The 121,896-nt window shown below is 40.5% G+C and overlaps 3 protein-coding genes across 12 annotated transcripts; 2 read left to right on the forward strand and 1 right to left on the reverse strand.

Annotated features, from left to right (window-relative positions):
- The first annotated feature begins 9,852 nt into the window (after positions 1 to 9,852).
- TMEM233 (transmembrane protein 233) lies at positions 9,853 to 28,084 on the forward strand. Of its 2 annotated transcripts, XM_056354187.1 has the most exons (4): positions 9,853 to 11,200; positions 18,323 to 18,457; positions 25,914 to 26,002; positions 26,233 to 28,084. In XM_056354187.1, the coding sequence occupies exons 1-3, from the start codon at positions 11,012 to 11,014 to the stop codon at positions 25,938 to 25,940; spliced, it is 351 nt and encodes a 116-aa protein (XP_056210162.1). In that variant the 5' UTR covers positions 9,853 to 11,011; the 3' UTR covers positions 25,941 to 26,002; positions 26,233 to 28,084. The 2 variants fall into 2 exon arrangements, with proteins under 2 accessions (XP_056210162.1, XP_056210171.1); XM_056354196.1 differs by lacking the exon at positions 25,914 to 26,002 and having other exon boundaries at positions 9,862 to 11,200.
- Positions 28,085 to 35,065: 6,981 nt separating this feature from the next.
- PRKAB1 (protein kinase AMP-activated non-catalytic subunit beta 1) lies at positions 35,066 to 44,767 on the forward strand. The gene is made up of 8 exons (XM_056328132.1): positions 35,066 to 35,178; positions 36,602 to 36,776; positions 37,654 to 37,820; positions 39,569 to 39,662; positions 40,641 to 40,755; positions 42,040 to 42,173; positions 42,985 to 43,053; positions 43,136 to 44,767. Exons 2-8 carry the CDS (start codon positions 36,612 to 36,614, stop codon positions 43,211 to 43,213), a joined length of 822 nt encoding a protein of 273 aa, XP_056184107.1. The 5' UTR covers positions 35,066 to 35,178; positions 36,602 to 36,611; the 3' UTR covers positions 43,214 to 44,767.
- Positions 44,768 to 47,479: 2,712 nt separating this feature from the next.
- On the reverse strand, positions 47,480 to 121,227 carry CIT (citron rho-interacting serine/threonine kinase). Of its 9 annotated transcripts, none has more exons than XM_056328063.1 (48): positions 121,174 to 121,227; positions 120,694 to 120,819; positions 119,344 to 119,485; positions 117,914 to 118,089; positions 116,457 to 116,558; positions 116,106 to 116,248; positions 115,447 to 115,540; positions 113,995 to 114,198; positions 112,689 to 112,842; positions 105,097 to 105,274; positions 97,784 to 97,889; positions 96,769 to 96,912; positions 95,302 to 95,421; positions 91,603 to 91,773; positions 91,283 to 91,342; positions 90,675 to 90,728; positions 89,446 to 89,586; positions 88,954 to 89,079; positions 85,944 to 86,039; positions 84,111 to 84,227; positions 83,563 to 83,672; positions 80,423 to 80,597; positions 78,829 to 79,026; positions 76,581 to 76,634; positions 68,746 to 68,943; positions 68,081 to 68,274; positions 67,434 to 67,569; positions 66,904 to 67,008; positions 65,407 to 65,547; positions 65,121 to 65,228; positions 64,244 to 64,406; positions 63,837 to 64,001; positions 62,456 to 62,593; positions 62,009 to 62,189; positions 61,709 to 61,800; positions 61,291 to 61,395; positions 60,242 to 60,411; positions 59,164 to 59,244; positions 58,790 to 58,925; positions 57,371 to 57,510; positions 56,419 to 56,511; positions 54,267 to 54,375; positions 54,013 to 54,141; positions 53,142 to 53,222; positions 52,438 to 52,516; positions 52,140 to 52,322; positions 50,995 to 51,328; positions 47,480 to 50,488 (listed from the first exon to the last, which is right to left on the reverse strand). In XM_056328063.1, exons 2-48 carry the CDS (start codon positions 120,787 to 120,789, stop codon positions 50,465 to 50,467), a joined length of 6,246 nt encoding a protein of 2,081 aa, XP_056184038.1. In that variant the 5' UTR covers positions 120,790 to 120,819; positions 121,174 to 121,227; the 3' UTR covers positions 47,480 to 50,464. The 9 variants fall into 9 exon arrangements, with proteins under 9 accessions (XP_056184038.1, XP_056184029.1, XP_056184093.1 ...); XM_056328054.1 differs by having other exon boundaries at positions 121,157 to 121,226; XM_056328118.1 differs by lacking the exon at positions 121,174 to 121,227 and adding an exon at positions 120,951 to 121,103 and having other exon boundaries at positions 50,995 to 51,298; positions 64,244 to 64,361; positions 91,283 to 91,336.
- Positions 121,228 to 121,896: the final 669 nt, after the last annotated feature.

Consider the following 121,896-nt stretch of genomic DNA (forward strand, 5'->3'; position numbering starts at 1 on the left):
TGGAGTGCAATGAGCGGAAGTGAACCTTAATTTTTCCCACTTCGGCTGGAACTGAATCACGCCTTTGAAAGTAATAGCAGGCTCTGTATCAGGGAAGATTAGCAAGCCTACCAGGCTTATCACCTAGCAAAGCTGAAAGAACAATTTTTGGAACAGACATCTTCCCTTCTCCTGATTTGCAGCCCTGTAATTGGGTGTTTGTTTTTCTTGAGCAAAACCTTGGCTTCCTTGATTTCACTGACTACTGAATGGAAGAAATGAATGTCTAAGCTCCCCCTGAAAAGGTCATAAACGGCTGGTCACAAGAAGCTGGGGAGGACGTACTGGGACCTGAAAAACTGTGAAATTGCCCTGTTTCTTGTACTTAATCATGTGCTATTGGCCGATGTCAAAGATGGGATGTAGATGCATTTTGGTCTACCTAATGCTTGTGTTTCATGACAAAATTAGAGAGATGGAAAAGCTGACTCTTGGATAACTGCCTAACGTATCAGTGTTACTGTAACATGTTTCAAGTTGTATTTATCTATTCAGGAAGCAGAAAGGATATTCTTTCAGGAGCCCTTTCAGCAGTGAGAAGCAAGAAATGCTTTTTTTCTGCTGCACCAGAAGAGTTGGAGAAACAGCAGCATTTGTCCCATTGAACCAGCCACTGAGTTCCATGTTTTCAGGATGCCACCATAGTTGACTTTTTCTTCCCGTTTGTGGTAAGTAGCTATTACCATACTGACAGGCACTCTTAAGGAATAAAAGGCAGATCCTAGATTATTCTGCAGTTGAGAAGGGAAATAAAAGGTGTATTCTACCAGAATGGAAAGAATTTGCTTTTGCAGAAAGCACAGCAACCTCAAAGCTAACTCTTTCCCATCAGAATATGCCTTCCAAAGGAGCTGGCATGCTATAGCTACACAAATCACTTGCAGGCTTTAGACTGATTACTGCATCAGCCCCACACAATTACAGTTTTTTCAATGGCATCAGTCCTGATTAACACTGTCAGTTTTCAAGATTCTGATTTTTCCATTGTTGGATTAGACTTTTGCAGTGCACTTTACAGGGGCAGGATGAGACCCTAAAGTAGGGAAAAGCTGAAAAAAGAGCCTTTTCTCTTTGTTGACATGTCTGTCTGGGTGGTGGGGTTTTTTTTCCCCTGGCAAATGGTTGTTTCTTTTCAATGTGATTTATATAGCTTTTTATTAAAGTGGCTGTATTTTTAGTATGCTACATTGTAAATTATACCCAGCTATATATGATGGATTTAGTCATTGTGCTATAAATTGTAGTGGATTTTTAAAAGAACCCATCATGATTGACAACTGGGGCATCTTAATTTATTTCTACTGCCAGATTACTATAACAGTCATAAAAATTGTCTTGCACAGAGAGTTTATTAGAACATTTCTCAGAATATTCTAACAAATACTTGCCTTTAAGAGGCTGTTTCCTATCTATGGTTATTCAAACCATGTTTACAAAGTAGGGCAGGTTGCAGCTAAGGGAAATGCATAAGTATGGAGGGAAGATTACAATGTCCAACTGTGTTCTCATTTGTTGTAGGAAAAGATGAAGAACTGTGACCCATATAATCTAAGTGACTGAGACAAAAATGACAAAGAAAGAGCAAGCTTTTGCTCTTGAAAAAAAATAGACTTGATTACTACAGGCTTGTTAGAAGAATCCAGGATGTGAACAAGGAGTTTTTTTAAAAGCACTCCAAGTTCCACAAGAGAATTATCAGATTTTCTCATTCATGAAATGTAAAAAGAAAATACTGGAATTATTAAACAAAACAATAATTTAGTATGGAAACTGTGTGTGGATGAGCAATGGGCAATCACACTCCTCAATCATAGGCAAGAAACATTTGCTAGCTAGTCTTTCTCTAGTTACAGCCCTCTTTACAGCTAAAGGGGATGAGAAGCCCTCCACCTTATTCAGAAGTACCAATGCTCATACAAGTTAGTGTAGCTACTCTGGATTCTGGCTGTTTATGGAGAAACAGTTCTCTCACTGTTAGCTGTAGAGGGGACTAAGAGAAGTCATCTGGCTAGCGGTATATGGCGAAAGCTCAGTTTTCTGAGTAGCCCTCCAAGGAGCATTTTTTTCTGTGATAGTATTGCATCTAGATTTTTGACAACCATAGAGCATAGCATGGCAATTCTGTCCCAAAATAGAATATTTGCATACTTATTGGTTTGATGTGCTGGTGTCTACCCAATCAGTAGTTTTGTCTGTACCACAACTTGACATCACAGGACAAGAGTAAACACTGAGTTTATATATTTGAAGGTTTATTTGAATTGTGATAAATGTAATGTATAAATTAGGAAAAAGAATCATAACCTGGATGTAGACATAACAGGACATTTCCTGATGGGTTTCATATCTCAGAAATAGTGTCTCAGTTGCTTTTTTCCATTAAGTGATCTCCTGACGTAGTAGTTTAATGAGTTCTGGGCCATGGTCACCAGTGCACTCTAGGCCACTGTGATTACATTGAAATAAAGCTGGAGTGACGTTGATCAGTCAGATCCAGATTTGATGACTGTTGTAAATACTGCAGTTGGGAATCCTTAATGAAAGAAAAGTACATGTGTATACATGTGAGAGAAGGAGAGATGGTTCCTATGGGATGCTACACAGTGGCAAACTGCTAAGTATATTAATTATGTATGGAACAATTAGTATTCAGCTTATCCCACAAGTTCAGATCTGAGTCAGAATGGGTGCATTTAGCCTTTTGGTTCAAGCCCTACCCTACTTGTAAGTAACATAACCGATCTAGTCTAGCCACAGAGCAATACACATACTCATGCCTGTGTTTTGCTCTTGTTTGTGTTGTGTGAAGCTGGAGCTGATCCAGAGAAGTCTATGAAGAGATTCCAGACTGCCTGTGGGGTGAGTGACATCTAATTAAATTCACTGTCTGAATTAAATGCCTTAATAGACCACACAATAATTTCAAATAATTCTGAAATGCTTTCATAAACATTTGAATTTTATGAAAATTATTTAAAACAGCAGTTTTCAGTTATTTGCTAGTACATATTAGTTTGCAATTTCTTCAGTAACACAAATACCACTCAAGTTGGCTGAATGGTCTGTTATAAATGTTTTCAGGAGCTCCTAGAAAGTAAATGTTCATTAATATTTCTAAAAGGCTGAATTTACAGCACTGCATTGCACAGCCATGTCTGAAATAAATTCTCATAGCAGGAAATCTGAAAAATTAGGTGCCCAGGTGTTTTTTTTAAAAAAAGATAGAAGGTGTCTGCCATTAAACCTCCTAGTAGTAACTATGTATAGAAGAAAACAGGTAAAATTAGATTCAGTGTAGTATAGGCTTTACACACACGGTGACAGAGAAAGAAATGTGTTTTCTTTATGATTATTTTAAATAAATGCTATATCAATGTTGTTTTTAATTGGATTATATAAATGATATTGTCCACCAGAAACTAGCACTGGGACCTCAGTGTGAGGTAACATTCTTGGCAGATAAAGGTTTACATTTGAAAAACAGTACACTTAGCTGTAGAAAAGTTTCAAAACATAATCAGTCTATTTTAACATATTCCAAATACATTCAACTAAATGCTAATACTTCAATCCCTTGCAAAACATGAGCAGAGCATAATCAAACTTACATAAGTATATCTAAGAGTTTTAATAACTGTTAACTGTGAGCAGCAAATCCAAGTGTGAGTTCAGGCAGGCAATAAGTACACACTAAGGTCCATGGGACTTTTTTAAAAAAAAAGTCTCACTATTGCCAATGTGTAAGGAAGAGGGCAGGGTGAGAACCAGAGTCAAAGCAATTAAGTCAATACCAGCAATTAAGTTAAGCCCAGCAGAGTATGTGCATCGCTGGGTATGTCCCTGAATAGCATCTCTCTTTGGTCAAAAAGCATGTCCCAGTCCCTGATTATTACAGTGATTCTTTTTGGCCTTTGCTATGTCAAATAGCAGGTGTCAACCAACACACAAGTGTACTGGCCGCACCCAGTCATCCTATATCTCAGCCAGGCCCATAGCAACCAGGGACAAGTCTACCTGAGGAATAGCTACCTGGCCCAAGAAGAAAGGTAGTGGTGACATGTAGGACGTGCATGCTAGACTCCTTTGTTAGAGGAGAGGCTTGAACGTTCTTTTTCCAAGGGCTTTTAGCCTCTGCAACTGCTTCTATTCAGCCTAAATTTTCTAGCTTTTCAGGCATGCTGCAGAAGGCAGCTGCTAAGAACACTTTTTAGCATGGTAACTGACTCAAAAATGTGCTGTAGAAATTACTTAAGCAAAATTTCTGCCTGGGATTCATCTCTCCTAACTTTTAATCCTAAGGCATGCAAGCTCACTTTGGGTACGTTCTTCTCCATGTGGATTCTAAAAGAAATTTGACTTGCCTGAGCTGTGATACTGTTTTCAGGTGGCTAAAGTGAGGCACGATAAATCATGCCATTTCAGTGCTACAGAGGGACTGCTATAACAGACTGTCTTGTCAGTCAGAAGCAGAACTTCCAAGAACATGTACTCATTTGCAAGGAAATGGAACACGGAGATAAAACAAGGGCTCCTCACGGCACAACACAGGTCACCCACAGCACTGAGCTGATGCCCATTGCTGTCTAAGCTGGCATAACAGATCCTTTAAGGTTGGTATGTGACTAAATCGGACAGGTCAGAAGCCAGGAGATAGAATGAAAAAGGATAGATCACGAAAAACAAACAGTCATCTTCATGTGTTTAAATGCTAGCAGATTTGCCCAGTTAACTTATTTATTGGCTTCAAGTTATGATAGTACTTCAGGAGGTTATCAGTGAATGAAAAAAAAAAATCTCACTGTGAAGGAAACTTTCATTTTTATCTGAACATTTCCCTGTTTACGTATTTATTTACCATGAATTATTTACCAAAGTTAACAGCTCATCACAGACCTTTGATGTTTGCAAAGCCACAGCCCACAGTTATAGTCCACAGTGAAAAGTAAGAGTGTACAGCTGCAGGGGTAAAATTGCAAGTTATGTTTCAACTAAGAAAGGCCTTTCTCTCACAATACTTACTACAGCATCAGTGTACACTAATCCCAGTGGAAGAATAATGCATCAGCCCCACAGACACTGCTGACTCAGTAATACCCACAGAAATGACAGCAAAAAGAGTCCTGATCCACCATGTTTAAGGAAGGGAGGAACATGCATCCTTCTAGCCATTACACATTCTGCTATTTAATATGCCACATATTAAACTTTGTCCACTTAAAAAGCAGGGAAAATGAGACATGCCCCTGTTGTGCCCTAACTGGTTATATGCTAGAATAAATAATGACAGTGATATGAACAGACTTAGGGAAAGGTCTAAATTAATTATTGAAGTGCAATGTAATGCAAATATATGCAAGTCAGAAAAAAATCAAGCCAATAAGAATTTAACCTTTGATTTCTGAATCTTCTCACTTATTTATGGCAGAGAGTTAAAGAACCAATAGACTTCCTGATTAAACATTTGTGCCATGCGCAGATATTTACTCTTACCTTTTTCTCATGGAAAAGAAATAATTTTCAGACTAGTTCTTTGTAAGTCCACCCACTACTGTGCCTTCCATGAGAAACCACCATCAAAATTAATCTTGCAACTCCTTGACTACAGTATTCAGTTAAATAATATATTAGCTCCCTGACTTAGTATAACTGTGTGAATATTTAATATGTGTGAAAACTAGTAAACTGCACTTACCTAATTCAAACTCATAAATTAATAATACCTATGCTAGGCTCCTACTGAATCAACTGGAACTTAAGGGCCCTCAAGTAAGCTTAGTTTCTGTCTCCTGGGTGAAGGGGTTTTAGTTTGTCATTACCCAGCACTGCCTTTAATGGAATTTATGAACATTCTTGTAATGCTGTCAATAGAGGAACTTACTTCAGAGCTAAGAACAACTGTCTTTATGATGGCTTATTACAACAATTTCCTTTGCATAATGTTGACAAAGAATTTGATCCAAATACTCATTTTTGAATCGCTAAATGGCAGGTATCAGTAAGCAGCCTTAAGCAGCCTCCTAAATATTTTTCATTTCTTTTCATGCTTAAGTAAGTTTAATGCTTATACATGCCCATACAAATTCCTTCTATCTACAAGCTCCACTAGATAAAGAACATAATCACCCAAACAGCAGCTAGGAGATACCAAAAAATCTAAAACCCGAAGTATAATTGCTACTTCCTAAAACCTGCCAGTAAACCTTCATGGTACAGCTGTGTTGGGGTTCTTTCTTTTTCCAGTCCTTGAAACTGTAGTAGTCCTGCATTCCTTAGTACTGCTTAGCCATCTGCAGTACCTGTTTTAGTCATTAACTTAATCTGCATTTTAATTCAAATTTTCTGTTGGTTAATAGTAGTTTATTCACTGCCATCACACTATTTCTTTATTCCTTATTCTGAGTTACTTTATTCCTTGTTCTGAGTCCAGGACAAAATGTCATACTCGCATAAACATTCTCTATTTTTAATAAGAGGCTTCCTAGGAGCCAACCAAATAAGATTAGAAAGGATTATCTGAAGATCAGTAACAACCAAGGTGGCTCTTCTCTTACATCTCACCCCATTTAGGATTCTTTGTACCTTCTGTTCAATTCTAACTGCAACATAGAATCAAAAAATACGGCATCTTTCTTAATGATAAGCACCAGGTGCAGAGTTCTGGTCCAGAACTTGAAAACCTGAAACTATGGAGGTATTTGGGTTTAAGGCCTCAAAAAAAACCCCAACAACAAAAACAAAAAAAACCAAACCCCACCCAAACCCCAATGTTTTCTGCAGCTGGAATTTGGTAAAAAAGACAGTTCACCTCAGTATACTATGATAGAGGCTTCTAAGCAAAGACCTATCAGTATATTTGAACACTGAAATATATAAAATGTACAGAAGGACTGATTTAGCAGTAAGACTGTAAAGAGGAAAAGCTGGAGACCCTGGTTCATTTGGCATTGTTCCATTTGTAAAACAGGGATGTTTTTTACTGTCATGAGATATTTTGTTGATGTATATAAAAAACTTCAAATTACTGTGCAATGGATACAGGATGAAAATTTTGGACATTGAACTACTTCCACTTTATAGTTTTCCCTTGGGATTCAGGTTTACTGTTTCCTCAGGAAGGATGAAGTATGGCTAAATGTTGGAAGATGCTTGGGAGGATTTTTTCTTCAGTTAAGTAGAACTGAGCTTGGAGCCTTATCTGGCCATTGACTGTTAACTGTGATCTCCTTCCCTGAAAGTGATGTTTAAGTCTGGGTGGAAAAAGGTTGCTGTGAACATTTAGTCTGCTGGTTGGAAAGGCTGAGTCCATGATCTAGCCAGAAAACAACAGTTCTTTTGGAAAAGTTTAATAGTGTTGTTCAAAGGTCTCCTTTATTATTTCTGCAGTCCTTTTTTCTGCTGAATAACCCAGAAATGTTGGAAACAGAGGCAATGTTAGGCAGCTGTGTAACCATACTGAGAAATAACAGTTTGTTTTAGAAAGGCACTGCCTGCATTACTGTCAGGCTACTATTTCTCCACTGGGCACACTGCACTTAAAAATTTTCAGTTGCTCTTTTTTTTCTTTTTCTAAGAGTAGTTGGGAAAGAGCAATGTGTTCATTTCTGCCGTAGGAAAGCAGAGAGCATGATCTGAAATTAGGTTTGTTGAATGTCACCAGCCCTGCTCCGTAGGGATTGACTGTGCTAGTCAAACAGTCCCATATAAGGCATTTGGTGACGCACTGTTCCAGCAAGAACTGTGATCTGTAAATGCCTCCCATACCTCACACCAAGCTGGGGAAGCCTAACCCATCTGACCAGTCTCTCAGGCCAGTACAGGGTCCCACCAGCTCCTTCTGGTGTGACTCCACTTGAGAAGAGTTCATAGTGGTTAGGATTTGCAGAGACTCTGCTGTCTTAGTGCTGTGGAGAACCCACAAGGAAGCTTCTTGTAACATGTTGTCTGGACATATATGTTAGTCCCAAACAACCTCTGAGCATTAAACTACCATTTTTGATCTTTATGTGGATGTTGACTTGTGTGTGCAGGCACTGGGACTTCTTTCCAGAACCACTGCAAACCATGGACATGCCTATGAGGACCGTCCAGCAATACAGCGAAGTGTGGTGGAGAGACCACATTTTACCTTACAACAAATCGTGCTGTCAAGCTATAGCACCCTCTGAAATCAGGGGAAGGAGACCTTTAAAAAAAATTTGTTGAAACTGTCATGTCTCTAGACCATCTGCTTTTGATAAGCAATTTAGCCAGCATCTTGCCTTACTCATATCACTGGGAAAATCTCTGCTTTCTGCAGTGATCAGTTTCTTTTTCAAGACTCAGCTTGAAGTGCAAGGCTGTAAGCAAGAATATTGGGTACTCTGAGTCATTCTTTTGGAGGTCTATTTTTATGATTGTTCTGCATGGAAGTATATCTTAAAACTCTCAGTTAATGTTCTTAAATAATTTTCATAGCTTTTTACTGAGCCATCTCAGCACAGTGGTTCTTCCCTCTGAGGTAAGAACCTTTCCCAGATTCTCAGGAATATAACTACCCTTCATCACTGCAGTCTGTGACACCAAACTGTTGGCTGAATACCTCCTTCTTTTTCTTTACCTCACTAAGTGGCTACAAGTCGGTGCCATTTAAAATTTAATCTTGTCCTAACAGGATCTACTTCTTGGATTTTAACCCACCTTCTACAAAAAAACAAACCACTGAATTCAGCTACAATAACTGCCTTATGACAGAGCCTCTTAATGAGAGCTCTCATTATCACAAATTGCCACTGAATATCTATAGTATCTTTTGTAGCTCCACACATCTCACCACTTCCTGTCTTTTGCTTTCTTTACAATCCATTAGCATCCCTTAGCAGCCTCACTGGAACAATTCAAGTTTTTACTGTTCCTAGAAATTGGCAAGGAACCCCAAATTCTACTATTAGGTCTGTGTCTTTGAGACATGGGAAGGGATTCACATGGTCCAGCTTAACAGATCCCAGATTCTTCCTACAGTCCATGGTCCTCAGAAGGATTTAGTGCAGGTTGTTGGCCTAATGTGACTGATAACTCCACCAGCCTCTGGATCACTCTCTTGGAGATCCCCCATAAAGGCACTTAAATCAAATGTTTGATGTTAAACAGTAAGAATCTACATTCTTTCCTCATACTGCAGTTTCAAGTCTCCCTGGCTAATCTCTAATCAAAGCTGTGTAGCTTTGCCTTCTCTGTAGAGTTGGTTTGCCAGCAGCTTTTTGTTGTGCTTGTTTGTGTTCACCATTAATGGCTCCCTATGTGAGCTGGTTGTTGTCATTCACATGCCTGGTAATAGGTTCTTATTTACCTGTGAGTGTCTGAACTACAGCAGACAAACTCAAACTCATTAAGCCATTACAATGTTTCCCTGAAAGTGTTCTCATGGATTAAAGGCTTGAGCAGCCCTGGAAGATGCTGATCCCTTGCAGAGGGTACCTCCATGGTCTCCATCCCTACTGAAATCAGTACTGAAAGTAATTGTGTGGTGTGATGTGATGTGGACTGTGTTTTCTGAGCTTGTCTAGTGACTGTGTTTAAAGCCCTCTGAGAACAAACATATCAGAAATGTTACAGCTACAAAGAGCTTGTGCCTGAATGCTAATGGATACGTTGGCAAGCAGATGTAACTCGGTATTTCTTACTCTTTCCTAAACATACATAGATGTTTTGATAAATCAGCAGATTTTCATTCCGTGTTATATTCCAGACATGCAGCTGAGATATGATTAATGTCTATGAAAGTAAAAATACAGCACTTATATTTCTTATCTCCTTACTTTGTTGTCTGCTTTGTATCTTGTAGAATGACATCCAGTAACAGGAAACCATGGCTCCATTCAAGACAACTGCAAAACTCAGTGACAAAAGCAGCCCATTCATAAAGCTCTAAGCACACATTACTGTTTTCTGTAACTTCAATTAACGAAGTGTTCTTAGGAGCCAGGCAGAGGAAAATCTCAACTCCAGCCTTCATCTGCTCAGAAGTCTCTCTATTTTGCTGAATCTCCATGCAGGTATAAACTGATTTTTTTCTAGTATCACGTGGCAGAAACAGAGCTTATTACTTCCTGGGGGCAGGCTGTCATACTTTTCCTCACCAGTTTCAAAACCATGGTGGAAGCTGATCTTTATTTACTTGTTTTTCGGTGGTGCTGTTTTGGGGTTTTTTCCATGCGTTAGGATTTGGAAATAATGATTTGTTTCTTTGCTCCCCCTCGTGCATCCCCTAAAGTGGATTTCACCTTACACGTGTTTGGTAAGGACTGACTCGTTAAAATTTGGCCAAAATACTCTGGGCCTGAGCTACCAAAATGCTTTAAGTCGGTTATTTTCTGCCAGTCTTAAGTGTTTTTGCTAAATTCCGCAAGTCACTGGGGTTAGGAGATAAATCCAGCCCAGATCGAAGGCAGTGCTTTTGCAGACTTTATGCCACTTGCTGACGGAACTCACCGACACTAGAACAGTGTCTAAACAGCGAAGTTGTTCTCCCCGGGGGCAATGGAAACTCAGTTAAGTCGTTTAACTGCAAACAGTTAAAAAGTTACAGGAACGACCGGAACACCGAAGGCCATGTGGCTCCAGACCCCGCGGTGCCAGCGGCGGTGTGGCGGGGGAGGCTCCGGGGGGCAGGACAGGGACAGCCCAGGGAACCCCTGCCCGGCTCTGGCCAGCCGCCCCCGCCACAGGGTGCTGGAAACCCTCGACGGCTTTTGTTTGGTTTTCTTTTTCTCCGATTCCTCCCGTGAACTTGCTCCCGGGACGAACGACTTGGCATAAGAGGAGCTGCGGGCGGGCAGCCCCCCACCCCCGCGCTGCAGCGCTGCCGGCTGCCGGTCCCGGGGAGGCGCCGCGCCGCGCCGGGCGGCTCCCTTGGCTCGGCGCCGCGGTGGGGTCACGCCTGCCCGGTGCGCGGCGCTGGGCTTTTCCAGCCGCCCGCCCGCCGCACCGCAGCCCCATGTCTGCGCTCCCCGCCGGTGCCGACATCAAGAGGGCTCTGGATAACAGCCCCGAGACCAACATCGAAGATGAGCTGCCGGACGGGCCGCCGCAGCCGCGGCCCAAGAACTACCTGCTCCTCAGCATCCTCGCCTGCTTCTGTCCCGCCTATCCCGTCAATATCGTCGCCTTCGTCTTCGCCGTTATGGTGAGTAGCACTCTACGGGGTGCCCAGGCGACCTTCGGCTTGGGTGTTCGGTAGGGCGACCTCCGCCTCTCCGCGCCGGCCCGGCCCCAGCCGCGGCGCCGCAGGCCGGTCCCGCCAGGGACTTGCAGGAACAAAGTGGGGCTGGAGGAGCCGTCAGGGTAACGGGCATCCAGATGCCTTTTTAACCACTTGTCGCTGATGCATGTGGACTAAGTTAGGCGAGGCAGCAAGCCTGAGAGCATCGGCAGGCTCAGTTCAGGGTGTCCACGTAGCTGTTCCAGCAGCAGGTGCAAAATGTGGAGTGAAAGGCAGTTCCAGGTTTTCAACATCAGGCTGCCTAAGAGAGCAAGGTTTATCCCAGTTAACGGGATTTGTTACATCAACTGGCTTGCACACTGAATTGGACATAGTATCTGTGTGTGGAAGTGGCAACTGGGGAACAGAAATCAGATTTGCAAAGAAACAGATGTGGTTTCTACTTCAGCTAAACAAATATAATAGAAAGGCCTTTTTCCCAGTAAACAGGTTCTTTAATGTGGTATTAACTATTTGCTGGAAAAATACACATAACACTAATGATTGTAGGTGGTTGGCAAAAACCCTCATAAAATCGAGTGTTGAGTACACTGAGAGAGCAGCTTTACTCCTGCAACCGGTGATTGATTTGCTGCATAGTCCTTAATAATCCAGCAATCCTGTTAAATTCAAAAAGGTTGTTAGAACAGAGTCTTCTTCCTTGAGTTAAAAGTTGCAGAGTCAGATCCAGACTTTTCTAATAGTATACATGATCAATGTTACCAGTAATACTGCAATGTATTTCTGTTGTTTAGGAGCTGAAAAGGGTTTTAAAACATGTTGTGTATTTTCATCCTTTTCTCTGACAGCCAGGCTGAAAAGGTAAGTAAAAACACAGTTGTTACTTTTTGCAATTACGTATAATTATATCTAATATATATCTATACAAGAACCTATATCTAAAATATACTAAAGCATACTCTTTTAAAACTACTAAGATTGATCAGAAGCCATATTGCTTAAGTTTGAAAGTTACTTAAACGAGCTGTTCTGAAGGCATCTTCACAACCTTTTTTGTCCAGGTAAGTATTAGCTGTCATTTTAATTTTTTCTGTGTTTATTTTCTTTGTCGTTAACTTAACTATACAGCATGTTCTTTTCCTTGATTTGAGAGATTTAGTTCTGCTGGTACCCAGCATCCTTTCTGTCTGTGGACACTTTAGGTGCTATATAAAGTAATGAGAGCTGATGATCTGGGCCTGTGAGCATCTGTTCACTCTTGACAGTACTTTCACCAAAGCACTGGGGCTGCACAGAAGTTAACTGTCAAGGACAGAATTTGGCCTCTAAAGATTTTTGCACCCCATATGGAGAAATTTCCACCCACGCCCTAGTTGAAGTTCATGCAGGCTTTTGGAGTCAGGCTTAAGTAGCTGTCACCAGGGGATATGTAGAAACCAGGGTGGGAAGAGCACTTCCTGAATGCTAAACAGTCTGTGCAGGTCTCAGCTGCCCACTCTGTTAAAAGGGGGGAAACAAAACCCAAACCAATAACTTCCACAGTCTGTGAATCTCTTCTGTTTCACCATCATTCTTACCTAAACCCTTTCCTTTTCTGTGAAAATAACCTGTCCAACTTCTTTTTCACAGCCTGGTTCCCCTACTTTGTAGAGCTGCAACCTGTAACTGCTTTGTTAACCTCAGCTCCAGGTTCTGCATTTTAACCTATGCTGGTTTTATTTCCATTTCTGTTGGGATCAACATCCTCCTTCTCTTTCTTAGCTCATTTCCTAGAGTTGCTAAGGGTTAACACTGAGATACAAAAGTGGGTTATTTTCTTTTCTTGCAGAAGATACCTTTAATAGTCTGCAGAGCTTGCCTGAGATCTTTTGTCAGAAGAGATAAAGACCCATAAAAGTAGAGTTCTCTATAAATTTCCACTTCCTAGAATGGGCCTGGAAGGAAGAGTCCTGTTGGCTTCTAGAGGGGCATGGTTCAGCACCCTGTTTGCTTGTGTGACATCCTCATTAAGTGCTCTCAGTTCAGACTATTTTTTCCACTCTAAAAGTAGTCTGGGTTCTCACACCCCCCAAATTAAATGACAGGTTTGTCTTCAGTCTCTTCTGTCTCTTCTCCTGCTCCATTTACAACTCCAGCACTGGTTTCCTCGCTTATTTCTCACCTTTAGGGGCACAAACCTTACCATTTTAGATCTTACCTCTTTGACTATATTTTTGGAATCAACCTCTCTAAAGTTCTCCCTGTTGTGATGATAACCTTTGTTTGTTCCATACCTCCTTTGTGAAAAAAATCTATTTCTCATGATAGGGGTAAGAGGATAGCTAGTAGAATAGCCACTTAATAGCATCAGTGTGTTGATATATTGGCATTACAAGAGCAGCCCCTCAAACTAGTCGTTGGTCACTTGGAGGTGTTGAGGATTGCTTGGCATTTTTAGCAAATGGAGATCTGTTTTCCCCAGAGTCCTGGCCAGGGCTCTTGGCTGTAGGATTACTGATCTCAGTACCCTTCCGCAGTTTCAGCCAGGTGCCATCAATTCTCCTGCTTCCTGTTGCTTCCAGCAGCTATATTGCGTTGCTGTACAGCTATATTGTATTGCTATACAATTGGTTGGCTCCCTCTACCCCAGAGGTGCCATGCTCAGACTTACCCTATTCCCCACAGGCATCAGGGGCAGGTACCAAGTCAGGACACTTATGTGACAGAAGAGACTTCTCTGGTATGAGGCTGTGGCTAGGCAGTGTGTTACTGAGCTCTTTGGCTCCTTACCTGCAGCAGTGTAATTTCCTCTTGTTCTGAACCCAAAGAGCGCTGAGCTGGCAGTGAACCAGCAGTTGTACCTGAAACCTGGCTCAGGTGGACTGGCTGTATCTGACTCATAGAATCAGAGCCAGAGGAGGGAGGCTGTGGGACAACTCTGAAAAATCAATCAGGTGTTTCTAATACCAGCACTAAGGTCTGATAGTGGAACAAACCGTTGGCCTTTCTCAGGACATGGTAGTCAATTGTCTTGATTTCAAAGACCTGTATGTCAGACTAGTCATCAATTCCACAGGGCCTTAGGTTTGTAACAACTTAACAACAGTCTCTCAAAATGTATTTCTCTTTAACTTTTTGCTCCTGACTCCCTCTTTATGTTAACATATTTCTGTTTAATCATTTGCATGTTTTGGACAATTTAAGTGGTCAAGCTGTGACAATTTTTGCTCATTTGCCTCTGATAGTAACAAGTTCTTTGACTGCATTTGCCACCCTTGAACTCAGATTCCACGTCTATATATTAGTTTCCCTAAACAGACAGCAGACAAGAGAGTGGTAGAAGTCGTGGAACAGTAAAGGATGGAACTTGCTTTCTGAGGGGGTCACCTCTTCTAACTGGGATGCTGACAAGCCACGTATAGTGTGTTTGGCTTTGGTCAGGTCAGTGACTAGCATAGTGAGCAGTGTTCCTGTACAGCTGTACTTCTCTTTAGTTAGAAAGTTTATTTGGGAAGTTTATTATTTATATAGCTTAAGTAGCTCATAGGTACCTGGACATTTAACACCATATGGGACAGCCTGTACCGATTTCAGGAGGATAAAACAACAATGCTCGGGAGCTGCTCTTAAGCATTTTTTGCAGGGCCTTTATCTTTGCAAACTGGTAAGCTTTTCCTCTGCAACACCACTTTCAACCAGCCCCCAGAGGCACAGAAGTCCAGTGCTTGTTTGCATGCCACTATACAGCCTGTAGAGCAAATTCCCCTTTGATTGTGTCCTGCTCATCACCTGCCTGTTTCATTTGCCAAAAAAGCAGAGATCAAGTCTGGTTCTGAATTGCTCTCTTGAGTTCCCCTTCTTTCTCTTTCCCTCTTAAGCCGTTCTTACAGTGAGGAGTCATACTGAGTTAGCATGTCTCATTCTTCCTTTGGTCTGGACTAGAGAGAGTGTCTCATTTCCAGGCACAGCCAAATAACGTTTGTTACAGCCTGGCTCAGGGAAAGCCTAGAAAATGTTGATCAGAGAACCTCAGGCTGATCTGCCCAGATTTGTAAGAGATGTAGATGAGGATTTCTGAAGCAATTCAGTATTCATTCTGCTTTTGCTATAAACAGTGCTCTGGGAATGTGAAGCAGAAAATACACATTAAAAGGGATTAACAGTTTGTAGCTAATTCAGCAAAATTCTGTTCATATGAGGTTAAGTTGCTTCATTGTTGAACTGAGAATATCTTTTATAAATAGATGTGTGTGAACCTGGTGAAGTCACTGAGGTTGCTCAAGTAAATAAGCAGCTGCAGAACTGTGGCTTTAATTTAGTTTATGACTTCATAGCGAGCGAGGTAGCAGAAACCTGAGATATCATATGGTATTAGGTTGAAAATGGCTGAAACTTGTTTTAAAATTTGGACAGAGCAAATGTTGCACACAGATGCTGCATTCTGTATATATTGTCTAGCCCTTGGAAACAAACAGATGTAACACTTAAGGCTTTAACAGCTAATGTTGTCTGTGTCCAACGTTGAAAACTGGAAGCTTGATCCAAGGGCCCTTTGAAGCAGATAGAAGTAAATGAGTTTCAAAGCTTTGCATCAGACCCCAACCACTCCCACAAAACTCTTTTTTTCTTGAATGCTGTCCAAGTTATGCTATTTAATTTAAACCTCTTAATAAAGAAACTTTTGTCTCTTTCCTGTCTCTCCCAAATCCTCTTCTTTATCATTAATGCTGTTTTCCTCCTCTTCATTGTGGATTTATATTAAAATTACATTATTTATTAAAGTGCACAGGGTGAATTATTTATGCAGTACCTGCAGAAATCACAGGACATTCTCCAGCGTACCTAAACACATTAGTAAAATTGCACAGAACTGCAAGCTGGTGCTGCCATGTCTTGCTTACGACTCTGTCTCAGTCTTGAGACCATATGAATGGGGAGCTGAGTTTTAGAGTGTTCACAGGACCACTTTTAGATGTCATGTGAAGTGGGTCCTGTGATGGGTGGGAAGAACAGAGTTACAGGGATATCAGTGATGCTTCTCCATGGTTCTCCTTGTAGCTGCTGACAGGGGCAGGAGAAGTCAACCTGCTCAAGACCAAGCCAAGCTATTTTTCTCCTGATACTCCTTTTGTTGACCTCCCAAAATGTATTTTGAGAAAACTTAAGAAATCTCTTCTCCTGTAGACAGGAATGCTGAAAACAGTCGAATAACTTAGTGAGAGGAGCTGTGCCAGCCACCCTTTGTAACAGGAGGCTGCACTAGTGGAGAATCAGAGGTGACATCATTGTATTTGGCTGTTGTGTGTCTGTCTCATTTCCATCTCTTCCCTCTTTCCCCACTATGTTCTTTAAGTCCGCTAGCAAACCTCAACAAAATTTGAGCAGAGGTATTAGTGATATTCTTTAAGGAAATAAAATAGAGAAATGTTTTTAGGCATGTAGGCTTCAAGGAAGAGAAGAAATGTATCAGTGCTCTCTTTAAGGGCAAGATTGCATCAGCAGCTCGGCCTTTCTTAGACACCAGAGAATTAGTACCTGCACTTATCCTTGAGATGCAATTCTAGGAATATAGGCTTCGTTGCTTTGGGACTGTCTTGGCACGAGTGATCTTACTGCAGTGCTAACACTAAGGATGCATCTAGTCCATTAACTTCTGTGTGCTCACTAATCGACAGAACACACACAGATAATGCCCCTAATTATTTTTCTGCCTAGGAAAAAAGGCTCTACAACAATGCTTGGTATCCTCTGAAGTTCATTCCTTTCCTGCTTTCCGCAGTCTCAGATCTTTACTCTGAATTAGCTGTTGTTCTGTCTTTTGTTACAAAAAGTGATTCATGACTAAAGCACTTTTGTGATAGCACTTGGAGATACCTCATGCAGTCATTTTCCAGAGATGATCTGAATTATTTGATCCACAGCACAGTTCATTTGATCAGGTCCCCATATTTCTCCCCTTGCACTGGAATACTTACGGGATACTAAAGAAGAGGTTATGACTAATGTAATTCCCTGAAATAGCACAATAATGCAATCTGATAAAGAAGTCTGGACTCAATGTCATGGTTTATGAACTCAAACTCTCCTGATCTTATGAAATAATTCTTAGTAATAATACTCTCTTTAAAAATCCCTTCATATCATCTTATTCTCGGGAAAAGGTTTCTACAAACTGTGTTAGACTTGTGTACTAGAATACTTCAGTGTCCTTCACTGAATCTTTTCTTTAAAAATACGATCTGCTTAAAACAAAAATGAATTCAGAAAATCCTGTGGTCTGTTTTACAAAAGACTGTAAGATTGGGCTGGTCCTATCATACCTTGCAATCTTTGCATGTAATGAATATAAAGTATCTGCTAAATCATGGGTAGGTAGAGATAAACTCATGTTTGCTGAGATAATATCCATATGTCTGAATAATTACCAGTGTGTTTCAAAAATGCAAAGGGACAGAATTTCTAGTCCATGAAGGTGGTACTCAGATATTTTGTTCTGATGATCTATATTTCGTAGTTTTGGGTTTTTTCCCACCACTGGCAAACTACTTATTTTTTCTTCAAACTTTGTTTTGAAAAGTAAAACATTGGCAAAATGGGAAATCAGTGCGCTTTTTTTAAATTTTCCTGAGGCTTTCTGTAAAAATGCTGCCTATTTATGCTCCTTTTCTTGCTTGTGGTCCTATAAAGCTTAAGAGTTTATTTCACTGCTAGTGAAATGGACAACTTAACAGTTCACATTTACTACAAAAATACTTCTAGAGGTAAAAGCCACCAATTTATGCAGGTAGGTGGATTAGAGTAGATTTGACAGCTTTTATGCTTGTGTGTACAAGAAAACTCATAACATGAATATAACCTCACCACTGAAAGTAGAAGAGCTGAAGTTGCAATGAAATGTGCTGAAAATGAGTGGAACACAAAACTGGACTCCTTGCTTACCTTGAACTGTTGGCAGTGGATGTTTCTTTTTACAAAGCAAGTCACAATTTTCTGAAGTCCTTTCTACAGTACCACTGTGCACAGAACCTAATGTTAGTTCAAAGCAGTCACATTAGTTTGTGTACAGATTTCTATTTTTAAAAAAGTCACAAACTCTCTCTTCTACAGGCTTTAAACAGTTATAATCAAGGAGATATAGAAGGGTCAAAAAGACTGGGTCGCAATGCACTCTGGGTTGCTGTTGCATCAATTATCATTGGCCTTGTCATCATTGGAATCTATTGCGTAGTTCATTTCACAACGGTAAGCAAAATGTTGCTCGTTCCAATGCAAGCAGTTCTTCTCTGTGCATGGGCTACAGAATAAGAAACTAAAGATTGTCAGAACTATCTACTAATTTAAAATTTAAGGATGCATGCATGTTTTCCAAAAAAGCAATTTTTACTTATTTTGTAATTTAGAAAATTCTGTTGTCTGTGGTTAAACGCAAACTACTGTGTTTTAGCAGCAGTGGATTGTCTAGAAATTCTTGCAGCTCTACTGTAAGTTTTTCCAATTCAAGTTACTTTTTGGGTTTTCTGCCCCTCAGTTTTACCATCTGCTGACCAAGTGCATAGAGATCCTTATATTTCAGGTAATAAAGAGTCCCCAGGTGTTAATTTTCAGTCTCATAATTTGTCCAACATATCTTTTCACTTCGCAAAGAGAAGACAACAGTCAGCTACTATTTTACTGTTTGATACTAAGGTGACCTTAACTGTATCAAAAATGGATGCAAATGTCATTTTGATTTGGCTTGCTGTAGGGCAAATCATGCACTCTGAATGCTGTGTAATTGACCTGCCTTCATACACCTGGAACAATAGTGAATGTCAACAAATGAATCTCTGTATACAGAGAGGTTACCCAGATGAGATTATAAGCTTATTTGTAAAAGAGGATAAAACTAATTAGAGTATTGATATCCTTTCTCGAGATTGTGCAACAATATGTTCTTTTCTGCATAGAAATTTGCAGTTCCCATTAAAATAACCAATTTAAATCAATTTTTTATTGGTTGTTTTGGTTGAAGAGCCTTTCAGTGCACTGTACAATCTTATGTATAAACTATAAACAGAGATCACCTCATCCGCCACTGAAATGCAGACATCTCTGGGGAGTGGAATGGAGTAGCTGGTTAAACATGTACGACGTTTTCAGACAAAAACTTGGAAGAATGCCGTCCTGAACTGCAGGGAGGTGGAGACAGGGTCCATTTCTGTAGGATGTTAGTGGGTTGCGCTGCAGAATCAGAAGCTTAGTGTGTATTCATTGATTTCCCATGGATTTTGCAAGCATGAATCTGTCTTTTAGTTCAGCTTGTGTTGAGTTTGTTCAGCTCTCATAGATTTAAAACCAAGTTACTTTGAGGGGTGTGCCAAGTTTTGTAATTGACAGCAGCAGTAAATTCCTCTGTTCACTTCTACTACCTTACTCGTTGTTTCTCAGATAACGATAGCAGCTCAATAATTTTTTTTTAAGTAGGAGGGGAGAAGGGCAGCATGAGGAGTAGCAGACAACACTGACCTGAAGCATTCACACTAACCAGGACACACTACCTACATTTAGTTCTTCCGCTACAGTAGGACCCTGCGTGCTGAATGTGTGAATGCTTCTTTGTGCCTGCTGCCAGACATTAGTGGTAGTTACACTTTACATCTAGCTAGTGTTTGTAAACACCTCTCTCTCTCTCCTAACCTCAAGGAGTTAAGCAGCAGAAATAGGATAATACGACTTAGTGGTTTTTACTTAGGCTTTGTCTTTGAGGATTTTTTTTTTTAATTGGTTTGGGTTTTGGGTTTTTTAATAGAAAAATCTTTGTTAGATGGAAGCATTGCCAGGTGCCTGGGAACCCTCAGCACACTGCTAGGGTATTAGTTACTGTATTCAGTGATTAGTTTCCATAGAGGTCTCTTGGCCAAGTGGTACCTTGAGCTTTGTGAGGACTCGGGGTTTACTGGATTCACCGGGCTCTCTGGCTTTCTGGTCTTTTTACTTTGCTCCTTCTTCCTCTCGCTTGTCACCCTCTAAGAGCCCTTGCTTCTAAGAAAGTGTTAGACGGGAGCAACAATCTATTATTCTGTTGTGAAAATGAGTGAACAGGAGCACCCAATTGGCCTTTTCACCCTCCATGTTTACCTGAGTCCCCTTTGTTGCCTTATCCTTGTACATCTATATTTTACACTAAATTGAGTTTGACATGGCAGCTGTTGTGGATGGCATTGCATGCTCCATGCAGTTATCTCACATCCATTTGTACCTTGGTCATGTTTATTTACTAACAGCCATTTTGCAGTCTGCTAATGCGAAGTAATTTTAAATCTCCTCTATGCTAACTCTAATATAAATGCTTCGCTATTAGTAAGACAGTGTAAAATAGCTTTATTAGAATAATATGTCAGTCAGCTCTGTAACTGATTTATTTGATAACCGCTGGGCACAGATTTGATGTTTCCATAACCTACACATTCATTTTTCCTGAAATTTAGACTTCAGCAATATGTATGAAAAGCTTGACCTTTCCACCATTCATTACTGTGAGTTTTATCCCATGAAATTCATCAGCTACTGTATTACCCAGCTGCTCCTGCTGACATTCCTTGTGGCTTCTTTTGATCTTCAAAGGGTAACAAGTCTCATTGCAAAGTACCATTGGGAGTGCCTCCTTGTATTCTCCTTCCACATTCAGATATATATCTCTCCCTAGAGTTTGTTGTTTACCATCCTACCATCCGATTTCTAATCTTAATACTTTATCTGTTCTGCCATGACTGTAACAGCTTCTCACAGAGGGTGTTGCTTGAGTATTCATAAACCCTTTGATAAACTTCACTAGCTCATTCTGATTTATCCATCTTTGATACCATCAGCAGAACCATGTAAGGTGTAATGAATTTGAGGGGTGGATGAGCCTTGCGAGTTCTTCCACAATGTCCCAAGTCTGAGCTTCTAGAAAGGAACAAATCTGAGACATTCAAATCAGATTGGCAGGAGGGAATCTCTGTCAGTTGTTACACAACTTGATCTCTTGGTTCTACACAGCTTGATCTCTTGGTACAGAAACTTGGTTCAGGCTCAGCTGGCTTTGAAGTCTCCTTCAAAACAATTCCTCACCTTCTTCCAGGAGGCTGGCTACATATGTCCTGTAGGATCCGCAGGGCAAGAAGGAACCTTCCTTCTCCAGCCAGAAGTCACAAACTTCAGGCCTTCCCCATCAGGGAAGTCTCCAGCTCTTGTTCAAGTTAGTCTTTAGTTCCTTATACTTTGCTTTGTGGAGCTCAGGCACTCTCCTCTGCAGAGCCTCTGTGAAGACCCTGTTGGTCTCCTTTATTTACACCCCAATGGTCTGCAGTCTGTTCACTACCTCCTGAAGCCCTTTTCCCTGGAGACTCAGGGCTTCAGTCAGAGTACAGCTCACACCAGTGAGGCCACCAACATCCCAGCCCTGAAGACAGGTCCCTCCCGACAGCTGCATCCTGGACAGCTACATTCTAAAGCTCCATCTGGGTTAAGGCATCCAATATGTCAGGCAGTTGCTTCAGCAGTTTTGGGAATGCTGCCCTGTGGCTTACTATCACCACTGTTGCATGGTCCCAGGAAGTCCCTTGCTGTCTTCAACAGAGTTTCTGGGTCATCTTCTGTGCAAACTCACAACTTAATTGTTAAAAACCCTCTTTGCCACTCTTGAGCATCTCTCAGAAATCACTGTGAATTGAACACTGAAATACTTGATCTCTGGATGCAGGTTCCTTCAGCATTCACTGGAAAGTGATTTCCTCTATATCTCTAGAAGACCAGTTCCATGAGGTCAGTGCCTAACTTGCTGAATTTCAGTAGCCTCTGAATATCAAAACCCATGCCCTATTGAAACTTCCAACCAAATTTATCCATTTGTTCCTACATCTTCTCATCTGGCTTTTCATTACCCAAACCTAGTATGTGTGGCATCTTGCTTAGGAAAGGGGTTAAGTCTTGTGCTTTAAGCAGAGCTGAGGAGGGCTCCCATGGTACTCCACATGCCTCAGCCAGGAGAAAAATATCTAGTCAGGGATGCTGAGGGTAGAAATGGTAGAAGCTGCAGAGAGGAAGTACAAGAAATTCCTGCTTTGAGCAAACAGTGACGTTATACCCCCAGTAATACTGGTAGACTTGGGAAGAGGAAGACCCTTTCACTTTTAAGAGTATTTCTACTGCTGAGCCCCGAGCTCCTTGCATGCCGCCTTTGGTTTATTCACTTGCAGAGCAACAGTAGCACAGGAATAACAGCCCGCGACACCTACGTCTGCATGGAAAAAGCAGCCTTGACTTTTCATTTTGAAGATTTACTCAGTGCTAAACTAGCTTGGGGCTTCTACTGCTGCCTTGGAGAGCCTCATTTGTCTTTAACACCGGCATGTTACCTTTAGCAAATATCTATTAAGATATATAGTGATACATATATATCTATATATGTATGTATAGCCTGTAACAGGGCCCACCCAACACTTGGGAACCATCTATCTTCTGCAGTCATGACCCTGCATGTAGACAAGGGGAAGCTGTCACTTGCATCACTGGAGTAGCAGCCCCACAATAAAACTTGTCTGTATTGATCAGTGTAAACTGGTGTGTTCCTTGTTATGCTGAGGAATCACTGAGTGTTAAGCTGCAGTGTGTGCTGTATCAGGGCTGTCCCTCATTCCACACTAGGCCAAATGTATTCTTACTCCATTCTGTAACTTTTACCACCTTCTGCCAGCTTTTCCTGCACTCATACCTTGCCAGTCCTGAATGCTGAATTATGCTTCCACTGCTTGCTCAGATGTAACTTAAACTGGTGTCTGTGTCACTATTGAGTCTAGCCCTGCATATGTGCCCATAGGCATGTTGTCCATCAAGAACTGCAGTGAGAAAAGGGACATATCCTTTTTCCATAAGGAGACATCACTACAAACTGAAACAGTGCAGAGCTGTGTGCTGTAGCCTGCGTGTGCCCTTAATCTGCTGTAATATGTCCAGTTAGAGAGTGAATGGCAAGATACCTAATGACGGGCAACGCTTGGCTGTGAACCACATCCTGAATCATGCCTGTAGTTCTGATGTCCTTAAGAAAGAAGTAGTACACACACACACAAAAAGACAGAAGGGCTGCAGGGTATGAAAAAAAACTTTGTATGTGGACAGACAAAATAGACACAATGTTTTTGGCTTGGGAAGGAAGTACTTAGGAATTGGTATTTAAAGACAGTGAAATAAAGAGTGATTATTTATCTGTTACGAATGAGATGAAGGGGAATCGGAGGAAAGCAGCTTTAAACAAGGAGAAGGTACTTTTCCATGTGCTATGCAATACAGCTGTGGGACTTATTCCTTCTGTGGTTGCTGTGGATACAAAAGTACAAATAATTTGAAACAGCAGTGAGTGAAATTACAAAAAATGCTTAAATGTAAAGATGCAGATAGAATCTCTGGCTCAGAACATTTCTGAGCTGCAGATTGCCAGAGCTGGAAGGCCATAAAGGGAGAAATATCACCCTGGACATAGCCTTTCCTTATACAATTCCTTTAGGCATTTGTAATATGTCACTGTCAGAGATGGGATGCTGCAAAGATACCTGTTTGCTCTGACCCAGTACCACTAATCTTATGCTCTTTCGTGAAGCCTGTTAGTAGCCATTCCACTGACTTGAACGGATCTGGAGTCAGCCTTCCTGTCTCTTCCTAAGTATTTTGATCAACAAAACCTAATTATTTTGTCAGAGAATGAGGGCTCTCCAGTAGTTCGTAATCTGTGTTTTCAGAGCAGCCTCTGCTTTTTCTGAGCAGATTCCAAATTCTGTTTAGTTTTGCTTTTTGATAAAGCAAGATGTTTGGTATCTTTGGATTTCATTTGAGTCCCACTGGCAGGATTTAGGGAAATATAATCCTGGGCTGAAACCTGCCTACTTAAGTGAAGGACGCCCCAGGTATCCCAAACACTTTACTTAAGTAGATCTTAACATGTCATGTTCTCTTTTGTGCTGCTATAGAAATCATGTATTCTTATTCCATTGCTGGGTTTGCTGCATAACCTGTTAGTAGTTTGAAAACATGCATCTTCTTACGCCACATACTTTTAGACTGTGTCTAGTTTGAGTGATGCTTGACAATGCTGCTGAGGGCAGAACTAGAGCCCACATGAGTTTTGCTCCCCAGTTGAGCCACAAAGCATGTCATATAAAGCCTGTGTATTTTGTGCACCTCTATAGTGGTTCTCTGCAGTCTAAGCAAGTAGGAGCGAGTCAGAAATGTGGAGAACTAGTAAAAGGTGTTAAGAGTGAAGTAAAGATAAAAGCTTTTTCTGTAGAGCTCGGACTGAGATAGCAACAGTTTTGGTACGAGGAAGAGTAGCCAAAGTACTGAAGGAAAGGAATGCAAAAAACTCCTGCCAATGGACCAGTGTCAAAGATATTTTAATTCATATCAGAGGTTCATTGTCTTTGCTTATCTTCAAAACTGGGACCACAGGCAGGGTAGAATTATCTTCTGGTAGTAAGTTATGTGAGGAGGGTAGTCATGTTCGGTGACTTTGGAATTTCAGGCAAAATTATTATGATACTTTAATGCTTTCGCAGAGGCATGCGAACTTCTGACCCCTTCTGTAATCTCACTTGATCTAGAACTTCACCCCAAGGAAGTCACAGAAATACCACCTGTCAGCATGGCTTCAAAGGAAGACAGAAAGACAGCCAGGCTGTGCAGAAAGTACTAGCCTACACTGTTTCATAATCAGTAGGGTCTTAAATCAAGCATATGTGCAGTAGTGCAACATTGGTAGTTACTGGTAGAAGGAAAAGGAGTAAGCAATTAGACTGTGTACCAGGGACAGATGTATACATACATTTTTCTTACTAACTTAGAAATAATTCTTCAGCGGGAAAAGGCATGCAAAATTATTTTTAATATCTCTGCTGTCCCCTTCTTGAGACTCTCAAAAGCCTTTGCAGCCATTTCACTGAGTGACTGTCTCCGAGACAGAATAAACTGAGGGCTGGTGAGATGACAGGAATTACCCAGCCAGCCTCCAGATCTTTACATTGCCAGTCCTGTTCTCCTGTACCTTACCGTAGGAGGAAAAAAAAAAAAAAAGGGTCAAGGAAGACTATCTGCCTTTCACTGCAGGAACTGATGTGCCGGTAGCTGATGGAGCAGAAATTCTGAAGTTGGGGCATTCCTGTTGTCTTTTACCCACATTAGTTCTTGGTGTCCCCTTAGCCAGTGAGCTCATACTGCTGCTTTTCTATTAGTAAGAGTGCTAACTCATATCTTGATACCCTACATCTTTTTACCAGATTTGTAAAAAACAAAGAGCTTAAAGTCCTCTACCTGTCTGCCAGATGTGTTCAGTCAGCTCAGAGGCTGAGGAGTGGGCAAACACATGTAGCTGCACAGAGGCAGTGCGATTACATCAGTCTCTTTTCCTTAGCAAACCACATGAAAAATTCTGGTCCATTTATTTCATCTCTACATGTAGGAAATATCCCCACAATAGATTCTGCCCATTGGAGTCCTGAGTAGCATCCAAGAGACAATCAACACAAGAATTTGAGGGAACTTCTCAGACCTTTCATCCCCTAATGCAGATGCACAAGAGAGGTTATCTAGTCCTTTTAAGACGTGTTATGCATTGCTGTTTTATTTACCAAGTTGTTTACTGCTGAAAGTATTGTTCTTGCCCAACTGTTTTATGTGCTACTTCAAGGAAGCAGAGATGCTGACGACCTCATGAAACTTTGTCAAAATAAGAACTCATTTCCTGGCACTGAAAGATCCTAACTTGCATTGATTCAGGTAACCCAGTTTAAAAATTCAGTTCAGATTGACAGATGACCAGTGCCATTAGAAACTTAGCTCTGATTCAAAACTGTATTGAACCACTAATCTAGAGGGATGTTTGTTAAGAGAACAAGTGCCACTAATGTGGCATAATGTATCCATTAGACCTGTAGAATTAATAATTTAAACTCACAAGACAAACTTTTCCTCCTTTAAAAAAAATATGTATTTCTGTGTCCTTGCAGCATGCCATCTGAAGACCAGGACTGCATTTGGAGGATATCATCATGTAAATCTCAGGAGGGGAAAAAAGAAGAAGAGAAGGAAACCCTTCATTCCAGACTGTTAGATTTGACCCTACAAGTCTGCAGAGGCATGTTGCTTGCTGGTGGATGAACTGATAGTCCAGTTAGTTACTCAGCATGGCGTGACCAGGTTTTCAAAATTATTTATTTATAAGAAATCTCAGTATAAAGCAGCATTTTCTCTTTTACCCTAATGTGATCTTGCCCTAAGAACTCAATTTTCTTTCTCATTTACATGGAATGTATGCTGGATCTGTGATGCTCCCCTGGCTGACCCTAGCCAGACAAAGCTAATGTATCTAGACTGTATAGTACACAATGTAAGACCTGATGCACCGCCTGCTGAAGCTAGTAGAAGAACTCCTGTTGCCTCCAGTGGGTTTTGGATCAGGCCATTAAGGATTTTTTTTATCACTTTAAAATAGCCTCAACATAACACAATCATAACCATGGTTTTTTTTTTTATTTTATCCTGCTATGTGATTTTATAATGCTGTGGGCATACTCTGACTCAGCGGCTGCTTTCTTCTGTCATCCTCGGCTTTTAGGTCTTTACCTTGATTTTTAACCACCTGGGACCGATTTCAATCACTTGATTATTAAGAGACACTCTTCCATACCATCCATATTTTTCTTAATGATTTTTTTTGTTTTGTTGTCTTTTGTTGTTGAACTCCCTTGATTTAGCTCCAGTCCTGCATTCAAGCTGCACTGGTCATATGTTCCTCTTTAAACTTCACGTATGTAAAAAGTTCCTATTTTTTTTATCTGACAAAGATCTTTTTAAATAGATGTTCTTCTTCATCCTTTTGTTACTGTTCCTCCAGCAAGTCGCATAGTTTCATTGTGTTCTGCTTTGTTCATGTCTTTTTTTGTTTAGTCCATCCTCTCATCTTGCTATGAATAGTCTATATATCAATGCAGTTAGATGGACAGACTTTTTTACCCTTACATAGTTACCTACACTCTTGCTGATCCTAAGAGATTGCTCAGTGAACAGCTTTAGGTTGCAGAATTGATGGCTTATAAATTACTGCAGTTTCTTGATACTTCATGAAAATTTAGTATGGGACAGCAGCTTTTTTATTAGCTGAAAACTTTCAAATATATTTATTTTGTTGCACAAATATTCCATGTTAAAAGAAGAAAGCTCTGGTGAGCATTAAGACAGATGGCTACATCTTCAGCAGTTGTTGCTCCATTTGCTTTAATTGTTATTACATCTTCAAGCAAGCTATGCCAACTTAAACTTAGTCTCCTTGCACCAACATAAATCTGGACCGACACTACTCAGAAATGCATGGGAGTTTTGCAGGTGCAAGTGACAAAAGAATCATGCCTGGCAGGAGTACAACTACCTATTAATAATAATAATGATAATCTTCCAGAAACCCTTACCTGTTAAAGCATATGCCTGGAAGCAGCATGTATTTTCTGTGCCTTGATATTATACTTTTAGTGTGCTTTCTTGCTTTTTGTTCTGCCAAATTCTATATTTCGTTGAAGTCAGTGATGCATTGCCTATCCTTAATTACTCCAGTATAAAACTTCACCAATACTGGTGAAGTCAGTTGATTTCTTCAGCATTTACACTGATAGGATTTCTTCACATGGGAATCTTGCTACTGATTTTCATGATCTCAAGAACTGGCTTTCTCTGAACTCTTATTTGGTTTTTGAATACTATTTCAATGGCCTGATATGTCTTGTGGGACTTCTAGTAGCTTGCCTTATCAGATATGATAGAACTGTCATTGAGAAGTGGAATAAAATTACCTTTAATTCATGTTCATTCTGGTATGTGGGAAGTGTCTTTCCTAAATTTTGTTGCCTCTTCTATTCTAAAGCGTAATATCCCTTTTTCTAACCCCTTGGACAGTTTCAGAATAAAGTGAATCAAAGTAAAAGCAGGATTTCTGGTCTGCATGATACTATACAACTAGTCTGTACTGTAGCTAGTACATTCAGAAGTTGGTAGAGATCAGTTAATGGTCAAAATACCAGCAAGGTAGGCTCTTTGCTTCCTTTTCAGGATAATATCCAGAGTGCTGAGGCCTTTTCAAAATGGTCCCTTAGTGGTCTCTTCACTACCGTCAGGGGAAAGTGGTCAAACGAGGTCACCAAAGGAGGTCTCTCAGCAAGTAACAAGGTCACATTTCCACCAACTTGAATTGCTGTCATCAAAGTAAACACCACTGCATTGCTGCATTACAGTTTTCTATGTCAGTGTACTAAAAAATCAAAGCGTGTTCAAAAAGATCCATCCTTCTGCGAAACATTAAATTCCAGTACTATAAACTAAACCAGAGCTAGTGATGTAAGAGGGGAGGAAGATTCTAAGGTTATTTGGGCACTAGAGAATAGGGATAGGCAACTGAAAGTATTTTTTGAAAGTGCCTAACAAGGGTTTAGATCAATAGGAGCTAGACACCTGACTTGTTCAGATGCTTTTGAAAGCCATACTGGAAATCTAACATGTATCTTGATGCTCATAAATATCTTTGAAGTCTCGCTCTTAATATAATTGAGAATTGAGCCATCGTATCTTCAGTGCTTCTGAAGATAAATGTTGCTACCTTACAGTGCTATTGATTGGTATAAAAATAAAGGCTTTATATTAAACCACTTAATGTGACAGAGAGGGGAAAATGCAGCAATTCCTCTGTCTTAGTGTTTCTATGTCATAGGTAATCTTATTTTTGCTTTAGTAATATACTGGTAGCAGGTCTCTTAATTTATTTATGTTTACATAAATTTTCAGTCATGTTTGAGAAATGCAGTCAAACACAGCTTGTGCTGGAAATTAATATGGCCCTTGTACAACCAAATCATTCTGGTGTAAATACGACATACCCATACAAAGTGAGGTATCATACAGGGAAGCTAAATGACATTTTACTGCCCAAATCAGCAAGACCCCTGGTGACAGCAGTGAGTGTGGAAAGCAGAATGCAGTTGTCTGACTGAGGAATTAGTGCCTGCTTTATATTTTGAGGGGCACATAAACAAATTTCATTATCTATAACAGTCTCTGGAAATTAGCTGGTCTTAATCGTTATGCATCTAGATTTAGGTTTGGCCTATTATCATTCTGCATTGCATCTATCATTTTTTGGTGGGGGAAGGAAAAAGGAGCTGTCATATATGTGCTGAATGATGTTCTTTCATGACATAAGGTGGGGGAAAGCAGTAAAACATATTTCAACTCAACATCTGTGTTTTGGGCAGGTGAACAGTGTCTTCAACAAAACCTCTCCAGGCTTCCATTTTTTGATGCAGTCTTCCTGCATGCTGAAGGCACACCAACTAATGCCTGAAGTCGAGCTTTCTTTTCCTTCCTGCGTGTATTACAGGCAGAGACAGATGGAAACTTGAAATTGCTGGCCTCAGCTCCTGGATCATGTCAGCATCTTTCGTTTCTTGCGGGGCAGCTGCATTCTGCAAAACAGCAATGTGCATGTATCTTGATATGTAACCCTAGAAGAGGGCTTCTAAATATAAGAGGAGTTTCTTTGCTGCCGTATGAAGGGGGTCAGCCAGACACTTAAACATGTGGTATATGCTTCATCAGATTGCACAGCAAAAAAAAATTCAAGGGGACGATATGAAATTAAATTCTTAGGGTGCCTCCCTGCAGGAACACCCAGGAGTTTACAACTTGTGACTCAAAGATCAGCACTGGCTCTTCGATTTATGTGGTTGCAGCCATGATCCATGAACAGTGTGTCTCAAAGCTCCAGAAGCTGTTGCTTTTGTACCTGTATCTTTGGGTATGTGCTCACACTGTGAACTGTGTTCTGCCTCTCAGCCTGGAGATAGGTTGTATCTGTTTGGTACCACAATGTCCATCACTCAGAATCAGTCCAGATGCATCTGCTGGAACGGTGTGTAAGCATCTCTTTTTAGATGCATTTCCTCACCTGGACCCTAACTTTGTCTGCTGGTTATTTAAGATGGATTTTGTTACTGATTTGCATCAGTAGGGGAGAGACTGGGTCATCTTCCCAATTACTTCCTACTTTGTGATTGTTGTGTGCACATGTGCACAAGAGGGTGCATTTGAAGGACTGGATTCCCCAAGGCAAGTAATAAAGTCACTGGATTGATTCACAGCCAGCCTGGTAAGCCACATTCTGGTTACCTGGCAGCTGTTTAGGAGCCTTTATAGAACATGTTGCTTCTTGGAGGGAAGAGTCCCTATCACCAAACCTTCACCCCTGTTAACAGGGTACACTCAGAGTTGACTAGATGTGGAACCTACCCTGACTTTGGAGGAGATGCCTCCAGGCAAAGTCAGAGATATCAGAAGGCCTGTGCAGCATAGTTTGCATGTCTGCTGCCTAGCAGGCAGCTCTTCTGAGACTGAGCCCTCCGTCTTTCACAGGCAGGGCCTTCAGGCTGAATCACTGCTTGAATCTTGGCTTCCTTTTATTATCCTCCTGTTTCCAACCTAATTTTTTAATTAGTAAGTCTCTGAAAGTGTTTGGTGTTATGTTGGAGTAGAGTAGTTGAGAAGGGATGCAGTGATCTATGAGTGATTTTTACATGTGCTTACAATTTTCCGTTTCCCAAGCACAACGGCATGTTCTGCATGCACAGCAACGGCATGTGTCCCTGAAATGTGAGTGAGTCCTTAAGGAGGCTGCCCAACTTCCTCTGCATCACTCCCTGGCAGCCTGCAAAATGGGCTAAATTCAAGTGACCTAAAAGGAGGGGAGGGGGTTTGGAAACAGATCACTCCGCCAATGTAAAGATGGAGGAACATACTTAGGAGCCCAAGGTAGAAAGGAAGGTTTCTGCAGTGAAATTTATCCTGACTTGAACTCTAGGATAAGTTCTGTTGCCACTACCACAGAGCTTACTCTCCACAGCACAGAAGCTACAAGAAGCACTTGCTCATGTGTCCTTTATAATGTGATTTATGGCATGTCTGAATTTGATCTACCAGCTCATGACTGAGGATGGCTTTTCTGGTTTTGTCATATCTGGCTGCAGGGCTGAGTCAGCTTCCACTTTGCTTGCTATGACTTCTCTTTAGCTAAATAAGCTTGCATCATGTCAAGGAAAAAGAACTTTGCCAGAAGTCAATGTATTCATCAGAACATCAGTCTGCACAGTCCGAGAATTTAGGCCACTGTGTTTATTTTTCAACACATACTTTGGGGTAACAGAAGGGGGAAACTCCACTGAAGTTAAGGGTTGCGCACTGGAGCAGGCTGTGTGGTAAGGGTGAGCCATCACAGCCTCACGTACACATATCTCAGCCAGTGTTCGGTGGGGACTTAATTGCCTTTTGATTTTAACTAACTCCAGGAGATAATCCAAACAATGAAAGTGAGGTTATGCCTAGAGCACAAGTGGTTGTGAGTGCCATCCCCTCCTTGGGGCTAGCACAAGTTTAGCTCTGACTTTTTGTGCCTGAGACGTTTGTAAGGCCATTCTTCACCTCGTTTAATCAAAGACTAATTCCCCTAACACAGGTGTCTCCTGTTTGGTTCTTGCTTTCTTTAAAATGAGTCAGCTGCTGAAGAAAGTGATATCTCCAAGGGGGTAGAATGACTCAGTAGTAAAGATGTCACTTTGCTTGACCCCTCAGCTTGTACAGCACTGAAGTGCTCTGTCATGATTGTTAGAGCTTTGATGAAGTCTGCTGAGTCTCATGATCTTATGAGCCAAGAACCAAAATGCCTTCAAATTAATTTCTGAATAAGATGCTCTGTGTGAGTCTAGTCAGGCTAGGCCTAGTTCAAGTTTATTAGAGAAGGTAGATGTGAGCAAGGGAAAAAGCAGCTGACCTTTGCTTGGTAAATAAAACATGGTAAATAACATAGAGACCATGTGACTCTTAACATCCTGCAGGTTTTTTTACAAGCATCTACTTCTAAAACCTCACATTGCCCTATGAGGTGGTAGCATTTAATCAATTACTTTTACCTTGGTTTATGGGTTGTGGACAGTCTGAAAGTGGACTGTGCTTTTTTTCCAAGGGAATTTCATACTCAGAATTATTCAGTTACATTTTCCCCTGAACCTTTTTACCCTCCAGCCTGTTAATTGCAATTCAAACTATTGTTGTGATTCACTGTTTTCCACGATATGAGGTCTTTTTCCTGAGCAGACAACTGTAAATCCTAGGGCATTGACATTGTTGGTGTGATTGCTAATACCAGAACTTAGTATTTGGGTTTGTGATGTCTAAATTTAATGTTTACTTAAGGTCAGTATTTGTTCCATGGAAATGTGGGTAGTAAACACAAGCAGGGTCCTGAATACACCAGAATAAAACAATCTGCAGTTCTGAATTTTTAAAAGATTTTGTAATATTCACCCAACCTAGTATCCTTCCTTTGGCTGATGGAAAGCTAAAAGCAAAGGTGATTAAGAGTGTTCTTGAAGACTGGCAGTTAGTGTCAGAGGCAAGAAGGAGATTTTTACCAACTTCTTTTTCTTCTTCTCAGTGAAAATGCTTACAGTCACTATGCTTGGGCATCCCCCAAAACTGTAATGCAATGTAATGTACGCAGCTGAACAGCTAAGGAACAAATTATTCTGGTACCAATGTCAGGAGTGCTTAGTGAGTGGTCTGTTACTGTGTCCCCCGTCTGAGATAACGTGGCAGTTCAGAAAACTAGAAATTTTGAGTTGTCATGATAAGTTATTTCCATGGCAAGTGACACCTCTGACATTCTCACTAGGGAAGTTAACCAGGAACCTCATTTGGGACACATGGAAGTCTTGATGGAAGAATGTGAACCAGTTCACCATCCGTTGCATACTCATCTGGCAGTAAGAAGAAGAAAGTTAACACAGGTATGTAAAGAGGCAGGAGTAGAAAAGGTACTTCGTAGTCTTCCTTTGGAATGTGGAGGCTGGTCCTGGATGGAGTGAAAGAGGGGGAGTTTTTATTCCCTTCAGGTTGCAGAGTATGGAAGGAGGCAAGAACTCCCAGATGCTGTTAAAGGAAGGAGCGAAACTCTGGGGTTCCAGAAAATCAGTGGATGGATGAGCTGTGCCAGGCCCTTGTGGCATGTCTAGCTAATCTCTTGCTTCCTACATCTCCTGCTTTAACAGCTGTAAGGGGGGTTGGGCTCCCACTCAGGCTGAGCGAAGAAAACAATATTCCCGTGCATGTGAGGATCATGCGTACAGACATGCCCCTGAGGAGGCAGGGCAGCAGTGGTAAGCGCCCCCCCGCCCCCCCAAGACTCTTGTTTATGGTGTAATGTTATCCAGCCCTCATAATTTGTGGGGACCAGGCACCTCACAAAATGAGTTACAGGCTGATTGCTATTGGACTCTGCTACACCCGCCTGTCACAACTGACAGCGAGGGAAGACAGAGTCAGGGTTGAAGAGTAAGTAGTGATGGGGAAAAGAGGGAGAAGGTAGCAACAGTGAAGCCCAGCACCCAGGAGGCTGAGATGCCTGTACCCATTGTCTCTGTCCTGTCCACAGGCCGGTAACTCCCCAAGGGTTTCGCATGCAGCATGCCACAGGTGGATGGTTCATCACCAAGTAGAGAGGAACTATCACATTTTAATACCAGAATTGTGAATAATTCTTGGACCTACTGTAGACTGCTTACCACAGCCTTGTGAGCTATTAGTAGTCCTCATCCTGCAGTTTTTACCTATCTGTGGTTCCTGGATGTAACAAAAACCATTGCAAAGAAGCGAGGATGGGCCCCACAGTGAGAAGGTACTGCTGCTTGCAGTGAGTCAGGCTGGCTGTTGTGCAGATGGGCACAGTGGTCCTACTGGACAAGTGATGGACAAGACACGGTACCGTGTGCCTCCAGCCTATTCTGCAGACACAACCAGCCCACTGTGCATTGTTGCTGGCCAAAAAAAGAACGGAGAAGAACAAAACAATTAGGTTTGGAGAAAGAATTTAGGGGTGTTAAGCTGTGTGAAATACCAAAATACCAACAGCTGCACCTTCTAGCAGGGTAGCTTCTGCAGGGGCTGAGGAAGAGCTGCCCACAGACATTCCTCTACACCCCTCCGGCAGCCTGTTCTGTGCCGAGGTATTCCACCCACGGAAGACAAACTGGGAGCAGCTGTTCCTCAAAACATGCTGCAGGAGCCAGCCATGCACTTGCCATTAGGCACAGTGACTCTGTCCATCTCAGCAGAATTCTTCCCACCACATAACAGCATGCCACCAAGGATACACTTCGATTTGGTAGGAATCCCTTCTGTCTGCAGGTTGCTTCGCCTGGTTGAGAAAAACCCAACAATTTCCTTGTAAAGAGCAGTGCCAACCCAGGATCCGCCAGTCCTTGCAGCTTTGTGCCTGTTAGAAAAGTAAAGGAAAGACAGCGACAGCTGATGAAGAGCAAAGGGTAAAATGAGCTAGTGTAATTGGAAATGCTTAGAGAAAGTTGTTAGAGAAACAGAAGATGTAATTTAATTTGAGAAACATTTCTCAGTTAAGGGCTTAAATTTCCCCTAGAGGAGAGCTGTGGCCTGGTGGTTTCGCAGACCGCCTCTGCCGCCCTGATGGTCGGCGTCCCCTCGGCTGGCCCTGGCTCCCGTTTGAAGAGGGGAAATGCGTTCCTCGCCCGGTGCCCGCAGCCCGTGCTCGCTCACCCGCAGCCCCAAACCCTGCACCGGTGATTGGGAGAAAGCGGCTCCCACAGGCTCATGCGGAGCCCTTGAGCTGCCGAGCTGCCCTGCTGCCCTCCTACCCGAGGCACCCGCTCAGCAGTGCCGTTAAGCTGGTGTGGGGGCTGCCCCCCCGCGAGGGGGCCTGGCTGCTGCGGGGGCCGGCGCCGGAACCTGCGCGCCCGGCTCGGGTTCCCCCCGGAGCGGCGGCCGGGACGCGCCGGACGGAAACGGAAGCGCCGCCGCGGAGGAGCGGCAGCGGCGGGCTCTGCCGGCGGGAGGTGAGTGTATGCGTCCGGGGGGCTCCGGGGCAGCGGCTGGGGACGGTGAGGCTGGCGGGGGTTGCTGTGGGGACGGCGGCGGGTGCGGTGCCCCTCGGCTGCAAGGCCTGGGTCTTGCTGCCCCGGTTGGCGCTGTGCGGGTGCAGCTCCGGTGGGCTGTGTAATATGCTCCTGGGTACTTGCGGGGGAGCCGTGCCGGCTGCCGGGGTGCTCGGCGGGTCCGGGGAGAGGCGGGCGGCGGAGGCACCGGCTGCCTGGCTGCCCGCGGCGGGGCGTGGGTCGGCTCGGCAGGTAGAGCCTACAGGTGTGTCTGCTGGTGAGAACTTCAGTGGAGGTTCGGTTTCATTCGGGCCTTCCCTAAAGTCTATCTTACAGAACCAGCAAGTCGCTATTTAAGTGCTTAAAGCTTACAGAATGCTTAAAGCTGTTGCAATTTCATATAGCTAATTAATACTTGTATTTGTGCTTATTTTCTATCATGCCAGTTAAATTGTTTGGTTGGTTGTTTAGTTACTTAAAACACATGCTCTAACACTGGTTTTAGGTTTAGGATGTGGCTGAGCTTAGGTCTGTACAGTTAGAAGTTGGGCAATATCTGTAATTCAAGTTTACAGGAAACAGGGCAATATCCTGGACATGTACTTGTACCCCACTGGGTGCTTTCCAAGGCCTTGTTTGTGTGGTTCCACACACCCCCCTTGGCCACTTCTAGGTTGCCACTCTTCACATGTAAGTAGTCCTCCAGATAAGATGTGGCGCACACATCCAGTCTTGTCCCTTCTGCCTGTGGAAGTGGCCACAGGGCTGTGGAGAGAAAGAAGCATTGTGTTTCTTGCGCAGCACGCGCCTGCTTCTCTCAGAGAAAGGCAGAGACTGGAGGCAGCCTCCAGCAGAGTACAGCAGGACTGTGTGGTCTTTGTGCTTCAGAGCCGCAGCCAGCCACTGTAAGGAACCTTAGCAGGTTGCTGCCTGAGATAACTTTATGTTCTAGTGAAGTTATATTTCTAGTAGGCTGCTTTTGCAGCATTCTGACAGAAAGTTCTACTGATGTTACAGCTAGTGCAGTGAAACGTTATATACATGGGTATTCAGAAGACAAAACAGCAGGTATTTACCTTGGGACAGCAGAGTAGCAGTGTGCTGCAGTGACAGATACCTGCTTGGGCAACTTTTAGAGTGGCTTGAGTCTTGCAGAGATGCTAGGATATCTAGCACATTGTCAAGAGTAGCTAAAAATTGTCATTTAATGTATTTGTTCTGAGTGTGATATAATTTTAAGATGCTAGCATTTTGTATTAACGAAGTTTCTTAGACTTTACAACTCAGAAACAGAGCCCAGGTCTACTGATGAGCTGCTTTCCTGCCTATTGGCATTCTAGCTTCAAAAGTACATGTGCTAATCTGGCTTTTCCTGGTCTTTTAGGTCCTTAAAAATGGGGAACACAAGCAGCGAGCGAGCTGGACTGGAGCGTCATGGGCATAAGGCATCCCGAGGTGACAACTCGGGAGGAGCCATCAGTACGAAAGAGGGTGATAGGCCAAAAATCTTAATGGATAGTCCTGAAGATACAGACTTGTTCCATTCAGAGGAAATGAAGGTATTTCTGGTTTTTTCTTGCCTTCTAACATTACCAGCTTGGGAATGCTATCCAATGCAGGTGCTGTTAGCAGCCTTCAGTAATTCTGTCATTGAATTTATACACAAAACTGCCTCATATGCCTTGCTTCCCACACAAAGGAGAGAGAGAGCGCTGATGTTCAAGCAGGTATGATGAGTATAATGTCATGGTTTCCAGCAAGAATTATTTGTAGAAAAACTAAAATATAACTGACCAAAAGCTGTAAATACAATGCCCTAACTGCCTTTGGATACTTAATGCTCTTGTAGTTACCGCTGATATTTTACCTGTCTTACTATTTTTCATATTAAAAGATTTGTTGACTGCTCTGTATTAGATGGATCATTAGAAACGTCTTGCTGTGTATTGTTTCATAGGGATAACAGGAAGGTGTACTTAGATTTTGACTATTGGACAGAGCTGTTTCCTATAGACAATTCGTAATCTTTCCGCTAACTACAAATTTTGTGCCTATGATATCTGTATAATCTAAATCCTTCCTAAGCATATTTCTTCTTAATTATTTTTCTCCCTTTTCTTATATTTGTGTATTTGAAGACTTTTGTGAGCTTAAGCCATTTCTTTTTAATCTAATTTAGGCAGGAGGGAGGGAGATTACTCTGCTTTCCGCTCTTTCTGCAGATTTGAAAGTCTTTAACATCTTTCTGCAATTTGTGCAAATGAACTTGCGAACAGCATCTAGAAATGTAGTTTCTAATCTTCCTCTGACAAAAACTACTTGTAGTCTTGTACCTTGGAGAATCATGCCTGAGCGCAAAAACGCCTTCAGTAAAAACATAGGTTGTCTGAGTCTGCAAGGAAAGAATTTCTTTTGATTAAGATATTGTGCTTGTAGGCTCCATTGGAGAAAGAAGAATTTCTAGCTTGGCAACAAGATCTGGAAGTGAATGATAAAACTCCCACTCAAGCTCGACCAACAGTCTTTCGTTGGACTGGAGGAGGGAAAGAAGTCTATCTATCTGGATCCTTTAACAATTGGAGTAAAATTCCTCTGACAAGGAGGTAATAAACTGCTGCTGCTGTGTCAGTGATATTCCCCATGGACTTGGAACACTTAGAGCAGTGAGAAAGGTGGTCAGTTGACAGATCGATCTTGGATTTACCACTGTCCTGCTTCTCTCCTCAAGCCCTTGATGAGAATCTGACTTTTTATCCTTGGATGGCACAGGATAAAAGTTGAGCTGTGTGTTAGTTTTGAAGGAGTGGGGTGTTCACTAGGCACCGTGCCCGAATGACCCGAAAAAAATTGTGGTGTGCAGTCTGCTACCTGGGGTAGAGCTGGGCTATGTCAGGTGAAGTTGGGTTTTGAACATAATGTCTCTGATGGCACACGTACCTTCTTGCCATACCTTTTGCCCAGCTCAAAGGGTCCAAATTCTGCTAGGGAAACTCTGGGCCTGGGACACCTGCTGGTAAACTACACAAATGAGAGAATGAATCTGTCTTAAGGTACCAACTGCTTTTTCCTGCTAGAGAGCTCTAGAGCTCTGCTTAATCTGTACCTGCGTAAGTACTTCATTTAACCAATGGTGGTTTTTTTTTCAAAAATGTAAAACGTAATGAATGGCAGAGAGTCTGTATCTAACTGTTGGGCTGAGCCCTGTTGTCTGTCAACAATGACATGTCTGTGAAGGATTGGTCTTCTGCCAGTTTCTGGTGTTTCTTATCTCATTGAGTGGCTACCTGCATTGTCATTGCTGCAGAGGCATCTTTAATTTATTAGGAAACTTGAGGGAGCGGTAGAGTGGCCTGATGAAACAGTATGGGAGGATTTTTCTGTGCATAAAGAATGTGAAATAAATTATCAAGATAGGAGATGGAAAAGAGGCCAATGGAACATCAGTGTTACTATCATACTCCTAAGTAGAAAGCCTGGGAGACAGGAAATGGCGTCTGGAAGTCTGGATAAAAATGTCTCTTTACCCAAAAAAAAAAAAAGTTTGTCTCTCACCAGATTAGGTATTCTGGGAAAGGAAATATTTGGACCTCCTTAGAGGCTGGATAAAATCATGTTACTGAATCAAACATGCTTGAGTAGGAGACTTCAATATTCTAAACTGAAATTTCAAAGCTAGCACGGTGGTTGTATGCTTGCCCTCCTTACCTGAGAGGAAGTAAAGAGAGACATTGGCATTTTGTGGCCTGTTTGAATTGTTCATATAGCTTCAACTGTTTCTCAGCTTCTCCTGACATGCTGGTAAAGACTTCTGAAGAATCAGGAAGTTCACAGCACAGGAGTATCAAAATTACCAAGCAGCAGCTATTCAGACCCAAAGTAACTCAGAAGTATTGAGTTGCTGCTTTCATCTTCTAGTCGTTGTTCACTTATTCCATAGGCATCTCTGAAATGTAATGGCAAATACTGAAAGGCAGGGAAATACGAGTAAGCTGATCCTGTTACATCAATAGGAGTCTCACAGATAAAATGAGGTCTCACGTACTGACAAGTAACGTGAAGATTTGAGGATGACTTTGTAAAAGCTCAGTGCCAATTACTTGATGCCAGGAATGCAGGTACTGATTTTGAATGCGTGGGGACTTACTGTTGCAGAGGAAGCTATCATTAATATTAACCGTAATTTGGTTCTTTACCTTTAGATTACATCAGAGATTCTCTTAAATGCAGCACTGCCTTTTTAATTTTTTGCATTGTTAAGGTGGCTTGTATGCTGTTACAGTGTTTGTCACAGTTTATGGGTCAATGTGCTTTTCAGACTGTTTCAGGGCTGATTGTTTGTCTTAAATTCCAGTCACAATAACTTTGTGGCAATCCTGGACCTGCCAGAAGGAGAGCACCAGTACAAGTTCTTTGTGGATGGGCAGTGGACGCATGATCCTTCAGAGGTAATGTCTGCTTTGATTCACTGTATTTGTTCAGTTGAAGCATCTGAGGATGAGAACCTGGCTAGTTTCTGTACCGGTGGCTGGCCTTTTCAGAGAGAAGGTATCTGTTAACAACAGAAACTGTTTTAAGCTGGTGAGATTTCTGGTCCCAGCTGACCTAGGTGGCAGGATCAGACTGACCGCCTCAAAGGACAGAAGGTTTCATAACAAATGGGTGACAAGTTCTCTTGGGTATTGCTTTGTAAGAGATGGCGAGCTTTTCTTGTCTAGTGCCAAACTGTCTTTTAAAGCACTCTAGCATTGCTGACAGCCCAAATCACTCCGTGCCGTACTTGCTGTCTGTGCCAGAATGTTGCTATTGCTGCTCTAGATATTTTCATAATCCAGTAATTGTGCCAAAATCTACCAGGCCTTTTCTTCCTCCTCTGCTGTAAAATGAGCTTTAACGCTAGCCTGTCTAGCAGTCCCTACCGGCTTCAGAACTTATCATTCACAGCTATTGGTTCCAGTTGTCTTGCTGCCTTGGCAAACCTTGCAGAACCTCACAGGATTTAACTTGCAGTAAAATTAGCTCTTTGAACCCTCTGCCTGGGACTCTAGTCTTAGCTTTAATAGTAAACCAGCAATACCAACCAAACTCTGTCCTGCATCAGGCGATGTAGATCTTAGCCTGGATCAGAAAGCCCTATAGAAGCTAGAAGCAAAGCTTGGCTCCTTGTGTCATCAGTGTTGTCTTCAGCCCAGACCTGGTGCTAGCCTTGTCTATAGCCCAAGAATTTATTGAGTGCTGTGGGCCTAGCAGGTTCAACTGACATGCATCCCCCCAGTCTTAACCTAACACTGACTGAGCAATGGTGAGCTCTTTTCGTATCTGGCACTAGCATATTTTAAAAGCAATATATTTCATTATTAGTAATGCTGATTGTGTAGTCCCGTAAGCTTTTCTTATTCTGACTTTTGTACCTTGTCTTTTCCCAGCCTGTAGTAACCAGCCAGCTAGGCACCGTCAACAACATCATACAGGTGAAGAAAACTGACTTTGAAGTATTCGATGCTTTGATGGTGGACTCTCAAAAATGTTCAGACATGTCTGGTATGAGCTTACTGGTAGTTCTATATCACACTTTTTAGAGCTGTTAAAAATTTCATCTTCCTTTCTATCTGGAGTTAAAGCTATCTTCCTTTTTAACTGGAGTTAAAACTCCAGTATAGATTAATCTCCACTTTTGTCAGGCTCTGTGGACAGGTACAGGAATGACAAATGCAGAAACGAGGAAGCGTCTGATAGTGCCACACAGGTCACTGTAGATCTGATTAGGGGGAGGTCATGGGTGCTTAACAGCTGTTTGTTTGGCTGTGCCGTGTGAAATGGCTGTTTGTAGCACACTCATTGGTGGGTCAGTCTCTACCATATAACATCAAACCAACGTTGACAGCCTACGTCGTTCATAATTCTTTGCTAAGAATGTGGGCTGAGGATGTCAAAAGTTGCACACTAAAGAGGTAGAAATTAGGTGTATCCTAGCATTGCTAACACAGGCTCAGCCGTATATTGTATCCTCACTGTTTAGTATAAGTTATCTGTATCTTAGAATAATATAAAAGTGCTATTTTTGTCTTAGGTTTCATATTCTAGTGTAACAGAGGTAAGATTGAGTCATTTCTGAGATCAGTCTTGCCACCTTTCTTTATAGACCTTTGTAGGGATGAAGACCATGATTTAAGTAGTACCTTAAATCCTCCTTCAGAACTGTCCTTTGAGGTGGAAGGTGTGTTTGGCTGGTTTTTGCTCTTTGCAACTTTGCCCTGGGCAAAGACTTTTTGGAGGAAAAGTGTGATTTGTGAGACTTGGACACTTCCAGAAGCTAGGAGGAGATTCTAGTAGGTGCCTTCCCCCCACGTGCTGTAATGGCCTTCCCTTGTACTGGTTTAGACTCTGAAGAGCTCTTCCTATTGCTCTGTCCTGGTGTGGCAGTAATACTTCCTTTTACAGGTATGTACCATGTTTATAGTACTTGCCTTGGAGGTAACCTTGTAGAGCAGCGTTTCCTATGAAGCGTTTGCTGGAGGAGCGCTGGGCAGAGATGACAGTGACATTCTGGAGAGCAGCAGGCCCCTCGGAACTCTGCTGCCCAGATCTTCACAGCTAGTTTCAAGTCAGACAGACTTTGGACATCCTCAATGACTTCTTGGGCAGTGACTGATCCTCTGGCACTGCATCAGCTGCTGCAGTTCTTGTACTTACGTGCCATTGATTTCTTTTGGCTGCAAGTTCCTGGATATGAAAATTAACTTGGAGTACCAGTAAAATGTACCTATGAAGAGCAGACATTCTTACAGACTATTTAAGAATAAATATTTAACATCTCTCTGGCAGAATTGTCAAGTTCACCCCCAGGACCGTATCACCAGGAGCCCTATGTTTGTAAGGCAGAAGAGCGCTTTAAATCACCACCTATTCTTCCCCCCCACCTGTTGCAGGTCATCCTGAATAAGGACACCGGCATTTCTGTGAGTACACTAGTTTGTTTTGCTGAATAAAGGCATTGAGGTTGTGAGCAGATGGGGAAACAGTCTGTGTGCAGACAGGGGACAGTTCAGGAAAAACCTTAGAATAGTTGCTGTGTTGATTAAATTCCTTATTATGTGTGTCCAGATTGATTAATCTGAAGTAAAATTATTTTTCTACTTATCTTAGAACAGTTTGGGTTGGAAGGGACCTTTAAAGATCACCTAGTCCCACCCCCCTGCCCTGGACAGGGACGCCTTCCACCAGACCAGGTTGCTCCAAGCCCCGTCCAGCCTGGCCCTGAGCACCCCCAGGGATGGGGCACCCACAGCCGCCCTGGGCAACCTGGGCCAGCGCCTCACCGCCCTCACAGGGAAGAATTTCTGTCTAGTATCTAATCTAAATCTACCCCTTTTTAGCTTAAAGCCATTCTTCCTTGTCCTATCACAACATGCCCCTGTCAAAAGTTCCTCTCCAGCTTTCCTGTAGGCCCCCTTTAGTTGACTCTTCAAAATCGAAAAGAAAACTAGATTGTTATTTTACTCTTTGAAACCTTAGTCTTTCCATTGCAACACCGTTAAATGTCAGAAGCACATAAATAACTGAGTGGGTTTCATGAGCGCAGTGAGGCTGCGGGGGGGTTTGATCTTTGATTGTTCCGAATCTTTGTTTCTGTTGATGGACTCTGCGTAAGAAGCAGTGTGATGTATTTGGGTATGGCTGGTTACAGACGGTGTTTATCTCCCATCCGCTGTGATGAGTAAACTGTGAGTTCTGTTGTTTTCACACTGTCTCGCTTTCTGTTTTTTCCAGTGTGATCCTGCACTACTTCCTGAACCCAACCATGTCATGTTGAACCACCTCTACGCGCTTTCCATCAAGGTGAGAGGCCACGGCATGTTCCTCACATGTGCAGCTTTTAGATAACCATGTAATATGCTCACTTGTTTCCCATCTCCTGTAGGATGGAGTGATGGTGCTTAGTGCTACACATCGTTACAAGAAGAAATACGTGACTACTTTGCTGTACAAGCCAATATGAGCATCACAGTAGTTTGCAACCATTTGTTCTGGGCCAGTGCAGTCTCAGAAAAAAAAATTCTTCTCTTAACCAAATGTACTCCTGCTCTGTGCTGTAGCAAACGAACTCTGATTTCATATTGTTTCTGAGACTTCCAAGTTCTCCTGTATCTGCCTTATTTTCCCAGTCCCACCTTGGAAGTTCTTAGAGATGGCAGCTTCATGGCAACTAGACAGATGGCAGAGGTGTCAGTGCCCGTTGTCAGCTCAGTTAAAAAACACCCATTTAATTAGGCTGAAAAATGTGAGGGCAGCAACAGGTAAAAGACCTTTAGCAGTGAGGCAGACTGTAAGTAATAAACAAGCCAGCCCAAAGTCTAGAAAATTCAGGATTCTTGTGGAATCTTATTTGAGCTCAACACTCAGCAAAAGCGAGCCCATTACTGCTTTCATAACTCATCAAGCACACAGTTATTTCAGCAGCAAGTTCCACACTTGCGTGGCTGAAGTAAGTGTGAGTATCGATGATCTTTTTGTAACTGCCTTTTCTAGGCAAAATCAGCGACACAATCACCTACAAGCTCGTTTTTATTTTACGGTAGGCTGGGGTGCACTCTTTCTACTGTGAATAGCTCTGTAGTTTTTCTCTTCATGAGAACTGAAATACAACTTTTCCCCTGTGGAATTGCTGGTAAAGACAATTGTTTTTAATGGCTGGATTTTTCTATAAGTCGTACATGTGTCTTGCAGTAATCTGCTTTTTGAAACTAATTTCTCCTGCTGTCACCAGTAAGGACTTCCTTAAGCTGGCACAAGTAGCTGTAAGGAAATCGATGTGTTCAGTTTAGGGATTAGTTCTTCAGTAACAGCCTGAAGGTGACAGTAAGTCCCCTGCATCGCAGTGGCCAAACTTGCCCCTCGGTGTAAGCCCTGCAGCCAGCTGGATGCAGCCGCACTGCACCCTTCTGGGCCCAGGGCCAGGGTGCAGCGCTGACTGCGGGTGTGCAGTCCCTGTGCTTCCCCAGCCCGGGTTGTGGGGTTCTCTGCAACTTCTTATTCTGTTCATATTTTCTCGGTGATTAAGGTATGCCAGGTTGCCTGGACTTGGTACTCGCAGCCTGTTTTATCCCAAAGCAAATGCAACATTAATGCAAATCTGCCTGCCAGCATGCCTCGGGCCTGCCCTGGAGGAACCAGCTCAGGAGGTGACCCGCTGGGTCCTTCCCTCTCTTTTTTTTTTTTTTTTTTTTTTTGGTGCCTGAGAGTGCCAGTGACTGTGCCAATGATAACCAGCCCCCATGCGACTGGGGGAAGAGCACGCTGCACAGATCAGTGCGGAGTCTGAGTGGGGGCAAAAGCTGCAGCGGCCAGTTTGGTGTAACCAGCCCCCGCGGAAGGGTGGTTTGCCTTGCTGGGAGCCGTGCGGCAAAGTCTTGAGTAGATCTGGGTCTAGTGCAATGATTTTCTCTGAAAACTCTTCTTCATTCTGTGCTATGGATAGCATTTGGTATTCTGAAATACGGAATTGCTTTTGTTTTCAGCCTCTTCAGAAAGAAATAAAACATTTTCAAGAAAAGTGGGTGACTGGCTTTGTTATTATCCTTCCCATCTCTGGTAACCTTGGCTTCCTGGAGTTGTGCTTTCTTTATAACCTGTGATTGCCTGATTGCAGTTTTATGCCTTGGTGGATTGTTAAAGTTTTTCATTCATAGATGCAGCTTGAAACTGTGTCTGCTTGCAGTTAATCGGTAAAGAGGCTGAGAAAGGTGTCGGTATGGATTTGTGATGCAAAGTTTACAGGCAGAATAAGAGTCCAGTTACCTAAAAGCTCTGGTGATAATTTCTGTAGGACTGAAAAGCTTGCTATTGCCTTTAACAGTCTTGTCACTTCTCTTTGTTCCAGCCAGCCACCCTTCGAGCAAAGCTTTTTTCCCCAAGCCTTTCTCCTGGACAGCCCAGCCTGTGATGGCCGGTTGGGTACGGTTTGTGGTGTCACAGGCACATGTGTGGCGTTGGATTAGGCTGTGTGATATTTATTAGCACTAGAAAATGCTGCCTTATGAGGTCAGGGAAGAGGCTGTGAGATGTGTGGTCAGGGCCAGAACCTGCAGAGCAGCACATGGCGCAGGGAGGCCTGTGCGCTTTGCCGGGGAACATCGGGGGTCCTTTTAGCCTGGGCTGGTTGTGTCAGGGCAGCGAATGAAGGTGTGTCAGTAGCAGAGACGGGAGAGCAGGCTGACACAGCTCCAGTAGCTGATGTCACAGGTTTGAGCTTTTGTTGAAAGGTCAACTCACCCAGTCAAAACCACCTGCATGTTCAAATGCAGAAGTGCAGGCAGGTGTGTGACCAACTGTGTGCCCACAGCCCCTTTGCCAGTTCCCTGCCTGATGGTGCTGTTGGTAACTGGGTGGCCCCTCCTTCCACAGCGGCACCGACGAAGGTGTGCTGGACCCTGTGTTGGGTAGCACAGTGGAGCTGTCGGCGGGAAGCGGTGTGGTGCGGTGGTCCTCTCTGGTGACGTGCTCTGCTGTCAGCACAACAGCGGTCCCACTCTGGTGCCACCAGAGCTGTTCGGTGACCTGAGTGAGGGCCAGCGGCCGGCAGCCCTGTGGCGCTGTGGGCAAGTGAGCCCCGGTGCCTGGCTGTGCCCATGGCTTTGCCTGGTGCCTGTGCCACAGCTGCGGCACATGTGTGGTGGGCCAGGCACCGGGCAAGTGCTGTGGCAGCAGCCTGGGTGTGGTTGTGCAGAACCAAGTGGGTTTGGTGGGACATGTGTCAGCAGAGGAGAGGCAGGTGCTGGAAGGTATTTTTTCAGCTGTGTTCAAAGAAAAGTAGATGCGAGGGTGTATGGGCAGCCAGAAATCATGCAGTGCAGCCTCTTAAAGGCTTTTAGTGACAGCAGGGAAAGGAAACCACAGGTTTCTTATTTGAATGACCCAGGATTCATTTTTTTTTTGCTAGAAGAGCAGAGCAGCTTAAAGGTAACTTAATAAGTTTGGTTGTGCGGTTTTGTTTTTCAGTTGAAAAACAAGTTTTTCACATGTCAGAGGCTAAAGAAGCTGAAACAGAAATGGAAAACAGAAAGGAAAGTGAAGGTATGCAGGTATGCAAAACAGCAGCGTTCATGGACTTGGTCTCATTAGTTATTGCTAAGATTTGTGGATTTTTTCCCAGTTACATATGTGCATGACTCACTCTAGGCTTTTCATCAGTGCTGGTGTGGTGGAACCACAGGACAGAACCAATTATTTTATAGAATTTTTTTTTTCTTTTTTAATTTGCAGTTTATGGCCATGGCTCAGAGGGTAGAGCACTTGGTTACATGGTCTGCAGCTGGCACTGCACCATTAGGTTTTGCAGCCCCCAAAAAAGCTTCATGTGTGCACCTCGGACGGCAGGGTGAGGGGCCCAGGCTGTGTGAGGAGCGAGCAGCGCAGCTCATCGCCTGGGCTGGCCAGGGGAATTACTCTGTGGTCACCTCCACCCTCCCCTGCTTGGTGAGCCAGCGCAGCTGCCCGCAGGCCCAAGGGCCTCTCCCAGGCCGGGCAGGTGACGGAGGTGGGGTGTTCCTTGGCACCGGTGGCCTCAGCTGACACCTCCCCGGAGCCACAACCTTCCTCCAGGTAAGCCTCGCCCCGCCCCCCCCCCCCCTTTCTCTCCAGCAGGGAGCATCCGCAGGAGGGCTGCTTTCTGGCAGGGCGCTGCTGAAGGAAGAGGTAGGCTGCTTGGTTCAGTTTTCATTTTGGGGTGGGGGGCTCTCACTCTTTATCCCCCACCCCCAGCTTGTTTTCTGCTTGATAGGTGAACGAATTAGATTAATCACAGTGTTCCCTTATTGTAAGGGGATGAATCAAATCCCTCCAAAGGCAAAAGCTGGATCAAGAGATGGATTTATTAGCTCACTTACATTCCCCACCCACATCTCGCAGTCTGTGCTGTTATGTTTGTTCTTGGCTGTTGCTAGGAGAGCACATGATTTAAGGTAGATGCAGAGGCTTTTTGTTACAGTCATTTTTTTTGGCCCTTGAGTAAGCCGCTATGGTCTGTGTCTACGGCAGAAGTAAAAAGAGCTCTCTGCCACAACCCCCCGCCACCGCCCCCCCCCCCCCCCCCCCCCCCCGACCCCCTAAATTTCAGCACAGAGCGCAGTGGGCAAGCTGACAGGGCATTTGTGCATGTTTCTTGGTAATCAAAAGGCTCAATAAATAATTTTTTTTTTACTCCACCAGTTTCTGGATTATTTTAGTTTTGTTACAATTCTGATCATGCATCATAGGACTGCAACAATGAGCTTTAAATAAGTATTCTTTGTGCACAGTAAAATAAAGGAACATTGAACAAGTTAGCATTTCATCATATACATCAGATAGTAGGCACAATAGATAAAATCAAGCAGCTTGGGGTTTATGTAGAGCATTTTCATGAAGAATGTCATGTAGACCAAAATGTAAGAGGAGCTATTAGTAACCCACCCCCACACCCTCCAACAGGCCCTTTATTGGGGGTAAGGGGGCGGTTATGTGCACAGAACTGAAAACACTGAACAGTAGGAGGACAAATTAAGTTACTGTAGGCAGCAGTGTGAATATTAAAAACCTCTTCCTGTGAAAGAATACTTCAGACCCTGTAAAAACTGGTTCAGTTAAAAATAGATGTATTTACATTTAAGTCTGATCTAGCAAGTTTTCCCAGCAGGTATAAGTTAAGATGTACAGTAACTGCAGGTTGTACTCATTCTGACTCAATTCGTGAATGTTGGTTTGGTTTTTTGTTGTGGTTTTTTTTTTTTTTTCTTTTTTTTAAAGTTGCAGCTATTAGGCCTTAAAGCACCAGCATATTACAGCGGTGGGATGAGTAACTGTCTCAGTCCATTCTGCTACCAGTACACTGCTGGGATAAATCCCAAACCTGTTGTTAGATCACACTGTTGTTAATTAAGATGGTTCTTTCCAGCTCAAGATGTGTGGGTCGTTTACCAGGGCAAGATTGTTTTCCCAGATACTCACATGTGTCTTACCTCTACCCGTACCTCTAGTTAAGTACGTCGGGGCAGAATTTAGCTGTAGGTGTTGGCAGCCAGCTGCTGCTCTAGTAAAATACTTGGACAAATCCACCTGTTTCAGTTCATATGAACATGCTTTGTTTTTGTGAAGCCACTTACGCTACTTGTTCAGGGAAAAACCACTATTAATGCTAAATACTGCCAAGGTTAGCTCTTTGGTAAGCTCTGACGCCTATAGATTACACAGCCTCTAACGCTGGGTGCAATGGCAGGATGGCTCCGTGTTACTCTCTATAGAAGGAAGCGTTCATTTCACCATGCCAGTCAAGATAGTTATTTTTTTTATTTGGTTATTTTTCAACAACAAAGTTCAATACTTTCCAGGTGGAGCTTGGAACTGTCCCTCTGGTTCCCTCCCTTGTCGATAATAAAAAGGTAATGAAGAAAAATCCTGTACTTTTAGAGACCTAAAACCTCATTTATGCTAACAAGCTTCAATTGCAATTAAACGTTACAATATTTCTTCATGGGAGAGCAAGGAGGACTAAGCTGAGGCCCCTCCAGTGTCTGAAGATGGCTGTCCACAACCACCATTAAAACAAAAAGCTAGTGTTGAAAAACGCACAGTTTACAATAAAAAAGTAGAAACCAATTCAATTCCTTTTTGTTACGAATATAAAGTTTCTTGTAAATATGTACAGTCCTTTGAGCTATTTCTATAGCAGGAAGCATTTCACAAACAAGACACAAGATATACACTTCCAGGACTCAACAAGCCCATTTCTGAGGTCTTGAAGATCTTCCATGAGATGCAAAGATTTAAAGACTGATCTCAGTGACCTTTCCAAATATTCAGACCAGGAGACAAAAACTTTCAGCAAGTTTCCTGCCAAATCATCTGACCTAAAACAACCCAACAGACGAGAACGGGATACAATATTCATGAAACTCGCCAAAGGACACTGACAAGGCATTTGAATTTTTATGGGTTTCTAGAACAGGTTAGCACAGGCTTGTGAGGGACTAGCAGAAGTTTAAGTGTGGCGCCAAGGGAAGATTGGATGCAGTTTTTGCTCTTTCCAGTTGTAAAGAACGTGGTTGTTCACTTAGGATGTTGCTAGTGCAGATTGAATGGTCAAAACCTGCTTTGAAAATCATTTGCTCTCTGATTCATGTTCACAGCAAAAGAGAATAGCAAGCAATAAATGGCTCGAGGTTAGATACGTGGGAGCAAAGGCGAAGCGTGTTCAGTAACCGCTAAAGCTGTTCATTGTGAGTATCCTCTTGTGCCGTGACACTTGGTTCTTATTGTACGACAAACTACATGTCACGGGAGGAGCCAGCCCTGGGCCGCTGCTCCTTCTGGGGAACGTGACACTGTCAGGGCTACGGGGTTATTTCCAAAGGGACCACGTTCAGTGTGACTGTAATTCCTGTCATAGAATAAGGCTCGTTAACTCTTCATTGCCAAATTTCCAGAGTAATTAACGGTTATTTTGCAGCGTAATCTAAAGGTTTCAGTTAATTTACAGGTGAGGTACAATACACTACTCAGCAAAGCAACCTAAAAGGAGAGAGCAGCCAGTGATGGTGCAGCAGCATGCAGTGAACTGTCATGCAGAAGACCTGGATAAAGTCTTACAACCCAGTAGCTTGTAGGTAATGCACTTTGTCTCAGGGCTGGGCACATGGGCTCATTTAAAGCAGGGTTCTTCCCTCCCCCTCTGAGCTGCTCTAGAGTGATTTTAGTGAGAACAAAATAACTTTCAGAAGTGGCAGGTGAACAGACTAATCAGAAGTAAATTTCCTTGTGTTCTGTAGAGAATATCCAATCACACCTTCTATTGAAAGACTCACTCACCTTGGCCCTTCTCTTTCCAGGCCATCAGGAATTCCCAGCCTGTCTCAGAACTAAGATCAATTATCTGGTATGGGGTGCTAACCACATTATAGAGACGGGGGTGGGACTCTAGTCCCCTTTAATTTCCTCAGTGTACTACTTGGGGACTAAAGTGAATACAAAAAGTTCATGAACTGCTTGAAAGAGTAACAGTAGTACAAAGTGCAAAAACAGGAGTGCAGGAAAGTGCAGAGAAACTAAACTGAGCTGCAAACAATCTTCAAAAGCATCACGTCTCCCGATGCGGAGTGAGCTTTTGCCCAGGAATGCTGTTTTGGTAACTGGGCAGCAGCCATATGCCGTGCATATACTCAGTGTATTTCCTTTTTTTTCCTGCAGGTCAAGATGAGTAACTTTGTCTAGCTGAGACTTACACTGAGGACTGGTCCCAGACCTGGCAGGGAAATAAGATGACAGTTACAGCTCACACATATTTTCCTCACACATGCACAGGTGCCAGCAGCAGTACATCACCTAACTACTGCTGCCGCTGCTGAGCCAGTGCTGTATGTGCTCGCTCCTTGGCGGCACCATTCTGAAACCACTGACAAAGGCGAGTACCATCAGCATCACTGAACACAGCAGGCTCCCACATGCCTCTCTCCAGACACTGTCCCCCCTTCACATCCCGAGTAACTTGGTTTCTGTTGGTCAGGGCAGCTCTGCTTTCAGATCTGGAGGAGTGTAGCCTGTTCCAGAGCCAAGCTGCTTTTCACAGTTACAGAACTAGCACAAGGGAGGGTGTTCGAAGGGCCAGTGAGTCACACCGCGTGTGCTCTAGTTTAATAGAAGGTGGGGGAGTGAGATTTGATTTGCTCTCATACTTTACAGCACCACCCGCCCTGCTGCCGGACATCCCTTTTCCCGAGAAGAGAAACGGGCTCCAGGCTCCTGACTTACCTTATTGACTTGAGCAAGAGGAGTTCTAGCACCGCTCACGGGCATTCGTCCTCGGCTGCTCTCTTCAAACAGTCTCCCAGGGGACCTTTCTCTGCGGGTGCTCAGAAGCCGGCCTGGAGATTTCTCCCTCTCCAGCGGTCGCCCAGGTGACTTGTCCCTCCGCAGCTCTGTCCTCCCCTCGCGGTACCGATGTGGTGTGCTTGGTTCTCGAGGGTGGCTTGGACCTTCCGGTGGTCCTGGGCTTGATGCAACCCGCTTGGTTATGTGCTCGTTGTATGTGGGCGGACCTCTCTTGTTAGGGCTGCTGTCATTCAAAAATAATGGACGCGAACAGCTGAGCGACAAAAACTTCACGTTACATTTTCTTTTAGCAAAAATGTAACTTTCCCCAAACACCCAGCAGACCATACTTTGATAGCTGAGTCTCCATAACATTAGCCACACCAGTAATGTGCCTTAATGAATTGCTAAGGGATGTCCTGTCTGTGCAACAGGCCAGAAAACTACACATGTCCGTGTACTTCAGCAGTACGCTTTTCCACACAAAAGGCCGCTAAAATTTGATATATGCTTTTTCGCATGCAAAACTGGCAGAGGCTCCAGGCTGTTCATGCCAGGTTAGGATGAGTGCGAGCATCAGTTTCGCAGTTTCCAGCACACAGTGGCGCTGCCAACCCCAGCATTTGCTCAGCTGCCTGAAGTGCCACTGTTCCGCTCAACAGAACGAGATCATATCGCAGCGTCCCAAGGCGTCTCCCTAAGGCACACTCATTGTTTAAGCTTGCTTCAGGGATCCTTGCAGTCAATCAATGTTTAGTGTCATACCAATACCATCGAAGCTCACCAAGCTTTGAAGGCACAGCTATATCACAGCATCAAAGTAAACCAGCTAAAGGGCACAAAGCATTCGGGGAGGAGATTATCCACCTATTCCTACAGAGCTGATGTTTCTTTGCTTTCTGGATTTTAAAACATCAGTGACTCTACTCTGTGTTCCACTCCAGCATCACAATAACTGGCTAATGCCAGCCTCTCTCTCTCTAAGAATGGGTTAAGGGCAGCTGCAACATCAGGGGTGAAAGCCACCGGGAGCAGAGTTTGCTTACAAGGTGCACAGGGACCATAACACACTGACTTCACCATACCTGCGTGTAGCAGAAGATCCTCTGTGGTGCTGCTCGTTGTTGGTCTCCTTCACTAGATTGCCCTTACAGCAAATCACCCTTAATTTGTCCTGGTAGGAGGAGGCCAGGTAGATAGCTCCCGATGAAATTGCAGGCCCTAGATAACGCGGATTCGGTATTTCCAGGTGGGCTCGTGCAGGAGTTCTGAGTAAAAGTGCAGGAAAAAGTCTTTACAACGGCAACACCGTACCTTCTCCTGGCCAGCACACGTATTCTTGGAGCACATGCTGTTCCAAGTAAAGAAAAGGGAACAACTTACCCTAGAGAAGCTCGTGCCTGAATCTCAATCACTTCAAGGGAATTGAAGTGGGTCACAAATAGATAGGGCTCCCTGTAGGCTGAAGGAGCATCGCAAAGACAGGAAAAACACAAAATAAAATTCTCTGTTAAAAACTTCTAAAAAGCATCAGTGAGCACAACAGAGCCTCCCAGCCCCTTGGGAAAAATAAAGGAATATATCTTCTGTAATGAGACACAGACACTATTACTAGGTAGGGAGATGCAAGCTTAAAGAATTGTTGCTTTGAAACTATCTGTATCTCAAGAATTTCACTAACCAAAGCGTCATGAAAATGGCATTAAAACCAGGCTATTAACTGGATTAAATTCCCATTGGGTAGTGTGAAAGGCTTGGGGGATCCACAGTGACATTATATATTTTTGACTATTTCAGAAACTTCCAATCATCCTTAAAATTTCCACTAGCCACTTCAATCGCTGTCAGACAAGGAACGTTAAACCAAAGTTACATTTCCTTAGTTTTCTTCAAATTGTTTAGACTTCAGCAGGTTTGCTATTTGACTTTATAATGATCTTAAATCATGGGGAAATCTCCATAGTTTCTGAGAGGAATGGGAGAGGGAAGAGGAAACGGGAGCGCTGAGCAAAGAATACCTGTTCCATGAGGATGCTTCCCTGTTTCAGTAATTTCCATAACCCAAGTGAATGTTCCTCAACACCTACCAAAAGCTAAGGGCAAGCGATTCCATTTCAGGTCATCTGTCCTACTGCGTCTTCCATAGGAATCCACAAAGACACCGAACTCTGCCAAGAGAAGTCATGTCATGTCGTAAGCCTGCACCTGAATTTTGTTCATTTCTTTCTAAAGGGACAAAAGCAACTGGCCCTGGGCTTTTTAGCAGGGACAGGGAACTTACTGCCTTGCAGATCCTGGAGTGCCGTGAATTACTCTGACACTGAATTGGCTAGATTTAGGAGTACGCCCAGTGCCAGAAGGTACTGCCATTCTAGGTCTCCCTGTACCAATTACAGTTATTGTTTAATCTAGAGTTAGGAAGACTATGACACTCTACCGTTACTCACCCAAAATTACTGCTAATGGGCTTTAGAAGGCTTCCTGTGCATTTCCATGACACTATCCTAGAGGGCCAACAAAAGCAGCTATACAAAACACTCTAACACTCTCTTATTTTGTCACCAGAAGATTAAAACATCGCACCTGTCTGTATGGAAACCAGACAAGAAAGCCAAAGGCTGAAAACCCCTTAACATTTTACTGGGATAATCGGATGCCTGTTTGCACTTGATGCCGACTACGATCCCTTCCCTTCGGGCACAGATGCCTACATGTGGCAACTGATCCACAGGCACAGAGAACTCTGAAGCCAAGCAAGCTCACCAAAAGCACCTCAGCAAGTGCTATTTTAGTGCCAGTGCCCTGTGCATCTCACTGTCTAACCCGCCAGCCACAGCTCTTGCCAGGCTTCTAGACTCGCAGTCCTCAACAAACATTCGTTACCAGGCCCTAGAAGGTCAACTCTACTGGGCTTTCCTTTACAACAGGACTCTGACTCCTTCTGGCAGTACCGCTTACCATGGAAACACAGCAGATACTCCTCCCTTTGCCCTGCTGGGTTCACTTGGATGATACTGACTGGAAAACTGTTGGTGGAAGCAGCAAACACAGCAGAAGCTAAAGTGTGGTCATTTTTATCCAGAAACTCTGCAAAGAGAATGGAGAAAAACACCTTGAGCAGCACCAACTTTTTTTCCTAAAGTGCTTTAGAAAAGCCCCGCCAAAAGAATCTGTGGAGCCACTTGGTGCATTCCTCAGGGAACGTCTCCTACCCTCCAGCGTATACTGCTTCATCTCGATTTCATAGAACTTGTTGGTTCCAATGATGATGCTGTAAGTGGTCAAATGGATGCAGCTGCAGGGCTCTGAGGTTTCAATCTCCTGGAAAAGAGAAAAGTACGGACCGGTATTAGTTCCCTGTAACAGTTTGCAGATTTGGCTTATTCTGGAAGATTGTATATTGCCACATTTATCTTTATAAAAGGGAGAGGTGGCAACCTCAAAGTCATTAGCAGGCTGGCAAAAGCATATGAAAAAGTACTTGTGCTAGAAGAAAGTTTTGTTGGGAGTGATACTTGCTCGGGTATAGATTTGTATACCAACTCAACTCGGGGTGCTAACCCAAGTATAAGAACCTCTTCCTTTTGGAAGAATATGCTATTCTGAAAGACATTCTGTAGCGCAGTTTTCTGGAGCAGTAGGGAGCAGCTCCCCACTTGCAGCAGGTCACAGCCATGCCAACGACTGCATGTCCGAGCACGGGAAGAATCTGCCTGCTAAAGTACCTCTCCTATTAAAACTTAAGAAATTAGCTTGATGGCTCCTTAAGCAAAAGGACGACAAACACAGAGAATCTTCCTTCCTTCTTTGTACAACGTAACACAGATCTGTCGCCCTCCAAGATTTGCATTGCGATTGAACAGCTAGGGTAGCTCTGCAGATTAACCTGACACAACACACAGATCCCCAGATCTCCTGAGGATGAGATTCCTTATGTAATTCCTAATTTATCTGGAAATTTAGTTGGCAGAACAGAAAAGCATATTCTGGGCTTGCTGCCATCTTGTTAGGATCTAAATTCAGTTGTCTGGATTAGTGAAGGTAAGGAGAACCTGCCTTCTAAATCACGCCTTTGCATGTTGTGCATGTAAGCCCTTGTCGAGGCGCTTGGCACTATGGAGGTGAACGGTAGCACGAACAGAGGACGGTGACTGTACATCTTCAGTGTTCTCTGTCGGCTGCTGCTCCATCGCGAGCAGGAGTCGATACCAGCTACGGTGCTTGCAGATATTCCAGGTTTGCTGGCATCCACATTGCTTGTGCCAAGATCATTGCCGTACTTCCAAGGAGGCCAGCATCTGAATTACTGTGCCAGCTCTGCTTCCCAACAGCAGTGCCGGTGTAGCACTCGGCGGGGATGAAAGCCACAGTCAAGCTGTAAATTGGACTGGTGCCTTCAAAGTTAACTGCAGAGGCTCACAGGGGTTGGTAGTTTGACCTGAACATCCCGGAATTTGTGAATTGGAGAGGACTTGAGTTTCTGGGTACCAGTCCATTTTAAGGCAGGCAGCATTTAAACTCTTTGTTCTGAGGAGAGATCCCTTTTTATTTGGGGATTTTCCTGGATGTGTATGAGCATATAAAATCTATTGATGACAATTCATGCGACTGGTCTTCGAGGGAATGGCGGGTTAGATGCTGAGAGTATTTTCTGCCTGCAGCTGGCGGGCTGCAGAAGAGCTGCAGCAGCTCCGCTTCTCCCACCCACGCCTGACAGAGCGGAGCAGAACGGGTACCAGCACCGTCCGGCACCGGCGCTGCAGGCAGGCAGGGTCACACCCGGAGGAGGTGTACACACTGCCGCGTCAGACCCATATCTCAGTGCCTTGTGCGCTGGGCAGGAGAAAGTACACTTGTATTAGGGTACGAATGGGAAACAGCTGCCTATCCGGTGGTGGAATAGTACCGAATACCCTTGGACTTTGCTGGTACAGTAAACAAATTCAGATACCCATCGCTTCCTTAATTGCAAAGAAGGGAGTAGTCATTTGTTACAGATTTCTCCAAAGACGACAGAAGTGAGGGAACACTGCTGGATAATTAAGAAGAAAGCCTTTTTGGGGTAAATAAGCGAGAGTATTATCGGTAAATAATTTTGGGCTAAATAACTAACACAGCTGAGTCCAGTAAAAAATCAAAAATAATCCCAGTTCTGTTCCGCATCCCTCCAAATATGCCGACTCTTATTAAAGAAAATTGCTTCCTACTCTGATTTTAGTCAGTGCACGTTGCACTTTGTTGTCATTTTAGCTGGCAAACAAATGTTCTTACGCATGCAAAAAGGTTTAAGATGTTTGCTCCAAAGCAAAGTCTTAGTGCAGTATGGGAATTACTTCAGCTACCAGAGGGCATTACGAAGCTTACCTTTCTGATGCAGAACTTGCTCAAGCTCTCATTGTATCGCAAAACTATCACTTTATTGGGCATGGCCGCACAGATACAAAGACCATTCTCAACCTGCAAAGATTACAACCAAGCTCAGGATGGTGTAACACAGAGTAAATTTGGGTGCTGAGTGTGAAACGGATCGGAGGACCTCTTGCCACAAAAAGAACTTTGCCAAGATAAGCAAGTACATTTTTAATAGGGTAGTTACTGTGAATTAGTGAAATAATGAAAAGTCTCTTCAAATTCATGTTCTTCTTTGAGAATGTGAACTGCTTCTGTGATTTCTTTTGTACTTGAAAGTAGTTAATAAAAAATTAGGTTTTCCACAGAAAAACGTTTCGTTAAAAGGGATAATTTCAAATAGATTAGGTCTAAGTTTTAACCCCTGAAACTGTTATCTTAAAAATCACTTTGAAATGAAGGTTTTTCAGTTTATCATCAAAGTAGTCCATAGAAGTAATCATTGATGAGAATTTTTGCTGTGCCTAGATGTTCCATACTAAAAACTGGGAATTGATGTAAATATCAAGAGTTAAGAGTGACGCAAACAGCTAAGTCCATTTGCTAGCCTGGAAACAGTTACACAACAGTCAGGAACAAGTGGATGGAATTCACTAATTATAAATCTCAAAATTGAAGTCAGCTGTGAGGAGGTAGTTAAACTACGCTCTGCTGTATTTCTTATAATGTAGCAGTTTAGGCTATAGCATCGTGTCTGAATTTATTCATATTAGTGGTAGATTCTCCATACTCTCTCCAGTTCAGCCCCTCTTCAGCCCCTATACTCTTCTTAGTTGAAGAAAAAGATTTAAAACTAGAATATAGGCCTTGGAATTGTTACCAGCGAAAAAAAGATGCTGATCTGATTCGTGTCAAACTCAGCACAATCTAAAGGGTGGTCCGAGGGCACGAGGGAGCCGTATCCTACCTTGCCAGCAGCAAAAAGGTGACATCCTTTGACAGCCTCAAAGACATTTGGTGAGATATCAGGTTGGGCTGGGAGGTGAGACTGGGCTAGGGATTGCTTCACTTTCTTCACATCAACAAGACACAGAGCCCTTTCTTCTCCTGGAAACAAAACCAGTTACATTTTATACCAAGGGAAAACTCCCTATTCTCTACAAAAGTCTGCTCTGTTACCTAAGCAGCAGCTTATCCTTATAGGCTGTTACTGTGGTAACAGTCACAAGGTACCGTGTAGAATCATTCCATATTATTGCTATTAAAAGTGAACCAGAAAACTTACAAAAACCCAACCAGACAATGGGCAGTAAACCCACTGGGAGAACAACCATTCCCTCAGTGGATTATTAGAGTTGCTAAGGTCTAGTAGATCACAACAGCAGTGGCCTTATTAGGACACTATTCATTCAAAATTAGCCAGGAAGTTTTATTTTACCTTGAGAACTTCTTAAAGTAAAAGGTGCTTTAGCTGCTCTGTGCCAACAGAGCCAGCAATGGATTTCCAAGAAGTGCCCTAATAAACCGCATTATAGGCCAAGCCCAATTCCTCTCAGAAGCCTAGCGACAGAGTAACGCGGCCTTCTCCTAATTTTATGTGAGATTTTCTTTTTTCCAGTTGCTTTTTTATCTACTACCCTGAAACAAATAAAGCATGGACAGCTTAAATCTTTACAAGGGGTGAAATGCAGAACAAACAGAACAAGAGAAAGAATTTGTTTTTCGTTCCCTACAAATGTCATATAGGCATTTGATAATTTGGGCTTTCAGATGAAGATAACGCCCTAACATTCAGCATGCCTACATCAGTGTAGGAAGGGTTATCTCTGGAAAACCACAGATGGAGAGATTAAAGCTGGTGTTCTTTTCATAAGGGAATCTTAAACAAACCATGAAATAAGTCCTAATTTTATGTCAATTAGTGTTTAGAGCAAGAGAGGTTGAGTTGTTAGCCCTAGGCCTCAAGAATCCCATCACCATCCTCAAATGGTTAACTACATTAAAAGGGAAGGTTATGCCGTGATTAGGAAGAGAGATGCCCACTGAGCAGCTCAACGCTTGTTAAATTGAACTTAAAATGATGACTAACCCCTAAGCTGGAAATCTTTTGTCTCTGGTTCCTTCCTCCTTCAGCTTTGGAAGCAGAAATCACTTGCTTGTGAAGGTTTAGCGGCACCTTCATTCACATATTCATTTACAAGAAAACCTCAGATAACACTGTGTTAACCACAGTAAGTGATTCTTAACAATGTAATGGGGGGAGGGGGGGGAAATAATTTAAAAAGCCTGTAATGAATCTAAAGGAGAGCCCAGTCCCTTGGCAGGCAGCACTCCTAGCATTACAGCGCAATTACTGCAGGACAAATGGGAGCATCCAGCCCCCTACCTGCTATCATCAGTAGCTTCTCCAGATCCTTGATGAGGTGAATTTGGAAGACGGCACCCATTCCTGGGATGTGCGTTAGGGAATTCTTCAGTACATTCAGGGCATAGAGACCTTCTTCTGCGCCCACGAGTACTACCTGCAGCGACAACAGGGTGGGGGGGGAAAGCAGTGCCACATGAGGAGAACAAAGAATGCTCCAAGAGCAAACGGGCAATACTGCTTACAGTATTGCATATCGTAGTACGTATTAGGATACAGTGAAGAGGACAAACCAACCAACGAAGAGGTATAAAATTACACACACTGCCATTAAAATACCACTTCCACGAATGAAATACCCAATACTCAAAGGCCCAACTGAACATCATTATTACCTGGTCACTGAAGGGCATTGTGCAATTTATATCCAAACGGTCTTCACCCTCTAGCTTCAGCAGGGAGTTTCCAAGCAATTTCTGCAAATGACAAAAAGATATTTTTTGTTGTTGTTGAGTTATCTTTCTCTCTTTCTCTATTAGTATTTTAACAATGCAATGTCATCATTTCAGACAGGCAAAAAGCTTGGCACAGATTTCTTTTTCTCAGAAAGCTAAAAGTTGCTGGAATACCTCCCACAAAAGAATTGGTAAACTTCTACCAGAAACGCAGTTAGGCAAACTGATCAGAATTAACTAAAATCAGACAAAACCTCCTGTCCTCCCTATCTTTTCCATTTCCCCCAGTCTCCTGCAACAGAGCAGTGAAATTTTCCTAGGGGAAGGATTAAAAAAAAAAAAAAAATTCCAGATGTTGGTGGGAGCATGTATTTTTCTCAGACACAAAAGGAAGACTAGCATGAGAAAAGAGATGATTTCCTGCTAGTCAGATATTCCCTACCTCCAGGGCTAACATTCTAATACACAATGCCATAGAATCACATCTCCCTTTGTCAGAAAAGGGTTATCAGTGCAACAATGATGAAAAAGGCTATCCAAAACAAAAACAAATTCATTTAACCTCTTATTCTTATCAGGAATAAAACTTAAAACTAAGAAACACACAGTCACTTCCCTCCCAAAGAAACAAACCCCCCCTGACTCTGTAAGAATGGGAGAGGAGAGAGCGTTTTGCTTGTTCTTTCTTTCTTTATTCTAAGGTTCGTTCATGCCACGTGGTACGTTACGAGACTGGATTTAAGCCACGTCCTAACTGCTTTTTCTTCCTTTTCTGTTTGCTGGAATTAGAGACAGAGTCTTGAGATCCTCTTACTACACTCCCTGAGACTAAAGATGGGCGTTGTAATATAAAGCATCAGTCTCACAGTGAACCAGCTCCTGGTACTTGTACATCATAAGGCAGAAGTGATAACTTACCTTCAGTTAAACCTCAGTATGCCAAATACTGAAAAAATATTTTTCAAAACTCTGCTCCCTCCCAGAATATTTTATTATTAAATGAAACTTTTATACTCACAGCATCAGCCTCAGCTTTTTCTCTGGAAACTCTCCCACCTGCCACTATTGATTCCAGTGCTGTGACCCAGCGCTGTTTGTCAGGGAAGCTGGGTGCTAACAGGTAGAGTGTTCTACCAGGCCAGCAAGTGGTGTGTGGATGAGACTCCAATTTTAGGATATATGGCACATCTGAGATGTTATATAGATAGAATAAGACTTAGATTAGTTTTTGGAATATTGTCAGTAGACTTAAAATCAACACCTTTCAGCCTCATTGGAGAGAAGTTGTATTTATCATGACGTGTTACCATGGCAATTTATACATAGGCTTCTCCTTTACAGGTCCTGCCCAGGCTAGCTACTTAAAGCTAAATATTATCTGGATGCATGCAATCCGTACGTACAAATGCTGTCTTTACTAAATAAAAATAATCTCTTGTCTTTTATTCAAAAGAGAAAGAAATTCCATTGTGAAAAAAGTACAAAACCAGCCACCTGGCTAAAGTTTTCCCTGTACTGTTCAAGAAAAATCTGTAAAAATTGGTTATGGAAACCTTTGTTTTTAACAATCCATATCCTTTAATGTTAAAGTCAAGACATACATAATCTTTTCATCGGTTCTATTCAATACATACAAATCAAAACATCAACATTTTTTCATAATAGGAGACTGTATAGAGCCCACAGCGTTTCTAAGTTAATGACCTTTTGGTTTGATCACAATGGTGGCATGAATTATGACACTTCACACTTTAGATAGAGAGCATTGAGAGAAGAAATTTAAATAAACCGAGTGCTTTTAAGTATATCACAAAACTCTTAAAATCTACTTCCATTTGGCTTGAAGATTATACTATTCGCAGTTCAACTACCACGACAGAAGCAACAGCGTATGTGTAGCTAAATCTGGATGACTGACCTGTTCACCTAACTTCAGTAGAGGTAACTTCAGAATTACATAGATACAGAATGAAAGTTAAAGGAGAAAATTCTGTTCAGCCAAACAGAATGCCCACTGATGGCAAGGAAGATGAAATCCATTTGACCTCATCTACATAAGGTTCTCACCTGTCTTTGCTGTATTGGTAAGTTCAGTAGCTCCTACAGCTCCGTGAACAGTTACATCGCCATCAGGAAGGCAGAGCTCAAATTCCTCTAGAGGCCTCTGTCCGGCTGCAGCGAGAACGGGGCGACAGAGTAAGAAAGAATGAACAAGTAAGTAGCAAGAAAATAATTGTGATAGCAAAATGAAGTGGATACACTCTGAATGTTTCACAGCTGGATTATTATGACATAACAGCTAATAAAACTGTTGAGAATCTAGAAAAGCAACGGTGCTGCCCTATTACACAAGACTTGGCGAAATTAGGTATGGCCACAGCAAACAGTAACAATCTCTAAGCCTCTCAACTCACTAAACAATATCTGAAGCTTAAAAAAACCCAAACCCACAACCAAAAAGTTCTTTCTAGAAATGCTGAGTTACCTTCTCTTGCTTCTGCGTCATAAATGAGCACTTTCGTTCCTTCCAGGACAATATACTTCCTGTCCCAGCCCTGTTGCCCACGTTTGTTATTCCTGAAGAAAATAAGCACAAAACCATGTTGGATTTTCTGCTTGGATTCTGACCAAACCAAGCACGCAACTCCTGGAAAGACAAATTTCAGTGGTACTGTGCAATCGTAATGGGCATGCACCGATTATCACATTGTAAGAGCCAGGACAATATAAGGAACTGTTCCAAATACTTCAGCTCCTGATATGGCACCGACATTGATGTTTATACCTTGGCACTTTCATCCATCCTTCAAGACGCAGACTGCTGCTCGGCTCCTTCAGCTGCAGACCGGGAGAATTCATTTTATCCCGGCAGAACGCTTCAGAGAAGTGTATGGCATATTCTGCTGGCAGTCCACAAGTAGCTGGCAAGCAAGCTGAGCATTTTGGGTGACACATCACCTGGCATTCTGACAAAAGGACAGAGAAAAACTTCTGCTAAATGACAAAAAAAATCATGACACAGCTGCCTCCACTTCTAACGCACAAATCCCAGCTTTTCCAAGAATCTCTAAGCCATCAGATGTTTTCTAATGCAGAATGTTTGCACCAACTAGTTTCAAAGTCTTCATACTCAGTCTTTTCTTCAGCTTTCACTGAAAATCTGTTCTAGACGGCTGATGCTTTTTCATTCTACCGTCCAGTTACACTGTTTATGCACACGCTCTGCTCTTACCGAGACATTTAGACGCTTGCCGCCCAAAGTGCACAGTATCCAGGCACACTGCACATTTTGTTGCTCTCATATTTAGCCCCACGTTAAAACGATGTGGGATATTATGATGCATTCTTTCTTTCAGGCGTCGGCTGTACTCTGGAAGGGACAAAATTTATTATCAGGACGAAAACTGTGATAGGGATGAAAATTATAGTAGCTTTGGGCATTTTAAGGCCAAGGTAATAAAAAGTGACAACGTATCTCTATCAAAGCCCTGCTGCACATAGGCACTACGTTCCTTTGCAATCTGCAAATCTTAAGCTGTATCACCACCTCGGTAATTACCTTATACAGATGCACAGAATGTGCCGCTTGAGAACAGACTGTAGAACTGAATTGGCTAATGTTTGGTTTAGCAAGATTATGTCAATCAAACCATCGAAATTTCAAGGCCGCACTCAGCTCCAATTCGTACAACGTGCTAATAGCTCGATTTTGCCTATAGCCAGCAAACCCTTCAACACCTATGCTGTTGTAACCAATACACAGCAGGCCTGCTTCATACAGCCTTCACGCTAGCCGTCAGTGCCAGCATCTCTCAAAGCACACCTAAAATCCCTGTTAGCAGATCTATACTGAGCAAAGCTTATCCTTCAAGGCATGGTCTTTTGCTGATGAACACTGTTCTCTTCCCTGCCCGTGACGTGCCCCGGAGGACATCTTCCCATGCCAGTGTTACCCATCCTTGCAGCACCCTGCGCCTCCCCAGCTGTCTGTGATGGCGGGACCAGTTTGTGGGTTCTGGAATTTTCCAGCTAAAGGCTGGAGGTTTTAGTTCAGAGCCTCGGGGTTCAACACTCACTCTGGAATACTGGTTAGCTAAGAATAAATCAGCAGAGCCCTCAATCCTTTGATTTTTTTTTTCCTGATGATCCTCTCCCCTCCATTCTCAAGGATATAGAAGGGTATCCTCTTTTTCTAGCTAATAAGATATTAATGTTATCTTTGACCTGGTATCTTCCTTTTATGCCTAACTGAAGTCTTTTAGTCTTGACAGAAACTTCCTGCTCAGCAGAACAAATCTGCAGTTTGGACAAGTAAAAATTTTAACTGCTAAGGAAACAGCCATAAATCCTTTTGGTCAATGCAGAGAGTAGTACAGAAAACATACTCCTTTGAAAAAGACATGCTTTTAAAACAATTCATGCTAGTAACTGTTTTCAGAAATAAGTTATATAATCCAAATAGAGAATTGTAAACCAAAAACAAAAGCAAAACTTAGCATGCAATATTTCTATCATGAAAAAACTCTTGTTTTGATATTAAAAAAAAAAAAAAAAAAAGAGATAGCGTTGAAATAGTAAAAAAATAGTCACAGAAAAGTTCACTAAGAACCTACCCTCTGGTGTGGAGGATTCCTTCCTGCGACTGGAGGGAGGAGCTAGCAAACTGATTGGAGTAGGCTGATGCTCTGGTGAGCGGACTATGGCAGACATGATGATCTGCTGCCTGGCTGTGGCTGGAGTAGATGGATGAGGGTGGTCTGATATTTTCCGATGAGCAGCTATAGATGAGATAAATGCCACTCATTAACATAACCAACACGGAACACTAGTTCATAGCAGTGGTTCTGTGTAACCATTCAGTGGTTACAACCCGCAGAAAAGTGTAGCCTTATTGCATCTTCATAGCAGTAGGTAAGAATTAAACAACATGCTACTGCTATAGCGGCACACACTTAAAAGCACGTTTTCAGACCAAAACCGTGCGTCTCCTTCCAGTTTCACCTTTTCTGTTAACCCCTACCTTCTTCACGAGCAGATCTGAGTTCAATGCGTGTTTTCTGTAGAGCCTCCTCCAGCTCAGCAGAGCGAGCCTTCTCCTTCTCCAGTGCCACTTTCAGCTCATTGTATTGCAGGGGAACCTGTGTGGGTAAAGAAGGGTCCTCTTTCCGCCGACTAAACAGGCCCTAGCAACAGAAACACACAGACAACTCCTAACTCCTAGTAAGAGATGGCTTAAACTAGGCAAAGTGAAACTAGCTAGTGGCAGTCCGGCCAGAGGGCCTAATGGCAATTCTGATATGCGTAAGGATGGATTTTTAGTTCATACTGGCACTGGAGAGAAAATGTTGAGATATGGATTAATTTAAAGGAGGGACGTACGTTACCTGTTAGTACTCACACCTTGAGTTTCCGAAAGCATCTAAACAGAGGATCTCAAAATATGTGGTTAAAATTAAATCACTTGATTCAAAATGACAGAACGGCTTATGACAAAGATGTGACACAAGTCACATCGCCTGACTAATCAATCCTATGCTGTAACTACAAGACAACCACTCTAGATACACAATATGTTCCTACACACATAGATCCTATATTTACCATTAAAAAACAAAAAAAAAAAAAAGCACGGTTAACATTCTGTATTCCTACAGCCTCACTGACGTGTAGCTACTGTGTTGTAACTTAAGTGTTGTAGGAATTACAAAATACTGGAAAAGCCACAAAGAACACATCCTGCCTGGTAAAGTCGTTATTCAGCAAATCAGAATGTTCTTAAATGAGGACACAGTTGTGTTACATGCAGAAAGATAAAACAGGGTATTATGAATACACAGCACATAACCAATCACAAAACCGTCATTTAACTGCATGCCTCTCAAACCTTTTTCACCCACCTTTTTCTTTTTCGCTGGTTGGTCCATCTTTGCCTGCAGGAAATCAATGAGTTTGGTTTGCTGAGAAATAGTGCCCTCCATTTTCACTTTTTCATGGGAATAGAGAACCTGTGAACCACACACACACGTAGGAAATTGCATCTCAGTAGAAGAAACAGGTAACTCACAGCGGAATAGAGCTAAAAAATAGTATAAGGGAAGCATCACATGGGAACAGTAGGTCACATCCTAAAACCTCAGAGGGAGTGGGGAGCACAGAGGCCTGCTGCCGTTTCCTCAGCCTCACCTGAATGTTTTCCAGCTGATATTCCAGGTCACTTCTTTCAGTCTTCAGAAGATCAGCTCGATCTAGAGCTTCTTGCAGACCTTGAGTTAGGCGGAAGATGTGATTCTTTTGCAGATCCATTTGCTGCTGCAGCTTTGCCTGCTGTTAACAGGAAAACAAAGGCCAGTGTCTTGGCTTTGTTGTTTGCTTGTTTTTAAATAAAAGCTATTAAATGTTACCTCTCCTTGTAAAGTAAGCACATTGTGGAACTTAAAAGTAAACAGATGGTTCTTTAAAAGCTGGAAAATTACAAGATTCTAGAAGTTTCCTTTCTTTCAGAATGCATTATGACTAAACAAGCATTTCTGTGTAGTGTATTTTTACTAATCTGCAGCAACACCTTTTCTTTCAACCACATGTTCAAGTTACTTGCTTTTTTAAGCGTTTAAAATCTTGTAATTGTTAATAAGACTGTACTACACAAAGAATTTCTCGATGCTACTTTCTCAAGCTCTACACAATCACCAGAAGCCATCTCAGTACTTTGCAATAAAAGAAAAAAAAATATCTTTCCTATAAATCAGGATAAACTCCTCCTCCTATCATCACACAAGATAAGGAAAAGGATGTCCAATTGTTTACATCTTTGTCTCCAGCTAACAACAGAAAAGGGCACATGACAAACTACTCCCAATTCTTTCAGGTTTTGTACTTTCTTCATGAGAAAGTCCCCGAGTATGAAAACCATTAATGCTCATATGTTACAAAGCAAGAGCCAGAAAACTTGCACTGCGATGCATAAGCAAGTTCTCACCTCTGGGATAACTTGGCAGTACCCCAGAAGGCTCTGACTGCCCTCTCAGATTGCCTGTAACCACCTTTCCCCTGAAATCCTCCTCTGCCACCCCTTCCGCCACTAACCAGGTCTGGCTGCCTGCACTCAAAATCTTGCTGGTATGGCGCAGGTGTGTAACCTCGGATCAGACTTCTGTGAACCGAGCTAAATTACCACAAAAGAGCTGTGAGACGCCTCACCTGTGGCCTCTGCCCACGCACCCTCAGCACCTTGGCTCCAGAGCAGGTTTTAAGCTACGGTCCTTGCATTTGGTCTGGTCAGGGCTATGTTGTAAGAGCGCTGTGCCTGGGTACCGACCTTGCCTTGTAGACCTGAGCTGGAATGTGCCTCCATCACTACAGGCTTCTGCAACAATGGCTGAGCCCCATTCCCCAAACCTGCTCTGCCCTTGTTGTTCAGGCACTGTGCCCACTGGCTGCAAGGTCCCTAAACTTGTCTGACTTGCTGTCACCCTTGGCTCCCAGCTCACCTTCCCTTGAGCAATTAACTTCTACCGCTCCCCAACGTGGCTACACACTTTGCAGTTTTAAGTAAAAACAACCCCCCCAACTTCATTATATAGAAGAAGGATGGATGTGTAACACTGCTATTCACACAACTTCCATCCCTCACCAAGATGTGGACCCTGCTTCTGAAGTTATAACATCAATTTCCAAGGTTACCTCCTCCAGAAGTCTCTGCTTGAGCTCCCTTTCTGTCTCAAGCTTCTGTTGTAAACTGCGTGCGTTCATCTCCAACATAGCATGCTTCTTCTCCAGGTCATTGAGCTGGGCGGGTGGGATAGATGGTCAGAGTAACATTGAACACTAATAAATACAGCGTTCCACAATCTTAAAATCCAACTTCACCAAGCACACACTAAAGAAAAACGATACAATTATCCTTTACTTACTACAAGGGGGAAAACCAGCCAAACAACATTTTGGCGTACCGTTGCTCAAATGCAGACACCAAGTTACTGAAGGACTTCACTGTATGCTCCAGGCATCACAGGCTGCTTTCTGCTATAGTCCTTTTTCAAAAGGAAATCTGAGGTCTTTGGCTTGAAGATGGAATTCTATTCTATGACCTCCAGTCTTTCTAATTTGCTCTAACATCTTGAAAAAGCTGCTGAAAACTGCATTTCTACAAGTAATCTCTCTAGAAAAGTATCTCACCTAATTATGAAAGTCTAGGTTTGAAAGTTACTTACCTTATCAGAAAGGCTCTCAGCTTTGAGTTTTTGTTCCTTCAGTGCTTGCTGGAGGGCTAGAATCTCTGCCTTGTGTTCTTTGACAGCTAGTTCTACCACCTGGCGAGATTCAGTAATACGCTGATCTGCTCTCACTCTGTATTAAAATGGAAAATAATGTTACCTAACTCCTTTCTGGGCTTGACCTCTTCCTAGCATGCAGTGGCATCAATAACTTTTTCAGGGGGTTGCCTCAAATTCAAGATGTTACTTTATAAAGCCAGACTGTTTGCTGCAATGCTTTTATATTATATAACCCTGTTCCTGCCCCTGCTAGAACTACAGCCTGAAAATTTCAAGATCCCATAGGAACAGTTAGGAGCTAAGACTGTTTTTCCCTATATTAAAGTAGAAGATAATAAATCAAGACATTTTATAAATTACAATGATAAATACCACACCCCACAAATCGCTCGCTTGCAAAGAAACAAAAGAAACAATATCACTGGTGAATGACTATTAACTAATAAACCATTTTTAGAACTACCTCCCAAGATTTTATATTTAGTTCCAACTCCCATATCCTATTCTAAATGTATTTTTTGTACTAGCTTCTATAGAGCATTTTCACAAAAGTTAATAAAAGGGGGAGGAGGGGAGAGAGAGACCTGCTCTGTTTCTCAGTATCCAGCATCCTCTGCAACTCTCTAACTCGACATTCAAACTGGGATTTCTCATCCCCTAGAACACTTCTCCATGCTTCCCACTGACGCTCTTTCTCCAAGAGTTCATCATTCAGGGCCTCCAAGTCCATTACTTGCTCTTCCAGCATCGTACATGTTGTCTTCAAGGCCTCCATAGTCTAAAAATAAATCCTCCTATCAATTCTCACATCCCACATCAAGCGTGCACTTTAAGCTTCAGCCTTACCATTTAAATTACAGTACATGCAAATTGGCAGCAAACATAAGCTGGTAAATCACAACCCATTTATTTCGAGGCTTCCATACATTCACTTGTGATTGCCGTTAATGTCAGTTCTGTATCATTATAAAAATTTTGAAATTTCCAGGGTCACAACAGTAAAACGAATAATTCTAAATTACAGTATCTTCAGAGCACAAAATTTCTAAATAAAACTGCATAAAAATACAATGGGAAATACCAAACATTTCCATTCACTCAACTGCTCTGGGAAGGAAGCCTTAAATGCCATTGGCCCTGGAAGTATATTAATTCCTTACCAGTTTCCAGATCAAAAAGAATTTTTTGCCTTACAGGTAATTAACTAGCTATCCCGAAGAGATTTTGATCCAGACTTTGTAAGTCTTACTTGTTTCTGACTGGTAAGCTGCATCTCTCTCTCAGTGATTTCTCGACGGAGATGGTCAACTTCACTTCGCAACTGGACGACCTCATCGTTGGCCCCTGAGGCCTCATCAAGTTGCTTGGACAGGAAGAAATTCTGATTGTTCAGTTCTGCATTGTCTTCACTGAGCTGGTTCAGCTGCTCTTCCAAATCTGTAATCACCTAGAAAGAAAAACAAATTAAATAATGCCAGTAAGTAAAGTTTTTCAAAAAAGTGTTTTTCTCTCACAGAACCATTTATTGCCAAGCAAGGAGACAACCTGGCTTTTAAAGTTTTTCTAATTTAATCAAAAGCAATATCGTAATGGTAGGTTTTATGCACAGGAGTGTACTTGATCAGGAAGAGAGTTTTGTTTCTTACAGAAAATAGCTTGATTTCTTTTTCTAACTTGGTTTAGAGTACAAATATGCTGCAATACACTTTATTATTTTAGAGAGAATGCCACACCTGAAGCACTGGATTGGGAATGAGGAGTTCTGGTTGTATCCTCAGATCTGCTGCTGACCTAGCGTACCTTTGCCAAAGCACTTTGCCTTTTTTTGCCTCAATTTCCCATTAAGTGAAATGAGGCTAATACCTCTCCGAGAGGCTTTCAGAGTGTGATATTTAAGAAAACTGAACAAGAGCATTATGGATGACAGCACGGGATATATGAAGAAAGAAAAAAGTGTGACAACACAACAGACTATCAGAAAAGCAGTGAAAAGCAAAAACTCAAAGACAATGACCTTGCCTTTAATGAAGTAGAAGAGTCCATTTGTTTAATCGGACTGGCATTACACCATACGCTTTAAACCACATTCCCCTTCAATTTAAAGGAAAACATGAACAACGGTGGGCCATTTTCACAGTCCCATTTGATTTTTATGAATGAAAGGCCATGAACACTGGATGGATGAATACCTGTACCTCCTCCTGACCCAAAAACATCATCACAACAGAAGAGAAAGAAACCTCAGTATAATCCTGAAATCAGCTTAATAAAAAATAATTTCAGAAACTGGTAAACTCTATACAATTCTTATTCAACTCTTACAAATATGTTCTAGAAGAATTTATGTCTAGATGTCAAAGATACTTCATTAAATGGGAAAAATTAAATCCCAGAGCACGGCTGGCCACACATTCAAGTTTAAATGTTCCAATTTCCTACACAAGCCAAAGACTTAAATATCTAAAGCAGTAGAGCACACAGCTCTTCTCAGCTATCTGGAAAGATGACAACCATTTCTTTTGGAAGAATCTGTAACGGGTATTTTGGCAGCCTTTTACCATGCCTCTCCTAGATCTAAATTAACAGTATTTGATTTTTAAACTGTAAGCAGAAAAAGTCCAACTGACATTACTCCCTGCTGGGTGAAGGGGAGTTCCTGCTACCCATATGGTTCAGAGTCAAACCAAAATTATTCATACTTTAAGCCACAACATTTTTAACAAAAATTCAACTGTGTGGTTGCTTGTTGAGCATTCTTATTGCCCTATTCAAAATAGACATTTTATTCTGTATTGTATGCATCAAGTTTTCAAAGAACGCAGACTGCGTCATAAGGAAGTGTTAGTGTCTATATTGCTGTAGGGGTAAGAACTTCGGAATGTATTTATACAAACAAAAAGGAACAAAAGAGCATTTGTTTTTACAGTGTTTTACCTACCATTCTTACAATTAGCAGCTGAGATTTCTACTGCCAGATAGGATAATCTCTCTTTTTCTCCCACTTGTTTTTATATTTAAGTTTAACCACGACACCTATCTAGGCAGTTTGAAGATATATTTTATACACCCATGGCTTCTTCCACATATATTTTATATATTAATACAAGTACTTGTAATAAAAATTATTAAACTGCTTTTGAAATACAAGAAAGCAGAGATGGGGTAAACACAAAATGGATAAGGTGACATGCAGAGTTATTGTGCCAAACGACTAAATTTTTTTTAAAACCTGGGTGTATTTCAAGTTGGGTTTATCCCTTAAGGGCTGGAAGACAAGCTTTCATTTGCTTTTATTCTAGGTTCTGAGATTTTGACTTCTTTCCCCAACATAACTAAAATGAAACCAGATCATTTTATATTTCACTGTTACATTTTACCTAGTAGGATATTTCTGGAAAACATAAGTAACAAAGCAGATAAGAAAGAAGGGTTCCAGAAGAAGTAATGTAATCGCCTTTCTTGCATGTTTTCCTAACAGTATATTTACTGACAATTACAAAATGACTTGGCTTAAATTCCAAATATATTATAACCTATGTAACGTAATCTATATAGATTGATAGATTTTATTAAAAGAAAAAGATTATTCTTCTCAGTACCATTTTCCTTTTTTCCATGGAGAAAGGGGCAATTTGTTAACAAATCCAATATTTAAAAGCTCTCTGCAGCTATGTGTAAACCAACAGGGTTACAGAGTTTGTAACTTAAAAAACCTAAATAGTAATGGGTAATACTGACACAGGAAAATGGGACACGGTTTGATAGAAATGCCTGTCCTGGGAACAAAGAAGAAACAAAACACAGATCAAAAAATCACATTTGATAGGAAATGATGTCTTAGAGCTACATACATACTTACATACAACCTACGCCAGAATCCCGTACCTGAAAAAAGTCAATAGCTTTAGGTATTCTTCTGTTCAGTTAAGGAAATCCCCAGGCAAAAATGATCCAAATAAACCAACCAACCCACCCTGAGCTATTCTGGAGTTAAAGCTGGAGTATTATTAGAGGAAAGTCTGTAAGAAAACACTATTTTATCTTTTAGAAACTTGTAATATAATTACAAAAATCTTCGAATTTAAAGTTTATAAAGCAACCAAACACTTGAAAGCTTGGAAAACCAACTCTAGACAATCCAGGCAGCCACTCTGTCTGTGCCACTGTATCATCACTCACAGAGCAACTGAAATTTTCTCTTCAATTATGCATATCTTCACCACAACTAATCCATAAAATAAAGATATGATCTAACTACACCATCCTAATCTTGGCAGATTGTTCACTACACGCCACATCTAAGCGCACAACTTATCTTCATACTGATACAGAAGACTGTATCTCATTTTTAAATATTACAGAGCAACCCAAGCAATAGCTGTTCAGCAAAAGTGACCATATTCAGCACAATTCCCTCCCCATTGTATAGTTTCAGAAAAGCAAAGTGTTTCTTGTGAGATTGCACAGATTCACAGCCACTATACCTGCTCCTACAAACCTCTCCAGGCAGAGATCACAAATTAAATATCACAGCAACAAGCGGTTCAGGGCCATAATGATTAGTTTTACATATGAGAGACAACCTACAAAATTTAATCCACATGCTCCACATATCAAAACCACAGGCAAAATAATGAGGGAAAGGAGAAAAGGAAGCAGTTTTAGTTTTACTGCTGACTGCAGCTGGCAAACTTCTCCATAACCTTATTCCTTCCTGAAGATGTCTTGGTTCTCAGATGCCACCACCAGACATGCAGAAAGAAAAAAGCAAGGTAAGCTGTTTCAGGATGCTATCAGCAGCGTGTTATTTGGAGTTTAATGCAATTTTACACAGAATCTTAATTCAGAACTTCCGGACTAATGCACAGTTTTCCTCTATCCATTTCTACTCCTCCTCACTCTCACTAATCTTTACTAGAAAGCTACCTGCCAGAAGTAAGTATCTCTCATAAAATAATCTCACAATAAGATTATTGTGAGGAGGAAGCAAAAGCAGGCATCCGACTCACTTTGTCTTAACCTACTCACATGCGGATCCGAGAGCCAAAGCTTTTCTTTGCATTGTAACGGAGCAGCACACCATGCCTTTTACTGAACACAGCTGCAGATAGATGCCAGTCTTGTATCTCTACCTGTTTGATCAGCATGTAACAATGAACTCACTCTCTTTCCCTTTCCATAGTCAGACATCATCTGTGACTCGACACATACCTTACACAGAGTCTCCAAAAGTTCATCATGGCTTAGCTTGAGGGACGCTGCTCTTGTTAGTAGCTGCAGAGTAGTAGGACATTGCAGTCTGCATTCCTCTTCTTCCCAACCAACCCATTATTAAAACATACAGCCTCCTGTTCTCTGACCTGGTTCCCAGAAGATGAGCTGCCTCTACCAACCACAAGCCTCACCCTCAAATGGCGACAACGTCGTCATCCACGGTGAAGGCCCCATTAGCCTCTTTTACAGCAACACCTCATATCCTAGAAGCCTCTGACTTCTTATTAGGCTACAAAAACTACAAAGCTCCATTTTTGCCTATAACTGGCAACCGCCATCACATTTGCTGTGAAATGAGAATCAGGGATAACCCCTCCCATCCACCCAACAGCCAATCTTTTTTTTTTTGTGTGTGTACAAATTTAACAAACCCATATAAAAAATTTTGCCTGGGTATTAGCCTTGTTACAGTGAGCAAACCCCTTTACTCCGAAACATAATTTGGCAAAGTATATAACATCCTAGACATAATTTTGGAAGTTTTCAAGAACACACATTACTCTTGTTTGTCAACTCACTGAGCCAATGGGAAATCAGGACCTTAGACCAAAGCCAGCAAGAATTTATGCATGACTAAAATATACATGTTCCTAACACACTGGCAGATTTAATGCCTCAATATCCAATCTCATAGACAAGTGCAGAATAAAGCCCATTAATGTTTACGACGGGAACACAAGATGATGACAAAACCTCAAAGAGGGAAGATAAACCTTATTTTATTGGAGAAATCTTGAATAAATGGAAATGCAATATCCAATTAGTACTAAGAAATGCCATTCTCCTTGCTAGAGTAAAAGCAACAGCCTGTACCTGAAGAAGACTAAAAGATTCAGATGGTGGTATCCTGGAATAGCAGTAGTACTTTACTGAGTGTAAATACTTTATAGGATTCTTTTCTTCTAAATATTTATAGGCTTTACTAAATGTTTTCTTTTTGAAACAATTCCACTGCTATTTAGATGACTTGGTTGTATTTTTAACTTCAAATGATGATCCAACAGGCCATAATTAAGAAGCAGTTGGAACCAACTGACAAATACGTAAACTTTCCTATATAAAAAAATGCCTTTTATTTCTAGATCTTTTTCTGATTGTCTGTAAATCACTTATAACACTCAAATGGATCATATTTTTTACAGAATAATTTTTTAAATGTAGGAAACTAGTCCTTATCCCTCAACAGATTTTTTGGATGAGCTATCATTGTGAGAAGATGATGATAAAATACTGCTCTTCATATGTGCCCACATGCATCTGTGTGTGGGTACAGCAGGTACCACAATTTACAATTTTTATTGTAATTATGCATCCTATTATTTCTTGCACAACTGAGACACAGAGAAAGCAAATGCTAGTGTTTTCTTTTTGACCCCAAAAAGCGAGATGTCAAAATATGAAACAATGCAGAGCTATCAGAGCAACTGAATATAAATTCACAAGCAAGGTAGAAATTACAACCAACAACATAGCAACAGTCTCTGTGTATGCACCCCAAAACACAGCAAAATTAAAATGAACAAATAGGAGAGCCTAAAAAATGTCTCCTTGCTCAAAGACTCCAGCAAAAGGAAGAACAAGAGTGCAATGAGTGTACAAGTGAAGCAGACACACATTTGAGGTGTAAACCTTCTCTACAGTGGGAAGCTGTGACCTTTGTGAAGCTAGAGAAACAGAAGAAATACCAAAGAAAGTAGATTAAGGTTGTTTTTTATTTATCCTTTGAATACTACAAAAGTACTGAAGTATTTGAATCTTTCAATTTTTTCCCTTGTCTAATCTTATATTCATAATTCTTATGCTGTTTTGGGCTTCTCAGTAAGACTAAATAAAAAATTAACTCCATGCCACGAAGTTTTCCAGACTAGTTCAAGGAGTTTGTTTCAGCTTACAAAGGATATATTTTGAAAACTTGCTATAAGAATAAACCCACTCATTATCATGCTGCATAAGTAGCAGCATATTATAATTGTTCCCTTGAAGTGTTATCTTATTTTAAAAGGAGTATAAATTCTAATCACCTTCAAGTTGAATCACATGGTCACCAAAAGGCAAAGCCTGCATCATACCGGTCAGGTCACAATGAGAAAAATAAGGTTGAAACATCTGGTGAAGGCACCATAATAAACATTCCCTGATCCCTCACTGTCAATAAGAGTTTGCCCTATATTTTCTCTTAGTGTTCCTCTGTAGACAGAATAGACAGCTAGAACTACTCGTAACACAAAACAAGAAAGTTGCTATCCATGGTCAATTAAATTAATTATACATGCATTCTCCTGAGCTGGAAAAAGAATGTATGATGAGCATGTATTATTCATTTAGGAACTATTCAATTAATTTCTTATTGATGAGGATGTTTGATCCCACTTATCCCACTGAAGGTCTTTACAATGCATTGTTGTGTGCAATTAGAAATCCTTTTATGCAGAACCTTTGAAGCTCTCAACATTCCTGAGACGTTATGGGTCACTCCTCACTGCTGGAGACTGCTCACCTCACAGAGCCAAAATGTTACTAGATAGTAAGTCACAACCTCTGAAAGGCAGCTTACCATGCCGTGAAAAGAAACTAAAGATTTTCCACAACTGGTCTCTGCCTGCATGGAGATCACATAAGCATTTTCATAGAAAACTGTCATTATGTATGAAGGACAAGATAGAACAAAATAAGATAGCTATGGATGTAAGATACATGATAGCACATATGGAGCTACAGGATCAATCTAAACAAAGAAGGGCATAAAACGTAAAGGTTCTTGTGCAGCATTTCTTTTAGACAGAGGTTAACACGCTTTGGTAAGCTCTACTTCCTCATTTCTTCATATCAGTATATTCTATGAACAGAATAGAAGAATTCCCTTGCTTAGCGCTAAAGAGCAACCGAGGAAAATAGATTAACTCTCATCCTGCCAAGATATTTTCAAAAGATGAAAACTTGTACATTAGATACGTAGTCCTACAGCATAAAAAATTAAGTTTGAGGAAATCACTGGAAGAAGGGAAACAATCAAGATAAACCCAGCAATTAAGCCCTACTTACAGAGTGGGCTAAAGAGAAAAAAGCCTAGAGAGATCGGCAATCAATGCTGATCCAGAGGACTGTGGTCCTTATTCAACGCTTTTGTAACTCATGTTGTTGAAAGACAGATGCTTTCCTCAATCATCACAAACAAGTTTGAAATTAGTGTTGATCTGCAAGAATCTGTTGATAGACAAACCCTTAGACATCTGTCCTGGATTGATGAAATGGATCTGAAAACATGTCAAAAGATATCAAAGCAATGGAAGGTGCCAATCAAGATCCTAGAGTCCTCTCTGCTTTTTGAGCAGATGACTACATGTCAATGTATTATTTGGAACCATAATATTTCTTGCCTCTTCAGTGTTAAAGTCCTCCTTAAAATCCAGAGTAGCATGTAGGCTCTTCCACTCTGGCCTAGATCTACAATGCAGCTCAGGACTTGGACAGGTAGATCTCCTCTTCTTGTGAGCAGAAAAGATCTTCACCTACAATTATTTTTTGCAGCTGCTACACCATTCTTATTAGCTGCACTGCAATGAGATATTTTAATTTACTTTCTTCTCCAAAAAGAAGAATAGTATCAATTTCACAATCAGACTAAAACCTCAAAATTGAGGTTTACCTGAAACCTAAAAGAAATCAAATCCAATCCGTCTAACTCCTACTAACACCTTGAAGCCAGAAGTCCACATTAGGAACTAATGTCATCAAGGATTAAACAAGCAAATTGTTTGTTTTCTTAGAATTAATTTCAAAATAATTCAATGATCTGTATTTAATACTCACTGTGCAGCTATTACGAAGGGCTTCAAATTTACGCTGGATTTCATCTCTATGTGCCTAAAGGAGGTAAGAAGTTAATCATCAATTTTTCATACATTAGAATTCGAATCCAACAGCTGTTGCTAAACAAACTGCAGAACAATCTACCAGCAAGCAAAGTTCGGAAGGCAGATGCTGCAGGCTATGAAAGCACTCTGTAGTGGCAAAGAACTGATTAGCAAATGTCACGTTCCTACTTAATCGAAATACACTTATGCTCCCAATTCTAAACCACTTTAGAAAAATGTACAAACTCAAGAACTGAATTCCATAACAGTTTCCATCACCAGAAAACACATCAACTCTATGTTAAGTTTGTACATTCTTGATAAATTTAAATTTGAGTTGCTTTTACTTCCATATCCAGATTGGTATTTCGCATAAAATAAATACTGCATACAATTTAATGCTTGCAAAGAAAAACTATAATGAAGTATTATGCAAGCTATCCCAAACAGCTCTGCCAATCTACTTGAATCCTACCATGAAGTACCATTTAATCCTGAGCCTCTCTAAGCAGCAGCAATGAAACATAATAATCAATTCTTTGGAAGACAGCATCCAAAGTATGGAAAAGTGCAAACGCGTATTTTAAAGAATGCAGTATTGCATGCACCATTTTACCTCCTAATTTACAAGCAAAGCATGACAAAGCAAGAGTTCTTGTTTCAGCCTCATGGCCTCTCTCAAAATTCAAACTGATTTAACACGTGTCTAATGCCATATGCTATCTGAAAACGTAACAAATGAAAGGTTGGCGCACTAGCACATCCAGCCACCTTTCTTGATTCAGAATATTTTCCTTAGAGCCAAGAGACTAAACAGGAAAAAAAACTGTTCAGCAGAAGTCAAATATGAGAGCTAAAAAGCTATATTACCACAACAGGCAATGTGAAAAATAAAAAAAACAATATGAAAAAAAACCCAAAAACCATAACAGAAACACTCCCAAGCCCACCGAACTGGACTATCTTACAACAGCTGGCCCAAAACCACTCCCATTTTGCCAAATTAACTGAAGCGATAACTGAGTGAACACAGGTCATAAATATGCATCCGTTTCACTGGCAGTGTATGGTAAAGATATTGTGCACGTCACCATCCCATTGGCAGTGATATTAGTTGCTACGCAAAGCTTTCGGCTGGGAAGGGACCATGTCAGTCTTGAGCAAAAAAGAAACCGATGCCGTGTTCTTATTCAGTTATTCTTAAGCCTTGATGTTGCTGCTGTACTTTCTCAGTGTGCACCCACTTTAGAACAACTCCCGAGTGAACCGTTCTCCCATTCATCTACCCAAAGCATCAACATAATACAAGCATCTATCTCAGCTGGGCCCACCATCCTTTCCGAAAAATAGCAATGGCAGAAATATTCACAACTGTTCTTTGATCAAATGTCACTGGAGCAAGAGAATGAACATTTTCAACACTTCAAAATAACTGGATCTGAAGGTCATTAAAGACTGCTGCTCAGTGGGGGTTACCTGGCAGCAGGTCATATACATATACTCTCCCCCCGCAGCCCTGGGAATCTTTTATGAAGGAAATATTTCTCAGAATTAAGCAGTTTGAAAGCACCTTTTTGTACTCAAGAGACAGCAACCAGCAGCATGTATTTCAGAATTCATTTACTGGGAGTGGGGGGAAGGTAATTAAATTTTTCTTTTCCTTTATATCATTCACACACCTCACCAGAGACTGAGAGACAAGTGAAAATTTTTAATTAAATAAGCACTGGAATAAAGCTATGTGGAAGAGACGCTGGAATGAACAGTATTTTCCTAGGAATTTGGTGGGTTTTTTCCTGAATAAGTATCCTCAAAGCAAAGTAACTGATAGAAAAAAAAAAAAAAATCATCAAAACATGTATGATCATCAACTGTATTCAAACTCATGAGACATTAATTAAATAAATCAATCACAGAGCAAAACTCCTAACAATTTCATATGCAACTTTCACCTCATCACAAAAGCAATAATGCCCTTACAATCAATCAGTTTTAGCAGCACTGAACCACGAGCAGGAAGCATTTGTATGGTTAAAGATAATAAGACAGACAAAATTCAACATTGTAGCCATTCCTGCCTGTATCAGCCCAAGGCAAAATTCATATCCTGTTCTGAAAATTAAAAATTAAATAGTATAAATTCATTTTAACCTCTTTATGAAACATGCAGCTATATAGCTCATAGTACAAATTTTAGGGCTCACCGTGAGAGCTTGAATCTCTTCCTCTGCCTCAGCTGTTGTTTCCTCTAATTCAGTTTTGGCTTCGCGGAGCTGATTTTCCAGGGCTGTCCGTGCAGCCTGCAGCCCGGTAATTTGAGATTCCCGCTCCTGGAGCGTCAGCTGCAATTCTGTCAACTGCCTTTTGAGTTCCAGCTTTTGTTCTTCATGCTCTAGACTAACCTGAAGAAAGGAAAAGCACCACCTGAATATGAGTTACTAACAAAGAATATATAGGCAACGTAATCTCATTTCAGACCTCACTTTAAGATGCCATTGCCATGTCTATCCCAAAAATCACGTCTTGACAGATTGCTTAAGTCACTGAGAATTCAAGGACACAGCTTTGCCTACTACCTAAAAACTACTGGTTTGCTTTGATAAAGGTTAAAAGCAACCTGGCAATTGTGAAACAAGGGCACAAGAACAGTTCCAGCTGTGAGTCAAATAGCACACCCCAAACGTTGATATAAAAAGCATGAAAGTTGAAGTAGTTTGTGATGAACTTTCGTCACTGAAATTGAGAATCTTTAGGCATAAACATCAATACTAATCTTTAAGTATATGTAAACATTACACACATTTCGCAACTGACTTGCGATTTTCCCTTCAGAATCTTTTTAAAGAAACCAGCCAGATCATCTGGCTCTGGGTTTATTTGAATGGCTTCTGTTGAAGGTTTTCTTGAGGCATACTCAGGGATAAACATGTCATTTCCAGAAATGGATAAGAAATGAACAAGCAGCAGAACAGATCTCAGTGCTCAAAATCAATTCCAAACCTTAGCACCTTCTTCAGGCTGTCTGCTATCCCAAGTGAATCTGTCTGTTGTGCTGTAGATGCGCGACAAGCCTGCCAGAAATCTTACACTGGTCCCAACCAACTTCCGGTCAAACAAGGACATGTGTTGGTCGTCCAACCCTCTTAGCTAAAGGCAAGATTTCAGTCTTAGCTGAAAATTAGTGGAGTGAGACTGGAGAAGGTAAAAGAAGATTTGAAGTGGATCCAAACTAGTTCACACAAAACTAAAAATGAAGCACAGCTCACAAACCTTTAAAAATGCATATTTTCATATTACTGTTAGGTTTCCTTTCCAGAAAACTTCTGAAAAATGTGCATGAAGCAACAGGTCTCCTGCTTTCTTACAGCAATTCGTTTGTGTCCTTTGCTTTCTATTCTGTAGACTGTAAGGCTATGGTTAAGCTGGCCATTGTACATAGCTAAGCTTTTATTCTCTATCCCATAACCACTCTAGCTGGACAATATTATAAGGATATTGTACAAAAACCCAAATAATCTGAGAAAGCAAGATGATCTAAAAGCTCACATTCGGTTAGGTCTAAGAATGACAAATCCTTAATACTTACTTTCATCTCCTTCTAATAGGCAATTTTAAACTTTTTGGGTTTTATTCCTAAGGAAAAAAGTACTACTAGACCAAACTAAATTAATACACCTTATAATTCCATTTTTTATAACACACAGCACTAAAACAACTTGGTTCTCCCTCTCGCTATAATACTCAAAATAAGCTACATCCCAGTAAGTTTGTTTGGAGGGATTAAACCCAAGTTTTCACCTCTCGCAGCCTAGTCTCTAACTCCAGCAGGCGGTTCTTGTCGGTGTGATCTTGGTGACTCATCTTTTCCAATTGTTCTTCTAATTTTCGATTCTGGGCCTCTAACTTTCCAGCTTGTGTTTCCAAGTAGAACTTCTGTTGCCTGAGCTCTGAAATCATCTCCTCTTGGGCTTTCCTGATAGGAGAAAAGCACAACTGACAAATCCAAAATGTCCTTAACACACATCTTCCTTATTCACCCCAGTGAAAAGGCATGCAAGTTTCCTGTTAAGTAGAATAGTTAAGTTCATAGCTCAAATTCTACACCCAGAAAAAAAAGTCAGCTCTTTATTTCTGTCTGCAAAAGATCCATGTACTAGTGTAATCATCAACAAATGCCCAGAACACTAAAACTCCATGTTTGCAAGTTGTACAGAAAAATTAACCTTGAACACAGTAATCTATAACAATATTTAAGCTGCAGTTCATTCTTCTCATTTCACCAGTTCCTTGATACATGTTTTTCTATACAGTAAAAATAAATGCTAAGAATAGTTGCCTTCACACAATGTATTTCAATGAGAAAAGAGAAACCCTATGATTTAGCGTTTGAGGGGGTAGTGTGTTGTGGGTTGTTTTGTTGGGTTTGGTTTTTTAAATTGTAATGGACTTAGAACTTGACCTACATTGAAGTGAAGCTTTGTTGTCTCTGATCAAAGTCCTAATCTACAAAGTGAACAAAAATAATAACTTGTGCTCATAAGAATTTTGAGAGCTGGCAACAATTAATTATTACCATAATAATTTGAAATGAATAGCTTTATTAAAAAAAAAAAAAAGAAAATAAGAAGAAAAAGAAAAAAATGGTCTTTTTACATTATTTACAATTCCTGGAAACATTTTATCATGCATTGGAAACTTCTGCCTTATAGTGTGCTTTCTACTTAGAAGTCTCACAAAGCTCTACATATAATAATGAATTAATATTTTAAGAAGTTCTCTGTGAGATAAGCTGTTATTAATCCTATCCCAAAGAAATTATGTGGGTTGCTCAAGATGAAATAGGAAGACTTAACAAAACTAAAAATAGAACTTAAGTCTTCTGAGTCACATTTCTCTACATTGCACCCTTTTCACCTTTCCTTTTCTTTTTTTTTTTTTTTTTTTTAAAAAAAAACCTCTACAGATTATTGCCAGCCAGAACTGTCAAATGGTTTTATTTCACTTCCTACTGTTTACTGGGCTATCTTCTCAGGAACCCGATATTCACTGGTTTCCTGAGATACTGATGGAACAAAAGCTAGCAGAGTTGTTCTCTCCTCCCAAGGCTTTAATCACTAGTTCTCGTCTTCAAATATGCTCAGATTAGCTGTAGCTTTTGTGGATTCAAAATACAGTCCAACAACAGATTTGTACATTTTCATCACCACAATTCACAAAATAAGCACAAATTAACTAGCTACATGCATAATGAAGCAAGTTTCTCTTAAAATTTTGTTAATTCTGTACTACCTTCTACCAATCCTGCAAAATTACATTACTTGACAATATAACTCTCAATAATCTACTCTAAGATTTTTTTTTCCTTGTTTCCTATGGATGTCCAGTCAAGCACCCTGCTCTCAGAGGACGCATTTAGCTCAGCTAAGTTCTTACACTCAGTTCAGAACCAATGACTGTGACGCTAGACCTTGCATATGCTTCCCAGGTACACGCTGAGGCAATACTTCTGTTTTATTTCAGACTGAAGGTAAGTTATGATTTTTGCTGCCTCAACAAACCTCCTGGGTGATTAACTGGAGGTCATCTGGAGCATAAAGCAACACAATTAAATTTCTCACTTATTTTTGTGAATATTTTTGGCTGCTTAGGCTAAAATAACTTGCCAGATATTTGAAATCCAGCAAAAACTGGAGCCATTACATATCTGGAAGCATAATCACCACTGAAAAGGAATAAAACCAAAGCAACTCTTTGCCAAAATTCATCCTTGCTTGATTCTGTTTAATATTATAGGTGAATCTATCCAAGCGCTTCCCACAAACATGACATTCTTACAACAGTTGACGGATACTGAAAACCTTTTTGCAGGCAGCCAAAGTTGACGCATCTCTTAAATCAGTAAGAGCATATACTACTTTAGCACTACCTTGAAGGATATATCAAACAACCTGTGCTCTTTCCTATACTTCAAGTAGAATGCCTTTAAGTAATTTATGAAGGAAAAACATCATTATAAGGACAAAGGAATCTCAGCTAAAATCCAAAGCAAAATAAAGTTTGGGCAGACAAAAAGATCTGACACAGAATATTTCCTCTGTGTTTAATAAATAAGGATTCACCACAAGAACAACTGCTGATTACATAGTGATTCAAGATGACATTAGATCTTGACCAGTAGTATATCCCAAAAACACTGAACTGCCTATTACACCAGTCATTGATGAGAAATAAAGAAAGGCTGAGGACAAGAAGGCAACAGAGATATATGCTGGGTTAGCATATATCTCTACTGCCTTCTTGCTATCTGGGTTAGGAAGAAAACAAAGTTAATTGAAGCGGCATGCTGAAGCTGGGGTATCTCCTAGTTTACATTACTTCTGCCCATTTCAGTAACAAAATACCTCATTCTTGCAATCAGCAGTTCAAAAACAAAAAACATGCAGAAAAACTCTTGACTTAAAAAAAAAAATAATCTAGTTTTCTTACTTGCCTTCTTACCCATCAGAACAGGATGGAATGTTTGTGAAAGAAAGGTGTTTAATGTTTTCAGTTTCAACGTTATGTAACTGTCACAGGAACCAAGGAAAATACAAATCTATTACCAATATGTATGTTCAAAAAAGGAATACAGGCTTCTCCAGAGATAATTTAGAAATTAAAATTATTACTATTCATTTAACCTGCACAAAAGCACCAGCCTCAAGAAAAACTCTGAAGTAAACACTGTAACACAAACCAATTTTCCTAGTCATGTTTGAGGAAGTACAAATCAGGCAGTGAACCACAACTATTTGAAGAACAAGCCTATTTCTGTATCACTGAAAAACAAGCAGGGAGCACAGCAGGCATTCAAAAAAGAACCACTTTTACATTAAGAGAACAGATCTTACTGAGAACTGTTCAGTAGTGACCAGTATGATAGCAGTTGCTATACTTACATGTTCCTCTGGGTAAAAAGGCTGCTATTTGCTGCCAGTTTATTGGCCTCAGACAATTCCACTATTCTCTGCTCCAGTGATCTAATCTTAGAATCCATTGCATTGATCATCTGAAACAGAGAAAAGTGCCTTTGAGACCACACAATAGAAACGATTATAAAAACAATGTTTAAAAAAGTCTGAACTTTTTCCAGAAACAAAAAAAGTAAAAAGAAACTGATCAAATGGCCAAAAGAACATTGCAGATGCAATTACTGGAACTATTAGAACGGCTTTTTACTGCTTTACTATTAGGGAAAGCAAGCATTATATTATCAATGCACAAAATGATGGGTACACAGCAAGGTACGTAGCTACTTTTAAGGAAATATTCTCAAAGGTACCTTGAACTAAATAAAAGGGTCTTTTAAAATTAGTATTAATCAGTGGATTTCCTTCAAAACAGCTCAGCAGCATTACAAAACCTCAAAACCAAGATTATCATGCTTGAAATCAGTCTCAGAAAGCTACTTTTAAAATGCTTCAATTTCCAGTTCAACTATACATACCGCCTTCTGTTCTGCCAGGACTTTACATTTCTCACGTGCTTCTTCTTCATGTCTTCTAAGCATATTCTCAAGTGCTTCCTTATCTGCAAGATCTTTCTTCATCTGATTTTCCAACACCTAAATGAAGACATTTCTTTTGTCTAAATTATATCTGTTTCACTGGGCAAAGGGCAAGCAGAAAGAAAATTATCAAGATAGAAATTTTTTTTCAAGCAACTGATCATATCTCAAGCAAAATTAAAGCCAAGATGCAATTGCATGACATCCACGGAAGAGCAAATTCCAAAAAAGAGCACTCCCTCAGTTATCTCTGAAACTGAATTTAATGATGGAATTTTATGAAGACGTGAAGATACTGTAGATCATTTTAATTATTATTTTAATTCATATAAACTGTGTTCAGGAAATATTCCATACTAATGCAACAGACAACAGAAAAACTCTATACCCCAATAGCATAGTAGAGGAAGTAAGGAAGTGCACATCCTTTGGCTGCCCTACCAATATGGCTCAGAAGTATTTTGTAAGTTCCATAAGTATGCATGTGAAGGCAACTGAGACTCCATAAATTCTTCACATTGGAGACATCAAATAAAACGGCTAAGTAAAAGACTTCTTTTTGTGGCACGAACACCTTTCATTAGGAACAGGACTGAAGTAACTAACTGTTACCTTTTTGTAAAAACACATGCTACGTATGTATGTATGTTCAGAGATTTAAATCAGTTGTTAAACTGAAGGTCGTTTCCTTCAAGACAAGATTTCAGAAGCACAAAGCCCGGACACCACAGGATATGTTTTATAGTTCCAGTTACAAAAATCCCATGTCCTCTTTCACCCAGCTTCCTGATTCCTCCTACTAAACCCTATATCATATGTCCCTGTAATACACTGGCTCTCTTTTTCTAATCGCTATCCTCTTTTCCAGTTTTTATGTCATCACTTCTCCTTTCCCAACATCTACCTCTGATCTTCCTGCTTTCTATCACTTTCCTTTCATTACTGATTACCACATGCTTTGGTCTGCTGGGAAACCTTCTTTCTTCTCTTTTTTTTCCCTTCATATTTCTCCCACAGAAATTTCTTTTCTCCTCTTAAATACTACATCCTCTCACATTTAAGCTGAAATGTAGAATTAAAGTCCTAGGTAAATGTACTAGATTAAAATTGCCGAAAACAGATTATGCTTAGTGGAAACAAAGATTCTGACAAAATGCATTTACTGACTGACATACTGCAGGTTCTTTAGAAAAATCCTTAGGCAGTGCACATACTCTTATTTCCCAATTTATTTTTCCTAATTTTAGATGGTGTCTGATTCTATTTCTAACCATTTGTTAGTCTTATGCTACCCTGGAAAAGACAAAAACAAAGTGGGCGGTTTCTGTGGCTTCTTGGCAGATGTTACAGCTCCAAAAAGATGGAATTTCAGAAACGCTCCAGTATTTGCTGAATTTAAAACTTGCAGGTAGGCTGTGTGAATAGTCATAGAAAATCATCAGTAGGAGCCGAGAGCTTTCTCAGGATGTGAGATCCAATAGCATGAAGTATTATTTAGTCAGCAATAGTCAAATTACAATAAACAACTGCCTCCCTAAGGTCTGACTTCAAATGCCACCTGTTTAAATGCAGTGCTAAAGACAGATAAAGTACAATGGCATGGACTAGAAGAAAAACTTATTCAGATTCCACAAGCTCTCTGAATATTTCAGTAGTGGTAAGCAAAAAGGCAACTCGTAAGACAAAGCAATCACAGCCTAAAGGCAACTGTTTTACCCTGAACTCATTCTACCCACAAAAGCTTGTAGGAAGATGATAAGAAGATATTTTTACTTTGAGTTTTTCCTCATAGAATTGTTCCTTCTGCTTCAGCTGCAACTCCAGATGTTGTGCTGCAATCTGAGCCTCACGGTGCTTTTCTTCCAGCTCCTAAAAGCAGCAGAGATTCATATTCAGACACAAAGTAGTAAGTGCTGTGTGTATGTGTTACACAGGTATCAAACATTCATTCATTCTCTTTTTTAAGGCTTCACATTATAAAAATCCCAAGACCAGGGCTGTCATAGTGAAAAGAATTATAAGAGCTGCACATTATCAGTCTTAAGCTTTGCATATCGCTGGTGATGCATCTACCGTAAAGCAGATATACTGCTAAAGACAAAGATTTCTACTTCCACAGTATGAATCTCCATTTCCCAGTACCGTATTCCCAAAGATGGGCCAAGGAGGTTTTGTGAAAACAAGCAGTTACAAACACTTCATAGCTGCAGTGGCATCACAGGAAGTTCAGATCTATTTTTAACAAGGTCTTTCACTTGTTTTCTCACAGAAAGCCTCAATAATGGGGCACTGCTGTCTCTGCTTTTCATACTACATTCAAAGAGTGGGAATAGTATTTACTTGGCTATATTCTGCAGACGGATGTTGTCAGAATAAATATTTAGAAATTGGTTGGAAATTGAAAAGTGCAGGATGCAATATACGTGGTAGAACATAGCAGAATATTTTTAATCTCTGTACTTCACATCAGATAGTTTGAACCATTCTGCTGTCTGACTATATCTATAATCCCCTTTCAACAAGGCAACTCGCAAGAGTTTAACTTAGAACTTTATGCTCATTCATTGTCATATTTGCCATTCCAACAATTTCCTTAGAACAAAAGGCAGAACCAGGTCTGTCATGCACTACCACTGGATTGACTCTTGCAGAGACAAGTTCAGGTTCTGGGATGCATCCAGGTCTTCTGTCTGCCTTCATCACTGAAAATTTCCTGATATTTCTACTTTAGCTCTTTTCATATTCTCTTTGCTGATCTTCCTCATCTTGAAAACATACAAAGACTTTTTTGCTCCAGTAATTGCAACAGACCTCTCTTTCCAGAAGTGAGAATCAAAGAGGAGGTTCACCAAAAGTAGGTCATCTGCAGTGCCTAGTACCCAACACTTCTGCAAGGAATGGAGATTGCTGCTTTTTGCAATTGAAATATGTCTCCCAGCAACAAGAGGGACAACTAACCTCCCCCAGAAGCCCACACGTTTCAGGTCCTGGCAAAGAATCAGACAACCGGAGCAGCAGCAGTTTCAAAGCTACCAGCAGACTGCTCATACTGTAGCAGAAGCTTCATCAGTTTCTGCAGTGGCACTTAACAGCCAGTGTGGGCTTAAAAAGGTAACCTCTTACCATTCCAGTTCTCACTCACTATTCTCTGTGTAGTGCTAACTCAAGGTAACCTCTTACCATTCCAGTTCTCACTCACTATTCTCTGTGTAGTGCTAACTTTGCTATGATGCTATTAACAATGATCTACACTTTCAAGCAGTAATAACTTCTCTAACTTGTTTTCTTACTTCTTAATCAAGTCTCTACAGGCAGATCAACAGGTATTTCTCAGGAACTGCTAATTGAGTATACATGAAACCAATGCCTTTATTCAACAATTTCCACCTTATTCTATGCAATTCTATACCTTCAGCTCCCTTCCTACCTTTCTAAACCAGGAAAAGTCAAAAGTCATGAGGGAATGAACAGGGTAGAAGTGGAGAAAAAAAAAAGAGTACTATTACCTTGTGCTCCCAGATGGAGCACTAGGAAAGACTTTGTAGGATTATTTCTTCAACAACTGACTTTTTTATAAAAATACTATTGTGTGTCTCCAAATTTCTGTCAGAACTCCATGGAAACTATCTATAAGAAGAGCTAAACACATCCCATGATGTAAAACAATTAGTTGATATTTCTGCATTCTCTTCCAGTTTTTCTTCCACAGAGAATGTAATCAAAACCAAGGAACAATCCCCAAATATACACAAGGGCTTATGAAACAATTCAAAGTTTTACACTATTTCTAAACAGAAAGTTGGCTTTCTGCACAGCAAAACCACAGCTTCCCGCTTACCATGCACTCATGTTATCAAAACAATTTGAAAAAATCAGCACTGCTAAAGAGCTGATTCTACTTTTCTTGAGAGTGCTCTGACATTCTAATGCTGAAGTCCACTTATGCAGCTATTACCCAGAACAAGTATGGGTTATCTGTTGACTCGAAATACCATTATTTATACATTTTCATTTGGCCTTTGGCCTTCCTCAGGTGTGTCTATGCTCAAGATTGCTACCAATTAAATGTAGTCTTTCCTTTTCATATTGGCAACATAGAAAGAGAACTCATGAGAAACACAAAATTAATATAATTATTTCGCTATGAAACCATGCTTGTGTCCCAGGGAAGTAAAAGTATTAGAAACACCCTCTGCTTGGTTCACTGTAGACTGACATACCAACTTGCTATAAAGATTTAATAGGTTTAACAAGGAGAGAAACAAGAAATTGCCATCAGAGAAGATATGTGGGTAAAAATGGATTCCTGACAAATATCACCTTTTTTTTTCCCCCAGACAGACAGTTTAGATAACTAATTTCTCTCTGCTTCAAAATGTAAGCATTTCAAGTAGATCTGACCTCTAAATTCCTTTGCAATTTAGTTTAAAAACTAGATATCAATGTTTCTATTGTTGCAGTATCCTGTCCTGAGAATGTTTCGCTTCTGAAACAATCATTAGGTAATTCATTTAAATATTACTAACTTGACTTAAAAGTGCTCCCACCGAGACAACTAGAATTTCAAAGCAGTATTAAGACTAAAGGTATAGGAGTGACTTTGTAACTAAAGCTTCAAATAGAATTTGAGCACTTAGGCATTCTCTAGTATGACTGGTACAAGAAACAATGCCCTTTATTCAACAATTTCCACCTTACTCAATGCAATTCTATGTCTTCCGTTCCTTTCCTGGCTTTTCTAACAAACTCCTACCCTTTATCTTTCATTTTCACCTCTACTCACCAGAATTTTTTCTGCCATCTGTTGAATCTGTTGAGATTTAGTTTGAATATCTTCCTTTAGACGGTTTTCTCTTCGTTCCACAGTCTCTAATCTCTTTACTTGATTCTCCAGAGAATGGCGCCGTTCCTGTAGAGCAATTATTAACTGCCATTTAGGCTAACCAACTCTGCATTATCACAAAGCAATGAGTAGCTTTTGGAAAAAAATCATCTGAAGCAGTCAATATATGGTAGTCTTTTATATTTGAAATCACCATCATGCCTCAAATCCCTTATGGTAACCATACGTCCTTATTGAGTCCTCACTGAAAATAAGAAGCCTCTCAGTTTTCTTCAAAGAAATACATGCTATTTAATGGATTAGTGTCCACATCACTTTCCTGTAAATAGTTACTACAGGAATACAGGCTGTGCACAGTCATCCACATGAGGGTGCCTAAACTGAGACACATGCCAGTAACTAATTTCCTCTGGATAGACATTCTCCACTCACCTCCGCTTCAAGCAATTTCTTTTTTATGCTTTCATTAGAATCTTCCCGATTCTGCAGCTTCTCTAACTCCTTCTCAGCTCGCTCCTTTGCTTGACGGATATTCTGAAGAAGTTCAGTTGCCTCTGAGCTAGCTTTCACAGCCTAAAGGTCCGAAGAAAAAGAAAAAAAAAAAAAAAAAAGAAAAGGTATTATAGGAAAAACACACACAGACAAACTTGGTATGTGAAAAGTTCATAACCTCGAGATGGTCAACATTCTGATTGTTACAGAACTTTGGCCTAGCCATCTAAAATTAAGACAACCTACAAACACGTACAGGAACCCAAATTCTAACTTCTGTTACATAATTCCTTTTTGTTTCATAAAAAAATGAAAATGCAGGAGATCTACATGCTTTACTTGCTGCACTGCAAGTTTCTAGTTGTCTCTATGTACTAGAAGTAACGTCTACCCGCAAATTCAGCTCAAGTTCTTGGAAAGAACTCACAAAACACTCTTACTAAAACACTGGAAGAATAACTCATTGGCCTATAGGTAATTCCTTGTAATTAATGAAAGGAGAAAAGGGGAGGGGGCATTAAAACATGACTGGTTTCAGATATGAGAAGTACTATTTCTACACACTTTTGGCCTCCTATTCATATTTTAGATCACTAACCCTTGAAAAAGCTCTCTCTCAGGAGATGCCAAGCTTGAAAAGCTCTCTCAGTGGACTATTACGACAACCCCTTTCTTTTCTGCTGAAAGATCCCAGCAAGAGAAGTTCCCTTACTCTTCGTACAGTGCCTTCTTAAGTGACAGACTGACCACAACTGCAAACATGAGATATTAGTACTTCCTCCAGCTTACATACCAGGAAACTAAAGCAAGGCCAACATGTGTTTTACTAGTAAGTTAAAAACATCTGAACCCTGTCTTCAGAAGCAAGGGCCTAGTGCATTATATACGGCACACCCAAACTGGCCTTTTAAATCAGAATTTCTCTACACTACTCCAGATCTGACTCAGCTTCATTTGTAAAAATAAACACTGTTGACATGTCTCAAGAGCTGAAAGCATATTGAGAACACCAATGATTTCAGATACCAGTTCCCACCCCCTTTTCCTTATCATCCCCCATGCTATGACTAATTCTATTTTTGAGGACAAAACAAAGCACACCCCTCCTCTGCATTAAGGTTTCATTGGAAAACCGTGTGGAAAATTCACTTTCACCACCCAGACATTACCTTTGTCAGCTTTTCCTGCAGCTCCTGGATTTTTGCCTGTTGCTCTGTATTGATCTACAGTTAAATAAAAAGATGGGGGGAAAAAATGGTGTAAAACCAAAAAGAAAAAAAAATGCTCTCTACTTATGATACCGTATTCATTTTAATTCACTTCACAGAAATCTCCCTATAAATGCCACACACCAAAATGCTCCTTGGCAAATCTACTCCCATTTTACTAATTTCTGGTTGATTTCACATTTTGGTCACTGGGTAGATTGTTCAGTGTGAGAATACTCAAAATTCTTTTTACTTTTCATTTGCTGTTCTTTATCCATAAAGAAAACCCTTATGTATCACTTCCTAACCTAACTCCAAACTCACACATAACGGCCTATCCTTGCCTAGCTTCTGAACACAAGCCGTTAAGAGCAGGATATCCAGACATAGCTTTATATCAAATCAGGAAGAACAGTGAATCACATCAAGAAAAGATGAAAAGAAAAATAAAATAAAATAGAGAAGGATGTGAGGCTGTGAATGCCACTGACTAGCCAAAGACACTCTTGGTTTCTGTGCATAACATGAAAGACCCAGGAAGCAAACTCCAGGATGCTGAAGTAGCATACCTTCTCCAATTTGGAATACAGCTCTCCTGCTTCATTTTTTCCTTGATCTTTAACCTGTAACTTAAATATAAAATATATAAAAGTCTCAGGAAAAGTTGTAGTACACTGGTCTTCTATCCAGTCATCACCTTATGCAATTTAAACACAAGCAGTTACACAAAGTATAAATTACATTGAGTGTACAATTGAAAGATGTTTTTAGTTGGACAAACCATGCTAGTCTTTAGAGGAGACACACACAATGTGCGTGTGTGTGCATGTGAAACAGCACTAGAAATTCAAGCAAGCATCAGCCTCCTCTCCCATGAAGCCTAAACTACCTTTTGCAATTTGTTGTGACATTCAGTAGCTTTACGTTTGAATTCTTCAGCTGCCAGTCGGGACTCTCTCAACTCCGATTCATAAAGATCACTACGCCTGCGAGCTGAAATAAGATCCTCTTCTAATTGATTCATCATCAACCTCATTTCTTCTACTTGAGCTTGATATTCCTGTAGTTGTGGTGGAACGGAATGAAAAGGGATTACGCTTTAAAGTCAGCAGGGGAAATACCTGGAGCAGCAGATCCCAGAATACTGATTGTAGGCAAGAGCTGCATTTAAAAATATGTGGAAGAAAAATAAAGTACAAAACAAAACAGTAAGAGCTAAATAAAATAACATATCCATGGTGTTCTGGTTTGAGTCTTGCCATTCTCAAGTCAATACCTGATAAAGTCAAAATATTGACTTTTTGAAAGTGGCTTTACTGCAGAAACACGCACATACATCTACATACAAATGAAAAAAATTACTTACATTTCTAATTTCTGAAACAGAAATGTGCCTTTGAGTTGATGTCTCTACTAAATGCCCAGATGCTCCCTCAAGACACAAATTCTCAGGCTGATAACATGACAATTACCACAGATCTGCACAGCTTGGGTAAAAGGAAAGAAGGAGAAGCAGAGGGGTAGCATACTGTGGTTTCTAGCCATCAGTCATTTCTCTTGACAGAGTTAAGAAGGATCATATTGCTCTGTATGGGAGACAGCCTAAAATCAAATATTAACTTTAAAAAATTGTCTAAAAATCCATTGCCCATAGAAGATATTTGCCTATATGGTCAGAAATAATGATTCCCCATGCAGGACGCTACAAGATAGGGCATCTGGATGGGGAAGGTGGGAGAAGAAAAGAACATTTGAATTGACTATCTCAATGCGATGGGGTATTCAAACTGAGACTAGCTTGTGAGATTGCTTCTTGTATCTTCTCTGGAAATAAAGAATTTAATTGTGTTTATTTAGCATTTACTAAGTCCTGCAAGAATACATGTTATAAAATTACTCCAAACAAAAAAAACCCCACAAAACAAAAAACCAAAGTATTTTTTATGAAGCTGAGAACAAGTAGAAAACATGCACATCCAGAGCTAGGAAAGATTATGAAGGGCTGACAGTGGAGGAGTCTATCCTTCTTTCCATTTTAATATCTTGCAATATGCCTGACTACCCCCATATTCAAAAGAGTAACTGTCTCATGACAAAATTGGGTTTGTCATCACTTCTTCCAGACAACCAGCTGTCTTTAGTTAGACAAGTGATTGCATGAACACTGACCCTAATGTCAGCCCATGATTCTCTAGCAACGTGGAGAGCTTATGCAGATATTTAAAGCAGCTGGGCCTTTAACAGATTGCTTTACTATCTGTTACAGAGAGCATGGCAGAATGGCTCTTTGGTGTTTAATCCCCAAATTGATTCTCCAGCTTGTAAGGCTGACAGGGGACCTACTCTTTCCAGTTAGTCTCTCTGCAGATGACCTTATTTTCTTGCTGGAAAGAATGAGAGCCTTATAACAAGTCAGCATACATGAACTCAAATATTTGTTTCATACAGATACATTTGTGAATTAAAAAGGCAGAATGGTTTGAAGGAATACATGTTCTGCTCAGAAATCATGATTTGTTAAGACTTCCTAAAATACTCAGCTTTTATATCAGCAAACACTTGACCATGGAATTACAGGTATGACTACAGTTGCCATTGTGAAAATGAGTGTTTGGGAAGGGAGGAGAACAGGGAGGGAGAAAAGAAAGAAGAAGAGATCATTAGTAATATTTCAGTTTTTCTTGTTTCTTCATGTTTGCAAGACTATCTTTGACTATATCTCATGATCAGGTCTGAAGAAACAGACCACATCATTCAAGGTGACACAGAACAATACCTCTTGCATATGCACTGGTCATCATTTTAAAACTATCAAGATGTACGTAAGTGCCTATTAACAGATAGGCGAAGCTCAGAGCATATACCTGAAGCAAATCACATCAAGGTAGCCACACACAAATGAGTGGGCCTTTCAAAAAAATATAGATCCTGATTTGTTTCAAGTGGTGTCCATTCATATGGGTCTTCATCAAGTAACAACCAGAACACAGGCTTAGTTAAAAAAAAAAAAAAAAAACCAAAAAAACACAAAAGAAAAAACAAACACTCCAAACAAAGAATAAACCCAAACCACTAACCCACCATTCTCTTCCATTCAAGTACCTGTAGGTTGAACCTACAGTCTTGCCCTGAAAATACCAAATATCTAATTATTGGGTTTTGAAGATTCTGATTTGCTGTTAATTTTACTCATTCTCTCTCAAGCTTCAGGTTTTTAACAGCACAACTCAAAGGAACTCTTTCATCTCGCCTCCCAGTTCCCTCTAACATAAAAATAATGATCCAAGTATTTAATGGCCGAGATCCACCTGCTGGTATGAGTCAGCAAAAACATCTCTGCATATCTTGTTGTGGTGTTCTTGCACACAGGTTTCAGAAGACCACCCCAGATATGAAAGTCTACAGGATATTCCAGATTCACTTGTTGACCTAAGCAGCATTTTCATGTCATCATGAATCTTCACAAGTGAAATTAAGAGATTCTGGGACAAAACATTTGATTAAAAATTACTTGCATTATCTTTCCTCTGTTACATGCATCTGTACTGCCTAAGAATCTATTGATATTTAGCATCACCAAAAATACATTGCAATATTTAAAGCAACTTTGCTAAAAAAGCACCAGAACACAGAGGAATGAGTTTTAGACCCCTTGTATTACATAAAACCACCATCCAGAAGAGTGTTGTAGAGGTCTATGGAGGCCTGCTACATCCAGAGGGTTGTTTTTGCATTTCATTACTTTTTACATAAGAGCTGTTTGTGTCTGGAGAATTATTACCTAGATTTCTGGGCTTTCTTGTCTCAAACACTATGAAATTAGGCAGTTAATGTTTGTAAAGTGCTTTGAGGATGAAAACCAAAAGATAATTGCAAAGAATCGTTTGAAAATTTCAGTTTCTTTTTCTCAATACAAATGTTGCTATTAATTCATAAAACTGAATGGATTCTGTCTTGTAGATCATTTTAAATCCTAAAAATGTCTACATTTGTCACCACTTTTTAATCTAATTTGACATTTTTTTTCCTTATGAACAACCATATGGATTAATGAATTTTCAACGCTCTTCTGGTGGAAAAAAATTATTTACTTTGCAAACAGATTAAATTTGGAAAAGAACAGTTAGGCAACACAGATTCTACTTTGAAAGAGCATTAAGCATTTTAAATAGTCAGATAAGAAAAGGGGGGGGGGCAACCAACACAAAATTAAGGTTAGCTCTGTTCTCTCCCAGGTGAAGATTCATTAACGTTGTGAAATTTGTATAACTTGACCATTTAAAATGGACAGTTCATTTCTAATGCAACATATTATGAAAGTATTGCAACTTCCTCCCAAGCTGGTTTTATAGATAAAGTACTTCCAGGACTAGAAAAACTTGAAGTTTGGAGTTTGTGCTGACTTGCAATATACACAGAAGTGTAATTTTGTTGCTTCCCATTTTGTTTAAAAAAACATGTGGAAACTCACAGATTGGGAGTCATCACAGCCTACCAACAGAAAACATAATCTTGGCAACAGAGCTGGAACACGCCAAGAGTGCCTATTTGTAGACAGCCACTCTGCTCCCCAAAGAAGCAGGTATACCTGTTCTTTGATCTCTTGCAGTTTTCGGCTTTGCTCTCTGATATCATGAAGTAGCTGTAGTGCCTTATCATCTTCCTGAGACACCTCCATCCTTGCCTGCTCCAGGCTTCGCTTTAAGCTCTGCAGAAAGCAAAACGTTCAATACATAGTCTTTGGGTTTTCAGATGGCTGTACAATAAAGATCTTTAGCTCTACAAATGCCTTGACTGCAGTGAGGCATCACACAAAAAAAAACAACCCACGAGACATCAATGATGGAACCCTAAAGAAATTCACAACCAGTGCTGCTTCCATCTGGACAGAAGCAGCCCATTCTACAAACACTGTTTACTACACTTAAATCTTAGTTTGAAACTCTTACTTCTTCACATCAGGTTTACAGACAAAAACCAAACAGAGATCACAAAAGGCATCCATTATTGACAGCATTTATCTGTATTTTATCTAGCACTATTAATACACAACCTAGATACAATCCTTCAACTTCATGTTACTAACAATTCTGTTCATTTTTCTGCTTGCTGTTCAGTGTGTTAAATCCCTTAATCATCATTAAACTTCTATAAAGAACAGAAGAGCTGCCTCTGTATCTCACCACACATCTTACCTGCAAATTTTAACAAACCAGCGGTCCTCCTATCAACTGTGTATTATACTTCAACAGAAAGATAGAAACTGAATTTTATTTACCTAGTAGCATTTGGTATAGGAAAATCACTCAGCCCCATTTTAAGATCTACTTCCCAACAAATCCACCCATCAGAAATGCTTTTCAGCCCTCTTGAAACAGAGTACTATCTGGATTTTGGTTCTTGGTACAAGACAGGAAACAGAATACTACATCCAACCGAAAATACAGAGACTATTCACTAGAATGAAAATATCCTCAGTGGAATCTTGCCAGGACAACTGGGCAGACATTCCAGCTCCCATGAAAAATGCCAAATGATCTTTGAAGGCATGGGTTTACAGCCTTATTTTTATATTCTACCTGAAAAACAGCACCTATCCTAGCATCATCCCTGACACTATGCTGGGGAACTGCATCAGTCTGAACTCACGATACTACAGACAGAGGCAACACCATTGTTTCCTAATACTCATACTTGTCCTTGAAGACTTCTGTCTAGGTACTGACTAGGCCTCATCCTCTTCTGGCTAAGAAATCTGCAAATCAAACCCAAGCACGTTCTAGCACAGCCAGTAAGACAAACAGCACAAACAGCTTCAGCAGGACCAGGACAGTAGGTACTCCTGTATGTTCTAAGGACATGACCATGAAACAAAGTTTGAATAAAACTAGCAAACAAGCCTCTGCAAACAATTCAGGGCTCCGTGTTCAACAAACATCATCTCACATATTATTTTCTCTCCATCAATACCCCACTGAAGCCATGATGGAAGAGAAAGGCAAAGGCCACCAGATTTCAGGCCTTCAGAGCTGAAAGAGCTGGTGTAAGGGCTCACACTGCATTCTGTGATATAGGTGGCCAGGTCCTGCTCCAGGAGGGATCGCTGGGTCTCAGAGGCTTTCAGTTCCACCTCCTTTTGGCTAAGTACAGCCTCCACCTCTGACACTCTCCGGTGCAAGCGCGTCATTTCCTGCTCCATCTGCAATAAATATCAAGAAGTTATAAAAGGGGCTTCAAAAGCTTTGTTAACTGCTACTTTCAGAGCTCTGTTTGTAAGGAATTTGTCTCCAAGAGACTTCTAGCTATGTTTCTCCAAATGGTGTTTAAATTCCAATACCATTGTCTCTGCTCCAGGAATGCACAGTTCTTCTTAAGGACAAGTAGTAAGTCTAAGTCACCCCATTCATTCAAGCTGCTTGTTCATATTCAGTCATTCTTCGAACCCCAGTTAGCAAAGAAGACACAATCATTTTTCACCTGACTTGCAGAGATGGGTCACTTTAACCTTATCCCAAATCCATGCTGGACCAGAAGATGGTTTCCCCCCATCTCCTTGTCAGGAGCAAATGGTCAAATCCAGAACAGAGCAGGGAGAAAAGTAATCGAACTCTCATAAAAGTCTCAAACAAGCAGTAAGTTTTAAAAGACTCCACCAGGTTCCCTTTATTGGAGCACAGCCACTGTTACAAGATGTTCACCATAACCAGTGATATGACAACAGTTATGTAAGTAGAAGCTGATGAGTTAGGAAGAGAACCTCAGAACAGTACTGCTGTAATTGTGCATATCATGAAGAGGCACGGCCTGCAGGAAGAAGCAGTTGTCTGTGTCACGCTGAGAAAAGGACTGTTTAAAATCCAGAGCCGCTTCTTGTTAAGATAAAAGTATCTAGAGCAACAGCATGGCCTAAATTCATCTCCCTTTGTATTGGACAGGAAGCCACCTCACTGAAGGAAAAGCACTTTGCCCACCACGAGTCTGGATGATCAGCAGCATCTGACAGATCCCTGGACATACAGTGGTTGCAGATTCCTGGAGCAATGGAGATGGCCAATCGCATAAATAAATACCTTGTGACACTTGTCCTGGACCTCTTGGAGTTCTTTGCTCTTGAGAAGAAGTTTCTTTTCCATGGAGCTGACCTTGGCTGGAGAATCCACACTTGAAAAAGCAGATCTAAAAGAGCAAAGCCAAACAGCACATGAATATAGGCAAAAGGTACAGAAATCTGCATTTATGCAGCCTTGGTAAAGTCACTGGGTACTTACTCATACCGGGATAAAAGACAGGTGCAGCGATCACAGTCTAACAGCCATCATTTCAGATCAAACATACCATAAAACCTGATGACAGCATATCATTATCAAATAATCCATGTGTACTCCTGGTTACAATATTAATATTTTCCATCAGTGGCTTATGTCAGAGTGCAAAACAATAAATCACAGCAACATTTTTGCATAACTTGTATGGATTTATAAGTGTAACAAAAACAAAACAAAGTCAACGTAACCATTCAGAAAGATAACAAATTTTCAGAGAATTGCTTTATATTTTGTGCTTTAAACGGGCTTTTAAGTTCTCATCAAAGCATAAAAGCTCTAAAAACTTTAACATGTCATAATTTGCATCACAGGAAGAAGGGTTTCATATCCTCAGTTACCTTCTGTGAATCAAAATTGAAACTTTCTTATACCAATTCATATGATACCTACAAACTCAATCAATATCAATATGATTAGTCACACTGCAGAACTTCAGAGTTCCACTTATAAGTAATTTTTTTCATCAGACACAACTTAACTGTACTATTCAAAACAATGCGACTCCAGAAACCTGGGGAAAATATTTACATGTTCTTAAGCTTTCTGTCTAATTGGGACTCAACATTTAAGTTTGCTGTTTCTGTTAAGTCTAAATTCATTCTAGAAAAGTATAGGAAGCCACTCAATATTTTGGAGCGTATTTTTAGTGTTTTGCAGTCTTAAATATATAATTTGCAACCAAAAAATTAGGCACACACATCAAACCATAATTTTAAAAATCACATTCTCCCTCACAAAAAATGATTCAAACTAGATATTTAAGCAGTTAATGATAGAACGAGTGTTAACTGATAGATGAAAAAGCAGAAGTACAATGAAGGTGCTAATAAAAGATCATACAGTCTGCCCACACATTGCTTTCTGCTTCTCCTGGCCACAGTTTGGTATACAGCCAGTTATCCCCATGGAGAGAAATGAGCTTTGAGCAGCTCTCTGCATATAGCCATACACCCACACACAGCAGCACAGTCTCTTCTTAACACCAAGGAAAGTTTGATTCCATCACCACCATTTTCTGAGAAAAATCTACTCCTTAATCCAAACAGATATGCAGGATAGTCACAAAGAAAAAGACACATGGATTTTTATGAAAATGCTGCAGCAACATATCTGTATCAAAACAGACCTTCATTACCATCACCTCAAGCAGTCATTACAAACACTGTTTTGATATTAGCAAACAAACAGCAAAATCCACCAATTCTGCCTTGAAAGGTCAAATATTAATATTTCTTCAGAAACCTGATATGGAAAAACTTAGAACAAAGAATCCTGCATGTCAACAATGCAGATATGATTAGCACTTAATAAAAAAAAAATGCTAAAACTGAATGCTTTTTAAAGCATTCCTTTAGTCCTGGTCCAATCAATCCAATCCATCAAATTATCATATTTAAAAATCAATTTATAAAGCGTGTCTATACTCCTACAGAGAAAAGGAAACCATCCGAGGAAGATGCATATTAAATCCTGTAACAGCTGGGTGTACAAACAAGGCTAAAAATGAATAGTTGAGAAAAGCAGTCTAAAAATACAAATTAAAGCTCACATTAACTAAAAAAGAACTAAGGAATCTGCTTTAAAATGTTAATCAAATATATGTAAATAGCTGCAAATGTGTACTGAGACAAGTCTGAAAATCTTTTTATAATAAAAATTCAGCTTTACAGGTCTGAACTGTACTTGCTAAAACAATATTTCTTTTTAATTATAGTTTCAACATAAGCCATCACCTTTTCACTTTTATTCTTTTCGAATTTGAGGGATTACCTAAGAAAATTCTAGCCAGTTCTCAGAGACCTGGTTTTATTGGCTGCTTCTATTTCCCCTCCCTAAAGGGGTTTAATTTTATGTGTTATTTTTGCTCATTTATATTATTTGCTACTAAAAGAATCAGAGCCTAATATTACAGGCACCATTTTGCATTTCAAAAGCCTCTCCTAGCAAGCCAGCTTAAAGCATCCATATGCATTGCAACACAGGAAGTAACAGGACAGATTCAAGCAAGAAGACACAGCGCTCTGCAAAGACGCGTTGTTCAGCCAGGAGTGACGGAATGGGACAGAGCACAGGAGACTTGCACTGACAAAAGTTTGAATTTCATTAGGTGACTGTAGAGGGAGCTGCTCCTCAGGGTTGGTGTCAGTTTTGTAAGGAAAGAGAAGGCTACAAACTAGAACTACAATCTTTCTTCCTCATCCCTGTCCAAAGGGAGGAAGAAATTCCTTAAAAATATATGTCCTGGTGACAACAATTTTCCTGCCATGGAAACAGGACATCTTATCCCCAAGTGAAGCTGATAACAGTTAGCACTGGACACACAGTTTTTAGGAGATACCCTTTTCCCAGCAATTCTTTCCTGTGTACAAATTATATTAGAACAACGTCATGAATATCCATACAACCTTCAAAGTATCAGAAAGGGGGCAAACAGAGGAAATCAAGAGAAATGGAATACTGACTAATCTAATAAGCCTTGTCATGGTGATATAAGCTCTCAACACAGCATGACAAGGTGGAAAATACCCACATTGCTGGGGCACTTACATTCTTCCTCAGTCAGCATCCTCTCAGTAATTAAACACATACAATCCAACATCAAAAGTCATGATGCAAAGCCATCATTCAGATTGATACCAACTCAGAATATTTCATTTAATTAACTGCTACATCTGGATCAAGTCTCCTAGCACAAAGAGGAGTTTCTGCTGTTCCCTCTGAAGTGTGAAAAAAAGACTAACAAAAGGTAAAAGCATACATCCACAAGAATATTGCAATAAAAGATTAAAAAAACCCAAAGTCAATTCTACAGTACCAAGCGCTGGCAGCACTAGCTGTGCCAATTTATTTTCAAAAGCAGCACTGCCTGCATGACTAAAAAACAAGTTAACTTACAGCTATCTAGTGATTTCACAGCTAGATCAGCAATAGCCTCAACCAGCAGAACTATCAGCAATGGTGCTAGTTGTGTAAAAGCTCCTCCAGTCTTAATGTGGCTGAGATGAAGAAGGAAAATGTATTAGTACAGGAAGAGCTGTAAGGTGATTCTGGGGTATCAAACTCCTGTCTTGACCTCTCTCGTGCATCATACCTCATACCCTCCTTTGTCCTTTTATGCTGCTCTCATAAACCCCCAACTCACCTGTGCTTCTTCCTTCTCACAACAATTGACACCATCTGTCCTAATCCTGGCCCCCACACAACATGCCTATAATCTCATCCCCCATCCATCATGCTCTATTCTTTTTAGCATTATACTCATCTGTACCTTCCACCCCCTCGTAAATGCTTGCTCAGGCCTAAAAAAAACCCAACCAAAAACAAACAGTGATACCATCAATCTGTGAATAGAGCTAGCTGAAGCAAAGCATATTTTTGGTATGCTCATCCTGTGCTTCCTCTTTAATCTATCTTTGGTGAAAGAGTTTACCAGAACCCAATACACTGTTGGAAGAAATCAGTAATCCTTCATTTTGGAAGAATGGCCCATTTTAATTCTCAGTATTCTATAATGACAATCATTAATTCATATCAAATTCAAAACCAAATAAATAAATAAAAAGAAATCTTGAAAAATACCAATTCGTAGGAACTTACAGAAATATTTGGACCATCTACCAAAGCCTCACAGACCACAGTTCAAGAATTAGCATTACCATTAACATATTCTGATAGATAATTAAAAAAAAAAAACCAAACCCACATCAGCAACTGAGATTAGGTACTAGTCCCACTGTCAGCCTTGCCTGTGAATCATACCTCTAGGTTCTGGTTTAGCAAGTATTTTATATTAACCTAAGTTTTGTATCATAAGTAGTCAGGCCCCTTTAGCATCTTACTCCCATCTCAGAGAGGACAGAAGCAGGCAAAAATTTACATCATAAACTATTTTTTAATTAGGTATTTTTTTATTAGGTATTCATTTTTATTAGGTATTTTGGTGTATTTGATTAGCCCAGGATTCACAATGCATTTATCTCATGCCTAGACTAGGCTTCTGCTAGTCACCTGCAAATGACAAGAACAATTTTCTTTCGCCACTTGATGCATATTTCTGGCATCTATGGTTTTTTCTCCCTTGTTCTAAGCACTGGAGATCAGCCAGTTAGGGACAGGAAGTAAGGTGGAGCTGGCTTTTAATGGAATTAAACTCTCAGTTGCCTGTTACCTTGTCACAGTCACACACTCACAGCCAAACAAGCAGCCAGATTTGCAGTCAGACAGGCATTTCTCCCCATATCAAGAATTCAGAGGCCATGACAGGAGAAGGAGTTAGCTAGTCCTTCTCTGCAGCCTGATCCCAGTTCTTAGAATTACACAGGAGATTTATTTAACAAACACTTTGCTAGTACAGGAACATATGACATAAGCAATGCCCTTGATTTCTCCTAATTGCTTCCTACAACACATTGTCATGCCTTTTGCTCTTTTGTTAAATCTTACACTTGTTATAGGCTCAAAAATTCTTTCCAAAACTCATGGTATGGGGCAACACACAGAACATTTGAACTCAATGGACCCTTCTAAACTATACACTGACTATATAATTTCTGGCAACAGGTCTAAGTGACTTAGGTGAACCCTTCTAACCCTAAGTGGTTGGGAGAAAGAGGAGAATGGAAAACATAACTCTTTTATCCTTCTTCTGTCCTATTTTTTCCTAATTGCCTTTTTTCTTAAGTATTTGAAATTCCTATCTCAGCTATGGATTCTTACTGTCCAGTGAACATGGGCAACAGAATAACCCTAAACTTCGTAGCTTGACAGTGCTGAAATTAAAAGCAATGAAAGTTTCAAGGACCTTATTAATGGCACTCCGCAGTTGCTGGCCTAACTATGAGCAGCACTAGAGGCATTAGAGCTATCATGCTGCAGACACAGGAAAACAGATCTGCATCACTTAGCAACCATATGGGTGAGACTTTCAGAGAAAAGATTTTAAGAAGAAAAAATCTGGACTGATAAACTTGATGACTTAAAACCTTCCAGACAAGGCATCCCAGGGTTCACAACAGATAAGCTTACTCCCCATTTACTGTTCTCTTTCCCATCTAGAATTTGATTTTCAAGCTTGTGTGGACAGAAACAGTACTTTATTTCCTCAAGTAAAACATACACCACACAATATTTTATAAGTAAGAAGCTACCTTTATGACAAAATGTTGCAGTGATACTAAGAATAAACTAGTCACCGCATTATTTAAAATAGATATCTTCAAGTCTCCATACACTCTTTGCCATATTTAAATCACCTTTGCAGAACAACATGCAAGTATTTACTGCTAAAAATATCGAAGTGCATTTATCGAGATCTCATTCAAAAAAAGAAACCACTAAGATCTTCTTATATTAAAATTATTTTGGGGGAATTAAGTACATGATGTCTTTCTGTTCCAGGCTCAGGAAAGAAACAGGCCACATTAAGCAGAAATTTTACTTCAGTCAGAATTTATCCAGAGCACATTATACCCCCTCCCAGCTATTACCAGAATTCAAATATAATTTCAATACGCATTTGTGGTACTAGCTCCACAAAGAAAGCATATCAATCAATCAGCTGTATCGATATTACTTTTCAGCCTTCCACCTCCAGCACAGTTACACGATTGTTCCTGAGACTTTACCTCACGCTTGTCTTCAATTCTAGTCCTGGGCCCCGATTACATATACATTTTTACTATATATATATGGTCACTGTCGAGCCTCTTCTGATATATGAACGGTCATGTAGCCTTGAGAGATGGAGTGCAGTTCCCCATGCAGAAAAGACAACACTAAGTTATTTCACTTCTAAATCAAGGTAGATTTTATCCCCAGGTGTTTTATAATTCTGCTAACAATATTAGATCATTTCACCAAAAGAACACTTGTTTTGGTTTTTATGTCCTCTCCCTTCCTTCCTCTTTTGTCATAAAAGCAACTCTGCTGAGGAGGGACAGCCGAAGATTCCCTTTTTATTACTGGCATAACCATCATATAACCTTGATTCACAGTGTGGGCAAGATCAAAGATGTCAACATTATCACCAGGTTTGGCTACACACTTACTGCAGAGCAACTATCACAACCAATACGACAAAAAAATGAAAACTTCATTAAGACAGATGGACAATGAAGTCCATTACTGGAACTAACTAGCAGCAACAAATGATGGTTGAGACAAAAACACAGCACCTTAGTGCATTGAGTCACTAACCCAGCTAAAGCCATTGCATTCCTGAGAGGCCTCATGATATGAGGTAAGGACTTCTCAACTTAAGGTACTGTACCAGTACTTTTTCAATAGCCCTGTCATCAGAAACTAATCACTCACCACACCAAATGCTTTATACCATACTATTTATATTATTCTTTTTCCCCAACTCTATTCTCTCAGAAAGCACGTTTTCTTTCAATTGAAAACTATTTTTTCCAGATCTTTAGCTCCTTCCACAAACACTTACCCTGCATACTTCATCTGAGTCTCCAGTCTCTTAACACACAATACAGCAATGTCCAGTCTTCATATTTAACTTGACCGAACGGCACACAGTCAGCTGCCATGAAGCTCCTTCTCTTGTTCACTGACCCATTACTGCACATTCCAGATTACGGAGCTCCATTTCTGTGGATCACTGATTCAAGCCTTACACATCCCCAGCACTTGGTGCCCACTCTCTGACCCAATAAAATAACACCCACCCCCCTCCTTTTTCCATCTCTGAACTCCTCAGTATTCTCCTTCTTTCAGGAACCTGCAATACCAGAAATGCAATCACCTACTGCTCCCTGGTTAACAGCAACAACTAATTCAAAGTATTTGAACAACCATTTTAGCAATAACTGGTTTAGACTCAATCATTCCATTCCTTTCCCTCCCTCTCATCCCAGAAATAATTACAGAATGGTAGGACATGTACAAGCCACAGCAGCAACAGATAAAGCCAGAAACTGGCAGTTTCCCTAAAGCAGAGTACAGGCCAGTTAAAACAGCTTTTCCCCACACACACCATCCTCACTGTAACAAACCTTCGCATTTTTCCAATGGTCCTATCCACCTAAGCAATAATTCCTACTTACTCTGATCTGATCCCTAATGTTTTGATGAATGAAAACCCCACAAACGGCAAATCTTCACCCGAGAAGCCTGCTGGGTTCAACTGGCACGTAGAGGATAAAACCCGCGAATTCTTCTCTGGTTCATCAAAATTTGAGGTGTCATCATCAGACTTGAGTGTAGGAACGAAGGGGGGAGGAGCTGGTGAAAAAAAGCAAGAAGAAAAGACAAAATTCAGCTACAGTTCACTCTGCAACAGTCCCACTCATTCAGTGCTTGCAATGGCACTGCAGCTCCTGCTTTTAATCTTGCTAACACAAGCAGACTGAGCTGCTGCTCTCAAATCGTATTACAGCAACAAGAGATTAACCCTTAAGCTACCAACATGGCTACCACTCTGCAGGCAGAATGTCTCCCACGTTGATTAAACTGGGGTTTAGGTTGGGGACTTCAGATTGTTGGGTTTGGGGGTTTTTTTAAACACATATTTTGAATCAAATCAAAGCACCAGGGTAAGAAACTCATTACTGTAATATAGCTAAAAGTAATAACAGTCTGATTCATCTAGAAAAATAAAATGTCTCCAACCTATCCAATTAGTGACACTACATGAGAATGTACCCTGATCCTTTGCTAGTCAGCTAAGGGATATATCTACCCTTTAATACTACCAAGAACCCTCACAGCACGGGCTTCTAATCAACAGCAAACTGGTTTTTCTCCTGGAATAGTCTAATGAACTATAGCTACTAGAAGGTAATTGGTCTTTAGGAAGGGAAGAAATACCAGTAAAATTTTATTTCTCTAGAAGAGCTTGGTAAAGATCTGGAACTCTTGTCGGGACACCACTGCAGTCTGGCTCTGATACAATCAGCTCTGAAGAGAGGTATAAATAGCAGGAATTACAATGTATTTCTTACTATAATTTCTAAATTGGTACCACTTAACTTGTTAAGCAGTTGTTTAATTTCAGCTGATTTTCTCGTGTTTGCTTCAGTTTAATTAACCAACAGAACAAAAGAACAAGTTCTTCTCAATGATGTGCAGCACCCGAGCTACCTGCTGGCTTGGCTACGTGTGTGAAAGGAATGAATGCAAAAGCCTGCTGTGCAATTCCTACCTCATTAAATCACGTTTTCGAAGATTTATTTATTTATTTCATCACTCAGGTCCTTGCTCATTGCAAATCTACTAATCTATTTTTTGCTTTATAAAGGACACAGCTCTTCAGTTAGCAACTAGAACACAGCCCATTGTCACAAGCGGATGGAAGTGTAGTGTGCTAAAACCGTTACCATGGATCCAGTATAGATCTCCTGTAGCTGAAGGGCTGATGAGAATTGAAGAACCGGGAACAAACATTACAACCCCTGCAGTGCAGGCTCCCTGCTCCTCACTCTCTGCATGCTCGGAGTTTAACCCTACCTGCCTGCATTCGTGACAGATGCTGATGCTTATCTGACTGACACAGGCAGAATGAGTCACGGCTGGAGCTTGCTAGCTCCCTCTAGGTTGCCAAAACCTTTCACAGCCCGCTTTTTAACTCTTTATTCTCTAGACAAATGTACGTTTAAACTACCCAGCAGACCAGCATTAACAGCCAAAAAAAAAAAATAAATCTGTCTGTATAAACTGCCAAATCACAACTACACATGCAGGCTTTGTTAGCAGCTCCCCAAGGAGCCATTCTGACGCTGTTCACAAGCAGGGAAGTGAGAAGAAATTCCATGAAGCAGATAGGATGCTGCTCACGTACAGTAGTTCCAAGTACATTAGAATGAGATAAATGGGGAAAATATACAAATTAAATAGATTGTATAGTAAGCAGTTTTACTTATTCGTTCCAGAACACTGAAATACTCTGTCAATATAATGAATTTATTAATTTCTGCTATTTATTGGGTTTAATAAAAATTTAGATCCAATATAATGCTGATGTTTATATACTGTAAACATAATCCTGGAAAACAGATTGGTGATTAGGTTCTTTAATTTATTATTATTTATTTAATATCAGGATAATGTCCAGCTACTCTTTCATGTGCTCTTAATGATTAAAAACAGGGAAGCAAGAGAAAACAGTTTGTAAGTATATCCTCTTTAATGCAAAAATAAGCTCAAGTTACAGTTAATTCATAGCAGAGAAGGGTAAGGTCAGGAATTGGTATTTTTTAGTTTAGGACCTCTGATGAAAGAACTTTGCATATCCTATTACAGGAAGGGGTTTCTGTGGGGTTTTTAACATTGTCTTTGAAAACAGATACTGTCTAGCAGGTAAAGCAATAGACAAAGAAACAAACTATTCACTACCTCTGGGGAAGCCTAGAATCTTTCTTAAATAGGTAGCAAAAACCAACATAGCTGCCTTTTTATAATGGTATAAAAACGCTGTTACATGCTCCTCAGAGTTTGACAGATAACTTCATCTTTGAAAGAGTTACCTAGTGCCTTACTTCTCACCAGAGATTAGCTAAGAAGCTCTTAAGGAGTCATCTTCAAGCCCTTGCAATTAAAACCAAAGTCTTTCCTCTACCAACAATAAGAATTCCTAGTCAAACCACACGCATAACAGAAAATATAATTTAAATATGCCTAAAATCAGCATGCACATAAAAAGATTAAAAGCACTCAATAGGGGAACAATGGATACGAGAAGATAAAACTGAAGGCAAGACAGAGCAAACCTTTGGGGCTGGTGGGAAACTAAAGAGCACAATGTTTTAGACTACAGTTTCCTCTAATGTTTGATAAAAGATGTGAATGAAGAAAAATTACAAAACAATGAAAAAAATCATTTGCCCTCTATTTTGCATTCACTAAAAAATCTGAGTGACAGTCCAAAAACTCTGCAACTTTGTAGTATAAGCTTGTTACAGTATTTGTATCAAGAAACAGTAGTGACTAAGAAGAAAACTTAAAACAGTCATTCCACAAAAACAGCTCTAGATGTGAAGTACTTCTGAACTGTCAACATCAACTGAAAATGAGAAGCAGAACTTCTTCAGAAGTTTCAGGACACTGGACAAAATCTCACTGAGGAAAAAGAAGGAATATCTTTAAAAGCAAGCTAGATCCACTCTGATTTTGTTAATTATTTGGTTGCTTCTTCATAGTCCTTTATTCCTAACACTAAGGAGTCCTTTGCCCAAAGCATCTGCAGAATAAAGAGAGTAGTCTTGTAATAAAAAAAAAAAAGCTAAAACTGATGAGCAGTTTTGTTCTCAAATGTGGGTCACACAGTGACATAATCTCCAGTTACATTATTATTTCTTGCTTAAAATCAGAGGACTGTTGCACAAAAATACAGCATTTTCAGAACAAGATGAAGATTGGTGAATGCAAATACACGGATGTGCTTATCAGTTGCTTCTTTAAAGGGAAGAATCCTTTAGTGGAGGTCAAGATAAGACTCTGAGAACTGAATGTTAAAACCATTCCATTGCATCTGGCAAGGTGAAAGATTTTCATTTTTTTCAGGCTCACTCAAAAGGGAGGCAAAATCATTACTCAAAAAGACAGTAACACCAATGCTTCTACTCGAACAAACTGGTTGGGTATTAAGACCTCTTTCTGTCTCCGTTACGTTACAAACGAACGTACATATTCTGTTTACCATTTAAAGTATCTTGCAAAGAACTGTATGTTTTAAAAAAAGCCAATTGCTTGCCTAGATACCTCCCCACTTGTGGAAGGATGTAACCCTCTTCCATCTGTTCCAAAGAATGACTTTCAGAGGAAAAGGGGGTGTTGTAGGTTGCTAAGTTAAGGAAAAAAAAAAACCAAAAACCCCAAACTACCACACATACACTGCAGTACTTTAACCAGTTTATCATTAAGATTAGATATAATGTGTCTTATGGAAAAAAGCTTGCCTTTTTTTCCTTTTTTTTTAACTCTGCACTAGTGTATGTATTTATGATTAGTTCAAGGAACATTGCCTTAATCAGGTCTTTCCATTCTTTCAAAATATTTTCATGCAAATTCAGAAAAGAGATACTGCGTTTCCCCTGGGACAGTGAAAAACTTAACTGAAATAGGAAATCTAAAGGAGATACAGAACATTTCTTAAGAATGAAAATGTGTCTTTTCTTGATCTACAAGGTGATCTATATATGCTTTCTGAGGAAAAGCATCCACACAGCCTAAGTAGGTTAGGCATTATTCTTCCTCAGGCTTTAAGAGGCCTATTTGAATAAAGCGTTATGGAAGAAAAATAGAAAATAGAAAATCCAACTGATGTAATTTAAGGATGTTTTCTCTAAGACCACTTTAAAAAAAAAAGGCATTATACTAGTTCTAGCCAATCTCCACGATATGATCTTAACATCTTTACTGTTCTGTCAAGACAATGATCCAACACATATATTTCTGTTAATAAAAGTCATCTTGAAGCTGACACGAAAGTGATCTCCACTCAGAGAAACAAGTCAACACATTTTTCTGAAGGCAAGCATTTAAATGAAACATCACGATGTTTAAATGTTACTGAATGACAATTTTGGGTTCATAAGGATAAGGAAGAGCCTTGGACTTAAGAACAATGAGATTTAGGTTTCTGCCTGTTTAATAGCAAAAGACAGCCTAAAAATCAGTCTGCAACACTTCCAAGTTCTTCTGTTTGCACAAGACACTAATTATTTTCTTCTCATATATATTGTTTCTTCATGCAAGTCCAAATACACCATTCCATTTTCAAGACCTCTTGGACTGCAGTTACAAAACAACTCTTAAAACAGAAGATTGTTTATGCTATACATATATATGGCTTAGATGACAATGTAAGTCTTCTGACCATCTCTCAGCTAACCTCAGCAGGCATATTTTTGGTTCAAATATAAACAGCTGATGTAATTTATGGATTTCAAACAGTGAAAGATGATTAACAAAATCCCCAAACTATATACAATGCAACCATGTTGCCAATAACACAAGTATTTCATTTCCCCATTCTCTACTTCTGATTTGAGATACTTATCAAGCAAACAGTTCCGTTACCAACTTTCCAGTTAAAATCCCGATCATTTAGCTGAAACACAGATAGAAATATGTTTATTCTATGTAAATAAATTTCAAAATATTTTCAGAAAATTGTCAAGTAAATCATCATAATCTTTTGAAAGTTTTGGGGTTTTCTGTTTGGTTGGGGTGGTGTCTGTTTTAGGGGACGGGGAGGAGCTGTTCGAAGCTTTTTAAGTCAATCAATAGCAGAAATCAACAAATACAGAGGGCAGAATCCATAAAAATGTTTCAGTACAATACTCCAAAGAAGGGGAAAATTACCTGTTGAGACAGATTCAATTAAATCTGACTTTAGGTTTAATGATTTGATTCTGTATCTGTAACTTAAGAGCTGCTTCTGAGACACATGCTACTTGAAACAAGGGAAGCTGGGAGCTTTTTTAGAGGCAACTATCTTTTGGGAAGGTGTTTACTGAAAAGTCAGGTGTTTCCTAAGCTAACATAACAACAAAATGTAACACTGAAAAACCCCTTAATAACACATTCTTAACCAAAATCTGTTAAAATGGTTTGTTAAAAAAGGTTATCCTGGAACTCCCAGCACACTGACTTAAATACCTGCAAGGCAAGTGTACCAATTTTTCCCCTACCTTTTCCAGTCTCAAATATAAATAATATCATTGCTTTTATAGACTAGAGGAAAGTCTAATTGTGCTGACACAGAAATTATTTAACAGTCACAGAATCATTTAGGTTGGAAAAGACCCTTAAGATCACCGAGTCCAACATTCCACATATCCAAAATCTTTGACCAGATTAACTTGAGGTAGTGAGATTCTTTAATCTACACCTAAATCCTGTGACCTCTTCCAGCACTCACTGGTTTACTAATTTTCTCAGGCTGCCATTGCTCCAGTTAAACACCACTATCTGCAGAGGTCATGATAAGAAAGAAACCTTTAGCTTTTAGATAGCCCAGGTCAAAGCTGACAAGGGTTTTCAATAGAATGACAGTGACATCGCCCTGAATAAGCCAGCAAATGGAGAAGCACTGCAGAGAGCAAAGCCATAGGTGATCCATTGAATTTGTTACTAAAAGCAAGAAGACTGCTGTGTTTTGTGCTAGTTACAGTGGGGTTTTATGAAGTCTGAGACATAACAACGAAGTCAGGGGTCAAAACTGCATGAATCTTCACAGAAGTTAGGTCCAGATATTATACGGAATGATGCAATCCACAGGCCAGCTGCAGACAGAAATGCGATTTTTAAAATCCCAAATGATTATTTCAACATTATAATGACATCAGGGCTGCCTACCAGCTTGTCCATCAGTATCACTGTTGTCACATCAAATGGCAAAACACTCAATTAACTTGTGCAGTTGTGTGAATATTAGACAGACAATTGCCAAGGAAACACGAGAACATATGCTCACATGCCATTTTTTTCCAGATCTGAGATAATATGATACAAATGCAATAGAAAAATTTTAGAAACAGAAACTGGTGACTTAGGCAAAGGCCTCTGGGGGAAAAAGGCAGAGTGAGTTGAAGTGTGGGAAATCTATGCTAAAATGATGAAAATGACTCAAGGCGCAATGGCTCTCAAAGGGCAGAAACAATGGAATTTAACACAACAGCAGCTCCACAAGTTCAAAATTAATGAATCAACAGAAAAGTGAGTAAACATTCTGTGGAGCTTCCAGCTGAAGTGCAGAGATAGTCATCAAAAGTAGAAGCACTGGCTTAGCAATTTGTCATGGAAAATGGAGCACAATCATTGCTCTTACAGCGTATTTGATAAAGAATATAAGGCAGACATGTTCCTTGCACAGATAATCTTACAGTCCAAATAATTTAAAATACTATCAAACACAAGTCAGGCACTCATACATAGATCATCAAAGATCCGTGAAATATTTGCTTTTGCGATGGAGCTGGTGCCTCAGTACTTCCAGATACTAAATTCCATTGCTTCCCTAGTTTCATAAACAATTTTCTGCAGAGAAAATTACTACTTCATTTTCTTTATTCTATTTCTAGTGGAATGAACAGATTTTTGACAAAAAAAAAAAAAATCAGTCTTATATTAGACACATTAACTCTGAGGAAAAACACCAATGCCCTTATGACCGCTGACATTTTATCATCTACAGGAGCTAAAAAAAAATCACCACACCAACCAACCAACCTCAAGTGAAGTTGGATCACAAGATGAAAAGAGAGAATGCTGAAAATACAACAAAAAGTAATGAGATGAAGCCATAATTAAGCAAACTGAGGTGGATAAGGCCTGAAAGAACACACTGATGCATTTTAATCTGAGGAAGGACATGGAAAGGACCGTTTTGATTTTCCAGTCTAGTGCCTACAGTAATATGGCAATTGCATCAGAAATTCATATAGAAGTGTATTAAACTTCATCTTGCCTTACAATTTTCACCTGAGAGATGTTAACATATCCTATCCAAAAGCAAAAACGAATTGTTTTGTTAAAAATACCTGCTCCAGGACACAGTCCTTTCTTATTATTCTTATTATGAATATTATTATGAATAACTATTCAGATCAAACACACTTAAATACACACATTGTACAAATTTTCATGTCCCCCAAGGAAACAGGAATTGTTACAAACACAGTATTATTCTACTTACAGTTACGGATATTATCCCAGTCAATTTTAGAAAAAAATGGATGGCAGCACAGTCCCTCATAACCTAATCTTTCCTTCTGCCCACAAAGCAGACTCTGGATCAGATCAAGAAATTCACTACTAACTTTCACATCCTCTGGGAACTTCAGAAATCTCTGCATTAGAAAGAAAAGAATTTCTGCTTAGTAGGAAAATGGTAAGATTAAGTTTCATTTTTCTGAGATATGCCAAGCACAAAGGATAATTATTTATAGCATACAAATAAAAGTATTGTGCTTTTTTCCAAACAGGATTTTATATGCATTTACTGCAGTAAAGATAAGAAAAACAACCATTCCCTATCAGACAAATGGTAGTCCCGGATCACTCTCTCATGTTAACAATGGCCAATGGCAAACACAAACGAAGAGTACCACAAAACGCTTCCCCAGAAATTTTTTTTAATTTTTTGAACCAGGGATGTCTTTGTGTTTACCAAATCTCAATGGATTCTTCTCCTATGAATTTTTCTAGTTGCTCCTTAAGCACACATAAACAGTCAGTAGGTGCAAACTTACTCCCCAGCATGAGAACGTGCTACAAGAAGTATCCTTTTCTGTTGTAACGTAGTTACTGCTGGCTCCTTTCATTTGATGCCCCTAATTCCCATATTAGAAGAGATAACAGGTACACATTATTTGCTCACTTCCACTCAGCTACACATGATTATTTTCTTTCTTTTTTTCTTTCCTACTAACTCCCACCATTCTATGTTTTTCAGGCTGTTATGAAGAACAAAACTGACATTTGCATAGATCATAACATCAAGATACTGTTCTTGAGCCCACCACTGGGTAAAGTTGGGGTACTTTTCCCTTCATATACATTGGTTTAAACTTATTTACACTAAATTTCATGTGATGTTTTAATCATGCAGACACTCAATATCCTCAAGTCTTCCTGCAGCTCTTCATAGCTAGCCCTTGCCTTTACTATCCACAAACACTTAGTAAGATGCAGAAACTTTATCAATTCACAATTGTTCCTTTCAATTTCTCTTCTAGATTATTTTGGAAATGCTGCAATTATAGTTGCCAGCTACATCTCTTTTAATTCATGCACTGCAGATGGTTATTTTTAGACACCTGTTACAAAAAATAACTTGATATCTACAATACATAGACATATAGAAATATAAAGCATATATTCTAATTATTTTATGAACATGGCAAAGTAAGAGAGATTTGTAAGCTTCCCTTCTCAACCGTCAAAACATAGCCTTTAGTTACAGCTTTTTTAGACAAGAACATGGGAGGAATCCTCTTTACCTGGAAGTTCATGATGTTATTGAAAGTTTTTGCTGTAGTTCCTTCAGCAAACGGAGATCGTCCATAGATCATTTCATACGCAATGACTCCTAGGGACCACCAGTCACATTCTGGACCATAAGAAGCTTTGCCATCTCCATTCAATCCCAATAGCATTTCTGGTGCAATGTAGTCAGGTGTGCCAACAGGTAGCTTGGCATTTGCCTAGAAGCAAAGATATATCAAGTGAAATTACAGCACTTTCTGTTCATTTTGATTTTGGTAATAAACCAAATCTTTTCTCTTCTGCCCCTCTCCCCCTTTTTTTTTCCTTTTTCTTTTTTTAATGAGACACAATTTTGAGCCCTCCAAGTAAATTTTAAACTAAGTGATTTTAAGCAAGGCTATTAAGCAAGAAAGTGCAAGGTTAAGGAAACTGCTGATAAAGAAACAGAAAGCAAACTATTTAGTATAAAAAGTCAAATTATCAGAGATATCTGTTACTAGAAAGTACAAACAGCTGAAGTAGAAAAGCAGCCTTCTAAAAAGCACAGGATTACTAAACACTAAGTTTTAAGCAGTGTACATACTCTAGCAGTACTGTTTCTACTACTGTTAACAGGGACATCATAGCTGAAATTTCAAAAATAGTCAAATTTAGACATAAACATGACCTTGCCTTCATTCCATTCAGTGTCAACCCTGCCTTTCTACCTTGTGTTCATGATCAGCAAAGTATCTGAATTTTTGGAATGCTTAGAAAAGGTAATTCAGGAGTCAAAAATGCAATAATTTTTGCACCAAGTGGCATAAAGAATGGAACAAAACAGCAGGCAGACTAACACAAAAACCTGAAGACAACTAAAAAGGTAGTAAGAAAAAAATTAAAAGAAAAATGCAATGCAGAGAAGACTGGAAAGGGTAGAACAGGGAAAACAAAATACTGAGTCACAGTAATAAGAAAAAGCTACAAAAAAGTAAAAATTATAACACAAGACAGGAATCTGGCATAGAACTTCATATTCTTGCTAACTACATTTTAATTTCAAATTATCATTTGAAGTTGTATGCAGTTACCTAAATTTACCAGTAACTTATAACAACAAATGATTTTCAGTCCAATTATGAACAATTATAAATCCACGTCCTTCTTTAAACACAGCATTGAACAGTATGGTTTTTTATTGTATGATTTTTATATTGTAATGCAGCACCATGAGAAAGTAAACCTGCCTCTACCTTGTGTATTAAAATTTTAATAAGCAATTATGTATCTATTGAGAGCTACAAAAAATCTCAAGCTCACATTTGAAAAGCCATTCATAAATGGAAAAATATGTTGTGATAGATTCCATACTGGACAAGAAAGGCAGAAGAACAAGGTGTAATCAAGGAAAGATGTAATGTTAGTTTTCCTTTTTTGATTGGACCACCCAAACAAGCCGTAGACAAAGTTCAAATCCAGATTATTACCGTTTTGTTCACTGTCATTTTGGCAGCTGACCCAAAGTCCACCAGTTTAATGTGTCCTGTTCGGTCAATAAGAACATTCTCTGGTTTGATATCTCTGTAAGCAAGAAAGCAGTCAGTACCTTTCCATGCCATTCCCCACTGTTACATCTAGATAACAAGATATAGATTTATTGAACTCCAATATGATTTGAAAATGCATACAGTAACAGCCTTCAAACTTTGATATGATCTTTAGAAAACTGTGATATTTAACTACTCCAACATCCTATACTGCCCTGTTCACCAATCAGCCCACAACAAGTTTTAACAATTACACTGATTTCCTGTACTACTTGGTGCTAAAAGCAACCATCTCTGGAAAAGATTTTTATTTTTTATACAGCAACATTAGGGCTTCTTTTTACTAAGCCTCCAGAAAAAATATGTAACAATCCTTTCTTGATATTAGTTTGAACTTTACATCAAAGTCAATGCCTTTAGCTACAATTATAGTTGGACTCTGATTTAATTTTCTAATTTTCTCATCTGATACAGCATGTGAAATACTGTCCTGAAAGAGGATGGAACATAAAAAATCACAACAAGAATGCATCATTCCAGAACACTTTTCTGGAATGATACTGATCAAATATGTGCACTGCAAAGCAACCTTTACCTACCGGTGGACATAACCCATCTGATGGACACTGTGAATAGCCAAAATCAACTCTGCAAGATAAAACTGCACCATACTCTCATCTAGCTGGTCTCCATATCGGTTTAAGAGTGACAGTAAGTCCCCTCCAGGATGATACTCCATAACCTACATAAAATTTTAAAGGAACAGATATAGCTCATATATAGAAAAGATACTCCATTCAACCCCATATTACACTGGACACATATCAAACAGTGACACATAATGCAGGAAAATTTACAGAAGATAAGCACATTTCAACCATCATGCTCTTCAACATAACAATGGCAATAGTGCTCAACAGAGGAGAAAAGAAACGAAGGCTAGGCATTACCAAGTAGAGATTTTTCTTGTCTTGAAATGCATATTGTAACTGTGGAATCCATGGGCTGGTGCTCTGAGATAATACACTGCGTTCTTCCTCAAAAAATGACACCTACAAAAAAAAAGAAAGTCTTCAGCTATATCATGATGCAACTGAGTTAGAATATATTAGAATCCCCTAGTTTCAGAAAGATTTGAGTCTGTGCCAAAGGCACACATCAGAAAAAAATTAAATGACACAGAAAATATTAAATGTTATTTCCTTGTGATGTGCACCTTTAAAAAAGTAATTTTACTCCTCTGTGTTCCCTGTTACCCTCCCACCTTCTGTTGTCTAGCTTGCTTTCAAGTGAACTGTGCCTGCAGCAAAGGCCAGCTTCCCTTCCAAGCTGGTGAAGCATCCACAAGTCCAGAGTGCAATTTTGGTTGACTCCATCTGGACTAGCCCTAATAAAATAAAACTACTCTCAAAAGAACCAGATAAGAAGAGAAGCTAGAGCAATTACGGGGTAGCACCTTACAGCTAATTCAGTCATAAATTAATTGGAAGGTATTGAAACACAAGGCACTCTTGAAATCATACTCTAGCAACCGTTTAATTATTCAGATGTATAGTATAGCCAGACAAGAAATTAATTTTCTTACAGAGATACTGCAAGTTCATTTAGATCAACATCCCCTACTTTCACTGACCCACGCTCAACGAGACCAAGCAAGTGTCATATTGAGGGCAGCATCATACTTTGCTTTCTTATCAACCTATGACATCGCAAGAGTAATTTTAGTTTATCTTCATTTCTGATAGCCATAAACAATGCTAAGGGATGTCAGATGCAGGCTAACTGCACCATATATTGGGAACAACTGATGCTGATATTGCTGTATAAATTCACGAGGTCTTCATGGAGTATCTCTGTCCTACTTGTCATCTCATGTCAGTGAAAGATTAACTTCCGTTTCTCACCAAACTACGATAACAACCTCCATTATCCCTTTTTTAAGTTTTCAAGTAACACATTTCTCAAGCTAGTGAGAGGCTCTCCATAAAAATCCAGTCACCACAGTTTGCCTTCACACCCACTCTTGACATTCTACATTGCTCTTTAAAATAAAAAAAAAAAAAACCTTAATGAATAGATTGCCTAAAAATTCAAGCCATCATCAAACTGATCAATACTGATCCACTATTTTCTTCATCTGTCTTTTCCTGTCTTACAATTAGATGGTAAGCTCTTTAAGACAAGGGCCATTATTTTTTTGGATGGCACTTCAACCAATAGATTCATAGTCTACGACAACAGTTTTTAAACACAGCAGAACTACACACAAATATACTACTTCACTGCAATGTAGGACAATCCTTCTCAAGGTAAACTTTTAACTTAGTTCTAATAGTAGTGACAAAAAGGAAGTATTCAACAAATTGTAATTCATCCATCTACTGTCATAACGGAAAAATATACATACATTCTCCTGTGCCAACAAGGACTCCTTGCTCATCACCTTCATAGCATATACATCACCAGTAACTTTCTCTCTTACTACTTTTACATCTGCAAAGTGACCACAGCCAACCACACTCTTTACTTCAAAATCCTTCATGCTGGGTTGCAATTCCTTTAATTCAGCTATAGTCTCTGCATCTATAAAACCAAAAAATTTATTTTTATGTTAGCCAACTGGCATTTCGTAACAGACACATCATCAAAAATGGGGACTAAAACAACAAAAAACCCAAAACATTTTGTTCCAAACTCTCAGGAAATGTTAAATCATTACAGAATATGCTTCTCAAAAAAACCCAGTACGCATAAGAACTAGAAAAAGACTGTATTAATGCACAGTTAAGACTGAAATACAGTACATACAAAAAAAAATCAGGAAATGTTAAGATAGTTCCCATAGCAACCATAATTCTGTCCCATTCATAACATCATAGGCTGATAGCCTCTTCTGTTTCTAAATTCTTTCCAACCATCCTTTACCAATACAAAGTATATTTTCTAAATACGAGGGCTTTACCCAGCCAAGTTCTACCAGTCAAGTGGCAGGGTTTTCTTCTCTGCCTGTGGGAGGCACTAGTCCATTGTCTAACAAATAATTGTAGCCATTTATTTCAGATACTCAGTTCAAGTTTTCCATTAACTAGTTTCAACCATCACGCACTGTGATAATCAATTGCTCGTGGTAGATGTTCTAAAAATTCTTCAGACTAGCAGAAAATTACTCTCCACTAATAATATCTAGAAACTGTTAGACAGAACTATTACAGAGTGCATGGTAAGTTACTTTCATCCAAATGGCTTTCTAGTATATCTTAATGAAAAAAATTGATGAAAATTGATGAAAATCTAAGCACAATATCAGTAAACTATTTACTCCATCAGAAATTATGTTTCTGAAGCACACAATTAACATTCACAAGTTATGCATACAAAATTCAGGTGACACATGGAATCCAAAAGCTTACTTCAAGCTGAAAAAGCCAACGATTACCAAGTTCCTTTCTAGAATTTTTTTTTCCTCATACCTCTAGTCACCATCCTGCTCTTGACATCTGACATCCTTCTGTGGTGCATACTTGGAGCTTTGCTGTATGTACTACTCAGAAACTTTTAAAGTGCCTCCTTAACTATAAGTATAGTACAGACTAAAAAGGATGCACGTTCGAGTCACAGCACTTCAAAAGACACTTGCACTTGACATTTTTGAACCTGAACAAAGCCTTTACTAAGATTGCCAAGATCCCCTTTGCAATGTTGGGTCTGCCCACAAAACATCAGATGCTCAAAGTCCTGGGTTACAATCATTAATGAATCAAAGTAAATAAAGCATTATTCAAGCATTCAGATTCTGAAGAAAAAATGACACCTGAAAATTAGTCTAAACAAACTTACACTTTCTGACAAAGTTGCCAACATGTTTAATTTTCATTAACGTGGGGTTTCTGCATTCTTCAAAGAGAACGAATAAAGAATCAAGGATGCCTTCCCGGGAGAGAGGAGACATCTGCTGTTGAGTCACAAAGAGTGGCTTCCCCTGTTAAGAAAAAGAAGCAACAGCAGATGGAGTCTCAGACAACAATGAAAAGCCTCAAATCAATAACATATGTATAGAGCAGATTATATATTATCCATTTAAAAATCACTACTTCAGAAATTAGACAAATTATACAGAAGTGTAAGGTAAATATATCAACTTACTGTCTTAATGGCAATAGCTAGAGGTATTTTATTTTTAGACAAAACAATCCTCTAAAGATTGTTAAAGTTCAAATGACAGCTTTCTTGGAACGATGTACATCCCACTGATGACTCTGATCTCATTGGCTTTTTTCTTGACATTGTACCATGTGGGTTTTTTTCATGATACAAGTAGTTTAAGCAATCAGCATCAATATTAGCTCTAGATGGAAAAGCTGCTGAATTTCAGATGATCAAATAGCACCTGGTTACATAAATCCACCTCATGACAAACCCTCAGCTACATCACCCAGGAAAAAAATGGGGATTACAGGACACAATGCAACATTGCATCTTTATGTGGGAAAATCCACTCAGGCTAAAACATCAACAGATACACATAAATCTATGACAAGCCACTATCTGCTGAACTTTGTGCAAACTCGGTACACACTTTGAACTTCAACTAATTATCCCTTTCTCTTACTCCTTCCTCCTGTTATAGTTGAATTGAAATAACTAGAGCCTGAATTAAATTCACTAAGTATTTATTAAGGCAGGAAAGCAAAAACAGCACTGGGCGGCCGGGGAGTCACAGCTCCATCCAGGCTCGCAAATTCCAACAAGTATCACAGCCCTTTTATCCTCAACTTCAAGGCTGGTTGGCTGGTTTAAGCAAACAGTTATGCTTTCAATCACGTAGCAAGAAGCTGTACATTGCAAAAACTAATCTATTTTTACACTAAGGTCTAAACAAAGACAAAAGTTGTCATAGTAACATGAGATTATGGTTTAACATTTGCCTTTAGAAAGTATATCTTGCAACCTCATGGTTAAGTCTTTTCTCACCAGACAGAACATTCTCAAATCTGTTGCAGCAAGATTGTTCCTTTTATTGAAACCCCATTTGATCAGCAAATTACCCTTAGTTACTTATTACACTCCAAAGGACCACACAGGCATGCTTTGAGTGTCCACGCTAACAAGCAAAACTGTATTTTCATACGCCGGGTATGGACGCAGATGAAACTGAGATCAGCTAATCCCAGGCCAGATGCTCTTTACCTGAAAGAGCAGATTGAGCCGAGAAACTCGGCTGGTGATGGGCTCCATCGGTCCTGCTTCTGCCGGGTTTCGGGCACCGCATTTAAACTTCAGCATCTTTAGAGATTATCGTGTGTCAAAGATCACCTGAAAAAAAGAACAGGGTCTTTCAAGCAGAGGCACGCGAATGGCTTACTTTAAGAAAAGGGGGATGGGAGGTGTGGGTTATAACTTAAGTAACTTGTATTTCCTTAGAGGTAAAAATTTATTAAAACTACCGAGCCTGAACGCGTCCGGTGTGCCACAGCAGTTAAGGCGGTGTGGGGAGCGGCGGGGGGAAGGACAGGCTGCGGAGGGAACACCAACCCTGAGGGCGCAGAACCCGCGCTGCCATCAGCCGCCGCCCCGGCCCGCGCTTCTCCTCACGCCACCGGCGCGAGCCCCGACCTCCAGCCATCCCACAACCCCCCGCGCCGCTGCCCACCTGCCGCCCCGCTTTACCGCCATCCCGGTTTGAACGGAGCAAGGGCGTGCCGCGGCGAGCATCACTTCCGATGACGCGCACCGGGCGCCCCCTGCTCAGCCAATCCCGAGGCCGGCCTGGCGGGCGCGCAGTCGTCAGTTGCCGCGGCTGCCGCGGGGGAGCGGCCGAGGCCCCTGGGGACGTCAGCTGTGCGTCACTCCGCCGAGCGGGCCGTTAACGGTTGTAACCGCCACGGTAGCGGTCTGGCCGGGCCGCCGGGCAGCGTGGGGCTTCCCCCGCGCTGGGGCTGGCAGCCGCCCGCCCGCTGACCCAGACCTGGCGGGAGGGCGGGGGCTCTGCCGGGGCGCGGCGGGGAGACGCTGCCGTGTGCGGCCGCTGCTCTGCTCTCACGGGTGTGTTCCCGTAAAGTGTGTGCGGCTTGTTCTGTATGTTACTTCTGCCTTTTTTGTTTTTCTCTTCTTTTTTTTTTTTTTTTTTTTTTCCCTGCCTTTGCCAAATCTTAAAAGGCCAAAATGACTCGCTCCTAATAGCTCTGACTGGAGCTGGTTCAACTGTAGACTAGGCGTCATAGCTGGCAGCAGCTAACCGCCAGGTAGGACAGCCAGAGGGGAAATAAAAATGTTCTCCAAAGCTTTAAATTTTCCTCTGTAAAATGATCGTTTGACCTTCATGTCCCAATTTATGGGTTTTTTAATTGATATGTGTGGCCATTTTATTCATATATGGGGTAATTAGCTTTC

Source organism: Falco biarmicus, chromosome 1, assembly GCF_023638135.1.
Source record: "Falco biarmicus isolate bFalBia1 chromosome 1, bFalBia1.pri, whole genome shotgun sequence".
NCBI classification, from domain to species: Eukaryota; Metazoa; Chordata; class Aves; order Falconiformes; family Falconidae; genus Falco; species Falco biarmicus.

Excerpts from the sequence above, each read along its gene's own strand:
- CIT (XM_056328063.1), bottom strand. The coding sequence starts at position 120,789 with ATGCTGAAGTTTAAATGCGGTGCCCGAAACCCGGCAGAAGCAGGACCG. Across the intron at positions 96,913-97,783 it reads TCCAGGACAAGTGTCACAAG|ATGGAGCAGGAAATGACGCG; the intron begins GTATTTATTTAT and ends TATTTATTGCAG. Across the intron at positions 54,142-54,266 it reads GAAGCAGTATACGCTGGAGG|AGTTTCTGGATAAAAATGAC; the intron begins GTAGGAGACGTT and ends TTCTCTTTGCAG.
- PRKAB1 (XM_056328132.1), top strand. The coding sequence starts at position 36,612 with ATGGGGAACACAAGCAGCGAGCGAGCTGGACTGGAGCGTCATGGGCAT. Across the intron at positions 36,777-37,653 it reads TCCATTCAGAGGAAATGAAG|GCTCCATTGGAGAAAGAAGA; the intron begins GTATTTCTGGTT and ends TTGTGCTTGTAG. Across the intron at positions 43,054-43,135 it reads TCTACGCGCTTTCCATCAAG|GATGGAGTGATGGTGCTTAG; the intron begins GTGAGAGGCCAC and ends CATCTCCTGTAG.
- TMEM233 (XM_056354187.1), top strand. The coding sequence starts at position 11,012 with ATGTCTGCGCTCCCCGCCGGTGCCGACATCAAGAGGGCTCTGGATAAC. Across the intron at positions 11,201-18,322 it reads CCTTCGTCTTCGCCGTTATG|GCTTTAAACAGTTATAATCA; the intron begins GTGAGTAGCACT and ends TCTCTTCTACAG. Across the intron at positions 18,458-25,913 it reads GCGTAGTTCATTTCACAACG|GAAGCAGAGATGCTGACGAC; the intron begins GTAAGCAAAATG and ends TGCTACTTCAAG.